Here is a 144,179-nt window from a genome sequence, read left to right as displayed (position 1 = left end):
GCGCATGCTATATACACATACACACATGCACATATACATGTATGTGTGTAGATAGGTAGATACACAATATATACATATACATACACCCATATATGTATACCACGCACATATTCACATATGTAACACATCCCTACACATATGTACACTACCTGTATACACATTCAATGCACATACATACACATAAACATATGTATATGTATACATGTATGTGTGTACATAGGTAGATACACACAATATATACATACATACACTCATATATGTACACAATGCACATATACATACACACATATACATCCCTATATATACATGTACATACACAAACCTATATACACATACAATGCATATTGCATATACATGCCTGCATACACATAAACATATGTATACATATATGGGTGTAGATAGGGAGATACACACAATATATACACTTATACATACACTCATATATGTACCCAATGCACATATACATATACACACATACACATCCCTATATACACATGTTCACACACAAACCTATATACACATACAATGCACACATATACACATAAACATATATGTGTGTAGATACATGCATGCATATACATCCACGTATAAGTAATCAAAATTGCCCAGCTTAAAACTTGGAAGAAAGACCTAAATCTAGGTTCCCTGGCTCTAAGAGGAGAGATCTTCCACTTTATACTGAATCAGCTAAATGAAGGAAAGGGCTGAACAGGCTAATCTCCAAATTCCCTCTAGCTCTAACATTCTAGGACAGGTCTCCTGTATATAACACGGTCGTTCCTACTTCCATCCTTTTGCCCATGCTGTTCCTCCTGCCTATAACACCCTTTCCTCTCTCCTCTCTATTTATCAAAGCCTTCCTGCTGTAAGGAGCCAACACCAATGCTATTTGCTCTGTGAAGACTTCCAGGCTCTTCTTACTAGTCTTTACTACACATCAGTGTGAAATGAGCCAGTTGGGCAAAGATTTAAAGCTGCAAAAGACCTCAGGGAACATTTTGTCCGTCTTCTCTATTTCACAGAGGAAGAAGGTCCAAGGAGTCACACAAGATAAGAGGTCAAGCCAGAATATGATCTCAAGTCCCCTCACGCCAGAGCTAAGGACACTCCATTACTCTTCTTCTAAACTCCTTGCCACTGATGTGATGGATGAGGTGCTGGGTTTGGAATCCTCTCTCTCCAGATACCTTATGCATTCCCCCTGCCATTAGCCATTCTTCTCATCAGTCCAGCTTCACTTGTCTCCAGGATCTTAATTCTAAATACTAGTGACTCTGTGATGGAATTGTCTCCTCAACTAGACTGGAAGTGTCCTGTAGACAAGCAGCCTTCTTTTCCCTACCACATGGGCTAGCATACAAAAGGCACTTAGCAAGCACTCATTGGCTGCTTTACCAGAAATATAATTTTTCGAGCGCCCTCACTGATAAGCTCAAAGTCCTTTCTTTGGTTATTCACTGGGAGAACTCCCAGTGGCCTCCTCTCAAGAGAAGGCAGCCGTGGTTGTCATTCATTCATCTCAGAATCAACTAGAGAATCAATCTTGGTCCAGTTGCTAGGAAACCCCATCTTTGAAGTGGGAATTCAGGATCAATCTCCTCCCGCTTTAGAGAACAAGTATTTAAGTAAATTACTTCCTCAGAAATATTGATTCATTCCAAAGACATTTAAACAATATAGAAAATGACCGGATTTCGGTGTGTGAACCCTGTCTATCCAGTAGTGTTTGAAAAGAATAACACCCTTACAAATATGTATTTACACAGAAAAGCCAGATTTTGTTTGGCCGGGTAAATAGCAGGCTTAAATACAGTCTAAAGTTCTATTTATATAATGAACTCTCATGGTCTGTTGCATAAATAATGTCTTCAGAACTGTGTAAATATGCATTTATGTGTAGTTGCCTTTGTGAACTTTCATAAGAATTTTGGTTTTATAATTACACCAAGGCTGAGTTTATATTGGTAAATAAAGCGTTGGGAAGAGAGGAACTTATTTCCTAGCAGAGCGGCATCATAACCACAACATGTCCTTTATTTTTACTTTTTTTAATTTTGCTGAGAACACATTTTGAAAATGCCCAAGCTGTCTTAACAGCCTCAGAGTTTTGCAAATGGCTCCTTCCGCTAGCTGGCCACTGGCTTCCCAAGTGGTCCTGGACAATGGGAAAGCTCACGGCAGAGGAGGGATGCTCGCCAGCTTGTGAAAATTTTTCTGCAAGAACTTTTGGCTGCCTTAACTGCCTAAAGCAAATGTTTGTTTTCTGCGGCACTCCAATCAAATGCTTTTGTGTGAAAACACTTGCTAGGGAAACAAATGTTTGTTTTGGTAATCTCCATTTGGACAGTTGGAACATTCCCACTTAAGATATTGGTTCTCCGAGATAGATGTTTTCTTTGGAAAATGAGACTTCGGCTCAAGAATGTGACTTAAATCTAGCCAGCAAGGAAATGAGGTGAAGGCGGTCTCATCCATTCTCCGCACCCCCTCCTCTGAATTGCTACGACTAGTGAAAGGGGGAATTATTTTCCATTCTATCTTGTAATGTTGAGACTTAAAAACAAAATCTGAGAAGTTTAAAAATTGCATTTCTTCCTAGAAGTGTATGGGGCTCCAAAATGTCCAAAACCAGCCCTGAGAGGTTATTTAATCTGATATGAATAATTAAGTGCTCTTTTCTGATCGAACAGCCCATGTGTTGTGAATTACACTCTCAGTCAGGCTTAGTACAAACTGATCTCTGTTCGATAAAGATTCCTTCTTAGGAGCCACTCTTGTCTGTCTATGCTAATAGAAAAGAGGAATGATGTGGATAATGCAAAAGCTATGCTGGCCTGGGAAAGTTCTCACTGGGGGCAGCCAATTTTAGCATCCTTGTTACAGGAAAAATAAAGAACTGGAAGAAAACAAAAGTTAGGTACTTCATCTGCCATGTATAGAGAAGGAAAACATAGACAAAGGGGAAATGATGAGCTCAGCACTCTGTAATGAGTTAGGGGCAAAAATGGGGCAAAAACTTGGGTTTTTTGGATTCGGGGCCTGGATTCATGGAGACAACTATACCACACTTTCTAACCAACTTTGTCTCCGTTTCACACCAACTGAAGAGGTGGGATGCAAGTGGAATGGAGACAGTAAAGGAGATAAATTTGAGCTTTGCTATTTTATCATCAATGATCCTGCATCTAGAAAAACTAAGTGTAATTGTATCTAAATCGGGCCTAACGTCAGAAGGAAAAATAATAAAATTGAAATATTTTAAATAAATAAATATGATAAATTTGGCAAATAAATGTGCTCGTAGCACATTCATTGTCCAGTCTGTTATTTAAAAAGAAAAAAAAAAGTACTTTGTCTTATTTAAAGGCTTTAGTACCCAGGAGTATGTTTGAATTTCCCACTGGTATGTTTGATTTTGACTTACTGCATTTTTTTACCAGGCTCAGCCAATATTTTCATGTGTTAACACTCGTTATTAAACATAAGATTTTTGTGATGGATTTAATTTAATTTTCTTATTGTCCTTAGAAGCTACAGACACTATGACAACTTCAGCGATTGTAGCACTCCTTCCAGGATCTAGTGTTTTACTTGTTCTCATATTGACACTTTGTGTTCTTCAAAGGGTAACTTCTACTTCAGGCTCAAAGGTATTCTTTGGATACATATTTATTCCCAAAATAGTAGTTCTTAAGCCCCTATAGGTGTATTTACCCTTAATAGCTAGTTAATAGATATAATTAGCTCAAAGCAAAATCATTTCTTAAGATAGAATAATACAAAAAGAAGCCACAAATTATTTTCCCCAAAAATCTCTCTCATAAATACTTGTAGTATCGATGGGAAGAAGGGGTGCTCTGGGCATTAAGCACATACAGGGTGCAAATATGGCAAGGAGACTTATTCCTCTGGTATAAAAGATTGCTAATGGCCTTTCTCTTTTCATGGAAGGAACTTCTTCCCCTTGAGAATGGACTCTCCACTTGGTGAGCTCTTCAGGGAGCTCCTTGTGCCTGCTTCTTTCCACAGTTATTCCCTCTGTTGCCAAAGATCAAAAGCCATAATGCTTAAAACTGCTTCCTCTTATTTTCTCTCTCTCTGTCTCTCTCTGTCTCTTTGTCTTTCTGTCTCCTTCCCTCTATCTCCTTTCTCTTTCTCTCCTCCTCCTCCTCCTCCTCCTCCTCCTCCTCCTCCTCCTCCTCCTCCTCCTCCTCCTCCTCCTCCTCCTCCTCCTCTCCTCCTTCTCCTCTCTCTCTCTCTCTCTCTCTCTCTCTCTCTCTCTCTCTCTCTCTCTCTCTCTCTCTCTCTCTCTCTCTCTCTTCTGTCTGTGGTTCTTATAGGATACAGTAACTACATGAACAGCTTCACTATAAGATCCATGACTAATGGGGAAAAGGGAAGAGAAAGGGGTAATTACACAAAGTTGTCTTTTAGGGCTGCTAAATTTGCTTTTCAGAGACATCAGATATGATGTCAATCTTCAGGCCACCAATGACAAACAATTTGTCTAATTCTCATAGGGGAAACATTATCATACTTTGTAAGGGGCGATAGGGCCCAGACACATCTTTGCACTTTCCATTTTGTATATTAACACTTCTCTTTGTTACCTCTTCCCTTAGGTTATTTCATCAATGGGGCTGCTGGGGGAGGGGATCTTCCAAATATTGGACTTTACTTTGAAATTCAAAACCAAACCAATGTCAGATAAGGGTGGCTTTGTGTTTGACTGAACATCAAGAGATTTTAGGTGGAAGTTCAGTGTTTGGGGAAGCCACTAGATTTAGAGTAAAAAGCTTTGGGTCTGAGTTCTAGCTCTAGTACATATAGCTTGTGTGACCCTAAGTACTAATCAACCTCTCTGGACCTTAGGCTCCTCTGTAAAAGAAGGTGTCAGACTGAATGATTTCTAAGGTCCCTTTCCAGCTAAATCTAGGATCCTGAACATCTAATAATTTCATCTCTTTGGGTCTTGGTTTTCTTGTGTATAAAATGAAGTGAACTGGATGTCCTGTACGATTTCTCTTAGCTTGAAATTAATTTTATCCTAGTATAAATATTATTTATATAAGAAAACATGAACAATTTTCATATTAGTAGAATCAGACAAAATTTTATGGTTTTTAAAAATTTATCCTGCTGAGTAAGATCTGGATTTTCAATGCCAAAGTGCATGTATCCAAACCTCTCTTTACTCCCCAACACACATTTATTCTGTCCACAAACTAATTGAACTGGAAATGTCCAAACCATCCAGATAAAAATTACCAAAAGAAACATTTTCATGAATATGAGCAATGTTTTTTTTCTAATGGTGGCTTGACCCTGGCAAGAGTCTCAAACTCTACCTGATCCCTTTATCATTTGGGAATGAAAAATCATTTCCCTTTCATGCAGGCAGAAATAAACTTTTAAGTAAATAAACAGATAAGTAAAAGCAAAAATATATATAAAGCAATGGGGGAGGGGTGGGAATCTCTAAGGCCTGGAAAAATCAGGAAAATCATCATTTTAAGAATAGTTCCTGTAATAAGAATAGCACTCATAAGTTGCACCATGGATATACTGAGTTTAAATCTAGCCTTAGATATTATGTGACCATCAGCAAATCACTTAACCTGTATTTGCCACAGTTCCTCATCTGTAAAATGGGGACATATTGGAGAAGGAAATGGCCAATCACTCCAATACTTTTGTAGAGAAAACCTCATGGACAACAACATGGGATCACATAAAGTCAAACATGAAAAGATAAAGTTGCATGACTGAACAACCACTTGCTTATAAATAAGTATGCTGAGCCAGAAACACAACTTGCATGAAGACTCCAAAAATATAGGGGGAAACTGTTTTGAAAGACAGAGAATTCTGTTGCCATGATCAATCACTACTTCAAAAGATTGATGATGATATATGACTCCTACCTCTTGACAGAGAAGTGACAGACTTGAGATAAAAAATGAGACGTGCATTTTTCAGACATGGCCAACAGTCTGAATGGTTCTGTTTGAATATGGACATATGTTATAATGAGGATCTCTATGTGGGGGACAAGTGAGTTAATGGCTAAGATTAAAGATTGAAAAAAAAATTAAAGAAAATGTTCTAAAAATACACTAAAGAAAATAAAAGGCCATTCAAAAGATGACATAAACCCGCAATTTTGTTACCGCCATGCTAAATTTTGTGTGAATTGTAAAAGAATATTTCTATATCAAAAGGTCACTTTCCTTCTTTTTTACTCTTCTTTAATATTGAAATGTTCATGTTTATAAATAATTGCCAACAATTTTATAAATTAAAAAATAATCTGGGAATATTTATTGTAGAAAAGATTAAGTAATTGGAATCACTGTCTTTACAGTGGATTTTACAGGATTTTCATGTTGAAATTTGCTTTGCTTTGCCCCAGAGGGGAGAACCAAAACTTAAGAACAATGGTGGGAAGGTCCATTTAAGTTTGGTTCAGTACAAGGAAGACTTCCTAATCCTTAGAAATAGGAATGGGAATGGAATGGAATTGGATGGGAACAGTGATGATAAGGCACTGAACTCCATCCCTTGAAGAGTTCAGGAAGAACTGTCAAGGATATTATAGAAAGCACTGGAGAGCATATTGAGCTCCAAGGAGCCTTCTCCCTGCCTCCACAAACCTTCTTTGATTGCTCTTCCCACCCTTGTTATGAACTCTCCCTTTTTTAATCACCTTATGTTTAATTATCTTTTTTATTGCTGCATCAACAGAATGGGAGATCCTTGAGTGCCATGAAAAAGTAGTTCCATGCTTTGCACATAGTAGGTGCTTAATACATGCTTTTTTTTTTTTTAACGCTGAAATATATTGAAGAAGTCTCAAATTTTCTAGGCTAGATTAAGTTCCTTGAGATTATTTTTTCCCTGCATTTCTACTCCTTCTTACCTATTCTGAACCAACCAACAGAATAACTGCTGAGTGTTTTTTATGTATGGAGTACAGGGGAAGAACTGTGACTGGTATATTTTCAACTTTCACCCCTACAAAACCTTGTGTTCTAATTTTTTCCCTCCTTCCCCTACCCTCTTCCCTAAATGGCAAGTGATCCAATATATGTTAAACATGTGCAATTCCTCTACCCACATTTCCACAAATATCTTGGTGCACAAGAAAAATTAGATCAAAAAGGGGAAAAAATGAGAATGAAAACAAAAAACAAGCAAACAATAACAAAAAGAGTGAAAATGCCATGTTATGATCCACAGTCAGTTCCCACAGTCCTCTCTCTGGGTGCAGATGGCTCTCTCCATCACAAGATCATTGAAACTGGTCTGAACCATCTCATTGTTGAAGAAGGCCACATCCATCAGAATTGAGCATCATATAATCTTGTTGCTGTGTACAACGATCTCCTGGTTCTGCTCACTTCCCTCAGCATCAGTTCATGTAAGTCTCTCCAGGCCTTTCTGAAATCATCCTGCTGATGATTTCTTACATAACAATAATACTCTATAACATTCATATACCATAACTTATTCAGCCATTCTCCAAACTCATGGGCATCCACTCAGTGTCCAATTTCTTGCTACCACAAAAAAGGGCTGCCACAAACATTTTTGCACATGTGGGTCCCTTTCCCTCCTTTGTGATCTTTTTTTTCAATCATATATTTCTTAGTGGCATCCTTTATCCCAATGCTCAACGCTTGCTTGTACTGTGTTACTACCACTCACACTTATGATGGGCCTTTCCATTTCCCTTTGAGTGATCATAAACTTCTATTCTTTAGAGACTGTCATGTTGGGTGACTCACAGCTATACATCACCTGAAATATACTGCTATAGGTAGAAAAATGAGTCTGCTTCAGGAAGAGGTTTGGGGTTTTTTTGAAAGAACTCTGCAATTCTTCAAAGGCAATTCAACCTGTCGTTGTTCAATTCTGGGTCCCTGCCTGTGTTTTTCTAATTTCTCTGTTCCAATGTCTTCAGAGTGTATTTAAACTATTATTATGAAAATGTTGTGTAGATGGGAAATAAGGCCTATGTTTTGGCAGTCACTGATGCTCTCTTGGTCATCTATTTGGTAATAATAAAGTCTGAGATTTTTCACACATTTTGCTAACTTTCCTTCCTTCAGGTACCTTGAAAATCAATCCCTTCATGCTCTCAAAATTGTTTTGCCTCCAGCAGATATACTCAGTCTGGTCCATCTGCTTTTCCCATCTTCCTTTTCTCCAGTGTCATTTTCCTTTACTCAAGAAGCATAACAGGGTCTGTGATGTTAAGAATGCAAATGGAATTCCACTGTGATAATTAATGAAAAGAATATTATGAAAATCTTTACAGATTTTTTTCTATCTTTTGTCAAATTGTTTTCTTCCAATTTCATTCTTAAATACCCTTTTGATTACATAGCATAGTTGGGTCTCTTGCCAAACTTTCTTTATTCTGGTTTTTCCTTCCAAAGCTTCCGTTTTATGAGGTAATACTGCATACAATTTACTGCACTTTTCCATAAGAGTTTACAAATGAGTTTATATTCTAAATTGGCATCACATTGGCTACCATATCTTTGTTTGACAAGCAGATCGAGTGTTTGTTGACTAAGGAAACTTTTAGGGTCTTTGGGTTCCCTCATTAAGGGAATGGTTTATATCAGTTAAACTTCTGTTCACAAATGTTATAATAGGTGTCAATGTGCTTTCTTCTGTCTATTTTCCATTTTCCAGAATCAATAATATGTTAAGTAGGACAGGAAGGGATTGTTTTAATGGCATATCATATTCTTTTCTCATTTTTTATTCTTTCTTTGTTTTGTGTTATTCTTTCTTTCAGTTTCGTGCTAATCTGATCCCCGCCCTAACAGGTTGGTGGTCTGTCATAGTTTCCCCTCTCAATAACAAGCCATTTCCTTTTTATTCAACCATAATCTGCTTCATTTTAAATGCTGTTTGTGCTCATGATGTCTGGAAGCTCCAGATTCTTTTCTCAAAGTTTTAATGATATAAAGGCATAAGGCTTTTATGGGGTATACAGATCTTTGGCGTCTCACATTCCCTTCTCATCATAAACCATATTTTCCAGCATATTTTCACTATGCCAACCTTTGCATTAAAGTCACCATAGTATATATTGATTTAATTTGTATGGTTTTATTGAATTTTTCATTGGATTTCATTACCTCTTCATCTTCCGCAACAGATGTTGGAGGAGAAGATGAAATTATTTTCATGTCAGTCCTTTTGTAAAAGTTCATCACGAGCACTGCAGTACAAGATGGTCCAAATGCCCTATGAAATGATGTTGCTGCTTGTTGCCTTTGGATGCAGGCTAAAACCAATTCTCTCCATCTGTTCACCTTTCCAAGGAGAACCTGTAAGCTCTCCTTCCACTGAACTGCCATTTTTTTCCCCTTCTCGTTGCATTTATAGCAAGAATTTTGCTCACATTTAGAGCCCCCAAAGCTAAACTGATGTTTCTAACTGTACGTAACCTTGGGAATCCTTAGCACCCTCTGCCCTCTTTTCCAAAACTTTGCTACTGTCAGTGCAGAAGGAGATGGGGACCATAGAGGAGCAAGGATCATTTTGTAGTTTTCTTTCTGTTAGGAGTTGCCATGGCCATGGAATTATTAAACAACAGGCAGTATGCTGGTGATGAGCTAGCTTCTCCAAACTTCACTAGGATGGGCCCCAGAAAACAGACACAGTCTTTCTGCACCATATTTGAAGTCTTTCCAGCCTGGTAAAATCTGTCAGAGCTTGCTTTCCTCTGGTGTAGCCTTTGAGAGCTCTATAATATGAGAAAGCATCAGAGGAAGACTTTGTGAGGAGAGTGACCCAATGTTCCATGGGGGCTGGACAGGTTTATTAGCCAATGCCTGGGAAGTGAAGGCTTGGACATGACAGATATATTAGGACATGCCCTACAGCATCCTTGCAATTCGTAATTCACCTAGGGCTCAGACTAAATGATGATTCAATGCCTCTGATCTCTGCTCTTTTGTAGAGTACTTTCTTCCTCTCTTTGTATAGCTAACTCTATTGGTTTCTGAACCCCTGGGCATCAAGTCTCAAAACTTACACAAACACACACACATACACACGACACACACACACACACACGAAAAACATTACAGCGAGTTCCCCTAAATAGGCACAGTTTGAAGGATGGAGAAGAGGAAGAGCTGATTTGAGAAGATAATTAGAATAAAAGGAAAGACACAGAGAAGTAAAAAAGGAACAAATGGAAGAGATGAGCTGGAAAAGAATACATAAAATTGTCCCATTCTTTTCCTATCTCCTCATAGCCTTCTAACCCTATTTGAAGAGAAGATTTAGAAAAGAAAGTATTCTTCTAACTTAAAATCAGAGAACATTGGAACTAAAGGGAACCTTAGCGATTATTTAGACCAGGGCTTCTTAAACTTTTTCCACTCAAAACCCCTTTTTGCTTGAAAAAATTTTATGCAATCCCTGATATATAGGTATATTAATTAAGTATGCAATTCAAACATTTACTGATAAAAACCATAAAGAAAATTTAAAACAATTCATTTGTATATACAGAATTTTACTATTTATTAAAGACTAAAGCAAATTTGCAAACTGAGATGGATGCGCTTGTTTATTTTTACATAAAAAAATTAAATCCTGATCAAATATTTGATACCTTTTACTGCTGTCAAATTTCTCACAATCTCCACACTTATACGTGGCCCTTTTAGGGTCATTAATGACAGTTTAAGAAGCTTTCATCTAGATCAATTCTGATGGATGAGGCTCTCTTCAACAATGAGATGATTCAAACTAGTTCCAATTATTCAGTAATGAAGAGAATGAGCTACACCCAGAGAGAGAACTATGGGAAATGGGTGTGGACCACAACATAGTATTTCCACTCTTTCTATGTTGTTTGTTTGCATTTTTTATTTCCTTCTCAGGTTATTTTTCCCTTCTTTCTAGATCCAATTTTTTCTTGTGCAGTAAGACAACTGTATAAATATGTATACATAGATTGTATTTAACATATACTTTAACATATTTAACATGTATGGGACTCCCTGCCATCTAGAGGAGAGGAAAGGAGGAGAAAAGTTGGAACAGAAGTTTTGCAAGGGTCAATGTTGAAAAATTACCCATGCATATGTTTTGTCAATAAAAAGTTATAATAAAAAAAGAAGCTTTCATCTAGAGCAACTCTTCTAGAGCATTTTAAAAGATAAAGCAGCTGGAGCTCAGAGAGGGAGAGATATATGCACATAGTTCCAGAGACAATGAGTGGCAGGGCCAGGTTGAGAACACAGATCTCTTGGCTCTAGATTCAGCCTCTTTGCCATTCACAATGGGGAGAAGGGAAGCAGAGAAGGCATCCAGATTTCTTTATTATGCTGTCAAAATAGCAATAAAAGTTAAATGCAATGAAACTTCCCAACCACACTTTAGAGTTCAATTTTTTTCAATTAACATCAATTATCAATCATCATAATTGAATACTATGGGTAGAGACCTAGGAAAGAGCTGGATTGACCATTTGGTCAATAGGGTTGTGCTGCTCAGTTTCCTGTTGGTCTTTCTCTTTAGGAAACAGTCTTTATTTGGAAGTTTTAATGTGTCAAATATCATATTTTAAAAACAATTAATTAATATTTATTGACCAACTTAAGTTCAGTTCCAAACCTTCTCTAGCCAGCTCCTCATTTGACTCATTTCTTACTTTTGTGCAGGCTTTTTTTTTTTTTTTACATTGTTGATCACAACAACTCCCTGGACATTTATTTCTCCTTTGAATTTTTACGACACTCCTGTCTCCTGATTTGTTTGACCAGTTCTCTGTCCCCTATGCTGGATGTCTCCTACCTTAGATGTTCCCAAAGCCCTGACCTCTTTCCTCTTTCCTCTCTCCTTCTCTCTTCTTTTAGTGAACGCCTAAGCTGGATGGATTCAATCATCATCTTTATGAGATGACTCCAGGCTCTCGTGGCCAAATGCCTGCCTGATATCGTCTGATTCTCCCAGCATCTCTAAAACAAAACGGATTATTCCTCCACAAAATAAGGATCTTTTCCTATTCCAAACTGCCCCATTTCTGTTGAGAGATGCCATCCTTCGACTTATTCAGAATCATCCTCAAACTGACTTCTACTAACTCCGAGGCTTTCTCCCCTCACCTAGCTTCTGGTCTGAAGGTGCTGATCTAGGAAGGAAAGAGTGAAATAGTGAGGACAGATGGCAAGATGGTTAGGGTGTTTGGCTGGCTGGATCCATCTGGTATTTAAAGCCTTTCACAAAATGTCTCTAACCTGTGGGATTGGTCCCACATCGTGGCCCCTTTCCATACTTTCTGTCTTCCAGCCTAAATGATGGATGTGCGGCCCTCCATACATAAGACTCCATCTCTCCATTCTATCTTTGCCTCATCTCTGACTTGTAGAATTCATCATTTCCTCATGGTGTCATCTCCTGGATTTCTCTAATTTCCACATCATTGCTCTTGTAATTTTATATTTCTTTGCTCTCTATGTATTGTAAATAAGCTTATCTTCATAAAAATTTCCCCCTCCAAATACAATTATTTTGTATATATAATATAATATACATTATATTATACATTATATGTATATAATGGGACTATTTTGTTTTCATCTCTGTGCCCCCAGGACCAATAGTGAGGGAGTCAGTGTTAAAGTGATGAAGACCATGAAGCACAAGACACATTTCCTACCCTTCATGGGCCATATGATCTACCTGAATAAACTCCTTTTTTTTTTTTTTTTTTTTTTTTTTTGCTGAGGTAATTAGGGTTAAGTGACTTGTCCAGGGTCACACAGCGAGGAAGTGTTAAGTATCTGAGGCCAGATTTGAACTCGAGTCCTCCTGACTTCAGGGCTGGTGCTCTATCCACTGCGCCAAGTAGCTACCCTTGAATGAACTTCTTTTTGAGTAACCCACTTGTTTCTCTGTTTTATCCTTTCTTGGCAGAGATTGAAATCAAGGACCTATCAGATCCTACTCCCTAACACTTGGGTCTCTTTCAAGAGACAAAAATTACAAAACCAAGTATTAGGAAATCTGGATTATTTTGCAACATCTCCTACTAATTAGTGTAATCTGGGCAAGTTAAAATTCCAATTCCTCTCTGTTGGCCTCAGTTTACATAAAATAAAGTAATTAAATTAAATGACCTCTTAAGGTCCCTTCCAACTCCAGTACACCATGACTCTCTAACTTCCAAATATTGGCTTTCACTACGGTCAACAGAAAAATTACCTGAAAGAGTACAAGTACTTAATTAAGACAGATTTGCTAATGGAATAATATTCTATTATTATCTATAGTCTAATAATATTCTATTCACTAAAAGCTTTCAGATTTGCTTTTATTTTAAAGATTGATTTTATGAATTTTATACAAACTTATGGACATGCAGAATGAATAATTAGAGAAGTATGATTTGTAACTATATATATAAGGTTAGGATTAGGGTTAGAGTCAGATGCATTTAGGGTTCGAGTTAGCACCAATTTAGGATTTGGGTTATAAGTGAAGAGTAATTTCAAGTCTTTATGACAATTCACTATCTATTTTGATGAAAATTTTTCTAATTTTTTTTTTCTCTAGAACTATTGAGGGCAGAATAAAACATTTCCAAGTACTGGAAGAATGGAAAATTGTGAGGCAGTATCGTGCCCAAATAATGTAGACCTTTTTCCTAATCCTCATGGCTGAGGTACCTTAGAACAATTTCCAGCTCAGGCTCCTTTTAGTTTGAGGCTGGTGAGGATTCATGGGAAGAATGCTGTGATCAGACTGGGGCATTTTGCATTGAAATCTTGTCTCCCATGCTTTCCGGCTGTGACCCCAGCCACACATTTTAGTTCAGCTTCCTTGTCATCTGTCGAATAACAATTTCATTACCATTCTCACAGTGTACAAAGAAATGCTTTGTAAACCTTCAGGGATTGAAAAACATATGAGTATTATTATTTTTTTTAAGTCTCAGGTGTGGACATGAAATAGAACAAGATTTAAAGAAACACAAGTAGGTGGAAGCATATTACAAATTGTGACTTGCATATATGAAATGGCATATAAACCATCATCGGCGAACTATGAGCCCTTTGAGAACAGAGGTTATTTTTGTTTTTTTCTTTGTAGTTCCAGGATCTTGCAAAGTGCCTGGCAGTTTTCTTGTTGTTATTTTGATGAAGAATGTAGTGGTCCAGACTTGTGATTTAATTGATTTAGAGAATGCCCAGGGAGGAAATTCCCTCTACCAAGGTGGATCAGCAAATGTTCTGTCATTAATAGTTTTAAGAGTTGCCTGCAGGGGACTGTGGATTTAAATGGCTTGCCAGGATCATTCAGCTAGTATATAAATAATCAAATTATCCAATAATTCAAGGAAGCCTTGTCTTTCAAACATTATCCTATTAACAACAAGATCGGTTTTGAAAGTAAGGCAGCTGGGTAGTCCAGTGGATAGAGCTCAGAGTCTGGAGCAGAAAGACCAGCGATACTAATTGTGAGATCTTGGGCAAGTAACTTAATCCGTTTGCCTCAGTTTTCTCCTCTGTAAATGGGATGGAGAAGGATGCAGTAAATCACTCCAGCACACAGACCCCACATGGGGTCATTGAGCATTGAAGATGATTGAAAGGATTGGACAACAAAAAGCATTGTTACCATTTACTAACAGAAAGGTGTTATGGGAAAGGCTTGGACATTAACAAGCTTATTTGTAAGGTAAGCTCCATTGAAAAGGATGTATTCTGCTTAGAGCTGACTTTAAGAACTTTGGCCTTTCCCAGGAAATCTCATTGAAATCTCAATATCACTGAGATGGGTCCAATTTTTTATCCCATACTTCCTCAGCACTTTCAATTGCTTCTTTACAGCTTTCTTTTGTATTGTCTTCCCCTGTTAGATTATAAACCCCTAGAGGACAGGGATTGTTTTTCTTATTTGCCTTTTCAGCACCTACCATAGTATCTGACACACCATAGACATAATAAATGTTTATGGACTGACTCTTGTAGTCCTGGGTATGATTACATCATTCCAAGATTAAATTCGAATTCATGGGGAGAAAGCAGAAATCAAATTCAATTTGGAAGTCTTTATTAAATGTCTATCTTGAAAAAGAGGGCTATGACACTAATAAGGTATGAGAGCTTGCACCAAAGGAGAATCTGTGTCATCAGGGAGAAAGGAAGCTGTACTGAGGGAAGTATGGGAAGTAGAAATGATAAAACTTGACAATGAGCTGAATTGGGGTGTGAATAAGCTATGGAGAATGATACTGGGAAAGTGGGCACTGGTGAACAGGAAAATGGCAGCAATGGCAGTAACAGGAAAGTGGGGAAAATAAGAAATCTTGGGAGGAAAGATGACTTGTTTTAAATGGTTGACTTTGAGATCCCTACATACAATTCAAGGGTGTCTAAGAAGTAGTTGGTGATGTTGAGACAGGAACTGAGGAGAGAGTTTAGGGCTAGATTTTTAAAAATTTGGGTATCATCTCTACGAGTTAGAGTTGAAAAGATCAAAACTGATGAGATCACTGAGAGAGAAGAGGTTCTGGACAAACCCTTGGGAATACCCATTGTTAGTGGGTATAATAATAATGATAATAACATCTAGTATTCTTATAGTACATTAAGATATACAAAGCACTTTCAGACTTTCTTATCTGGTTAATTCTAGTAGGAAATTGCTATTATCACTTCCATTTTACATATGAGGAAACTGAGGCATAATGCAGTTATAGGATTTGCCCCAAGTCACATAAATATGCCAGAGGAGACAGAAGAAGTGGAGTGGTGTCACAAAAGCCTAATGAGAAAGTAGCCAGCAGAAGAGAGTGATCAAGTATTGAAAGCTTCAAAGAAAAAAGAGGATGGAGAAAAAAGCCCATTAGATTGGACAATTAAGAGATTGTTGGGGCTTTTAGAGAGAATGGTTTCAGTTGAATGATAAGGTCAGAATCCAAACTTTAGAGGGTTTAAAAAAGAATGAGAACAGAAGAACCTAGTGTAGATGGCTTTCATAATGAATTTAACCAAGAAAGGAAGAAGAGATATAGGATGATGGCTCTCAAGGCTACATAGTGGTGCCTTGTGATGGAAATAGAATTCTATAAATTTTACAGTTCCATCTTTTGCCTCTTCCCCCAGCCTCTCAGTCTCACTCTAGAAAGAAATCTTCTTTATTAATCTTTATTCCTTAAGGATTGGCTTTATTTGGCTACTTTATTTAAAGTCCAATTTGCTCCTTGTAAGACTGTGTTTTATTATTATTATTGTATTAATTCGTGTATGTGTTCTCTGAAGCAGTCAGTAATATTCCTAGAATATACGATGATATATTATTATATATAATATGTATATATTATATACATATTATACATTATACATACATTATATATATAATTATATAATAAGTTAGACTGAACAGAGATTTTATTGATTTCTATTTTTATTTCTATTATATATTATATAATATTATAAATAAATTTCTCAAGAGCAGAGAGAACATGTGAATCCAGACCAATACCTAGATACAATAAACAAAACAGTCCTGGAGGGGTCATAATGTTTGCAAATTGGCTAATGTTAGATTTTCTAGGGCCATAACATCAGGTAAGTGCTCTTTCCATTGTTGCTTCTAGGCAGGTTTGAAAGAAAATACATATACCTAAAGGACTGAGGTGTCAGGCCAGAAGATTTGAGCTTAAAAAAAAATCGGTGTCACTCACAATAAGGTAGTATGATATATAATATAAGTGCAGTCTAAGTCAAGAGATTGTAACTAGCTTTCCTTTTCAAGCAAACACCTTCATCTCCAACCCCTTCTAGGGTTATAAAAATGTTAGTGACAGTACACCTAATAAATCACCTGAAGTAATCCCATTATTTAAATTAAATTTATTAAATTAAATTTAAAACTTCTATTTCCATTAGTTTGGAGCTAGTTACTATATTTTACCTAATTATAAGTTCAAACACTTCAGGAGATTTCTTATTTGCACTAATTAGGACTTGGTTCTATTATTATATTGTCATTTCTCCTGGAAAAATATAAGCTTCTTGAGGGCAGGGATTTTCAACTTTATCTTTATACCTATTATTCCTAGTAAAAAAGCTGGCATACAATAGGTGTTTAATGCATGCTTATTAAATTGAATCAAGTGAATTTGGTGGAAAGAGCACTAGATTTAGTATCAGTGAACCTAGATTCAATTATTGGCTCAGTTTTCTCACCATAAAATGAAGGTGTTGAGTTACATAACCTCTGAAATCCCTTCCATGGGAAGATTCAGAAAAGATGGCAGAGTAGATTAGAGAATTCCAAGCTCTCTAAATTTCCCCTGCAAACAGAACAAATTGCACCTCAGGGTGAATATAGACTAATGGAAAATAAAGATCTGGGGCAGAACAGGGATCTTCCTGGGACAACTGAAGAAGGCTCAAAGGAAGACCCCAGGACTGGGGTTAAACCCAAGGGAAGTATAAACAGCTCCAGACTAGCTCTTCAGAAACACCAAGTAGGGAGCCCTGGGGCTATCTGGGTTTGACAGGAGCCTCAGCCAGAAACACAGAAACTTTCAATTTCTAGGAGTTGCAGGGGTGGGGGTGAGATTCTCAGTTCAGGAAGACTGAGGGAACCTTTGCTGATAGGAACACCAGGCCCAACTGTGCTACAAAAACTTGACCCTGGATGAGAAGGAACCAGCATGTGGGGAGTGCAGAAGCAGTGGGGCAGGGAGGCTGTGGGCATTTGCAGGAGGCAGGGATGTCTTGGTTTGGGCTTCCAGGTAAGGAGGGAGAGATGAAGTGAAGCCAGAGGCACTTTGCTCCCCTAGGATTAAGATACTTACACTAATAGTTCTCACTTTAAAAAAATGAACAGGAAAAGAAGAAAAAAACTCAACCATAGAAACTTATTATGGGAATAAGGAGGACCAGGATTCCTCTTCAGAAGAGGACGATGAAGTTAAAAAACAAAACCTTTTCCACTGCAAAGAGTAATGTTAAATGGCTACTTGCCCAGAAAGAATTTATAAAATAACTCAAAAAATACTTTAAAAATCAAATAAAAGATTGAGGAAAAACTAAACTAAAATAAGAATCATCCAAGAAGAATAAGATGATGAAAAAAAGTTAACCAACTAGAAAAGGAGATACAGTCTTAAAAAAGAAAAATAATTCTTCTTTGAAAATTAGAATTGGTGGCTAAGAAGTCAGGAAAAAATAATGATGAATGTTGGAGGGGATGTGGGAAAACTGGGACACTGATGCATTGTTGGTGGAGTTGTGAAAGAATCCAGCCATTCTGGAGAGCAATTTGGAATTATGCCCCAAAAGTTATCAAACTCTGCATGCCCTTTGACCCAGCAGTGCTACTACTGGGCTTATATCCCAAGGAAATACTAAAGAAGGGAAAGAGACCTGTATGTGCCAAAATGTTTGTGGCAGCTCTCTTTGTTGTAGCTAGAAACTGGAAGTTGAATGGATGTCCATCAATTGGAGAATGGTTGGGTAAATTATGGTATATGAAGGTTATGGAATATTATTGCTCTCTAAGAAATGACCAGCAGGAGGAATACAGAGAGGCTTGGAGAGACTTACATCAACTGATGCTGAGTGAAATGAGCAGAACTAGGAGATCATTATACCCTTCAACAACAATACTGTATGAAAATATATTCTGATTGAAGTGGATATCTTCAACAATTGATCAATGATGGACAGAAAGAACTACACCCAGAGAAGGAACACTGGTCATTAAGTGTAAACTGTTTGCACTGTTGTCTTTCTACCTAGATTACTTATACGTTCAGAATCCAATTCTTACCATGCAACAAGAAATTTAGTTTTATACACATGTACTGTATCTAGGTTATACTGTAACACATTAAATATGTATGGGATTGACTGTCATCTAGGGGAGGGAATAGAGGGAGGGAGGGAAAAATTTGGAAAAATAAATACAAGGGCTAATGCTGTTAAAAAAATTACCCATGCATATGTCCTGTCAAAAAATTATAATTATAAAATTAATTAAAAAACTATATTTACATATAATTAGAAAAAAAAGAAAATTAGAATTGGTGGGACTATAAATATATATGTATATAACAAAATATGATAAACCCAAAGACCCCAGCTTCTGGGATAAGAACTCACTATTTGACAAAAATTGCTGGGAAAATTAGAAAATAGTATGGTAGTATCTAGGCACTGACCCACACATAACACCCTATACCAAGATAAAGTTGAAATGGGTTCATGATTTAGACATAAAGAGTGATATTATAAGCAAATTAAAACAACAAAGGATAGTTTCTGTGGAGATCTGTGGAGAAAGAAGGAATTTATGGCCAAAGAAGAAATGGAATACATGATGGAATGCGAAATAGATAATTTTGATCATATTAATTTTTTCCCCCTGAGGCAATTGAAGTTAAGTGACTTGCCCAGGGTCACACAGCCAGGAAGTGTTAAGTGTCTGAGGCCAAATTGGGTCTTCCTGACTTCAAGGCTGGTGCTCTATCCACTGCACCAACTACCTGCCCCTAACAAGTTTTTGTACAAACAAAACCAATGCAGACAAGATTAGAAGGGAAGCACTAAACTGGGAATTTTTTTTTTTTTACATTCAAGAGTTCTGATAAAGGCCTCATTTCTAAAACATATACAGCATTGACTCATATTTATAAGAATGCAAGCTCTTTTCCAGTTGTTAAATGGTCAAAGGATATGAACAATTTTCTGATAAAGAAATTGAAACCACTTCTACTCATATGAAAAAATTCTCTAAATCATTATTGTTCAGAGAAATGCAAATTAACGCAACTCTGAGGTACTACTACACACCTGTCAGATTGGCTAAGATGATAGGAAAAGATAATGACAAATGTTGGACGGGATGTGGGAAAACTGGGACACTGATGCATTGTTGGTGGAGTTGTGAACAGATCCAAACCTTCAGGAGAGCAATCTGGAACTCTGTCCAAAGGGCTATCAAATTGTGCTGTGAGCACTTGCAGGAGGTAGGGAGGTGTTTCTATTGGGCCTGTATCCCAAAGAGATCTTATAGGAGGGAAAGGGACCTATGTGTGCAAAAATGTTTGTGGTCCTCTTTTTGTGGTGGCTTGCACCGGAAACTGAGTGAATGCCCATAAGTTGGGGAATGGCTGAATAAATTTTGATATATGAATGCTATGGAATATTATTCTATAAAAAATGATCAGCAGGATAATTTCAGAGAAGCCTGGAGAGACTTATCTGAACTGATGCTAAATGAAGTGAGTAGAATCAAAAGAACATTGTACACGGCAACAGCAAGATGATATGATGATTAATTCTGATGAACATGGCTTTTTTCAACATGAGGTGATTCAGACCAGTTCCAATGACTTTGTGATGAAGAGAGGCATCTGCATCCAGAGAGAGGAGTGTGGGGATTGAGCATGGATCACAACATAGCATTTTCACTCTTTTTATTGTCTGTTTGCTTTTTTTTTTTTCATTCCTGTTTTTTTTTCTTTTTTGATTGAATTTTTTTGTGCAATATAATTGTGGAAATATGTATAGAAGAAGAATATTTACTATATATTGGATTACTTGCTGTCCAAGGGAGAGGGTGGGGGGAAGAGAGGGAAAAAATTAGGAACACAAGGTTTTGCAAGGATGAATGTTGAAAATTATTCATGCACACATTTTTAAAATAAAAAACTTTAACAATAAATAAAATAAAATAACAAAACAAAATATGAAGAATGGGAAAAATAGAACAAAATGTGAAACATAAGAAAAATAGCAGATTTGGATATCAGAAAAGAAACAGAAGAGAAAATAGAAGCATAGAAGAAAATAGAAGAATAATTGGACTACCTGAAAGCTGTGACAAAAAAAAAAAAAAAAAAAACCTTGATACAATAGTGCAAGAAATAATCTGTGGCCAAAATTATCATATCCAGAGAAACTAACCATAATATTTAATAGGGAAAAAAAGACATTCAATGAATTTGCAGACTTTCAGGACTATCTCAACCAAACCTGAACTCAATAGAAAATTTAACATATAAGAGTCACTATGGAAGATTAATTTCAAGGGACTCAACAAGGAAAAACGGTTTGTTTTTTACATGAAAAATGTTTAAGGTTGATATCAGTAATTGGGCAGCTCAAAAGAAAGATTGGGATAGAGCTGAGTATTATCTGGCTCTAAAAAACAAAACTGTCCAAGAAAAGGTAAAAATAGTAATTATTCTATATGAATAAGGTGCAGAGAAAGAACAGACACAGAGGCATTGGATGGGGAAGGAGGGCTGGCAGTTTTGAAAGCCTACTCCTATTGGGAATGGGTCAAATAGGGAACACCATACATATGTATGTGCGTATGTATGTGTTACAAGGTGCTAAGTCACTGGAATGAATAGAGACAATAATTATCTAATTTAGCATGGTTCAGTATGATTGATCTGACCCTACAAGGAGATGTCATGGGCCAGAACTTGAAACAAGGGACTGAGTGGAATTGAGGAGACAATGGTTAAATCTAATTTAGCATTGATTCTTCCTACAACAAATAATGGTTTCCTCGTGATATAATGATTGGTGCATACTCAGTGAGGGACATATAAGTGAGAAGCTCTCAGGACTTGGGGAGAACTTCAGGGGACTTCCAGGAGATTCACAACTAGGATTGACTTCTGGGAGATTCACAATCCCACTGTCTAGGAGGAGATTCAGAGTCAAGAGTCATTCCCACTTCCACGGTTGTGCTGGCTGGAGACATTCGGACAAGAGCTCTCGGGAACCAAGGAGAGAGGAAGGCCTCCAGAAAACTAGCCGAGCCCCAAGTGAAGGAGACAAGATTTTGGAAGAGACAATAAAGGAGTTGGACTTTAACTCCCGGCTGCATTTAAGGTGACTATTGAAACTGAACTGAAGCCAAGGCTGCCTGCAGAAGCTCCCCAAGAAATCTGCTCCCAGAGAACGATTACAAGTTAGAGAAGAGATATATGTATATGTATATGCCATGGAGGGTATAGTACCTTCCAAAATCTGTAGAGATATAAGCGGAAGGAAAAGGATAAGATGGAGTGTACAAGGGTGTGTAACTTTATGGCCGTGGAACAAAGCCTATAGATTAATGGGAAAAAAGAGTGGTATAGGATACGGTGGGCACACAAAGGTGCTCAGATTAAGGGAAGTGGGATAAAGAGGAAGGGGAAGGTTGGGGGAGAAGATAACAGAGGGGCCCATGGGGAGGTTAAGGAATCAAGGCAAGTTAAGGACTAGAATGAAAGTGGATGAATTAGCAGGGACAGGAACGAAGAGACATACACAAATACTGTAAAAAAGATCAGGAGTATTAGAAAAATAAAGGAAGGCTAGAAATCATTAATGTCAGAAAGAGCCAAACTTAAAGATACAAGCGAGAGAAATCTACATTATATGTCAGTCATGTTAATATTGTTTTAGATGTATGTCTACATCTGTGCAAATGTATATGCACATGTAAAGGGCTACAACTGAGCAGATGCAAGGTAACCTGGCACGTGAGGCTAATCACCAATTGGACAATTCTCTATTAGCATGTTTGGAGGATGACCCTAGTTAACTATTCTGTGCTGGCTGGATCGGTGGGTGTGGACGAAGCAGGGGAAGTGAGATCAGTGGGTGGAGTAGGAGGAGGAGGGTCATTCTTGGAGAGAAAGGAAGGAGGTGTGGAGATTGTTAGATCTTATCCCCTGAGAGTGACCCCAAAAGACCAAGAATAAAGACTTTTGCTTATCCGGACTCTGGCTGATTCTAAGATATCCAGGGTCACAACATGTATATATGTATGTCTATGCATGCATGTATGTATACATACACATATATGTGTATGTATACATATATACATGCATATGTGTGTGTGTGTAAGTATATATATGTGTGTGTGTACATATATATATATATATATATATATATATATATACTTGTACTTAACTGTAGCTTTATCGGGGAAGGTGGGGAGAAAGGAATAATCTATAAGGAAGCAAAGAAAAAAATCAACAGTCGTGAATATACACTCTCTTATGCTATATATGCTTTCTTGAAATGGAAATTTATGGTTAATTATTTTGAAACTTCCCAGATATTCTGCTGGGCATATGACAATGCTTTGTTTTATCTTTTAAATTTTCCTTTTCTTTCTTTTTCTGTTTTGTTTTTTCTTAGTTTGTGTTGTTTTAAATAAAAAATCAAGTCCCTTCTAGACATAAATACATGAAGTATTATACGTGATCTTAGGGGCCTTAAGACCATGCCATATGGCAACCAGTTGAAATGGAGATTTGGGGCCTGCAGAAGAGAAGCCTTGGGCATCAGACGTGGGGAAGGCATATTAGCTTTCTCAGTCTGGAGGAACTAGATTTCATTAGCTTGGCAACCCCCAGAGGGAAGATCTGGGAGCAGCTTGATATGAGGATTTGATATCAGGAAAAACCTCTTAATGAACATTTTAAAATGAGCTCGGCCTAGGCAGCGCTGGATTCTCACTAGAGGTCTTTAAAAGAGGCCGGGAAAATTTAGAAGACAAGGTTTTGTCAGGGTGAGTGCTGAAAACTATCTTTGCATGTATTTTGAAAAATAAAAGCTATGATTATAAAAATAATAATAATACACAAGGCCGGGACTATGACATCAGTGGCAGAAGTATAGTTGCTCAGGTAGTGTCTGTCTAAATGACTCCTGAGGTTTTAAGTAATGTTGAGATTCTGTGATTCTGTGAAAATGAAATAATCTGTTAAGTAATTGCAGATATACAGGAGAAATAAAAATGCCTCATGAGAGCCAAGAGGGAGAGACACTGCACAAAATGTAGCCAAATATACTTTCATATGTGAAAACCTTTTCACTAAAATAATGAGCTCGATTATTTATTTACTCTATACTTTTGCCTTTTGGACAACTAACTCAAGGTATGATTTAAAGTAAAATTTAAAGAAATATAAATACCTCGGTATTTTTGTAACTAACATAAATCATTTAAATTGCACAAAAATATGTTAAGAGAGAGAGAGCTCAGGGCAAGTAATATAGTTTCCAAAAGTCTTAGGCCCTTGGGTGGAATCTTCCCAAGAGCCATCTGAAATGAGGCAGCTAGCTGGCTCAGCGGCTAGAGTGTTGGCTCTGTAATGGAGAAGACCCGCGTTCAAATTTAGCCTCCAACACTGACCAGCTAGCCGCATATCCTGGGCAAATTACTGAAATGATCTGCCTCAGTTTCCCTATCTGTAAAAAGGAGATAATAATAGCACTTACCTGCCGGGGGTAATATTTGTAAAGCGCTTTGCGAACCTTAAAGGGCTATGTAAATGCTAGCTATTGTAATTTTGCCCTGTAAAACCATTACTTCATTTATGAGGAGACTCCAACCTTAGGAATGTAGCTTATAAAAGTATCTGCTTCTCCCAGAGGCAAAAGCCGCCTTTCTCCCTCCCTAGACACTTTGGAGGTCCGGTTAGCAGCTTCCCTCTCCCCCTTCCAATTTGGAGTTCCAGTCCAGGGCTAGGCAGCCCGACAGACCAGGTCAGTGTCCTCCTGTCCTGCCTCTGAAGACCCCACTAAAAATGGCCTCCAGCTTAAAGGTAGGAGAGAGCTCCATGTTGTTCATTCGCTCCTTTGGTTGCTCTTACAGATCTCATGTTTTGACCATTTCTCTTAAATCTAAAAAGAAAACCTTTCCTTCCAACTACCCTGTCTGTACTCCCAGCTCCTTCTAACTCAGAAAGAGAAACTATATTCCAACTTTCCTCTGGATATTTACTGCTTGTCTTTTCCAACGAGTATCGTGGGTTCAGATCCAGAAAAGATCTATCTATCTATCTATCTATCTATCTATCTATCTATCTATCTATCTATCTATATGTGTGTGTGTGTGTGTGTGTGTGTGTGTGTGTGTATGGGTACATCTGCATTTGCACAAGTATAGGATACATTTAAAACTATATTAATGTCTGACATATAATATAGCTTTATATTATATTATATATAAGTATATATATAATTATACATAATACTTGAGAACTCTAATGCTCTCACTTTTGTCCTCATGAGGAAACTGGCTGAGAAAGCTTAAATGGCTTCTTCCCGGTTCGATATAACTAATATCTGTTTGGGAACAACATCTGCTTGATTCCACCTGCTTGAAGCTTGTTCGGTGATTTCAGTCCTGTTCGATGCTTTGTGATCCCATTTAGGGTTTCCTTGGCAAAGATACTGGAATGGTTTTCCATTTCCTCCTCCAGCTCATTTTACAGATGAGGAAACTGAGGCAGCATTAAGTGATAAGCTAGTCTGAGGCTATATTTGAACTCAGGAAGCTCTAAGCTTGGCACTCTTCTCCACTGTACATTTAGCTGCCTCCCTCTCCCTCCCGTCCCTTCCTCATCTTGCAGCAGCCATGTTCTATTTAATAAAGCCCATTCTGGATGATCTATCACTAACACATCATTGATTCTTTTGCAACATGGCTAATATGAAAATGTTTTGCATGACTGCACATGTATAATCTTATAGCAAATTACTTGTCTTCTCAAGAAAGAGAGAGATGAGAGAGAAGGGAGAGAAATTTTGGAACTCAGAATTTTCAAAAACAAATGTTAATATTTTTTACGTGTAATTGAGGAAAAAAATGAAATGAATTTTTTTTTTTTTAAATTTGCAGCGGGTGTTCCTCCAATTCTTTCCCTTAAAAATGTCAGCTAGGTGGGTACAATGTTCAAGGCCCCTTATTTTGGTAAGAGTGATCTCGTGAAGAGAAAATATTATCACAAACTCTCACGGCATTCATCGTTGGTATTTCAGTTACTCAACGAATCCACCCACAGAGACAGTGAACTTTGAATTAACTGCTTTGAAGAGCACGGTGAAGTAAATCTTGATAAAAATCAAAGGCTGAAGAAATCTTGTTTGACAGAAGGCACGAACAGAAATGCTCGAAGTGCATACGGCTCGGGGAGAAACACTCCTTCCCTGACAGACTAAATGAATAATAACAGTTCAAGCATCTTGAAATGCCGTACGATCAAAAGGCACAGACTTTTTTTTTTTTTTTTAAACACAGCCTTTTAGTACCCCGGGAGATCTCGAGCAGGGCCCCGATGTTGGGCCTCTCAGAATGTCTGAACACGTTCTTGTGTCCAGCCTCCAGCTTCCGGTGGTGGGTGGAGAAAGGTTCCAGTATCATCTACAGGAGGAGGCAGGGAAAGCTGAGAAGGAGACCATTGGAGTGATGGAAAAGGAGAATCCTGAATCCACCTGGAGGAGTCTCTGTGACTCTCCAGAGAAGATTATGGGTCTCAAGTCCTCCATTCCTTGGCAGCCTTTGGGAGTGAAAGAGGGAGCAAGTATCATCATTTTGCAATTGAAAATGGCTGACATTTCCTAGCCATTGAGGGGTTTGCTGGGCATTTCCCATAGACAGTCCCATTAGGCCTCACAACTAGATGGAGAGAGGTGCTGTAAATGCCAAACTGGAGACGCCAAATGGCCTTTTTAAGCCAAGGTCTTCCTCAGGGCTTAAGTGTGAGGAACACCCATTCAGTGATTAAAGTTAGGCCAGGGGAAAATTGTGGGATCTGAATTCAGTCCTCTTCTGGTTCCTGACCCCTGGCGCTAACATTTTTCCTACCATGTGGCACTTAACTGGGGAGGTGCTTGGATATTAGAAATATGGTCCGGTCCATTCCTGGGCTCATTCCTGTTTGATTAAGAACTGCTATCGATGGAGTAGGGCCTGAAATCAGGAAGTTTCCTCTTCCTGTGTTTAAATCTGGCCTTAAACTTCTTAGCTATGTGTGACTCTGGGCAAGTCACTTACCCCTTTGGCTCAGTTTCTTCATCTGTAAAATAAGCCAGAGAAGGAAATGGAAAATCATTCCAGTATCTTTTTCAAGAAAATAAAAATATAAGCCAGAGCTTACATTCTGCTGGCATAGATTCAAGAACTCCTGTTCAATTAAATATCATAAAGAAGCATTGGCAAGACTTTAATGGAGGCTGCTTTGCTTATTAAATAAATGGTACTTGATTTGTGGAGGGCCACGAGGCAAAGGAAATAATACAAGCAAATGTTGTATTCCCCTTCGAGGACCAACACAAATAAGTTCACACATGTGACAGGTTTGGAATATCGGGGGAAAAACATTAGTGAGAAGCAAAAGTTTCTCCTCAGTGGGCCAGAAAAGTTTTCTGGGCAAGGCACATTTCACTTTTTTTTTTTTTTAAATCTTCAGAGCTTAGAACAGTGCCTGGCACATGAGAAATAATAAATATTTATTGACAGACTTGATTGGGAGTCATGAATTTATAGCTATGAATTGAATTTCAGAAAAAGACACAGCTCCTAGGAAGCAACAAGAGTGTTTTGTTTTTTAAATTTAATTAGTTTCCTCATTGGAAAAATGGAAGCATTATGCTAGAAATCCAAATTTATGGTCTTTATGGAAGAATAAGCTCACTCAAGAAACAGCCCAATCAATATTATCTCAGTATAGGGACTGATTCAAGAAACAGCTAGGGGCTCCATAGTGTACAAAGCACTGGGCCCGGAAGATTCATCTTCCTGAGTTCAAATGTGGCCTCTGACACTTAGTAGCTGTGTAACGCTGGGCAAGTCATTTAACCTTTATTTACCTCAGTTTCCTCACCTATCAAAATGATCTGGAGGAGGAAATGGCAAATCATTCTAGTGTCTTGGCCAAGGAAACCCCAAGTGGGGCATGAAGCATCAGACATGACCGAACAGTCAGATCACAAACCATTGTTGTCCATCTACCTCATGTAACTCTCCTCTATAACTTCACCCCTCAATGTTCTAGGGACCCTCCTTGGGGTGCTATGCAAGCTGTCCACTCTTAGTCCTTCCTCTTTCTACATGACCGATCTTTGATTTTTTTCCTGATTGTATGTTTGTGGGCAATATCCCTTCTGATGTTTTTATATCAATTCCTTACTTAACAGGTATTATTTATAGCCAGCTCACACCCACAAGGTGCTTTTTTTCCACTGCCCTTTGGACAATCAATTTCCATTCTTGGGAGACTCTAGGCTTCCAAAGAATCCTAAATCACTGACAAAAATTAGCAGTGTTCAATGGCTCCGATTAGCAGTGGCCAATGGCTCCCAAGATGCACTGTGGCAAAATATGGCACCTGGTCTTTCTAAGATCATCTCTACTTTAATAATCCTTTATTCAATACAATCAAAATGTTAATTGCCTAGTTATGTTCCAAGATGTAGGAGTTGCTGCTGACTGCATCCAGGGCCATTTCCAGTTGTCCTGATTATATTTGGCCACTGGACCCAGATGGTTCTGGAGGAGAGAGTAAAGGTCTCTTAAACTTTGCACAGCCCTACCTCACTTAAATCCAGTTTACTTGCAAGTCCTTCCTAAGGTCATAATCTCTTTGAGAACAAAGGACAAACAATATGGTGGAAATATGTAATGGAAGTATATAATTGATTTCCTTGGTAGGGGAAATACTGGTGTGAAAAATCCCTCCATCAATGCAAGTCTGCATCTCCTCAATACTTTAGTCTTGAGAGTGGCTGAAGGCCAAGGCTAAATGAATTGGTTAAAATGAAAGAGCTATTTATTAAGTGGCAGAAGCAGCATCTGAACATGTCAAGCCTCTGCCCATTAGACCTTGAGGACTTTCACTAGGGGAGCTATAAATGTGGAAAATAAGATTGTCCCCGCCTTCAAGAGGTAGCCATATATGTCAATATGATATTGGGTAGAATTGGGTATGAAGGAAGACATTCAGAATAGAAGAATGGAGGAGATGGGAGGAAGCAAAGATCAGTGTCAGCTTGGGGAATCAGATATATACTGCCTTCTGGAAAGGAAGCATTTTACAAAGAAACAAGATTTTCAGTTGTTGGAGATGCCGTGTTTATGATTGGGATGGCTGGAGTTAACAGAACAAGACTGGAGGGGGGGGGGCAGATAGAATTAATAGTTAATAGTCCAGTCTGCCTGAAATGGAGACTTTGTCATCTGTGACTGCACAGGCTGAAGGCCAGCATATGACAATCTTCTTGACTATAAGGTTCACCTTCCACTTTGTCAGACGGCCCCATGGGAGAGAACTGAGCTCCGTCCGTCTGCTCTGGTCTGATCCACATCTTCAACTCTTCTTCCACCCTTGGTCGTTCCAGACTTTTTCTCTCATTTAACTGGCACTCAGAGGCCCTGTTTCACTCATTTTCCACCCCATCTAGCTCACAAGGTATTGTTGGTAACATACCAAATAGTGTATCTCTGTTGCCCGCTGGATCATTTGTAATTCAGTAGGTTCTATTTTTTCCCTTTGTTAAAATTACATGAAGAAACATATGGAACATATTTTGATTAAAAACCCTCAATGATATATGGAGCCAGTAATGAATTTTCATTATAGAGAGAACATGTACACATGACCACATACCCTTTATGACTACTACAATATTAAGTTGGCAATATTTGGTTTGTGCTTCTGAAAAAACCCTATTTTTAAGATGATGAAAATTCACACAATTGACTTGCCTTCACTTCCTTTCAGATGCAGCTTCAGGAGTACCCTCTTACGCAAAGCCTTTAGTAAATGTCTAGTAATTTTATATTTCTGCAACATTTTATGTGCGTTTGTCTTCATTAGGATGTAAATTCAGTGAGAAGAGGGGTCTTTTCATTCTTTGCCCGTGGCAGGTGATGAATCTCAATCTACTTTAGTGGTCCTAGGGCATCCATGTTTCTCCATGGAGAAAGCAAACTCAATCCCACAAGAAGCCACAGGTTTTTAGCACGGTGATTATGCCATAGGTTTGGAAAATCGAGTATAGACTTAACACTAGTAATTGAGTTAGTGGCGACTTCATTGCTCTTTTCTCTTCCCATCCCCATCTTTTAAGTTGTTCCCTGGGAATAAATGAGGTGCCAAGGGAGGTAGCATCCAAATAAGTGGTCTCTTAGTGGCAAGGAGAGAGAGTTTCTCTCAAGTGTCTAATTTACTATCAGACTTACTTAGACATTGGGGAAATTCTCCATCACTAAGTTATGAGAAAGCTTCGAGTTGCTATTTCATAATCTTTGGACAGTACAAACTATGAAAAGAGGAAGTCTAGAATTCAAGGAAAGGTTAAATGTAAAGAGTGTGGGATGTTAAAAGACATCCAAATCTGCATCTGACAAACATTAGCTCCATCCAGACAAGATCATGAGGATATTAGTTTTACAATTAGCACGAGCGTCTGGCATGTCTGTCCATTTGACTGAACTCAGGTCACTATACTGTTTATTATTGTCAGTATTAACCCAGAGGAAAGTTCTTTGAGAAAGAGGCCCAAAAAAAAAAAAAAAAAAAAAAAAAAAGTACTCATGAATTGGTTCTTTGAATTTATACTTACCATGAATACATGGCTTCTACTTGCGTAAGGAAATATAAGTCCTCGGTATAATAGATCTCTTTAATCCAGAAATTTACTTTACCATAGATTTTAAGACGGGAGGGACATACAGAATACAAATTCTACATATTTCTCAGCAAAAATAACATTCCCTCAACAATTTCATGTCAGATGAAAACATTTTTATTTTTTTAAAATAAAAAACAACAACAAGTAGGTACTTCCTAGTTGTTAAGGCTAAAAAGTATTAACTGCAAAGTTAGACCATCCAGAACAAACCTTTGCTTATGATTAGTACCCATAAAGCAATTAAAAGTAAATATGTAAACATTTAACTACGGCAATGCCTTTGAAATGTAAGCGTAAAAAGACATCGCCATCTACATTACGGTTTAAGACTAATGGAACGTTTAAGATGTACCAGGAAATTAAACTGTCATCAGTTAAAGTTTAATTAGTGTTTTAATATTTCACTCTTAAAAACACAATTTGTGTTTTGCTAAATTCCTACCATATCTAAAAAAAAATATTCTGGGCGCAATGGCATTTCTCTGCCACTTCTATCTCTACTACCTCTGCTCTCCAACCCCCGCATTACAGGTGATTGCTTTCTAAAATGCCATTTCACATAAATTGTGCCACACTGCCCTATAATTCCATTTGGGGCTGAACTAATTAACTTCTCAGCAGGTGGCTGAGGTGCTTGAATCCATGCCTGAAGAAATACTTGACTGCTTATACAATACAAACATGTCTAAGTGACCTTACATGGGTTGTCTCTAAATCATCACAATTTCCATTTTTAATAGTACCAGGTAAAATACATTTAATAGAACCCTAAAGGGCAAAGATAAGGCATTTATAAATGGATTTCACTTTCCACATACATTTGAATCCACTTTAAAAAGGCGCTCTCCCAGGTCAGGGGGGTACTTGAGAAAGTTAAAATGGATTTTGCAAAACTCACCCGAGAATTGGCCTGTCTGATATTTTCTGAAAAGCTGTTTACCTTAGGAGGTGTAAATTATATGCTAACCAAATGCCTTCTAGATTTACATCTCTGTCCCCACTCTGTGATTCTATTATTTTTGTATTTAACCACACTGTGACTGTCAATGCTTAAAAATACACTAATGCTTATTACAGGGAATTCAGATAGCAGGATATAAAAAGCAAATTTGCAACCAGTCATTTTGGAGCATCAGAATATCATCACAGAATTGCCATATATCTATTAGCCCTCTGGAGTTCCACCAATTAGGTTATCATTAACAAGGCCGGGTTTAAGTTTCTAGTCAAAAACGGCTTTGTTTCAAGTTTACGTCTGTCTGCACAAAGAGACAATTTAAAAGAGCAAACAAGGAATTTGAAAGGACAGCCCATTAAAGCTGAGCCAGCTTTAAAAAAAAATTTTATTTTTTTTTAACAACTCAGCATACATTATTCTGTATCATAAACTGCTATGATTTATGGGAAATGGGATAAAATGAACTTGTCTTTGATAAACTTCATGGATTTAACTCAGTCCCTTCTCCCCCCAAAAAAATCTTTATGGGGAGACTATGGAAGCTTTTTGTTTAACAATGTCTTCCAAGGGGTACGTATGTGAGAGACAAATACTATTCCAGAAAACATTCAATTCATAGCGTTTGTCTAGGGGAAAAGTAGCATGTTTCTAGTCTATACTATTGATAAATTTAAAATCATGGAGATACAAAAATTATTTAGGATTAAAATAGAAAAATTGCTTCGGGTTAAAAATGGTTTAGTTGGCTGACCAAGTTGATAAATAAACTATTCTTAAAATAGGAAGATTTTTGGGAGCCATTAATGTAGTCCTATTCCAGCATTTTTTCTGTTTTTGTACTATTTATATGTTATGTATATTACACGTAATCCGTTTAGAGGCAGATTTCCTTAGAAGTTGTTTCTAGGAAACATATTACTTTATGGAGATATCTTTTCACTTTACCATCTAGAGTGATGACATTTATTAGGCCACGGTATAGCTATGAGACAGTAAAGTCCCTGTTCTATTACAACAGCTTTGAAAAGAAGTTTCATTAATTTATCCTAGATTTAAAAAAAAAACTAACATAGATATCCTAATGGTAATTATGTAGTTGTCTACACCAGAGCATAATGGAAAAATGTACAACTTAAAATACTTTTTACTATACTCCAGGCTCTCATGTTACTTAATCTAATAAACTGTAAGCAAATAGGGCCCAGATCTCACCAAGAGCAAGAGAGGAAACTGCCTGGTTTTGTCTTTTTGGGGGCAATTTAACTCTTTCCAGACATTATGGTAACAATAATAAGTTATTTCCTTCAGTGCACAAATGTGTACTGGAGATACCTCAGAGTCAGTGAAACTTAAAGGGCAAACAATTTACATGGGGTTCAGAAGTAGTTTCAGATTACTTTAGGCTAAGTCTTTATTGCATCACATGTTGGGTAATCTGCTTAATGATTATTCAGTTCATATACATTTCTATTAAATTATCAATATAAATTTTCCTTTATATGCTATTTATATTCAACCTACATTTGCCCATTTAAAATCTATTCACATAATCTGTCTATGATCACTCTGCAGAACTTAAAGTACTATACAAATGAGAATTTTACTATTCCTTTTATTTACAATAGAAGTTATGATTCAAGATGTACAGTGAGTCATTGTTGGATCTGAATATGCTTTGCTTGACTGCATATTTATTAAAAAGCCTTTTCTTTTTTCTCTCTCATGGAAGGGGAAAGGGAGAGTAAAGATACTTATTAGCTAAAAAAATAAAATAAAAAATTTTAAAATAAAGAGAACCTGTTATTCTTGGTCTCAGTCCATCAGTAAACAAGAGGTCATTAGGAGGACTGTTAAAGGGCTCTAGTTTATGCATGGCCAATGGCAGAGAAACAGATAACCAATTCTGAGAGCTTCAAAGTTGCCCACTGAGGAAAGGTACGACTGGTGTGTAAATTATTTTTGTAGACAGGAACTTTTAACTCACATCAAACTAAAATCTCTCCCTGCTGTAATTTACATAAGAAATGAGAAGGATGGAATTCAAAAGTTTCAAGAGAGGTTAGACATAAAGTGATTCCAACTATGAAAGAGAGAATGGCCCATTCCAGTGACACAACCCATTTTGCCTCTGGCATAGTCTAGATATATAATTAAGTAGAAACAGATGACACAAAATACTATCTAAAACAGTTCTATTTAAAAAAAAAATTTACATGAATTATTTTACATTTTAATATCAGTATTTTCCTTTTTGACTTTCAATGTCATCTGTTAAAAGGGCAATCAAAACTGCAACTAATATAAACTTCTTTCATTGGAGAAAGGAAGTTTGTTTTATTTCTAGAATTTCACAAGCAGAATCTTCCATAAATTACACTAGCCTAAGGATCTTGTCTTTCCTTGTTCTTCCAGTGGTTGGGAAATTCTCATCTTGAAAACACACACACACACAAACATACACATACACACACACACACACACACACACACACACACACACACACACAGTGTATGTCCTGCTACCAGACAAAATGGCAAAATTCTACATGTTCACCTATACACAAATTAGACATCTACATACATATATGTACATATATAAGCACACACATTCCAGACATAAATATTACATATGTGGCAATAGATATTATCAGGGAAAAAAAATAAAGGCTCCAATTAAATTAACAGAGACCCTTTTGGCCAAGTACTTATTCTACATTGTAATAATGCAGCCCTGATCCAAGATTTGGAGCTTTTAATAGCTTTAAAAAGATCCCCAGAGATTAGAGAACAGGGCAGTAATTTAATCCTTGTATTTTTATTTCCTTCTTCCAACAACATTTAGAATTCAGCAGGATTTGAGATGGTTAGTGTTGCTACTGACACCTTATGGAAAATGCTTTGTCTGGAAATTTGGATTAGATATTTTTAAGAAACAACCCTCTGTTCTAGCTTACAAGGAACATTATAACAAGAAAAGGATTTTTTGTTCCTTTTAAGGTGTTCATCTGTTCCTGCTGTTTATTCTTCTCCTTGAATTCATAATCCCATTTCTGTCACCATGATTAGTTGCTATGGAAATTACCACCTATGGAAATTATGTCACTGTTGTAAGAATCTGACTTTAGGTAGATAACAGAGACAACAGATTATAAACCTTTAACTAAGAAAGAAAGATCAGATTTACTATGAATGCTATTTATTTGTGTTTAATATGGAAAATTAATACCATACTTAACTTTTTCTGAGAATTCCTAATCTGCCATCTCCTTTGAACACAGCTACTAATTAAATGTTAAAATGTTGGCCAAGCACTCAATTACAAACCAAAGTTTGAAAATCCAATGTTACACAATAGGAAATTAGCACTGGATATAAAGTGCATTTCTTGTTCGATAATGCATAGAACATGTTGTCTTGTATCGTTTCTGTAGGCCAAAATTGGATGTATTTGACTTTCAGGGATTAATGGTAAAACATAGCTACGGGACTCATCAAGGAAACAATTTTAAATAGTGCATTAAAAATTCCTTTTAAAGATGAAGAATTCAATCTGATTCCAGAATTTATCCCAAGAATTTAAAAGGTCAAGTCTATAAACTGGTGACTAATACTGAATTGGAGCCAGTGAAATGTCAGATGAAAATTCCAGAATATTAAAGAAACTTTCTTGGGTGGATTCGGCAATTTGTGGTTTGAATAAAACTTTTGAAATATGAATTAAAACAAACTTTGATTCCCATTAAAATTCACAGGATGAATATATGACACATATTTAATAACATAACTAGGAATTCTCTCCCCAGCAACCCTCAATTTTTTCGCTCTGTTTTCCCGGGGGGCAAAGTTTACACCCTGGTGTTGAGGTAGGAGCAAGTTAACTCTTCCAGACTCTAAGACTACATTTAGAATCTGACTCATTCATTCTATTATGGAAACTGAATAGAGACAGTTAAGTATGGAAAATGGCTCCCCCCTCAAAACAAAAACCAAAAAACCCCCGTTTTCTTCCCTAACTATAAAATTTAGTTACACTATTATAAACCATTGATGCAAATCACATCCATTGCAATATGAATAGTTACCACAGTCATTAAGTAGCAACACATCTCAACGCCTCTGAAGGAACAAGTCTCAATGGCAAATAGCAACCAACACCGACTTTGGCTAAGCCATGTATTCATTAAGAGTTACATTTGGGATTGCAACAATTCAAAGATAATCTTGAAGAAGTCCTTCGGTGGATTTCTGTCCTGGCCCTGGCCCTAGTGGTCTCTACATCGTACCTCAAGAGGCAGAGATCTCATCACCCTAAATTATCATCCCCACTGGGAAGACGAGGCGCACTCGTAGCTTATGTGAGGGATGGATCCAAAGAGGAGGCCCGAGAGCCAAAATCCGTCTTTTCCCAGAAGTTTTCCTTGTCCACCTGGTCCGATGTCTCCAGTCCTTTCCTGTTATATGGTGGCTTATCGGAAGGAGGCAGAGGTGCTGGCCTTTTTTTCCCTTTCCCATCATTAGTGTTTAAACGGTCGATTGTTGGAGACAACACAACCTTTTTCTGTAAGACTATTTGATGAGTCCCATCAAAGAACGCCCCCCATCGGGAAGATGATTCTTTTTCAATGAGGAACTGCCCATGAGTATCTTCAATTTTCTTCTTTATGATGTCAGTTAAACTCTCAGGTTTCACTGGGGAATCAATGCCTATAATGATTTTAAGGGAGAAAAAAACTGGTGATAAAATTCCAAAGTTTCAATCATTTTTCACTAAAGATTGACTATTCATTTCCTAACTTTAAGAGCTAGTAAAGATTTTAGATCAACACCTTAGACAAAGCTAAATCATTTTAGAATGTTTGTGATTAAATAATATCATTTTTTTAAAAAAAAAAAGTAAAAATAAAACAATTCCATTTATATCGCCAAACATCTGAGTCGTTACTTCCTCATCTGCAAAATGAGAGGGTTGGATCGGAGATATCCTATGATTCCTTTCAGCTCAAGATCTAAAAGGTGATGATTTTATATTTCTTAGTCAATGCAATTCTCCTGCAAGAATTTGCTCACAGGAGCAGCGAGGTGGCACAGTGGAGAAAGCACCAGTCCTGAAGTCAGGAGGACCTGAGTTCAAATCTGGCCTCAGACACTTAACACTTCCTGTGTTACCTGTGTGACCCTGGGCAATGACCCTTTGCCTCAGCAAAAAAATTTTTAAAAAAAGAAAAAAAAAGGAATTTGCTCAGAAGTGGTGCTACTCAAAGGCAGAGAATGCTGCCAAGGGATATAATGCCCCAAATTAATATTGTTGCTCCTAAACTTTGTCCTCCAATCTGGAAGTGTTTATCATATAGAATATACATTTACATATAAATATATAATAAAATTTATATATTTAATGTATATATAGAATATACATTTACATATAAATATATAATAAAATTTATATATTTAAGAGAGTATATTTTAAAAATTTAGCTATGTAACATAAACACACATAGATTTATGCAGCTATATTTACATACACATATATGTATATGTGTGTGTGTGTATATATCTCACTAACTGTAGATGGAAAACTACACTTCACATCCAAGTAAAGGTAAAGCTTTCCCTTTCAGTGGTCTGCAGTACAAAATTTCAGACTCTTGTGACTGAATAAACATTTGGCCCCTAGAACTGCCATAGACTTTGCCAGAGGGGGAAAAGATCAGAGACACTGAGTCAGGCCTCCCTGTTCATATCTATCCTCAGGAAAGTGTCCTGAGCATAAATAGCTAGTTGAATATTTACTCTTATACAAAATGTAGTACTTTCAAGCATTCTGCCCAGCTTGAGGAGTATGAGTTTGGATATATGGGGATGATGACAGATGAAAACAGAATGTAGTTGTGATTTCCTATCTATTCACAATATGGCTGCAAAGTCACACAGCTCAGATCTTAAATACTCTTTAAAATATGGGAGATTGGAATATCAATGAGACTAGAAGTTTCAAACTTTTCCAAGTAACAAACATTGCAATTTTCTTTGGCCAAAGATGAAAGCTTTCCATGCATTAATATTCATTTTCCAAAACCACTTAAAAATGAATTTAATAAAAGAGAAAAAAAATTACAGTACATGACTATAATTTGGAATATTGTAAGCTTTCATTTTCAAAATTTTCATCAGCTACTCAGTTAATGTTTATTTCCCCTGTACCTTTATTCATACTGAAGCCTTAAAATTGTGTTTGATCTTAAGCATTCAAGCTATGAAAAATGTGTATTCATTAATTTTGTATTAATTCATATATTAAACATGAACTCCTTAGGATGTAATCATAGTCTTTTTTCATTCATTCTGACGGGCCCTAAAAAATTCAGCATTTTAATGTCAATAGAACAAGCTGTTTGAATACAGACAATGTTGTTTTTGTTACCCTGCAGCTTGGAAAAGACAAATCCCACTTACTCATATCATGGTAGACTGAGGTCGCCTCTTTTGTCAAGAACAAAGGTGGTTTCCGTGGTGACATAATCTCAATTTTCATAAGTTCTTCACAACAATGCTTCCATTGGCCTGAGAAAGAAAAGACAGACTAGGCTAAAATAAATGCAAATCCATATATTTTATTTTTAACAGATGCCAGTAAATTTAATTTGATTTGTGAGTAAACCTGAAAAACATCACCTTTAAATAAACTTGCTCAAAGCCCATAACTCTCCTTACTGGTGGTTAAAAAAACCCACATCTTGATATAATTTAAAAAAAAATTTTTTTAAATTGCAAAAATAACAAAAAATGTTTTTTTTAAAAGAGAAAAAATAAAGAGGAAAAGTTTCTTGTGCAGATATTAAGCTACAACTTAATAGGATGATAATTTTTATTTCTTCACTAAAAGGACAGTAATCACCCCTTTGTGATTCCCACTCAAAGTTAAACTACAGAGATGCTAATTTACATAATAAATATAAGCATTCAGTGTTTCAGACAAAATCCAAAGTAAAAACTATCTGAAAGCTTAAAATGTGTAAAAAAAAAAAAAAAAGGCCATTTTAAGGCATGATTTTAATTTGGGAAAAACATAACTAAGAATTGCCAATTTAATAAACAATGTTCTATTATCTAACATGATTATTATTCTTTTGACAACCATCTAATGTTGGAAAAATCATTTTTTTTTCTTTAAGTGAAAGTTATTACTAAAATATTGGACAGATATCATACAATCTATTTCTAACTCGAGCAAATTTGTTTTAGGAGCGACATTTTTAAATGAGTAGGCATTGGAATTGGAAAAATATCTAATCTTGGAGAAAATTAAAGAGCTTGGGAAAGATTAACTGTTCTCTCAAAACTTTTATTTTAAAATCCAAGCCTCAGACTGACTTCCCTTGGAGGGGCTTCTCTAACCTACGTTCATTCATCTGTTCATTCCTTCACTCCAGTACTTAGTGAGCACCTACTATGCACAGACAACATCCCTGCCCATCATTGTACGTGCTACTAACTACCCAAGGCAAAGACACAGTCTTCTTCGGGCACAAGGTTTATGCCCTCCACACGACCAGGAAAACGACTCTAGTACAAATGCCTGGAACTTTTTAAGACTGATTTATGGCCTGCAGTTCTCTGCATTTTATTATGTTCTCAATATCCACGCTCATGATCCAGTCTGACTGGTTTTCCTGGCTTTAAGAAATTAAAGACATCTCATTTTCGGTCAAGTTATCTGCACAATTTTCCGAGTTTTCCTCTAAAATACTAGCCGGTTAATTAATACAGTTATAACTTCTCAATCTATTCACCTCAAGTAAATAAGGAAAATAAAAAACCTTTCAGTATGTTTTATTACGGCCTGGTAAGTATGGTGTATGGTAAAGATATGGAAACAAGCAAGACAGCAATTTATGAAAGGAATAAAATTCCAAGGATAAACCTTCAAGAGTGCTCTAAGCCAAGTTTAAATCTCTGGGGATCTGGGCCCCGTACTTTCCCCCTCTTTTAAATAAAGACATAAAAGCTAGCTGCTGCCCTCCCTCTCCGTCCCCCCCTGCAAATCAACCTCTAGTCTAATGAGAAAATAATGAAACAGATTGTGGACAAGCCAAGCAGGATGTCTCTGCTGCCATTCTCGACAAATTCTCAAGTGCGGCGTTTTTACTGCGCCCGATTAGCTGAAGGAGTCTCATTGTTGAACTGCTGGCTGAATTTTGTAAAAGATACTAATCTTGTTCGAAATTGGAACATAATACCACCTTCCCCACTGTACCCTTCCCAACAGCAAGTTCTACTCAAGTCAGAGAAGAGTAGATTTCGGGGAAACGTTGAGCGGCTCCATCTTCGCCAGGGACCGCGGTCTCCTGGCAAGGAGTCCCAACAGGTCGCTCCGGCTGTGGGTGGCTGCATCTTATCGGCCTGAGAAATAGGACAAAGTGGGCCTGGCCCAGAAGCAGCCTGGCAGACGCGCCCCTCATCCCTTAGCTGGCTGATGGGAGAGCGAGGGCCGCCAGGAAGGAAGGCCTATCTCCATGCTGGTCACACTGGGGTCCTGCTCAGCCCCTGCCCCAACTTCCCCCTCCCCCAATCTCTGCTGCCCTGCCACCATTCACTCATGTCCTACCCTCCAGAATCCCCCTGGAGGTTTTCTTGGCAAAGATCCTGGAGGGGCTTGCATTTATTTCCTTCTCCAGCTGAGGAACCTGAGGCACCCAGGGCAAGTTGACTTCTCCAGGGTCCCACAGCTGGTAAGGGAATGAAGTCCCACTTGAATTTAAACTATGGCGCCCCCTAGCGGTGCTCCTGGGATCACAAAGTCCTGGGCCTCTGGGAATGGCCGATGGCCTGGGTCCAAGATGGTGCAGGAGGAGGAGAGCCAGCCGCTCTGGGTCTGGGAAGTTGCAGAGCTTCTAGTGGCTCCGCTTCCTGTATTCCAGCCAAACAGCCTGGCTATACCCCCAACTTCCCCCAGGAGTCTCCTCCTCTGTACTCTAATAGGCTGGATTTTCCCAAAAGACTCCATTCCTTAACTGCCTGTTGAAGCACTTTTTGCCTCCTATTACAATGTATTTTGAATCAGCTTGTTTTCAGGGGAAGACATCAACTACTTGTCAACAGGCATTTTTCATCCACCTGATTTTTCCCACGTGGATAGGAAGAGTAAACTTTCCTGAGTGACGACAGACCTCACTGGGGGCTCTCAGTGATATCCAGTGACTGCAGACCTCTGATTCAGAAACAATTCAGACAATGCTAACTATGTGTTAAGATATAATCAACATTTTTTGGATTTCTTTGGTGTTTTTCCTCCTTACAAATGTATCTTCTTGCTCCATTTGTTGCTTATTCCCGAGTTACCTTTCCCTGCATATTTTTCACAGATTTTCTTTATGTCCTCCTTTGCCCTGGAATCTCTGGATATTAAGATGTTGATTTAATTTTGAAAGTCTTATCAAATTCTTGGAAGGATTTCTCTGTCCTCATCTTTTACAACAGATGTTGGCACCAAAGTTTCTATTACTTCATGATTTTTGGAAAGTGCTCATCCTGCCCCCTGCAAGACAAGATAGCTCTATCTCCCATGAAATCTTTTTTTTTTTAATTGCCTTGGGACGTAGGCGATTACAACATCTTTATTTGCCCTTCTCCGAAGGACCTGTAAGATGGGTTTCCATTAAGCTGCAATCTCCTTGTTAATATCGATAGGATTCAGTTGCTCCAGCCATCCGTCCATTCAGTCACTGGAGAATCCCCGGTTTGGAGCACCAAGCAGCATTAATGCTGCTCCCGGACCGTGGGATTAGAACTTCTCTTTCCCTTACATAGAAGGCCTGGTTTCTTCTTTAACTTTATCTCCTATGAGATGCTACGGGCCAAAGAGTTTCTATAAGAACTGATTTCCTTTAAAAGGTGAGTTCATAGCTTAACAAATATAATACTTATAAACATCACACACACACACACACACACACACACACACACACACACACACACACACACACAGGCAACCTTATCCTATCAGCATTTCTTTGGTAACTGGGGGGTGGGGGAAATGTAGGAAGGTAAAAGAATCAAAGATAAATTATAAACATAACTCTCTGATCTTGGCTCCTGGATATATTAATGTGTTACATCTCGTTTGCTTGAATCTCATTATAAAGCTGTTCTTGGATCCTTAGCCACAGGATGGCGGACCTTTCTGTCCAAGGCCAACCCCACCACAGCTGCACTCACTACTTCCTCAAGGTCCCCAACGTCTCCTCCTCTTGTCTCTCATCAAACCCTCTTTCTGTTGGCTCCTTCCTTGCTCTCCACAAACATGCCAAAGTCTCTTCTAGTTGAGACTCAAGCCACCATACCAGCTCTTTCTTTCCCATGTCTACACTAATGTTTTCACTTTTTATGCTTCTAAATCTTTTGCAGTCTAGCTTTCCACTTCACTCAACTTCAGATGTTGAAAGTTACCAATGATCCCTCTCCATCCATGGCCTTCTCAGTCTCCTTCAAGCTTCGAGTCCTGCTGACCAACTTTGGCTCTAGATCCTGACTCGTTTCCTGGTTCTCTACACATGGGTTTGATCGCTCCTTTACTGGCCCATTTACCACACAATACCCTTGAACTCTGGGTGTTCCCTACATTGCTGGGTCTTCCTCTCTTTATACCCTCTTGGTGACTGCACCAGCTCCTCCAGATACAAGGTTTGCCATCTCTAGGCTGATGACTCCCAAGCCTGCACATGCCTCTCCTGAGCTCTGCCTGGATGCCCGCAGGCCCCCAAATTCTCCCAGGACTTCCCTCAGTCTCAGGTTCCTTCCACTATCCTTGTCATCCCACAGCTTGGATTACATTTGACCACTCCCTCTTCCTCACCCATAGCCAATCCATCAACAATCTCCCTCCACAATCTCTCTAAAATAATCCCTCCTCTCCACTCCCATGATCACCATCTCTTTCAGATTCTTATCCCCATCTGCACCCACTCCATTAGTCTTCCCATTTCAGCTTTCCCATCCATTCTCCAAACAGCTAATAAAATAACTACTCCAACATGGATCTTACCAAGTCATTCTCCTATGATATATTTCAACAGCTTCCTTTGTCTCTCAAATTAATTAGTTTTAATTGTTACCCTAATCTGTCCCACTTACATTTCCAGCTTTTTAAATATATTATTTTAACGACATTATCCAGTTTATTCAAACTGGTCTTTTTACTGTTCCTCACATGATGTTCCATCTCTCACCTCCACGCCTTTGTACAGGCTGTCCTCCATGTACCTCCATTCTACCACAGCTCTGCCCCTTAGCACTCTCTTGTTTTCTTTTAAACTGTTCAACAAACATCATCTCTATGAGGCCTTTCTTACTCTTCCCAGCAGGCCCTTTCTCCAACTTACTTCTCGTTTATTTTGTACAGCTTTTGCGCATATTTATTTGAATACAGACTTCTTAAATAGAATTCTCTTAAATAGAATCCACTCTCCATTACCTACCTGTATCCTCAGTCCCTAGCACAATGCATGGTAGGTAACAAATGCTTGTTCAATGGCTAATTAAAAGATCTTAGGATTTCTGAGAAAATATTGTCCATGAATCTTGAGAGGGAAGAAATAAGCATTTACTGAGTAACAACGATGTGCCAGGCACTGTAACAAATACTATTTGATCCTCACAACAATGCTGCAAGTAGTTATTACTGTTACTAGTAGTAATCCTCCTCCTCCTCCTCCTTCTCCCATATTGCAGACAAAGTAAAGCAGACTTGTCCAGTCATACAAGGAGTAGCTTGGGTTTTCCTGATCCCCCTTACCTCCCCACCCCAAAGGGCAGTATTATATATACCTATACCCCTATCATAAATATACAACTATACCCCTAGAAAACCCTAAATATTTACTTACTGAGGTCAAAAATATGCTGCCTGAAGGCGGCCATCCACTTCTGAAGCTCTTCCAGACTATCTGCTGCAAATGTCTCTTTGATCGCTTTATCACCTATAATGTTGATCACGAAGAAGCGATTGGCTTTTTTCTTGAAATCTTTATCCATCGCACGGATTCTGGTTTCCTAAAAGTTTGGATAAAATGTCAACTGGTGCTTAACTCAATAATTCACCTAAAGACTGGGGGCTTTTGGTACCGCCGCCTAGCACACAACGATAAATCTGACATCTAATCAGTCCTGGCCTAAAAAGAGTTGTTCCTAGGATGGATTTTCCATATTCAAACTTCAAACTCATATGAAGAATGCGGAATGAGTAACAGTGGCTTTCTATAGTGACTGAACTAAATTCCATGAGATTAAAAGCTAGTCACTACTTGAATCTCCCATGGCGTGAGGGGGATGTCAGGGGGAGACTTTTATTTGCAGCTCTTAACCTGAGCCAATGAAACAAGAACTGAATATGATAACTATAATACAGAGTATACATTATCTCTATTTCTAAGAGTAATAAGATGGAAAAGAATCCATCAAATGCTCCTCATTCTGACATTCAAGCCAGGAACCAGAAGTATCAGCTGAGGTAGGGAAAGGACAATAGAGCTTCTACTATAGTGAGACATTGTGAGGGCTTCCTCATTAACATTTATTTTATATCTACCATTCATTTATAAAGCTCATAGCTAAAGGTCTATAAAGTGATATTACTCCCATAAAATGTTCAAATTCAATTTTTTGGATGCAGGAAAGCATTAAAAAAAAAAGCCCAGACCCAGGTCCCTGAAAAAGCAATCATCCTGTCGGGCTGGATTTGCCCACAGAAAGAAGACAGAAAAAAAGTCATAGTTTCACAAAAGGTTAGACAAGGTGTTTCTGAAGAGCAAGTGGGAAGAGGCTGGAGGAACACACCCTGCCCCATTTCAGAGAATAATAATGTAATTAGGCAGATTCACAAATGGTTAAGGGAACAGACCTCAGACAGCGGTGACTTAAGCCATCTCCGCTTACGGAGTCACAAGTAGGATGAAAAGGGGACATGCCCCCTATGCTATTCAACTAAAAAAAATTAGTGATATCTTCAGTTTTACATCACCTGCCTAAATTTCCCATTTCTTTTCCCCTGACTCCTCCCAGATAATCATTGGATAATTGAAAAAAAAAAATTAAACATAACCCTTCCTAAAAAAAAAAAAAAAAAAAAAAATCAATAAATTAAAAAAAAATCTGATATGTGTCATGTTCTATACCCATGAATCCTTACCTCTGTCCTCCCCCACCTCTGTAAAGGAGGGACAGGGATGCCTTCTACTTTTTTTTTGGTACTGGCTTCTTGAGCATTTTGCAGCATTTTCTCCACCAATCTCTCTAAATTCAAATGCCTTCTCCTCTCAATTTCTATTTTTCCTATATACAGTTCACTTTTTATTTGTTTACATCTTGTCTTCTCTGTTAGACTAAATTCCTTAAGAGCAGAAATTGATTTTTACTATGTTTTATGTTCCTAGCACATAGTGCTATGACTGGCACATAGTAGGCACTGATCAACTGATTATTTTGTAGTTATGCTTCTCTCCATTCACTAACTTGTAGTCATTGTAGGTAGAAGGGTATTTTGCCTTGTCCTTCTACCACTTCTGTGTTCCATCAAAGATGTTTCTTCCTAAAATAGTAATATTCTTTTAATTTACATACTGCAATTCCTATATCCTTTTCCCTAATGAGCATCTACTTTGTTCCAAGTTTTTTGCTACTACACAAAGTGATGCTATAAATACATTGCAATATTATAGAACCTTGGATTCTCAGTTTCAAAGGACATGTATATTTCCGTCACTTTGTAGAACTCCAAATTGTTTTCCAAAGTGGTCAACTAATTCAGTGCTCCAAGAAAATATCAGCACATCCTTACTTCTCCATATCCCCTCCAGCATTGACTAGCCCACCTTAGCTGGGTGTGAAACTCCAGAGCTATTGCATTGCATTTCTCTTATGATTAGTGATCTGAAACTTTCTTTCAAGTGGTTGATTTCCTCTTTTGAGAATTGTTTATCCTTGAACCATTAACTACTAGGAAATAAAAGGCTTCTTGTTAGTTGTTGGAATTTTTGGATATCAAACTCTTATCTAAGAATTTAATGGAAATATTCTCTTCCCTATTTGACTGATTCTCTTCTTTACCTAGATCTGGTCATTTTCTTTGTGCAGAAACTTTTAAAACTTTTTTTATCAAAATTATCTGTGTTATCTTTTATAATTAACTCTATCCCTATACCGGATTAGGAATATTCTTAACCATAACTGTGAAAGATATAGTGTCTATTTTTTTTTAATGAACAGTCTTAATATCCAGATCAGGCATGATTGTAGAAAATAGTATAAGATGTTAGAATAACTTTGGTCAGATTGCTTTCTAGTTAATATTGGTCTTTCTCAAATAGGGAATTCTTTTCTAAATGTTTTTAGATTTACTGTACATTTGATGATTGTACTCCATTATTTTCAATTCTCCATTGCCTCCTCCCTATCATTGATTTGTTCATATGTAGTTTAAAAAATAGTAATATATAGTTTAAAAATAATAATATAATTATATGTAACACATAATTTATAATAATAAAATATTATATAATAAATAATATTATATAATTACAATATATATATAACATATTATATATTATATACATTATATTATATATTATTACATAATAATATAATATAATATAATAGTAATACATAGTTAAGTAAAATTAAATAAAATAGTAATATATAGTTTAAAAAAAATACCAAATGGTTATGATATTTACTACTTTGTCATATAGTTTAAAATATGGAAATGCTATTCACTTCATTCCTTTTTTTTTTTCATTATTTCCCTTAATAGTCTACATCTTTTGTTCCCTTAAACAAAATTTTTATGGGACTCTATAATGTATCCCTTTGATAGTTTGATTGCCATAGCATTAAATCTGTAAATTAACTTTGTAAGTATTTTTATTATATTGGCATGGCCTATCCATGAGCACTGAATATATTTTCAATTATTTATCTTCTTTATTTTCCTAAGGAGCTTTTGTAAGTGTCCAACTTTACTTCTACTTTTTATCAATGTTGCTGATAAAAGCCCATGTGGCAAGTCTTTTAAATATCTGCAAGTCTGATATGAGGACTGAAGGAATATTCTGGATGAGTGAATCAAGATCTATTTTTGTTCTACCATAGGGTAATAATGCCTTGACTAGTGTGTGAATTGGATTTAAGAGAGGTGGAGCTCACTCTCTTCTCCAGAACCAAGATAAAACCAAAAAAAAAAAAAAAAAAAAAAAGGCACGCAGATTTTATTAAAATACAGCCAGGAAAAAGATTGGCTGGAATCAGTTTAAAATGCCTATTAAAGTAGTTTGTACTTTATCCTAGGGACAATAGGAATGTTGATGGATGAAATGTGCTCTACTTGAACTCTATTTACTCTTTCATATAAAAAAAGAAAAAAAATCTACAATTCATATGGAAACTTTTTAAAAACAAGAAATTATATAACAGATTAAATTAGTTAGAAGTAGATATAAAACTAATGCAAATAGGCTAAAAAGAGAAGAGACAGGTTTGTATCAAATCCATAATCAACAAATATCTTAATATTTGTTTTGCCTACTACATCTCAGGCTTTGTATGGCAACCTGGGGACACAAAGAGACAAAAGCAGCCCCCTGCCTTCAAGAAGCTGATAGGATATCAAAATCTGATAAAGTCCTGGGTAAAGATAAATAAGAAATATGTGATCAAAAGTTATTTTCTTGTAGATATGGTGACAGGATATGGAGAAACAACTCTCAAAAAAAAAAAAAAACAAATTGTAAAGTATTCACAACCAGATGAAAAAATGTTCCAATTCAGTAAGAATAAGAGAACTACAAATGAATATAACTTCAAGTTTTATCTCATAGCCAGAAAACCGGTAAAGCTGAAAAATGTGAACAATTAACCAAAGGAGGGGTGATAAAAATAAAAGCACACTAATGCAGTGTCAACCACTCTGCAATGCAATTTGAGATAATGCAAATAAAGAGATTCCACTGCGAAGCATATACTTTACTCAGGGAAGTAAATGGAAGATCAAAAGAAAAGGGATTTAAATGAATACTCCCAAACAGGTAAAGATCAATTCCAACATAAATAATTTGAAATAATTATTATATTATAATCATATATATGTTATATATAAATTATTTAAGTTATAATTATAAGGCAAAGAAACAATTTTTATAAAACAATTATGATGCTAATATCTAAACCAGAAAGAGCAAAAATGGAAATAAAATTAAAGATCAACTTCATTAATAAATATGGATGCAAAATCCTAGATAAAATGCTAGCTAGGAGATTACAACAATATATCAAATACATTTTGATCATGTGGGATTTATATCAGAAATGCAGAAATAGTTTAACATAAAGGAAAATTATATCGAAAATAAAATAACAAAAGTTATGATTATATGAAAAAACTTTGACAAAATACTTGAAAGCATAGGTATATTCCCTTAAAATGATAAGAAGCTACTATTTAAAACTATCAGTAAGTACTATTTGTAATGGGGATATGGTAGAATATCAGGAGTGAGACAAGGATACCCATAATCACCAATATTAGCAATATAATATAATTTATTGGTTAATTGGTGATATAATATAATATTGTTCTTGAAATACTAGCTATAGCAATAAAACATGACAAAGAAACCAAAGGCATGAAAATAGGCAATGAGGAAACCAAAGTTTCCCTGTGAAGATGATTTGATGGTATACTTAGAGAATCCTAGATATACTTGGAAAATCTAGCTGAAACAATTTTAGCAAAAGTAGCAGAATATAACAAACTCACATAAATCATCACCATTTGTATATATCACCAATAAAACCCTTCAAGAAGAGATACTAAAAGTTACTCCATTTAAAATAACAATAGGCAGCATAAAATAAAAATAAAATGTATGTGCCAAGACAAACTCATGAACTAAATGTATATAAAATGTTTTACACAAAAAAGTCAGATTTAAATAATGTCAAAATTATAATGTTCATGAGTTCATATATAACAAAAATGGCATTTTTACCTAAACTAACCTACTTAGTGTCAACAATTATTTTTTGCTAGAAAAGAAATAAAATAATTTTAGAACAAAAAGTCAAAAACAAAGGAATTAGTGGGGAAAAAAGGGAAGAAGATCTAGCAGTACCAGTCCAATTACTTAATAAGATAGTCATTCTAAAAACTATCTGGGTACTGGCTAAGAAAAAGAAAGTTTTTCTTTTTGATCCTTTATTTTTGAGGATCAGTGGATGAACAATAAAATATTCTTTAGATTATACAAATTAACTAGTGCTTGTAAATATCCAGTTTAATGGATGTACATTACCCTGCTCATAGAATGATAATGAGGCCAGTAAGATTTCTCCTAAAAAGATAAGCTCTGACAAAGAAAGGAGAGAATGGAATCAGCTTTCACCATTTTATGACAACATTTTAGTAAATAAGTGAAGGCCTACAATACAACAGAATTTTACTTCTGGGGGCTGAAGTGAAACTGATTAACTCAGAAGTGATCAAACGAGTCCTTTTTAGAACTTTTTTTTTTTCTCCTTATTCACTGAAGGGAATCATATATATATATATTTTTTACCTTGTTAAAAGGCACTACCAAAGTGGGTTCTATTTTAGCTTCAATTTCTTCTGGGCTGTAATAGCAGAAGAGTTGGCCGCCTCTCAACACAGAATAGAGCCTTGTCCAGATAATTAGGCCGTCAACTGTTAGCTGAGGAAGAAATAATCAACAAATTAACAACTTTCTCAGTTTTGCTAATTTTAAGAAAATTTTGAAATTCTCCAGGTTTACCCTGTTTTTATAATTTAAAACTAATAAGCAACTTCCTTATTAATTCCCTGTGAAATAAATCAATTGCCTGAGATCAAAAAGCAAGTTAGCTTCAGGGAATTAAAGTCCCAAATTCACAAAGAATTTAGACTATAAAAGAAATAAAAAATACCACAGAGCTACTCCCCACACAAAATCATAATCAATACATTGTTCTAGGAGATCTTTCACCGGATGAAGCAAGTCTATTAAAAATTAGTGTTTCAAACACAGTGGCAATCCATCAAATGACCCAGCAAAATTAGAAAAATAACTTTGAAAATCTTGTTTTTGCCACACTTTGCTGGGAACACTGAAAATGTCAACTACTCAGTAAGAATGCAAATTTTCTTTTCTTCTAATAATGGAATCTCTCTCGGAAAAAAGCTATTGATTCACTATAGTCCATAATGAATTATTTACTGGATGGAAATAACTATTTATGGTTATAAATAAATCAGTAGTAGGTGGCACAGAAGCAGATTTGGAAGCCCAGAGGCCTCAAGAGTGCCAAATCCCATCTCTGCCAGAAATTGCCGTATGTGAAAGATGTCAAGCATTTCCCCCTCCCCAAATCAGGACTCCACAAAAAGGGGCCTTCTGTTACTGAACATCTAGCACAGCAAGAGCTAGGATGAGGAAAAATAGGGCAGATTTCTTTATGCAAGAACCAGACAGGCCTCCCTCTGGTCAAATCCTATCCCCTCTTCTCATAGACACACAAAGATACCAGTTTTTGATACTGTGTCTTGGACTTTTTGGTCTGCTCAGGATAATGTTTATAAATTGTACATGTATAACCTATATTAGATTGCTGCTTGGGGAGGGAGGAAAGATCTGAAACAAAATCTCGCAAAAGTGGATGTTGAAAATTATCTTTACATGTATTTGAAAAAATAAAATACTATTGAGAAAAATACATGAAATTACATAGGAAACCAATTACACTGAAATTGTTATCAAGAATACTTTTAAGTTCGTGGACCCAAGACACATACATGTTCATGCTTTGTGCATACACACATATATATCACACACACACACATGCGCCCTGCATCCCTGATAATCAGAGGGTCTGGCACTTAAGGGAAGCAGAAATGGATACTCTCTTAATACTGCTCATCCCTCATCCCTTCCAAATGTCTAGGGCAGCTGAGCACCTTCCAAACTCCCCTTCCCAAGCAGTAATCTTTTAGATTCCACTCTGTGTTGGACTTTCCCCTTAGAAGCCCATCTCCAACAAAGATCTTCTCAGTTTATAATGAGTACATAAGAACACTAACATTGGTCTAATGATTGATCAAATTTAGACATAACACTTTAATAACCCCATAAAGTCTTATGTTCCACAACAGACTTTTCCCTATTGGAAGAAGGCCAGAAAGCAACATCAGTATATACAGATTTAATTGGGTATAATATTCTCTATTACTTCAAACAGACATTCACTGCTGCTACAGGATATGTAAAAGCATTCTAACCTGCTGATTAAGAAATCCTTTGAATGCATCTTCAGCCATGCAAGCTGGCTGAGCAACTAATCGGCAGCACATGTTGCCATACAAGGGAAGCCAAAATGATGACTCTTCTGTTTAAAAGAAAAAAAAAATCAGGAGGAGAAAAATCACAACCATTGTGCAATGATAGAAACTCATTTAAGCCAGTTACAAAATCCATTTTAATTTTGTGATATTTTATACTTGTACAACAATAGATTTTAAAATTCATCTCTTAGCATTATAAGCTATTTGAATGTTTATTATACCAGTGCTGTCTGATGCTCACTCTACACAGAATACAAATGTCACGATCACAAAGAAACAAATGCTTAGAACAGATCCAAGGGATCAGAATGAAGTTTGTGAGCTTGGCCAATAGGGTCACAAGAAAGAAGTAAGATTAATAGCATTTATCCTGTTAATGCTAAAATAAGCAGAGGCCTTTTGATAGGTTACCTTTTTATTTATGTTACTAAAAAGTCAATAAAAAGAAGTATTGGTATGTCACATTTTAGTAGACGTATCCTAAGAAGTGGCTAAGGAGAAATCAAATATCAAATACTATTTTTCTAACTGGTTTACATTATGAAAATCAGTCACTTTTTTTAAAAAAGGGGAACTTATCTAAGAATAGAGTAAAATATTAATTTTAAAAGAAAAACTGCTTATTGTTAGAATATTAGTAATATTCTAAATATGAATGCTTAGTAACCAGAATTCTGCTTTTTTTGGGGGGAGGGGTGGCTTGTAGGGTTTAAAGGAAAAAAGAATGACTTAGCTTAACCAAATGACTTAGCTTAACTAAACAGAACAGTCGATGGAAAAACCATGGTGCCTTTTGATCAAAGCTCTTTTCCAACATGACACAGCAGGATAAGCACGCCACCACTTTTCATGGACTTCTGAGAGATTTAGTTTCTCAGCAGTTTGTGGAAGCTGCTGCCAGGTTTGCACAACAAATGGCAACCTCATACCCATTATTATGGAAGAAATGATGAAAAACAACAAAAGTCAATGCCAGTGGCATTGTGGAGAAACTTACTTTATTGCTGGTTTAAATAAGTTGCTAAGCACATGCTAATGTGAGACAATATGGTGGTTAAGAAGACCTAGGATGAAGCCCTTCCTCTTATCCTTACTGGTTGTGTGACCATGAGGCCAGTTATTAAACCTCTCAATGGCCCAGAAAGAATCTGATTAGAGGTGAGTTGACAGCATGGACTGGTAACTTTCCATATTGGGTGTCCTTTATGTGGATGAAATCACAGGTTTTAACCAAAGACCTATATCTAGCTTCTCAAAAAAAATTATTATGTAGGATAATAGAATTAGCCAACAGTGATTAAAAAAATGATCCTTACCCTTAAGATTATATTGTTCTGGAATAACCTGGCATTACACAGTCAAAGTTACAAAAAAAATCATACCCTTTGATCTAGTGATGGAATTTTTAGGAATATATTCCTGATTCAAATCTTTAAGAATACAAGTCATTCCCCAGTTGATAAATGGTCAAAAGATGTGAACAATTGAATTAAAGCCATTTCTGATAACATGAAAAAATGCTCTAAATCACTATTGGTTAGAGAAATGCAGATTAAAACAACTACCACTACATATCTCTCAGACTGAGAGGAGATGACAGGAAAAGATACTGATAAATATTGGAGGGGATGTGGGAAAACTGAGACACTAATGCATTGCTGGTAGAGTTGTGAAATGATCCAACCATTCTGGAGAACAATTTGGAACTATAGGGCTATCAAATTGTCCATACCCATATCCAGCCATATCTCTACTGGGTCTATATCCTAAAAAGGACTCACATGTGTAAAAATGTTGAATACGTTATGGTACATGAAGGTAATGGAATATTATTGTTTTATAAGAAATAACGAGCAGGCTGATTTCAAAAAAAAACCTGGAAAGAACCAATGCTAAGTGAAGTGAGAGGACATTGTACAAAGCAACAAGACAATATGATGATCAATTGATGGAAATGGCTCTTTTTCAATAAGGTGATTCAAGGCAATTCCAATAGACTACTTGTGATGGAGAGAGCCATCCACATCCAGAGAGAGAAGAACTATAGGGACTAAATTTGGATCAAAGGATAGAATTTCACTGTTTTCATTCTTGCTTTTGTTTGCTTCTTCTTTTTTTCCCTTTATCATATTTTTTTTCCATTTTGATCTGATTTTTTCTTGTACAGCATGAGGAATATGGAAATATGCTTGCTGTCTAGGTAAGGGGGAGGAGAGAAGAGGGAGACAAGTTTGGAACACAAGGTTTTGCAAAGGTGAATGTTGAAAACTATCTTTGCATGTATTTAGGAAAATAAAATAGTATTTAAAACACACACACAAAGAAAATACTCTAAAAGGATTATTAAAAACAGAATCATCAGTTTATTTTCATAGAAGCACTGCCATTATAAAAAATGGAAATTGATCCAAATTCAGCAGTAGGGGAATATTTTTAAAACTGTGGCATATTAACCAAATAATCAATAAGTATTGATTAAATCCTTAATATGTGCCAGGCACTAAACTTGGCGACAGAAACTTTTGCTTGGACTGGAAAGGGTGATAAAGACTGACAGCAGAGAGGGCAAACTTGCTCAATTGTGAGCTTGTTTGATTTCTCTGCCAAGAAGAATCACTACTGCACTGGAAAAAAAAACAGAACAAAAATGACTAAAATGGGGTTAAAGGCCAAGATAAGATAAGGAAAGAGCACCCAGCTGCCCTGGATGAAGTCAATTCACTTGTCACAGATGAACTCTATGTTCAGATCCTGGGAGGACTGGCCAATGCGATGGCCAAGACTATGACTGATGAAGGAGGGATCATGGAGAACAGCAAAGGTGCCACATGGCTGGCCCGATTTCCAGTCTGCAAACTGGAGCCTAGAAGCTTGACTTTTGGGAAAATTCCAAAAAAGTATCATTAAGGTGATAGCTGATCATTATCCAGAAAGAGAAGCCATAATTACAAAGAAAAGGCAAGATGGTTTCATCAAGAACAGATGAGATACTAATCTCATTTCCTTTTTTTTGGACATGACTATAAGACTGGGAAATGAAGCGAATGCTGTGGATTCAACTTACCTAGATTTTAGCAAAGCTTTTTGTAAAGCTGCTATTCTGATGAAGACACAGAGATGTAGAAAAGCTAATATTATCAGATGAACTCAGGAAATGTACAGAAATCAAGTAGTTGTTCCACATCAACCTCCACGGCAGGAGGTCGCCAGTGCAGGGCTCTAGGTACCTGTGTCTGACCTTTTGTGGTTGAAAGTTTGTGCCAGTGACTTGCATAAAGGGATAGATGGCAAGCTTATCCAATCTGCAGAGGACACAAAAATGGGAGGAACTGCCAAAATGATGGCTCTGGATCCAAAGGATTGTCAGTGGACAACATTAGGGAGGAAATGAGATGAAGTTTTCTACAAGTGTAAGATGGGAGATGCACAGTTGGGCAGTGAGAAAGTCTGGGGGCTTAATGAAGTCTTCAGAGTGATAGAGCAGCCAAAGAGTCTGAGGTTACTCTGGCCTGCAATGAGAGGAATAACTTCCAGGAAGAAGGAAGCGGTAGACCCCTTGTCAAACTACACATGGCCATATTCAATTCTTGGCACCGGAGTTGAATGAGAACACAGATAAGCTAAAGAGTGTCCAGAGCAATTCTAAAAGACTCATAATGGAAAATGCTCTTCGCATCCAGAGAAAGAACGATAGAATCTGAGTGCAGAGAAAAGCATACTATTTTCTTTTTCTTCTTGGTTTATCTTTCTCTCTCTTGGTCTTTTCCTTTTGTTCTGATTCTTCTTTCACAACATGACTAATGTGGAAATGTGTTTAATATGATTGTACATGTACAACTTCTATCAGACTGTTTGCCACCTCAGGGAGGGGAGGAGAAAAATTCTGAGCTCCAAATCTTATGAAAATGAATGTTGAAGACTAAAGGGAAAAAAAGTGTGCATAGGAGGGGGCAAAGGTTGACAAAGTGCCTTGAGTCTATTATATAGAAGGAACTGGGTCTGGCCTGGAGAAAGGACTCCTAGGGGACATGCCGAGGTTCTGGTTGGCCACAAAAGGCCATTCAAGAACAACTGATGGTAAATGCAAAGGAGACCACATCCCTAACAATCTGAGCTAAACAGAAAAGACTAGAGGGCTTTAAACAGAGGCTAGATGATCACTGGGGGATATATCAGATAGGGAATCTCATTCATGGGTGGGTTAGAGCTCCTAGATCCCCAGTTTTGTGATCCAATGATTCTAAGACAAAGCTAAGAAACAGTGTCTGCAGTCAAGGAGTTTACATTCTAATGAATAGGATGGAACACCATATAAATATAAATGAGGAATAAAGCTAGAAAGACCTTTGGAAAACAATGCAAATCAACAAAAGAAAACAGAACAGGGCATACAACGATTGTACTTGCAGAAGAAGGTATATGTGACATGGAGAATGCCTGCTTTTAGATTCTGAGTAGCTCTCGGAGCTGCCATGGCCGTGAAGCCAAAAAGGTCTGGAGTACAATCCAACCTAACCTCTCAGTGTCCTTGGCCAGTGCTGTGAAACCTCACAGACAGGAGGCCACTAATCTGAACACAAGCATCCCTTGTAGGATGCAAAATGACTTAATTTTAAGATGTAATGTTAACTATGTTTTACTGTCTTTTTAGTTAATTTGTTAAACATTCCCCAGTTACATTTTAATCTCATTCAGGCTGCACTTGAGAGTTGTTAGCAGTTCTGTTCTAGGCAACTCTCTAAGATTGAAAGTTGTAGACAATGTGTCACTTGCATTGATAAAGAGTCTGTTCACTGGGAATTGCTCCCATTACCAACCAATGAAATAACAGGTCTTGTCTGCATCCTTATCCAGTTTCCTACAAACACTGGACACCACAGTTAATGGCTAAAACCGGCCCCCTTATAAGTTTAGGAGTATTTTATTCTTTATATACCTTAAAATACTATTGCAAATTATTAAGAATTATTGCAAATTTATTAAGAATTTGCTAAAAGATGACAGTTCAAAAATCTTGAAATGTATCATGGCATATTTAAAATACAAAGCACAATACCCTTGATCTAGCAGTGTTTCGACTGGGTCTGTATCCCAAAGAAATCATGAAAAAACAGAAAGGGACCCCCACATGGAAAAATGTTTGTAGTAGCCCTTTTTGTATTGGCAACTGAGTGGATGCCCATCAGTTGGAGAAGGGCTGAATAAGTTTTGGCATATGAATGTAATGGAATATTATTGTTCTGTAAGAAATGATCAGCTGGATGACTTCAGAAAGGCCTGGAGAGACTAGTGTGAATTGATAAGGGAAGTGACTAGAAGCAGGAGAACATTGTACACAACAACAAGAGTATGTGGGATGGATTTGGATCCACTGCATCCAGAGAGAGGACTATATGTACTGAAGGTGGATTATCCCTTACTATTTTCACCTTTTCTGTTGTTGTTTGCTTGCTTTTTTTTTTAAATTCATTTTTTGTTCCTTTTTGATCTGATGTTTAACTTATATTGGATTACTTGCTGTTTGTTTAAGGAAAAGAGCGAGACAAATTTGGAACACAGTTTTGCAAGGGTGAATGTTGAAAATTATCTTGCATGTGTTTTGAAAATAAAAAGCTATTATTAAAAATAAAATACAAAACACAAAATAGATCATTATTCTTTCTCATGATTAGTTATTTTAGACTTTTACTGAATTAACTGAGCTTTGATAAGATACCTGGAAGGTATCATTTTCATCTTTTTACTTTATGTTTCCAGTAATTAGCATAGAGAGTCCTAAATAAATGGTTAATGAATGGAAATGGTATTAAAAATGAACCTAGTCCTTTAGTGATCTAAAATTTCTCCCCCTTTATACCATTGCTCCAATATCAAGCTAGAAAACCACATGGTGACCATTCCTATTTATTTTTAAGTTTGGGGACAACTCCACTAATTTGTATTTTATATTATAATATATATTATTAATAATACAATATTATCACAACATTTATTCTATATTTTCCACACCAGACCCTAATAGGTGAGGAATTTAAATATTAAATTAGATGAGTTTATGATAGTTCTGAATTTGAATGGGAAAGCAGTGCTTAAAAAAAAAAATTCTGTTCCAGCGACAATTTCTTATCAGCACCTGAACATAAAGTATTGTTCTGATCAGTGTATGATCATTACATTTTAACCATTAAACTATTATTGTGTTGTTGATTTCTAATTCGTGAAATATGTTTAATTAAAAATTAAAAAAAAATCAATTTTTCAAAAATCTTTTTTTTTTAACCTATATAGAAACTACCTAAGGGAAAGATCAAGGTTATACAACATATGCTTTTGTAAGCCTCCTAAATCCCCATGCTCCTTTTACCGCTTCCATTTTTCTCCAAACCAGAGTAGATATGAAGAGATGGATACTTCTTTCTATTCAGCTGTCACCTGCCATCCTTCTTTTGCTATTGCTCACAAGATCCTCAAAAAGTACCAAGAATGGAAGATTTGGCCTACCCTTACCCCCTTATTACATAAACACAGGTATTATCTGCTTCCTACCACCAGAGGGCGTGGGTGCCTCCATTTCAAATCTATTAGCAAAGGGTCCAGTTGCCCCCCAAGTTGCCCAGGGGAAGAAGAAGGGGGAAGAAGGGGTTGTCTATTTCTTAAGACAGGAAATGGACCCATAATACTTTTCTCTTGGATCACATTGTGGTGGGAATATTTCAGATAAACACTCCCATTCCATCCTTCAATTACTCTAGAAAAGGGATTCTCAAACTACGGCCCACGGGCCAGATGCGGCCCACTGAGGACGTTTATGCGGCCTGCCAGGTTATGGCAAATGGGCTGAGGGGCGGAGACAGAGTGTGAGTTTGTTTTTACTATAGTCTGGCCCTGTAACAGTCTGAGGGACAGGGAACTGGCCCCCTGTGTAATTGAGGACCCCTGTGTTTGAGGACCACTGCTCTAGAAAAAGCAAAAAGAAAGAAACTCAAATTTGAAAGCCACTTTGAGAGGTCATATCAATAGTACTTGTGAACACAAATCCACTGACAGATTGAAGAAAACAGATGCATCTTTGAAAGAAACATGTTATGTGAGCATCATATTAGCTATCTGTATGTGACTCAATAGACTTACCATTTCCAGTAATAGTAAGAGTGTGGGTCCTGAAGCTTTCATCGGTATTTTCCAAGGTCAGAGTAGTATGGGCTAGCAAACTGTACTTTACACCCCTAAAAAGTAAGAGAAATTCTAAATAAATATTTCAGAACAGCTCTCAATTTCATAGAGGAAACATTTCAATGCATGGGGATATGTGAGAGGAAAGTGTCTGAACCCCTGTTAACAACCAACAATATGAGATGCTTATTTCCCTTCCATGTTTTTAAGTAATATTTTCAAATTATTTGAAAAATTCTCTATAAAAAGAGACAGATATGCAAATATAATGACACAGGTAGATATGTTTCTTTGGAACATTTATTCTAGACAACTTGATAGCTGTTTTTTTCCTCTAAGGTTTAATTAGTTCAAAGATTTGGAGCTTTTCTCCATGGCACGAGATAGTCTGGTGAACTACTGAAATCCAATAGTGGTCCCTGGTTAGAGATTTTTAGGAATTACAGCAATTTCATCACATTATACCGAGCATATTCTCACATAAAATTAATGAGAAGCAAGTTAATTTTCCTGCTTTTTATTTGTAACAATTTTCAAAAATGACCAAGTTGTAATGGAGAAGAAGCATCAAGAAGATTTGGATCTAAATCTAACTGTCACATTCTGAATGTGTGACCCTGATCAAGTCATTGAACTGAGGGCTATGTTCAAAGCAATTTCCTCACTATTTTCCAAAAACAAACATCTGATTTTTTTTTTAAAGGAAAGTAACTTTGGAATTGCCTTTGGCTTAAATATTAAAGGCATAAAACCAATCACAGCAGAATTAATTGTCTCAAATGATGTCCAAGAATGACCTCGTGCTGCTACAGAGTCTTATAATAATGCTAGTGTTGAGGGGCCTTTAGAATTTGTATGCTGACAATGAGATGATGAAGAGAGTCATCTGCACCCAAGAAGAGGAGTATGGGAACTGGGTGTGGCTAACATAACATTCTCACTTATTGTTGTTTGTATTTTCTTTCTCATTCTACCTAAAAAAATCTTTTGATTAATGATCTAATTTTTCTTATGCAGCAATGCACAAATATGTATACATATATTGGATTTAATATATTTTAACATGTTTAACATGTATTGGACTACTTGCCATCTAGGGGAGGGGGTGGGTGGAAAGAAGGAGAAATTTGGAACACAAGATTTTTGCAAGGATCAATGTTGAAAAATTATCCATGCATGTGTTTTGAAAATTAAAAAGCTTTAATAAAATAAAATAAGAAAATGTGTGCTGTTATGCATGTTTGTATGTTAGCTATATTCTGGAAGGTGATATAAATAAGAGTCAGTAAAAGTTGAATGCAAATAAAACTGTCACACAATAAGAACTGGAAAGGTTTTTTTTTTTAATTATAGCTTTTTATTGACAGAACATATGCTTGGGTAATTTTTTACAACATTGTCCCTTGCAATCATTTCTGATCCAACTTTTCTCTTCCCTCCCTCATCCCCTCCCCTAGATGGCAGGCAATTAACATGTTAAACATGTTAAAGTATATCCTAGATACAATCTATGTGTGCAGATCCGTACAGTTCTCTCGTTGCACAAAAAAAATTAGATTCAGAAAATAAAAATAACCTGGGAAGAAAAACAAAGATGCAAGTAGTCCACATTCATTTCCCAGTGTTCCTTCTCTGGGTGGAGCTGATTCTGTGCATCATTGATCAATTGGAACTGAATTAGATCTTCTCATTGTCGAAGATATCCACTTCCATCAGAATATATCCTCATATTGATCTCCTGGTTCTACTCATTTCGCTCAGCATCAAAAATTGGTAAGTTCATGGATTACCTCTTCTTACACTAATGAAGTTCGTAAGATGCATCAAAGCATAACATCCAGGTTCTGGCTGGCCACATAGGTAAGTAAGATTTGGTAGGAGCCCTAGTCCAATCTTTAAGAATTGAGAGTTATCACTTCCAGTTGATCAATGATGGACAGAAATAACTGCACCCAGAGAAGGAACACTGGGAAGCGAATATAAATTGTTAGCACTACTGTTTATCTACCCAGGTTACTTATACCTTCGGAAGCTAATAGTTAATGTGCAACAAGAAAATTGGATTTACACACATAAATTGTATCTGGGTTATATTGTAACATATGTAAAATGTATGGGATTGCCTGTCATCGGGGGGAGGGAGTAGAGGGAGGGAGGGAATAATTGGGAAAAATGAATACAAGGGATAATATTATATAAAAAAATACTCATGCATATATACTGTGGAAAAAAGGGGAGGAGGTCATTAAAGGAATGGAATTAAGGTAAATCTTTGGCAAAAGATTTACTAAACTAAAAAATTTACTAAACTAGATTTACTAAACTAAAGATTACTAAAAGATTTACTAAACTAAAAACTTTACTAAACTGAAATTAAAAACAAAATTAAAAAATAATAAAAAAATTAAAAACAAATTAAATGCCCACCAATTAAGGAATGGCTAAGCAAAATTTGTGAGTGTCCTATAAGATATGATGCTATGAAGAATTCAAAGAAGGCTTAGATTAACCGATGCAGAGAAAAGCAAATCAGGAATCAGTCAAACAATGACAATAGGAAAAAACCATGACAAAAAAACCTGAAAGCTGCAATCACAATGACCAAGCTTATCCCCAAGGAAGATTCTTGAAATGACAGAAAATGTACCTGTTTTCCCTTTGCAGATGTAGGGAACCAGGGTTATGAAATGTTACACAGTCACTCTTAAATGGATAGATAAGTTTTCTTGAATTATTTTTTTGTTCTTTCTTTTATTTTGTTCATTGTTAGAACGATGGCTCAATGAGTGAGACCAGGGTCTGCACCCCATAATTAATTTCATAAAAAACCAGGACAAGAAAATCTTCTGAAATCTTTTAGAAATCTTGAAGAACTCTTGCTATATAATTTCTAATGTAAACCTTCAGCCTTTATTTCTATTTCTTAATCTGAAAATCCCCAAAGGAGAAGGCACAGAGATTAACATAACACTGTTTCCTAGAAAGTCATACCCCACCAATTTGGAATTATGTAAGAAAAGTCTCTAAACTGTTCATATTCTTTGATCTACTGAGCTGCTAAATATATTGGGGGGAGGGACTAAGGGAGAGCATATATTAAGTGCCTCCTATGTACCAGGCATTAGGCTAAGCATTTTACAAATATTTAACTCCTCAAAGAGATCAAAAATAAGAGAAAAGATCCAATATAAAGCAAAATTGTTTAAGCAATACTTTTTTGTTTTTGTGGTAGATAAAAACTGAAAACAAAGTGAGTACCCATTATCTGGGAAATGGATAAATAAAATGTAGCTTATGAATTATTATAATCAAGATAAGGAATTTAGATAAATACTGCAAGATTTATCTGCTTGGATGTAGTCTAATATAAAAAGAACCACAAGAACATTCTATCCAATGACTAAAATAATGTAAACAAAACCAGTAAGAGGAAACAGAACTATGATTGATTACAATGACCAATCTAGAGAACTGAGGAGGCAACACACAGAGTCATAGGACGATAGAATTCGAGATCAGAAGGACCTAGCTCAAGTCATTCTGGGAAAAAACCAACAAGCAGCAATCTAGCCTTTCTTTAGTCAATCCAATCCACTTCCTGAAAGCTCTTCCTCACATTAAGTCTAAATATGCCTGGTCACTTTTTTCAGTTATTTCCATTGATGTTGCCCACTGGGGCTAAACTTGAAGACAACCATCAATTCTCTCCTGAGTCTTCTATTTATAAACTAAACATACTCAGCCCCTTTAACTAATCCTCATGGCAAATGCAAAGCCTTTCATCCTCCTGGACAGTCTTTTCTGGACACTCACCATCTTATCAATATCCTTCATATGATTTGTTTAGAAGTGAACATTCCAAATGTGACAGCCTGAATGAGGTTGAGAACAGAGGGCTTATGATCTTGTAACTTCTCTTGATACAGAGAGCCCAAGATCACAAGTCACCCTGGTGATTTACAGACCAACTGCTATTGAACCATGTATATAAGTATATATATCTTATATTTATAAAGTCAATTTCTTAATCCAAGCATTTGGCTTTTACATTTTAACTTTCATCTCACTCGGTCTATTTGGATCCAAACTCTTATCAATCGTTACATTAACCATCATCCTTAGCTTTATGCTCTTCAAATTTAATGAGAATGTTGTCTGTGTCTTTAATAGCACAATGCCAAGCACAGGTTCTTGAGTAAATTCCACTGTAGACATCTTTCTAAGCTGCCATTGAAGTAGTAAGAACTACGCTCTAGGTCTGTCCATTCAATAATCCCAAATCTATCTACCAACATTATCAATTAGACCACATCTCCATTTTTCTCATGAGAATATATATTTCAAACACTTGCTAGAATCTAAGTACATCTACTTCTCATCTACTTGTTTGATAACTCTAGAAAGAAAAAAGGAAAAGAATGAAAGGAGACAGGGAGGGAGGGAAGGAAAAAAGGAAGGAGTGAAGAAGAAAAGGAGGGAAAAGAAAAGAGAAGGAAACAGAAGGGGAGAGGGAAGAAAGAGAAGAGAAGCTTGTTTTTGATGAATTTGTGCCAGCTGTTTTTTAGGATTGCCACTTATTTTTATTGAGACTTACTAAGAAGATCTTTCATAATATATTTTCCCAAGAATTGAAGCTAAGTTCACTGATCTCTAGTTTATAAGTCCTATCTACTCCATTTTTTGAAAATTGAGACAAATGTTTGTCCTTTCCCAGGCCTTCAATATATTTTCTTTACTCCATGATCCCTCAAATCAGACCATCACACAACCATATCTCCCAATATCCAATCATGGACCAAACTGGCCTCTTGTTGTGTATCAATTACTGATTTAGACATTTCTCATGATCATTTAGGCTGCTCTGCTTTGAACTAAGCCCTCTAGCAAACTGAGGTTTGCCCATCATTACTACATCATGCCAGTGAACCAACTTTGTCATTTGTTTCCTGAGCCCGTCATCTGATTTTTCTTTATGTCCAGGTGATCTGTAATAGACTCTGATGACATAATTGCTTCCACATGTTGCCTCCCCAGCAGTTATCCAGTCAAGTGCCCTCCAACACAACTTTTTGGTTCCTAGAATTCCTGATATAATCAGACCTGCATAATCCACAATGCTTCTATTCCTCCTTTTACCTGTCTTATTTCTGTTAGGCATACCTCATAGAGCCACATTCTAGTCAAGGACCTTGTCCTCCCAGGCTCTCTGATCCCCATTTCCTTTTGATGCTTGCCAAGATATCCGAGGCCCCAAGTTTTATCTTGAAATCCTTTTCTGGATTATCTCCTTTGAGCTACTTTTCTTACACTTTTTTCAATTGTCTCTAGACATGGTTTTCTCCCTTCTTTCTCTGGTCTTTTCTACCAAAAAAAATCTTTTGATTACATTTGCAATACATTCAGCATATGCATCCTTTTAAAACTTTATTGAGTGCACTCTAGAGAGGAGGCAGGACTATGAAAATAGAATTAAATTTTACTTAAAGGCTTTTCTTTGCTCAAGGGAATATTCAGAGAAAAGTGATTGGTGTAAAAATTATTTTTTAAGAGAACGAGGCAAAAAAAAAAACACAAGACACTAAAATAGCAGGAAAGAAAATATTTTCAATCTGTGTTATTGATTTTACTTAGAGATAAGAATCAGGATACTTTCATGCTTTTAAAGTATCTCATTTTTTTTCTTTTGATCTTCACATAAGCCTTCTGGAATGCATACCAAATATTATCCCCATTTTACAGACAAGGAAACAATGACTTAGCCTATACATGTTAGAGCCAATATCTAAACTCACAACTCTTTTCCATTCTAACAACCATGCTGCTTCTTTATATTAGTGCTTCATAATTCAGTCACCTTCAGAAAGGTGTTTTCCTTAACAGTGAAATATTTTAATAAAAATCCATCTCACTTCCTCTGTGGCCTGGAAGTGATCCAAGAGGTTTCCAAAGCTACGTCAAGTAAAGCTCTAAACGGTATTCCCATCTTGCCAAGGGTGGAAAATGACCACAGGCTCAGCTGGGGTAGGAGAGGATACTCCACAAGGAAGAATGATATCAAAGAAAGCAGTGTTTACCCTGATGGTATCACAGATGCTCCAAGGATTCAAGAAAGTGACTCACTTTACAAAATAACTTCATGTTTAATTTTACATAAAGCTACTTTTCCAGATTTAATCTTTTTATTAAAGTATCAGGGACATTTGCTATTTAAGGAAATTCTAAAGTGACTCATTTTGTAAAGGGATCATCTCTAAGACCAGGTTTTTACTCTATGATTACTTAAAGAGATAACTAATGCACTTACAGAGTGAATTGTTGAAATCAAACCCAAGTGAAAAAAGATACCCTAAAAAAGTACCCAATCAGTAAGCAGCAAATTGATGGGCTGAGAATCTAGCTACATGTTACATAAGACCAAAGTCCTACGCTTTGTCAATAAAATGGAGAAATGATTCTAATCAGGAAGCATATTAAAAATTTATCCCTAAAAGTACTGTGTCTTCTTTCAAATAAAACAATGCATGTTGATATTTCAAGTTACCTCATTGTTCAAACATGACTAATTATAACAATTCTGCCAGAAATAATAATGACCTCACTTTAAAAATATTCTTGTCAGTATTCCCCTTTCTTTCTAAAACATTACATTCATTCCTTTTAGGCAACCTCAACACTTTTGAGTTCCCAAAAATTTAATCAGTGACTATTTTTCAAACCAAATAGGCTAATCAGCATGGCAATTTATTGTTCAGAAAATGTTGAGGAAAACAGAAGGGTACTTTAAAAGGCATTCTAAGATTCACAGAATCCTCCAACAGAAAGCAAGGTGGGACCTCCAAGATTCTTTTGTCTTACAGTGGCATTCTTCAGATGGGGAAACTGAGGGAGCCCAGAAAGATGAAAATATGGCTAAATTGCTAAAGGGGGCTTGGCTCCAGCTGGGTCCACTGACAAGAGATTTACTGGTATTGTTTATGCCAATTCTGATTAATAAAAGATGACTCACGAGTTCCATTCTAAGGAAAGCCATCACAGCCGTCTATTTTCTACCTTTGATTCTGGTAATAGGATGGGTCAAGTGGAATAAATCCTAGACCTTCTAGGACACCATTTTTACACTTTAGATTTCCACATAAACCACTTCTAATGTCTGCAATCTACCTGCCATACTACAGGATATTATTGCAATGCTGATGTTCTCATTTTTAAAGGGGGAGCAAGACAGAATTGTAGAATTATAAAATCCTATGATTTTAGGGATAAAAAGGATATTAGATCACCTACTTCAATCCTTCTATTTTACACAGAGGAAAATTAGGTTTAGAGACATTTTGACTTATACATTAATAGAAAGAACTAATTGGAACCTGGAGGTTTTACAGATGGGGCGAGGATACTTAGCCAGTTTAAGCCTATGCCAGCAGCAGCACAGGCTCCAGGCTCCCATTCTTTCCACAAATACTGCCATTCTTTCCAATTGATCATGAATGGATCTGGACACGTTCCTTCATTCAGGATGATCAATTAATGCATATTGATTCTCAATACCAACTTCAAATTTCCAATATGTGAATTTTGCTGTAATGTTACTTTCAGAGATCATAGCTCAGACAACACAAATTTTACTCTTCTAGAACCCTCCCAAGATATTTTGGAGTTTACTGGCCAGATTTCTTTTTCAAAGAGCAGGCCTTAAACCAAAACCAATCTGATTCTCATTGGCTACCAAGAGGTCATAGGCCAAGTCTCATTTGGTCGTTGTTTGGATCCTGAAGGGCAATCATTTCTGGTTGGCCAGAAACTCTGAGGGTCTCTCCTTCCAGATTTATATATTTGTGAGAGTTTTGTTTGTTTGTTTGGACTAAGTAAAAAAGGAGATTGCAATCAATTGCAAACCTCAGTCAAATTGAGACCCCGTTGAAGACTTTAGCTTAAAAAAGGCCAAGCCCCCAATTCATCCAGGCCCGTCTCCTGTCATCCTGATCTCCATCTGGCCATTGGACCCAGATGGCTCTGGAGGGCAAAGTGAGGCAGGTGACCTTGCCCAGCCCTCCCTCTCTCCCTTCAATCCAATTCATTTGCATGTCATGACATCACCTCCTTAATGTCCTGGTCCTTTTCAAGAAGGAAGGACAAATAATAACAATTCTTCCTGAACTAAATACATATTTGCATGTTTGACTTCATCTGGGAAGGAGTGGAGTTGTTCCTTTGACAGCTTTCTTATTTTACAGAAATAAAACCATCCTCACTGCAAATAGGCTGAGAGAGCTTTCAATATAGTCAAGCAGAAGCTTTGCTGTCTATGCAACAACCTGAGTGGGATCTCCCAGAACGGTGGTCTTCTAGTAAGCTAAGAAAATAGAAGAAAGGGGAAGCAGCATGAAGGTACTATTTTTGTGATATTAAGTTGGAGTCAGAGCCCAGATTGGCAATTCCCTGGAATGGATGGCAGCTCCCTCTAGCCAAGCCTTCGCTAACCCTAGTCCCAGACAAGTGAAGCATCTCCCTCAGTCACAGAGTCTGTATGTCTCTGCAGCACAAGGCTCACTCTCAAAGATTTTCAGTCTGATTGACAAGAAAATGACACCTGCCAAGAATAATATATGCTTAGCTTTACCAATAAATTATTTAATTCAAGACATATTAGTCAATGATGCAACACTCAAAAATCCCTCTCAAAATTCTCAAAAGGATATCACCAGACTGAAAAAATATTGATTCTATTATTTGGTCATCTTTTGGCACAAAATGGATATGAATTAAGATTTAGATTCTTCATTTCTAAACCTGTGCTTAGTATTTTAAATATTTCTGCTTTGGGATTTGTTCAGAAAGTTTTGAAAGAACATTGGGGAATAAGATGGTGGAATACAGGAAGCAGCTCAGCTGAAATCCCAAACACTGCCCTCCAAACAATTTCAAAATGTCTCCTCAAAAGAAATAAAATATCTCCTCAAATAAAATTTGAGTGGCAGAGCCCACAAGAAGTCAGTCATAAGGGAGCAGGGACTCTAGTTGCAGATTCAAAGGTAAGACAAGTACTAGTACTTGTGGCATTGACTTGAAGAGTAGAGAGATACCTCTCCCAGGATAACATCATCTTGGAAGAACCAAAAACTTGCAGACTCCCAGAACTAGCTCTGAAAAGAAGCAGCTAAAAAACCCAGAAGTTTAGAACAGTGTCTCTCAACCCATAGGTGAGCATAGCCTAACTTTATTTTAAAAGTTCAGTCAAGAAGTAGGTAGTTAAGATGAGCAAATGACAAAAAAGAACAAAAGAACTGGACCATAAAAAGCTGCTATGGGAGAAGGGAAGATCAAGACTCAAAAGATAACAATGTGAAAGCACCTACAAGCATAGTCTAAAAGAAAAATGTTAATTGGATCCATGTTCAACAAGAATTACTGGAAATGTTAAAGAGATAAAATTGGTAGAAGCAAAATTGGGAAAAGAAATGAAAATTATGCAAAAAAAATGATAAAACTAGAATAACTTAACAAAAGAGGCATTAAAAAATACTATAAAAATACTTAAAAAACAGTTGACCTATGGTAAAAGAGGTACAAAAACTCAATGAAAAAAAAATTCCTTAAAAATTAGAATTGGGCAAATGGAAGCTAATGACTTCATAACACATCAAGAAACAATAAAATAAAACAAAGTTATAAAAGCAAAAAGGTGGAGGGAAAAAGTAAAGTATCTCATCAGAAAAACAACTGACCTGGAAAATATCTAAAGGACAGATAATTTAAATATTACTACCTGAAAACTGAGCAAAAAACAAAACAAAACAAAACAAAAACAAAACCTAGAAATCATATTTCAAAGTTGTAAAGGAAAACTGCCCTTATATCCTTGATCCAGAAGGTGTAATTCACCCATCACCTCCTGCAAGATATCCCAAAAAATTCCCAGAAATTCCAGATCAAAGGGAAAATATTGCAAGCCTCCAGAAAGAAACAATTCAAGTATCATGAAGCAGTCAAAATCACAGTCAGAATCATATAAGTTTAAAGGGGTAAAGGGGATTGGAATATGATATTCCAGAGGGCAAAGGATCTAGAATTACAACCAAGAACAGTAACTATATATTCTACATTTAATGAAATTAAATTCCTGATGAAAAGACCAGAACTGAATTGAAAACTTGATTTTCAAGTACAATTCTCAAAAGAAATATATAAAGTAAACAGAAAGGAGAAAACAAGGAATTCAATAAACTTAATATTTAACACATATTAATTTAACTGTTAACATTTCACAATATTTAATGATATTAAGAATTTTCAAGCATTCCTGATGAAAAGCCCAGAGCTAAATAAAAAATCTGACATTCAAACAGAAGACCTGAGGTAAACATAAAAGATTATCACAAGGGATTCAATAACTATTCCTATATGAGAAGATGGTACCTACAACTCCTAACAATTGCATTATTAGGGCAGTTAGGAGTCTACTTAAAGTGAAGGCATGAATGTGCATCAATTATGTTGGAATGACTTAAAAAATAGAAATGAGAGAGAAGCACTGGAAGAGATAGTATAGGAAAAAATTTTCAACCTAAAAGAAGCCTATAAGGAAGAGCTACTGTAGTGGACCTGAGAATGGATGTGTATGTGTGTATATGTGAGGGGGAAGGGTTGGGGAGTGACAGATATCAGAATCAATACTGCTTCAGCTGAATAAAAAAAAAGGCAGGGACAGTAATCCTGATCTCAAAGCAAAAGCAAAAACAGACCTTACTAAAAGAGATAAGGAAGGAAACTATCTTGCTAAAAGGTTAGACAATGAAGTAATTATTTAAAAAAAAATTTACAGCAATTTTCTGATAAAAGTTTCATTTCTCAAATAGGGAACTGAGTCAAACCTATTAAAAAAAAGCTATTCCCAAATTGATAGATCAAAGGATAGGAACAGGCAATTTTCACACAATGAAATCAAGCTATCAATAATCATATGAAAAACACATTAAATCACTACTGATTAGAAAAAGGTAAATTTAAAAAGGTACTCCTTACACTTCTCAGAAACAAATTCTAGAGGGATTGAGGGGAAACAAGTATATTAAACAATTGTTGGAATAGTGAACTGGTCCAGCCATTCTCTGGAGAACAATCTGGAACTATGCCCAAAGGGCATACCCTTTGATCCATTAATACTACTACAGTTGTATCCCAAAAAGATCAAAGAAAAAGGAACATAAGACAACTCTATTGGTGAAGCTGTGAATTGACTCAGCCATTTTGGAAAATAACTAAGGGGATACTTATTAATTTGGAAGTGGTTGAACAAGTTGTGGCTTATGACTGTGCTGTAAGATATGTTAGCAGGAGGAGGAGCACGATTCAGAAAACACATTGTAAAGGGCTAGAACTGAGCAAATGCACTTGGATAATGGAGCACGTGAGACTAATTGCCAATTGGACAGTCTCTATTAACGTGTTTGAAGGATGACCCTCCCCAGCTATTCTGTGCTGGCTGGATCGGTGGGTGTGGACAAAGAAGGGGAACTGACATGAGGAGGAGATTGAGGCATTCTCCTGGTGGTGGAGAGAGAGGAAGGAGGTATGGAGATTGCTAGATCTAATCCCCTGACCGAAAAAGACCAAGAATAAAGACTTTTGATTATCCTGACTGATTCTGGGAAGACAGGGCTCCAACAACATATGAAGATCTATGTGAACTGATGCAAAGAGAAGTGAGAATGTACACAGTAACAGCAATGCTGTTCTAATGGTCATTTAAGAAAGACTTGGTTGCTCTGATCGATGCAACGATCCAAGACAATTCCAAAGAACTAATGATGAAAAAATGTCATCCACCTCCAGAGAGAACTAATGAACTACAAGTACAGATTCAAGTATTTTCTTGCTTTTCTTTGTGATATGACTAATATGGTAATGTTTTGCATGATTTGACGTGTATAATTGATATCACATTGTTTGCCTTTTCAGGGGGTGAAGGGGAAATAGAAAAGAGAGAGATGATTTGGAACTCAAAATTCAAAAAGCATGCCAAAACAAACAGGTTGGTCTGTTTTAAAAGTCAACAGAGAAGCAGTAAGTACTTTAATCCCAGCTCCACCATGTGTGGCTGAATATGTCTCCCCACTTCTTTGGATTACAATTTCCTCATCTGTAAAATGCCTGCTGGAGTCCTGAGGCTCTCTCATTATATGAGTATCATCCTACCTGAAAATACGAGCGCATTTTAAAACCTTTAATATTTTTCTAATGATCTCCTTATTTTTTCCTATATTTTTCAATGGTTTGTACCAATAAAGGTTATTAATACATCTAAGCCTAAAATCATTTAATGAATGACTGTGGTTTTTATACAATAGTAGAATCTGAAACGTTAGGAATTCACACCATGGGTGGTTAAAATGGATTTATCAATGACCTTTGTAACAGTATCACATGACTGGACATCTAACTCTCAGTGGTATAAAAATCTATCAATACCCATCTCCTCCAGGTGGCGTAAAATAATGTGCTGGTGCTTGTTTTATTTTTAACAAACCTACAATATACTCTCCGTCCCTTTCAGAATGCTCATCTGAGAGCTTAGACACATCTAGACAGGGACATTATTCCCAACCCTTTGGGTAGAACTCTTTCAGCTTTGCTTTGAGAAGTGAAGCGAGTAGAAGCAGAAAAACACTGTATACAATAACAGCAATATTGTACCAGCATCAGCCATGAATGACTTAGGTACTCTCAGTAATACAATTATCTAAGACAATTCCGAAGGACTTATTTTTAATGAAAAGTGCTACCCTCCTCCAGAGAAAGAATTGAAGGTATCTTGAATGCAGATTGAAGTATATGCTATTTAATTTTTTATTTTTGGATTTTTTTGTCTGCATTTTCTTTTGTAACTTGGCTAAGTTTTTGATTTGCAATACTGCACATGTATTATCTATATCAAACCATTTCCTTCTCAATGTGGGGGGGAGCTCAAATTACTTTCAAAAATTTTGTTTGTACATGTAATTGAAAAAAAAGTAAAAACCTTACAAGGATTAAAAAAAAAAAAAACTCAACTCATTAAAGCCCTCCTAGTTAAAAAAAAATTTCATTGCTTAAAGCAAAAAAAAAGAAAAAAGAAAAGAAAAAAGAAAAAATTGCTTTGAGAGTTATGAAGGCATTTCCCAATGACAATATGATGGAGCAGAAACAACTATTTGGATTCTGAGAATCTGGACTGAAACTGTGGTCCAAAAGGCAGTCCCAGCCTTCCTAGGCCCTAGGTTTTTTATCTGGTTGATTGAGAGCTAGAAGGGAGCTAGAAGGCCATCCAATCCAACTCTTCACCTTACAGATAAGCAAGTAGAGGCTGAGAGAATTGAAGCGGTTTTTCTGGGCTTCTGCAGCTACCCAGGGTGTGAGCTGGGAGCCGAACTCAGGTTTTCCTGAAGTGCAGAAGCCCATCCATGGTGCACACGGCCCGGGACGGGGGCTCGCCACATTCCTGTGTGCTACCACAAGACAGAGTTAATGGGAAGAGATGGTTTTCTTAGTCCATGTGCACAGGGATGCTTAATGAGGGTTAGGAGTCCTAGTTTCCATGAGTCCGATACTACTGCTTTCCATCATGCTGATTGACTTCCCTCTAAGACAGTCAAGCGCCCTCTGCATTACATTTGGCACTAAGAGATAGGCTATTTCATTGTAGCTATTCAGAGAAAATTCATTAAACATTTTTGGAACTCATAATTCCAGGAACTCTAATGTCTTTAATTTATAGCAAAAATATTGACTAATACCAAAACGTCATTGACATTAAACTCATCAAAAGCTTGGTCAGTGGTTTGCCAATGAATTATATACCTGATAGCAACCATTTTCTGACTAACAAGGGAACATTTTCTTGAGTGACAGCCTGTTAAATTGGCTAACAGCATACCTTATAATAAGGAGGAAGCATAATGTACTTACTGCCTACTAGAAGCAGCAGGGTCCCCAACTATTAAGACAGATAGCATGTAAACACTTCAACACAGAGATAACCCTTATAAGAAATGCAGACAAAGATTCCCCAGCCAAGGCCTCTTCAATGAAAATAGGCAGCCTCTAGACTTCCTGACTTCAAAGGAGTACGCTAGCCAATTAATTATTGGGACAACTCTAGTTTCCTTTCTATATTTGGATTTTTCCCTCCCATTTGAAACACAAATGTGTACTAGTCAGAGGCGAAAAAAAATGACATTATGTGACACAAATGTATACTTACATTCATATATACTAAAATAACCATATTTAATTAAACTACTTACAATTTTAAGGGGTTGCAGTGAAAGTCAGTTTCAAGGTCATCACTTTGTAGCATACAACTGACTTTTTTTGCCGTAGTTTTACTGAGAGATCTTCTCAGTCTCTTGGCAAGTGTTCTTGGTACATTCGCTAGAGATGCTTCCTCAACACAGCAACTATAGATCTCTACCTTTATCTGGAAGTCTGGCCCCGCTTCATTACTAAAAACAAACACATACATAACTTTAGCTGTTTCAGTCAGTTTTTTACAAAATGGAAATGTGGACATGGCATAAAAGGCTATTGATAAGAGCCAAGAAATTTCTCATTGATGTTTTTTTTTTAACAGATATTCTAAATCAACATTTGAAATCGGCTTATGTTAATATATGCTAATGAGTTAGATTCTCAAAGTCTTTATTATTTAGTACCTTAATAACATGCGTTATTGAAATTTCTGGAGTTACCAAGGAATAGCTTACACAGTGAGTACCTTAAGCTCAGAATAGATGCTTTAAAAAATGTAAATGTAATTCATTTTCCCCACGTTATTATTTCTCTTTGTCATTTCTATCATGGACATACTTTTAATGTATTTACATTAAATGGCTCATTTCCTGAAGTGACTTTATTGCTCCAAAACACTATTTTTATGGAAAGATCTTATGTCAATAGCACCCTCACAACAGCTCATTTGTAGGTTTCCCCCTAAAGCCTGCAATGTTGGCAAGATTCTGCATCCTCAGCCCAGCTTGCCCTTGGCCCCCAGCTATAATTCATATTTCATTATTTGGTTTAATTTGGGGTGCTCACAGGGTAGATATAGATGTACTAGAGGATGACATCATAAACCACAGAAGTATGTTGAAGCCAGCTTTTTGGCCCATTCCAGATAGCCTTTTCCATGACACCAGGCCTTTACAACAGAAAAATATAGTGTTTATAACCAACAAGAAAATGTACTTAGGACCTAAATAAGTGGATCATCAGCAGCAGATGCTGCCTGCAGATGGAAAAATGAAAAGCCTTAGAGACTTTAAAAATGCAGCTTTAGCCTTTTAAGATTTAAATGAACAATCTATAGTTTGGATAAACCCAAGAAATAACTTCCAGATATTTCTGTAGTTTATTATTTGGCAACTTTTAAACATACAGTATTCCTAGTAATGACTAACAAATGTCAATATTTAGAGGAAAAACAGATTCATAAATACTGAATTCTTATTAAAAGAAACAATTATCATAACAAAAAGCACATTCTAAAAAAGCATTTTAAACATTTGTCAGGGTTTATTTTTTAAACATTTAAAATATTTACCAGGATGATTTTTAGTTGTAAATTGTGCTTTTTTTTTTTTTTTTAAATAACTTAATTTGCTTCTTTTCCTACAAAAGATTTTGACTTGAGTTTTCAGAGAAAAAAAAAAAATTGATTTAGAGGCTATTTCAGCACACCAGCAAAATAGAATGACCCTCAGGCTAATTCGGGCTTTAAAAAGGAATAAGAAATATCTATTAATGGAGATGAAAATAATCTCAGGTAACTTGAAAGAAGATACTTGCTCCTCAACTTCCAGGCTATTTTTAGGAGAGTGTTTTTCAAGGATTGATCTATTCAGGTAATGCTTTCGGTATTCACAAATACAGCTTGGGTTACACCCATTTTTGCTACTGACTGGCAATAACGTGAGTCCTGTGTGTTTTGAATTCTGTGTGTAAAATAAAATACAGGAAGAAGATTAAAGAGGTATAAATAAGCCCTACAATTTACCACCATAACACTTGATCTGTGGACCACATACATTGGGGTTTAAATACAGCAAAATTATGTGCAAGGCACAAAACTCAGGCAAAATTTGGGTGTCCATTTTGCCCCTTTCAGTGATGATCTCTGGGATCATAGGGGAACTCCCTTAACCTCTCTCAGCCTTAGTATACTAATCTATAAAATGGGGATAATAAAAATTCCTACTCAGATTAATGTGCCCATTGGATCTAGAGAAATATGAGCTATTGTCATTCTCTGGCTCCACAAAGAACAGGAGATATCTAGGAGGACAAGAGCCCAAGATCCAAATGCTGCCAGTCCTTTCAGACTCTAAGAATAAACAGGAATCATATAGTGGTGGGGGCCAAGAAGATCTAAAAGGGGTTGAAAAAGCCTAGTAGTCAACAATGATTTTGAAGTCTACCTAAAGCACTCTATCTTGTTCTAAATTCAGACAATAAACATTCGAACATCACTACAATTCCTTTTTTTACTCTTTTGTAATGTTGGGCAAAAAAAGCATCAATAGACAAGAAGTCACTAGATCAAGTCACTAGATCAAGAAGTCACTAAATCAATGTTGTCCCCATATTTCAGGATTACTGTGAAGGCAAGCTTACTAATAATAATGGCCTCCTTGTTTGGGATTCAAGATGCATCTTTCTTAGACCACATATGATCTTATTTGGGGGTTCTTAATGAATTCTTAATATAAACTATCTTTAAAATCTCATTAAAAATAAAAATATTTGATATTTTATTGATGATATATTTAATATAATATGATATGATTTCCTCTGAAATCTTGTACATTTTATTTTAGGCATTTCAAACCATTATTCTGAGAAGGACTTCATAAGCTTCATCAGACTAAGTTCATGTAGAAGTATACTGGCAGATTTTTAATAACCAACTGGTGGGGAGGGGGACAGGAAATGTATTTGATAGGAGTTTAATCTGCATTATTTCCATTTTCTTCATCATTTTTCCATGTTTAAGCAATCAACAAAACAATAAATCAAGTTTTGAGTTGCAGTATTTGTCCAAGTATAAATGCTCACACAGAAAATATATCAACTGGTTTTCACAAGCTGGTCTGAGCTGGCTCCAGCACATTTTAAAGTGAGTCCATGACACAAATTAGTTAAGCGATTCTGCTGTAATAGCAAATATGTTCTGAAGTTTTAATTTAATTATGGGAAGAGATTTAGCAAGCAAAGGCTTATTAACTTTATAAAAGCTGATCCAATTCAATAAATCTTTAAACATTCATTGTTATGAATATGCTATTTCTACATAAAAGATTTTAACATTCAAATCTTTAAAAATTCTTTTAAATGAAATGTAGATGTAGTAATGTTATTTTCAAATTCACTTCTCAGTATGTGTTCATCTCTACTATAAGCAGTAGAAATAAAAATGTCTTCTTGCCTCCCGAATAATTCAAAATGTGAATTTTTGTGTCATGTGTTACTCTGTCTTTTTGAATGAGAGATTAGCCTGTCTTTAGTCTTGGAAGATGAAAAATACTTACAATATCGTTACATTATCAAAACATAAGTCAGTGATTGTTTTATCGACAATCATCATGTTGGTATCAAAAATTTCAGTTCCCATCTTGAATAAACAAAAAATAGCATAACGCTGTGATCCTAAAAAATAAATAAATAAACATTATTTTAGCAAACAAAGTTAAATCACAATAAGGTTGTATGACATTCAAAGGCATATCCCCCAAAATTCTTATTTTCATAAACACAATATTGACAAGTCTCCAATGTATGTTTGAACCTTAAAGCACATTTTCCATGTAGACTGTTTACAAGTGTCAGGAGATTTGAAGGAATACTAATGTTGAGCCTTGACAAGGAGGACTTATTGGGAATTCAGGGTAGGATCCAGTTTGTCCTTGGCAATTATTTCATAGCAAGTTCTCTATGGAAAAAAGGAGGTGGAGTAGAAGTTTGATGATATTTCTAGAGAATAGCAGGGGTGTGAAAGATAAGGATGAGCAATACAGATATCCTTCTTTCTCCCCAGGGCCAGGACAGGTTCTAGAGCTAAGGGAAAAGTGGGAATAAGGCTGTAGTGAGGGACAGGTAACAAAGATGGAGAGTGGATAAAGGACAATGACAGAAATCTCAAATAGGAAAGAAGCTCCTATGGCCAATGGAACATCTGTGTAAGGGATGAACACTTTAAGCAAGGGGAGGAGGATATGTAACCTAATTGGAGGCTGTCAGTATCTTACTTCACATTTTGTTGTTGAATTAGCCCAACAGTTCCACCAATACACAGCAAAGCCTCATCTCTCTGGAGCTTAACTATTCTATAATTTCATCTAACGGGAACACAGCTGAAACCCAGACAAGTAACTAAGAGATCGCTAAACTGACAAGACTGATGTTACAAAGTCCATGAACGAATAAAATGCTCATGTATTTTAATCCCAGGAGAATCACTCTCCTGGCGCTCTTCTCACTTCAGACTTGTTTATGCTGATTTGGACATAATTTCAACAAGTTGAGTTATCTGGTTTCTAATCACACAGAGGAGATTTGATGTAGCAAACGAGAAGAGAGATTTTACTGTAATCATTGGAAAGATGATCTTCCACTCTGACACATGCTCCTTTCTTGAGGTGCCTATAACTCCTTAAAGGAAATAATAGAAAACTAACCAAATTTCAGACATTCCATGCAAAATTAATCATGCTGAATATGATCCAGTTATTAAAGAAATATCAATCAGCAGAAAAATATGCTAATATAATACTGAAGAAAAATTGTACTAGATAAAAGATCTTTGTTGGGTTTCTTTTTTCCCTTCACAGGCTTTCTGAACCCACTGACAACAAAGGTGAATGTTATGTTGGATAACAGCTGGAAATGATTTGGGGTTAATCTCCGTGACCTTGGAAAGTACATGAATTTGTAAAAACCATCCAAGACGCCATGAAATGCTGAAAATCAGAGACTAAGCTGCAGATTCTTTCCCCCAGCCTGTGCTACATATTCTTAAATATTGGAATGAGTTATAAATAAGAGGCAGTAAAGTATTTCTAGCTGCCAGTCCAATTATAAATATCAACTTTCTTCCCCTCACGACTTTTCTCCTATTTACTTTAACCATAACTATAGCTTTGCACATTTTCCCAGCAACAACCAAAAATATACCCCATATGCATAATCCTAATTGGAGAGAAGTTACAACGGAGAGAAGGCATCAGTCTGTTAAATAATTCAGCAAAATTCTTTCAATTAATCAAATGATATCTGCATCTCATTGTAGAAAGACTGGCTTTCAATAATCCCACATTTTGATTTAAATTAAGAAAATTTTTACACATACCTTCTTTATTACTGAAATGATCAGAGTCTTTCCACATTAATGGTATTCGAATATCTAGAGGGAGAAAAAGAAATGACTACGTGTAATAATTTACTTCCAGACTTCATACCTTGAAGTAATCTTAGCCTGTGAATTTCATAATGGATACTGACTACTAATACCAGAAGAAAGTTTATTATTTAAATGTTCCAGTATGAGCTAACATTTTGCTTTTTTTTTTTTTAAAAGCGTTAAGTTAGAAATTTTAAATCTTACAGGCCTTTAATATTAATGAAAGATTGCTAAAAATAATATAACATCTCTTGCCCAGGAAAGAACTATAATAAATTTACAATGTAACATTTTCATTTTGTGATATTCTGCACTTAAAAAGTCGATCGGCTATGGGAAAATCTATTCATTGAATTTTGTTTTGTGTAGGCATTAATAACAAATCTAATATAATGTAAAGGGCAGCAATATGTGACTTCATAGAATCAAAGAATGTTAGAATTAGAACAAACCTTTAAAATCACCTTGATCACTTTTTTTTTTTTTTTTTACAAACAAGGAAACTGAGACCCAGAGAGAAATTAAGTGATTTGTCCCAGAAATAATCCAAAATTAACACCCAAGAATATTCTTGTACTCCTGAAAATCTCTGCATTTCCTTATATGATTTCATAGCTCTGCAGTGGAAGGGAGCGTAGAGGCTATGGATTCCAAGTCCTTCATTTTGTAGCTGGGATGCAGAGGTTGCAAGCCTTGTGCTAGGTCGCATTTACAGTACAGTACTTCTGACTCCCAATCCAGGAATGACTTTGGCCCATCACTCTTCAGATTGTATCTACCACTACCCTCTGGCTCTCACTAGTACTCTAAATATTGATGAGAAGAACAACGAGCAAATAGATGTGGCTGGAACAATGGAAAATGTCCAAAGCCATTCCTGAGAGACATTCAAAAAAGGAGGGAAAGAATGCTGGCCTGTGTATCAATCAATACCTGAGCAGAACCTTTAAATTCCAGATACAGAGTCCAAAGACCCTTTGAATTATTTGGACAACCCTCACAATTTTCCACTTTGCTTGGGAAGACATGGACTTGCTTTATAGGATCTACTAATAATTCTTCCTTGGTGTCTCCCTTCCTGCTCTCTGCAAGAATAATTACACAACATACAGAACCACATGTGGACACTGAGTGGAGGAAGCTCATGGGCCTCCACCTGAAGGAGGATATAGTATCATCCAACTGTGTCTACAACAAAGCCAGACGCAGGGTGAGTTTCAGCTTGAAATACCTGGAGATTTTTCCCTAAATTATCTAGATAATTGCTTCAACCCTCTACTTCAATTTATTTCCTGAGAAACTGCCTAAAGCAGGTCTTTAATCCCTACTTAAAACTTTTTTCCCCCTCTATCATCACTCACCAAGTTTACACATGAAATTTTCACACCTATTAATTATGTCAGTTTTAATTAGTTACAAATCTGTATGGATTTAAGCTAGATACATTTGTGAAGAGCTTCCCTTTTAGACCCCATGGGACCTTGACTGTTCAATTAGAACTTTATCAGTCTGTCATCATCATCCCCTCCCTATGCTGGCTTCATTTCTACTCTCTGATCTCAACTTAGTATTGGAATTGATATCTAAAAATCCACCAGAAAACAGGTGAAATGAACTAATTATTCGCATTAGGAATGGGTTTTTCATTTCTATGAAAAGATTCCAGGGAAGATTTTTCTAAATAAATAGTAAGCTCCTTTGGCTCACGTAAGTCATGATTCAAATTGTACACGTGTGATTTATAGACCTATAGGAAACATATTTATTGCCATAAAGCAAGACACATCTGTTGAATGTCATCAATCTCTGAGGATATCTAGTGGCTTTGGAGGAAAAAACCCAGCAATACAATTCCTATCCAATTGGATGAGGGCAGCCTTGCCAATCTTTATTGTCTGAAGAGAAAACAGAAGCCAAAAATAGGGAAGTGAATGGACCATAGAAGAATAGATAGAAGAATTTGGCATTTGATTTAAATTAGAAGGATGAGTGCTTCAATTATCCATTTTACTTTGTTAAGGCACAGCTGACCCCTAAGTAGAAGAACAGGGATAGGAATTCGAGGTTTCCTGAACAATAATGAGATCTGAAAAAATTATGAAACCTTATAACAAAATAGTCACTTGATAAATTAAAATTCACAACATGCCCTATCCAATGTCAAAAAGTGATTAGGTGAAGGTGAAAAAGATAATCAGTACTTCAGTACTCAGATCTGGAATTAAACCAATGATAATGTGTACCTGGGGAAAAACATGCTTCTACATTTTATCTATTTGAATTCTCAGGGAAAAATGTTTTTACGAACATGAAAATTAAAAAAAAAAAAAACAAAAAAAACAAAAGGAAAATCCAGGTCCAAAGCAAAATCTTTCATCAGGGATTTAGTGCAATGATAGACAATTTCTTTTTGATTGTGATTAGCCTAAATTAGTTATTTCAAAATGGCATTAATTCCACTGAGTCACTCAAGGTCCAATTAGTAACTTATTACCCTTGTACATTGAAAGGCACCATTTGGACAAAAGAATTGGCTTACATGTCAAAGATACAAGATCTTTTTTTGAAAATTCCCTTTTAAAGAAATATACAATATTTTGTTGATTAAATATTTATTGAATCCTTATTTGTGAGGCAGCATGATAGGTGCTACATAGAATACAAAATAATAGTTTCTTCCCTGAAGAAGCTTCTTCTATCAGGGAGCTAAAGCATGTATTCAAACAATGACAATGAGAAAAAAATCTGCTAAAAGTGACAAGAACAATATGAAAAGAAACTCATCATTTTGTCCTGCAATAATCAGGGAACTGAACTTGACTAATAAGTTACAATTCAACCAAAGTAAATTTAATAAAGATATAAATAAAAACTGGAAGTAAGCACAAATAACAGTACATAAAATGACAATGTCTCTTAAGAGTAATGACACAAAGGCAAAATCCCAGTATTTGTTAAAACAATATAATGAAAGTTAAGATGCTAAAAAAAGTGCTTTAGCTACTAGGGAAGCAAACCAATGAAGGGATAACACTCCTATTTGGTGTGCTTGAGAAGACAAGGAGATCAGTAGGAAAGTGAAACCTTAAAATATTGATCATGTAGTAGGGGATTAAAAACCTCAAAGGCAGAAATATTTAATCCATCTTTTAACAACCAAGTATAAAAATTATATTCAATAAAGATCCTTTGAAGCAAAGATTGAAAATTAGACACTAAATAAATCAATAAATCAAACACTGTATGAAGCTGTGACCTGGTCCAGCCATTCTGTGAAGCATTCTGGAAATGTGTTGAATGATTAAACTGGATAACCTTTGACCCAGTAACATTACTACTAGGTCTAATTCTCCTACCACCTACCCAAAAGATAAAAAATTGAAGAAAAGGATGTATATGTACAAAAATATTTATACTAATTCTTTTTGTGATGGTAAAGAAATGGAAACAGAGAGGGTAGCTTATCAATTGGGCAATGAATAACAAAATTATGATATAGGAATGTGATGGAATACTATCATGCTCTAAGAAATTAAGGGGATGGTTTCAGAGAAATCTTGTAAGATTTGTATGAACTTATACAAAGTGAAGTGAACAGAACCAAGAGAACAATTCAAATAATAAAAATATTGAGACAAACAGCTTTCGAGACAGCTAGGTGGCTCAGTGGATAGAGCATCAGCCCTGAAGTCAAAAGGACTTGAGTGAAAATCTGACCTCAGACACTTAACAGAGCTGGCTGTGTGACCCTGAGCAAGTCACTTAACCTCAATTGCCTCAGGGAGAAAAAAGACAACTTTCAAAGACTAAGAATTATGATCAGCACAATGACTAGTAATAATCCTAGAGAACTAGTGATTAAATATTCACATCCATAAAGATCCATCTCCAAATGAAGAGATGCATATTTCTTAATGGATGGGGTAGTGGAATTGGGATGGGAATTCAAAAATAAAAATAAAAAAAATAGAATTTATTTTTTAAAAAAAGAACTGAGATGTAACTGTACAGTTCATGTTAATTCTACTTTTCCACCAATGAAAATGACTTTTGTAGTGGGAAGAATAAAAACAAAAATGCTTAGGAGACTAAAAAGGCAAAAAAGATGACAATGGCAAGGAAGATACCTCCCTTGATGGCCTGAAAAAGTTCCAGTCACTTAGTCCACTTCCAGTATATCCATGGGCATTAAAACAACTGATATGATTACTGAATAGCTAGTGGTGATCTCTAAGAAGTATCACTGGCTGGGAGATGGGCAGATGTTGCAATTTTTTAAAAAGAAGATACCTCAAACCATGGTCAGAGAAACTGACATTTATTTATGGTTAAAACAGAGATGATTCATGAACACTTCAAGGAGTAGATAATTGCTAAATTATCTATTGCTAAATTGCTAAAAACCAACCAGAATTCATTTAAAACAAGTTTCTCTAGACTAGAGAGAGGCCATGAACACATCTAAATTTTAGGAAAGCATTTTGACAGTCTCTCAGAAGATGGATGAAACTACAGTTAGGTAGGATTGGAACCAGCTGACTGCTAGGACACAAATAACATTGATAAGTGGACTAATAATTAATGGACCAATAACAATGGCCACCTGAAGAGAGGTTTCTGAGCAATGTCATAGAATGGTTCCATCCTTGGTCTTTTATAATGACTTAGATGAAGATATAAATAATATGATAATAAAATCTAAGACAAGCACAATGCTGGAAAAGCCAGCTAATACACTGGCTGGTAGCACATAGATAAAAATGTCATCAAGCTAGAGCAGTGGGCTACAGCTAACAGGATGAAATTTAATTAGAAAAATGATGATCAAATAATTCTGCCAAAACAGTTTCTAGTCTCTTTTAGTCTTTGCATTGTAGTAAGTGACTCAATGATTAAACTTCCTTTGGAAATGGTTACTGTCTGTCTCAAAGTCTGTTCTTTTGTCCATTTCTCATTTTGTAAAGTTAACAGCTTGCTTAAATAGGTCAGGTAAGAGAGATACTTCAATTGTATTATCTTACTTTGTATTCTTTTTTCACAATTGATTTTGACCTTTGTTCTTTGTGAGCTGATCATACATTAAAAAACCCAGAAATATGAATTAAAAATTAGTTATTTGGTGCTTGCCTAGTTCTAGGCCACCTCTTTTCTGAACCTTCTCTCTCCAAAGTTTTCAGTCATCTCTCAACAGTTTAATGAGATGGCCTTTTCTCATTGTTCTTATCCCTCTGCCATGTGGCAGCATAGACCATTTTCTCCTCTTGGATGTTGTACACCGAATTTTCATGACCCTGCTTTCTCTAGATTCTCTTACCAATCTTTGGATATGTTAAGTATGTTCCTTTTCATTTTTCTTTACTAGTTCATTATCCATATCACATCTTCTAACCTGTAGATTATCTTATCCTAGTCTCTCATGTCAGCTCACCTAGGTTTCAATAACCAGGTTTAAATTGATAACCTTCAGATCTTAGTATTCTAGCCAGTAGCCTAGTGGAAGCATAAAAATTATCTCCCATAAACATTTTGAACTTAACATACTTAACATATCCAAAGGTGAATTCATGATCTTTTGCCCCAAACCCGTCCTTCCAAACTTCCTTGTTCCAGTCTAGGGCCCCACCATCCGTTCACTCAAATTCATGACTTCCATTATGCCTGATTTCTTATTCTTGCACATCCCACACATCCATACAGTTATCAAATCCTGTTGCCTCTACCTCCACAACGCAGCTCAAATCATCCCCTATTCTCCAATCAACTGGTTTCTATGCTACTCCAGGTTCTTGTCATCTCTCAACTTGACTATTTATTGCAAATACTTGTAGTCAGGTCCTCAAGTACTCTGTCCCTACTCTAGTCTAACATGCACAGCTGCCAAACTGGTCATGTCACTGTCCCACTCAATCTGGAGCTCCAGGGGCTTCCTATTATTTCCATGTTTAAAAAGCTTCTGTGTGGCATTTGAAACTCTTCCAAACTTGCCCTTTTTAGCATTCTGCCTTTATTAAACACACTTTGATACAGCTAAGTTGGTATTCTTACTGTTCCTTGTACATTGGCCTCTGTCCAGGTGGTACTCTTTGTTGGGATGTTTTCTTTCTCATCTCTGCCTTGCTTCCTTCAAGGCTCAGCTCAGGAACCATTGAAGTCTTTTCTGATCTTTTCCCCTCCCCCAATACTAGCACTTTCTTCCCAGAATTATCCTGTTCCTATTTTATATACTCTTCTCTGCATATCTCCCCCAGATGGGACAAGCATCAACAGGGCAGTCTCTAGCACAGTACATAGGTACGCAGTTAGTGCCAAACAAATGAAATGCCTTGCTGGTTCATTCTCAAGCCAATATTCAAGATATGGAGCGGGGAGGCTTTGGTACAGTGTACAGGCCTTCCAATGTATTTGGGGCCATCATTTCCCTTTGCTCATGTTTGCACTAAAACCCCCAATAATCAAGTAGATGTTGATCTAATTGTTTTTTAAATTGTATTTTTAATTTATGGAATAAAATGAGCATCCCCATAATGTAGTTTTTAAAAAATGATTACATACGAAACTAAAAATCTATGCCATTCCTTTTAAATATTTAAGTTTAAATGTATTTTTTCCTTTTTTTTTTCTTTTCTCCCTAAGATGGCTACTATTAGACACATATTATATATATCTATATCTATCTATCTATCTATCTATCTATCTATATGTATATATATATATATACATATATATATTATATATAGTTATTCTATACATATTTATCAGTTCTTACTCTAGATACCGATAGCATCTTTTTAAAAAATGTCTTTTAGAGTTAATTTGGGTAGCTATAATAGTCAAAATGACTTAGTTTGCTCAAAGTCATTCTTAAAACAATATCACTTTGTTCTGTTCATTTTGCTCTTCATAATTTTGCGCAAGTCTTTCCATGTTTTTCTAAGATCTAAGCTCATGTGTTCTTATAGTACAGTAGTATTCCATCACATCATACACCACAACTTGTTCAGCCATTCTCCAATTGATGGGCATTCCTACTGTTTCCTGTTCTTTGCCACCACAAAGAGCTGCTATAAATATTTTAGAATGTAGATTCTTTTCCTTTTTCTCTGATCATCTTTGGAAAGATTCCTACAAATGGTATTGCTGGGTCAAAGGATATAGGCAGTTTATAACTCTGGGCATAATTCCAGATTGCTTTCTAAAATGATGGGATCAGTTCATAATTCCACCAACAGTGAATAAAATGTCCCAATTTTTCCACACCTTCTAATATTTGTCACTCTTCTCTTCAATCATTTTAGCCAGTCTGGTAGGTGTAAAATGATAAAGATATTTTTGATTTGTATTTCTCTAATTAATGGTGATTTAGAGCATTTTTTCATGTGACTATAGATAGCTTCCATTTCTTCATCTGAAAACTGCGTGTTCATATATTCTTTGACCATTTAGCAATTGGGAAATGACTCATATTTTTTATAAAGTTCTTTTAGATATTTGGGATGAGACTTCTGAAATCTATCCCTCCCCCCCAAATTTCTGCTTTCCTTCTCATCCTTATTTGCACAAAAACTCCTTAATTTAATGCAATTAAAATTATCTCCTTTATACCTAACTTTGCTCTCTATCTCTTGTTTATTCATAAACTATTTGCCTATCTTTAAGTGATAAATATATTTCATGTTCTTCTAATTTTCCCATAACATCTTTATGTCTAGGTTATTCACCTTATCTTGGTAAATTGTGTAAGATACCGGTCCATGCACAGCTTTGGCCATACTGTTTTCCAGTTTTCCCAATGATGTTGATCTCATTAATAGAGTCTTAAGTTCATTCTTTGAACCAAATGTCAGTGCATAATAGACAATTATTTTCACAATGGTCTGCAAATGTATGTATTTGTTCCTACAATAAAACCAACTCCTTTATTTGCCTCTTTTAAGAGAAACCTGTGAGTCACTCATGCACTGAATGGCATTTGTAGACTGGTTTCAAGTGAAGTGAAAAGTTCAAGATTTTTATGACTCACTTCCTCTGGAAGTTTGTCTAATGATTGGTCACTGATAAAGATCTCCTAGGGATAGTCTAAAAATTGTGATTCTTATTTTTCTGTGCTCCAAAAGTGAAGGAGGGGAGAAGTATAGCTACATAGAATCATTTAAATTTTTTCTTACAGTTGTCAGGCCCAGCAATTCATCCCCAAGTGACCAATCTAACTGGGAAGAGTCTCTCTGAACTTAACCAGACTGGTCCTCAAAAACAACCACCTTTCCAGGCTTTCTGAGAGTAGTATTAACACCTGCTAGAGTTGGCACTTGCCCAACTAGGCCTAGGGTCACACCTTCATGCCACAAAAGGCATCTAAGTAGGAAAAACAGACTTGTCCTGAAATATAACTGGCTACAATTCAGGGGGTTGATTTTTCTACCTTAAATTCTGCTTCGGACACTTCCAAGGTGGGAGACTCCAGAGCAGTCACTTAATCTTTGAGTCAGCTTTCTCTTTTGCAAAAAGGGGATGTTAATAGTATTTGCCTTGCAGGGCTTTTGTGAGGATTCAGTGAAATACTATTTGTAAAACATGTTGCAAACCTTAATGCACTTTCTATGTGCTAGTTACTGTTAGGATCCTTGGGGGTCTTCTTCTCCCAGACCCTGAAAAAGGATCCAGGACAATCTACTAAACTGTCCTTTCTTCCAAGTCTGCCTGTAATTCTGTGACTTGGCAAAGAGAGTAGTTGAGCCATGCAAACAAGAGCCTTGGCAACAAGCCACGTGGTACAGTAATAGAAGGTAAGGCCATCAGAGGCCGGACTGGGAGACTGGCCCAGGACTATGACTCAGGTAAAGCTCTCAGTTTTTGAATGGGGAGCAATGGGACAAAAAGAGGGTTTTAAAAGGTGGATCTGACAGCATTACAAAGAATTTGAAAGACACTGTACACTTTTAATAACTTATACTACTATGACCAAGGCCATTAGACCTATGAATAATGAGTGTCCATGAATCACATACCTGATAGTGCAACTTTTCCTTTACAAGCAGTCTGTTCTTTTTCAGAATCCACACCTCTGTCAAGAGAAAAGAGGGACTGAATTATTACGCCACCTACTTGCCAAATGACACAACAGTTAACTGGGAAAAAAAAAAAAAAAAGTTCCATTAACTTTCCAAATATGTAACTTGCCACCAGGAAGTAACTAACTCATTCTGACAGCTAGGGTACCCCCATCATTGCCTCCTTATGTACCTCATACAGACAGTTGTTTTACATTGTTCCTCATAAACTTCTTGGGGGTAGCACCATGCTTTTGCCTTTCTTTATATCTTCAAGGTTTAGCATAGTGCCTGTACATAGGAAGGACTTAACAAATGCTTGTTGATTATAGTTTCAAAATTTATGCATATCTGTGAATATATATATATATATATATATATATACATACATATATATGCATATATATACCTATTTGTATGTGTATGTTTAAATATGTGTATAAGTACACATATTTATACATATATACATAGATTATGTGTATACACACATATACATCTATATATATATATACATCAGATAGATTATATACAATGATATCTTCCCTATCTCTCAATCTTCTTGTGACGGAAGGACTAAACTACAATGCTATGTATATACATATTTATATGTGTATATATGTATAAATATGTGTACTTATAGATTATATACAATGATACCTTCCCTATCTAGGTTATTGTATAATTGCATTGTTATATGTAATTATATAATTATATTTTACTATTTTTTTTTACCATATTATATTCACAGATGAGGAAATTGAAACTCACAGGTGATGTGACTTGCCCCTGGCTACAAAGAAAGTGGCAAAGGCAAAATTCAAACTCTGAGGTCTTGCTGCTGCATTGCATTATCCCAAGCTGATCTGGTCAGCCATTTAGAAATGAATTAAAGAGATGGTTTGTGAACATTCAGAAAGGGAGGTGATCATTAGGAGCCAACATTGCTTCACTTAGAACAAGCTGTACCCGATTAGTAAGTAGATTGGGAGAATTTAGACAAATTATGATAGAAATATATAATCATGCACATCATATTATGTAAGTATCTGTGTACACATGTGTGTGTATGTGTGTGTATATATATATATATATATATATATGTATATGCTACATACTTCTCAGTACAAAGCACATACAAAAATAAAACGAAGACTACATAAAGACATGAAGAGATAGAAAAGCAAATGACTAATTTTGGCACATCAGGATAAATATTTAATCTCAGCCCTGCATATCCCTGACATTCCATGTCCTAAAACCCTCCAATATTTTGTCTTATCTAGCTCCTCTAAATTTTCAAATCTGTGGTGAAATGATAAATACACATTTTCAAAAAAATATCTAAGTCTTATCTGATTCTAAATAAAGATTTTTTGAGGAAAAAAAATCAGGTCAGTGTTTGAAGTAGGGAAATCTCATTTATTTTCAACAGTTTAAAAATCATCCTTGACTTTTCCACAGGAATGCCATGAGAACTGTTGGCAATCAACAGCCCAGTTTACTTTATGTCTCTGATTGAAACAATATATATTAATCTCCTGCTTTAATCGCTCATTTCAAATGCTCAGCCACATACATGCATATAAAATATTTTAGTTCATTTCAAAACCTTTCTGGAATACTTGAGTTGATGAGAGATTTTAAAAAGACATGGATCAAAGCCCTAGATGACTAAAATCTACAGTGGTAGAAGGTACACCCGAGTACTGAGACCCTAGGTTCACACATATGCAAACTCTCACTGAAATGAGGATATAAAATAATGAGACTAATTCTACAAGCCAGTCATCAGCCTCATCATTTTATTATCAAATCTCAGATAAAATACATTTTATAGTACATAAAAGGAAATTCATTTTCCTTTGAAATAGAATTACCATTCATAAATTCAAACTCCTATCTTTTCTGACATATAAATGAGATTTCTTTCAAATTTCTGTAATAATAAGCAATGAGCAATATAATCCATCAAAATATGAATTTCACTGGAGATAACGGGAAGGCCTAATAAGCCAGGTAATTTAAACAGCTAAGTAGATGCTATGGAAGGGGTTGTGAATTATTCTAAAGTTGAAATCCATTAAACCTAATTATGAATGGCACCTAGATGAATATGGTTTGCTCAAGTAGGTAAAGTTCAGAAGTATTCCCTGAAGTAAACACTGGACATTATCTAGTCCAAGTTTCTTTTTCACTGCTCTTTCAATCTCTTCAGCATCATGGCAGCATTTTTCAATTCTACTTTCTACTCATGTATACCCAAAATTTCAAATAATTTGTTCAGAAATACATATACCCTGATGAGCATTAAATGCACTATGAAATCTTACAATAGAAACTTCAAAGGCTATCACAAATGAATCACAAAATTATAGTTAGACCTTAAAATGTTGACTAACTCCCAGTTGAAGCACTGATTATCCAATGAATGCTCTCTAGACTGAAGGTCAACAGTGCTGATATCAGAGCAGAGAAAACACGCTGTATTATTCAGACAAAAAATTGTAGCCCACCCAGACCTGAAAGCTCTAACCACTGGAGCTAAGAATAAATTGTCTCCACCTTTCAATGTGATTAAAAACTCTCCAAAGATTGGACAAATATAACCAAGTGCCCCATAAGTCTCCTCCCTAATTCCGTTACCTCCTCTATTAGTGGTTTTAAGTCCTTCCACCATCCTGACTGATCTTTTGGACATACTCTAGTCTATCCTTGTCTTTCTAAAAATGTAATGCACAGAACTGAGTAAGAGAAACCAGATGGGGTCAGTGTGAGGCAGCCCACTGGGAAACGGGCTCCTTCCTCATTCAGGGGGGGTAACCCTCCACAACCACAAGCTAAGGAGGCACTTACTGGTTTGGCTGCCATGTTGTACTGCTGACTCACCTTAAAGGTACAGTTTCATTCAGTTCAATCCAATTGATAGGTAGAAAACGCCCAATACTAGGTGCCTTAATTATGAAGGTGAAAAATAGCAGCCTCTATCCTTAAGGAACTTTCAAAATCAGACAGGGATGAGCCACAAATACAAATTATAGCATGAATAAGAATGTTAATAATTATACTACAAGTTAGTGAAGAGCATTGAGCAAAGAGGCAAAGGGATTCCCCGAAGCTTTGCAGATCAAAAGACCTCACTCAAGGGGCGTAGTTAACTGGGTTGGCCCTTGAGGGCAAAGGAGAATTTCAACAGGTAAGAGTTTTAAAGAATAAATTTCAGGTCTGGAAGGATGCAAAGGCAAGAGAGGACAAGAGGAGCTCAGAAAAAATCTTTCTCAGTCATTTGCCTGAAGCAACACATAATGAAGTATTATGAAATCAATTGGATAGAGCATTGAATGCCAGCTGAAGTAGGTTATTGATTATTTGGGCAGGCATTGGTGGAGTTCCTTACAGTTTGAGCCAGGTAATTTCATGAAGACAGGAGAGCTTGGAGGGATAGAATAGAGGAAGTCAAATAACTGAGCAGTTAGTTAGAAGGCTGTTAAAGAAATTTGATCAGCGATCAAGATCCAGAGAGACAACGATCCAGAGGGACCAATGATGAAGATAATAACAGTGAGACATAAACCTTGAGTTTATTTGGTTTAATTATGGATGTTGGTTAGAAAGTTTTAAATTTTTCATTTTTTCATAAGGGGGTTGGAAGAGAGAAAATGCTTGTTAATTTAGAAAAATACATAAATATCAGTACTATAAAGCAATTTTTTAAAAAGGCTTTCTTTATGTTATGCTAAATCTGCCTTTGCAGTCTCAACTCATTTATCCTGGTTCTACTCTCTAAGGGGCAAGTCTAATCCTCTTTCCAAATCACACCTTCAAATAGCTGAAAACTGTCTGTTCCTCTTCACTCACCATCCTTCCCTTACCCCTAAGAAAATCTGTTCTCCCTCACATGGTACAGTCTCCCATGTCTTCCACAACTTGGACACTAGCATCTCAATACATTTGTTTGTCAATGTTCTTTATGAATCATGGCCCCTAGAACATTGCACAAGCCTCAAAGGGAACTGAACAGAGCTGAAACAACAGAACCATCATCCCTCCCTCATTCTGGACTAGATCCTTGTCTCCATGAAGCCTAATTCACATATATTCTTTTTTTGTTGTTATTTTGTTATTTGTTTGTTTATTTGGTTTTTTGCTTAGGCAATTGGGGTTTCCCAGTGTCACCCAGCTAGGAAGTGTTAATTGTCTGAGACCAGATTTGGACATTCATTCTTTTAGGTGCCACACTTTGAGATGACTTGTAAAACTTTACATTTGTCTCTATCATATTTCACCTTATTAGATTGTAATCAATATTTTCACCTCTTGAGATCTTTGAATTTTTATATAATAGCTTTCCTTGCTCTCTTTTGTGTTATCTGCAAACTGAAAAGCAGGGATGTGGATCTCTGAGACAATCCATTAGAGATTTCTCTCCAAACTGATATCAACCGCTAAATGGGTGTTTTGAATCCATTCATCCAAGATATAACTCTCCTATCTAGCCTGCATCTCTCCATCTCAAGAAGAGTATAAGACTATCAAATGCTTTTTAAAAATCTGAGTGTTGTGTCTATGACATTACCTTGTTTTACCAATCTAGCAGAATGAAATGACCTGCCCTTAAGCAAGCTACAATGAATATTAGTCACTTACTTTCCTTTCTAAATGTTCACAAACCAAAAATATATGCCACAAATCAAACTTACTGGTCTCTAATTTGAAGTGTCCTCCCCCCCAATTTTTTTTTCTCAAAAAGACTATCAATTGAAATAGTCATGTAAAAAAAAGAAATAGATATGTGGTTTTGGGTGATTAAAAAAATTAATTAATTATGTTGACTCTTTCTCTAATGTTAAACCATCCCTGGTATAAATCCAATTTGGCCATAATGATTTTTGGAGATCAATTGTTGTGACTTTACAAGATTTTATCTAAAAATTAATGATATTAATCTATGATCTAAAAAGTTCTCCTTTGCTTTATTAGTACTCCTTTATAATAATAAAAAAATAATTTATAATAATATATTTATATATTTAATATATACATTATATTATATATAATATATATTATAATATATTTAAAATAATAATAATAATAATAAAAAAAGTCAGCTTTCTTTCTTGATTTTTGAGAATATGTATGACACTAGCACTAAATTTTTCCATCAGAACCTAGAGTTCTCTCCATCTGCTTTTGGTTGGTCCTTAATAACTAGTTATATTTCCTTTTCTAAGATTGGGTTATTTAAAATGTCTCTGATCTGTTAATTTGGCTATTTTATATTGTTTAAGGTATCCCCCCTCTTCCTGAGGGGAATTATTCTCAGTTTTGGTAATATATAATTGTGATGAACAAATTCTGATAATGCTGATTTCTCTAAGTTTTGATGGTATTTTTACCTTGTTCGTTTGCTATTTTTTTAAACTTTCTGCCACATCTTTTTTGATTGGATTGACAAAACATTTTCCCTCTAATTATTTTCTTCAAATCCACCTTTTGACTTCCCTGATTTTCTTCAAATCCCAGTTAAATCTCACTTTCTATAAGAAGCCTTTACTGATCTTAACTTAATGCTATAGTCTTTCCTCTCTTATTTAACTCCTATATTTTCTTTGTGAATATATAGTTGTTTACCTGTTGTCTTTCCCATTAAATTGGGAGATTTCTGAAGACAAAGTCTTTTTGTTTGTATCCTCAGAAGTTAGCACAGTACCTGGCAAATAGCAGGCACTTAATAAATGCTCGCTGACTGACATTTTTAATATCTTCTCTTTTGTGTTTATTTTTAAACATAATTTTAAAAGATAAAATTGTATTGATTTCTTTTATAATGCCTGAATTTCCTCCACTGTCCATCCCATTCTTCTTGAGAGCTTCCCCATAACAATTTTTAAAGATTAAAAAAAGTAAGATCAATACATTGAAAAAAAAAATCACCTAATTTTTGTTCTTTGCCTAATTCACCTAATTTTTGTTCTTTGACTCATTAAAATTCCATTGTCACGTTTCTATTTGTGTCTTTTATTTACAATCCCTATTTTTGTTGCATTTGGTATTTCTGATTTTTGATATTTATTTGCAATGCCCATGTTTTTTGTCAAATTTTTGTCAAAGTTCTGTGTGGTACTTAGGAATATGTATATTCTTTAATATTGCCATTGAAAATATACCACAACCTCTAGTTTTTGCACTAATTTGTTCATTTCTATACTTTCTCTCGCCACTTTGCTTCTAAGAAAAATAAAAACTCCTCTTTTAAATTCTTTCACAATCTAATGCAATTTACTTAGCTTTACAAGGTCAATCAGCCAATCAACATTAAAACATCCTGCCACTACTATCTTACTGTTTATTTACTTATAATTCAATTTACTTTCCCTTATGAATTTAGATGCTTTTGGAGAATAGAAAGTTGATATTGATATTTTCTTGTTTAGGGTTTCTTTTAAAATAATCACATTAAAGACAAAAACATTGAAAAACCACATGATTATCTAAATAGATATTGAAAGCTTTTGACACAGTACAACAAAACCTTATAAAATATAGTGACAAAGGGGAGGGCCTTTTTAAAATATCATAATTCTCTCTAAAATCAAAAGCACCCATCATGTAACAAACATACTGGCAACTTTTCCAATATTATATGAATAAAGCAAGGAAATCTATTATCCCCATTCTTACTTGATATAATTCTGGAGATGCTGAAAATAATATGACAAGAGAAAGATATTAAAGATATTAAAAGCATAACTTAAGGTGGCTATGGCTGATGACATGCTGATATACTTAGAAAATTGCAGATAATGAGCAAGGCTATTCAGACAATAGTTTCAGCCAAATTTCAGGGAACTAAATTTAAACCCTCATTAGTAAGAAGTATTTCTATATAACAAAATCCAAGAAACAATAACAAAGGAAAATTCCATTCTAAATAACTACAAAAAACAGCCTCAGTTATAAAATGTTACTTAAAGAACTTGAAGTATGTATTAAGTATGCACTCTGCATGTGTCAGGCACTATGCTAAGTACATTACAATTATTATTTCATTGGATCTTCACTACAATCTTGCTATTATTATCATTTCCATTTTACAGATGAGGAAACCGAGGCAGAAAGTTCAAGTAACTTGACCTGGGTCACACAGCTAAAAAATGTCAGAGGTTTTCCTGATTCAGCCCAGTGTGACACACTTGTCTCCTGGCAGGGCAGATGTATTTTTAAGCAAAAAAGAGAAGAGGCTAGAGATAAAAATGATCACTGAAAAGATTCTACACCAACAAAACCAATGCACCAAGGAGCAGAAAAGCAAGAAGTGTCTGGTAAGCTAGATAATACAATGGATATATCTTAGACCTCTAATCAAGAAGAAGTGAGCTATTAACTAGCTACATGACTTCAAACAAATCATATAATGTCTTTGAGCCTCAGTTTCCTCATCTGTAAAATAGGAGTGATTGCAGCTACCTCCAAGGGCTGATGTGAAGATCAAATCAGATATTAAATTCTTTGTAAATTTTTACAGACTATCATTATTTCTGATATAAACAATCAACAGCTATAACTAAGACCAGAAGCTCAAAAGAGTAGTCAAATTATAAACAAACGGTTCAAAAGAACTGCCAGTCATTAAGAACCATAGGTTCCAAATCACTAACAAAAGAAATGCAAATCAAAACAATCCTGAAGTGTGTGTTCACAGTATTGGAAACTGACAAGAAGAAGCAATTTTGGAATTATGCAAATAAAATGAATAATATATCCATCTCCTTTGGTCTAGAGATTACCCTACTGATTACCCAAAGAAATCCACATATATACTAAAATAGAGCAATTTAGAGAATGGCACATGAATATATGGAAATAGAAATAGATGACAACAGAAAAGTATGGAAAGACTTGCACAGGGAAGTTAGCAGAGCCAAGAAAATCACTTACACAAATAACTTTGGTAATATATATGGAAAGAACTACAAAGTGATAAAAAGTGGGGATTCGCAAAATGCCAAAGAACAAGCATAGCCCCAAAGATAAGACAACATCCACCCCTCTTTAGAGGTAGGAGGTCAACAGGTATAACATATTGCACACACTGTCAGGCTTTTCCAATATACTGATCAGTTTATTTTTATTGTTATGAAAGATGGCTTTGGTGAGAAAGAAAAGGGAAGAGAAATCTTGTTGAAAATAAAAAGAGAAGGTAAGGAAAAGGGCAAGGGAAAAAAGTCAACATTTGCCTCTCTCCAGTCCTATGGGACCTCTCTCCTATTCTCCAAGATTGTTCAAATTTTCCAGTCCAAAATTTTTTTTTCTTAAAAGCGTTGGTCTAATACAATCTATGCTAGCTCTAAGTGATGACTGGGTCTCTTTTGAAGCATTCACAAACCACCTATTTAATAATCCATTCAAATTTTTTTTTTCCAGGAATTGGCATCCATTGGATGAATCAACTTTCTTCTTCTGAAAACTGAGCCATCCATTTCCATGACTCCAATCCCAAGGAACATCTGCACTTTTCTATTACTCCACAAAAAATTAGATCACTCACGGCTGTTAAGCAATCCCTCTCAACACAGTGTTACCATTCTGAGATGTGATGAGTCTATGCAGAATCATTTAGGGTTTACAGAGGGAGCATTTGATTATTGCTTGGACTATTTGGTGTTTAAATTCCCCCTTAAACTCTTGTTGATTAAGGTGATTTGGAGAAGATTAAAAAATTACAGGAGGAAAAAAACCCAGCTTATTACATGGAAAAATTAGTTCTCCCTATAATTCTGCCTTACTTATAAAGCTATTTACAGAAAAAAATGTGAATTAGCTTAAATTGGATATTAATGTTTTACATATTGAGCAATTAAGCAGCACAGTGGGTTGAGAATTGGATGTGGAGTCGGGATATGAACTCAAATTGTGCTTCAGACACATCCTAGCTTTGTGACTCTGAGCAAGTCACTTAACCTGTCTGGAGACCTGAATGGAAATAGCAGCATCTGCCTCCTGGGTTTCTTATGAGGATCAAAGAAGATAATATTTTGGAAAGCTCTTTGACATTAATGCCTGCTATTATTGTGTGCATAATCCAAAACTCCAGTGGATTCTGAGACTAAGAATTAAAATACTACTTCTGAGAGAGGAGCTGACGATTAAGCAAACATCTGCTTTATAAGTCTCTTGTTACTATCAATAAAGAGAGCTATACTTAACAGAGTCAATTGGTGAATAGACAAGAAGACTGGCCCCAAGGAAAAAAATCACCCTTTAGTAGGGTTCTTCACTCTTGGAACTGCAGTTTTCAACCGATGTTGTGCTGAATCTTAAGTGGACTTTTTTTTTTTTTTTTTTTTTTTTTTTTAAATATAGAAAAATGTTTATTTAAGATTGAAGAGTATCTCTGAATGTAGGTCCTGTGTTACTTGCAGTGATGGGAAAGGACCACCAGAGGGTGCCAATTAGCCATTTTCTTTCAAAATGGATTTTTAAATTGAATAGATTTTTTACATTTTATAATCTTCCAGGTGCAGATTTAACACAGTATTACATTGCAAAAATTAATAATCTACAGTAGAAACCAACCCAACAAAGAAAGAGCCCTAGATATTTTCATAAAGAAGCCTTGAAAGGATGGTAAATAGCAGCCTTTTAGGCAGGTTATATAATCTTTTCAGCCTTTGGGGGTTTTAATGAGAATTTTAAATTATGGGATAGAGTAGATGTGAAGAATCCAAATGGATCACACACAATTCTTTGGACAAGTTTGTATTTCATCTCTTGACCCTAAACAGAGGAGCTCGTTTGTTTTTAAAATGTATTTTATTGACAGTTTTCATCTTTACACATCAATCATTCCCTAGTGTCAACCTCCTTTGTGACAAAGAAAAAGAGTTAAGCAAATGCATCCAATTTGGAGGAGACTGGGCCCTTTTTTCACCAGAAACCAAACCATCAAAGCTTGAAGGACACAATTAGATCCACATGCTCCCCTTGGGCCATCTCGATTTGGACCGAGCAGCTCCGGCCTCCTAAGCAAGGCGCCCTAGATGCTGGACGAGCATATTGTATGAACAGGCCACCGGGAAGGCCAGAGACAAGTCAAGCTTGTAATGGAGGCTAATCCAAAGTATTTATGAACAAAAGGCAGCTTGCTCCTTACTAAATGCTAGAGAGGGATGATGAGGGCTCAGGCTGGGATTCAGTTTATAAAGGGAACTCCTAGAGCAGGAAGCCCTCTCTCCATCAATGCAGGTTGGCAGGCTGTTTATAATTGCTTGTCTCAGAATAAGGGGTCTCTATCTTTTTCTGTGGGTCATGGACTCATTACTCCTTTAGCAGTCTGGGGGAAAGCTACATACCTTTTCTCAGAATAATAAAATTAGTTATGTAGGATTACAAAGGAAACTATTAAAATGAATTAGTATTAAGTATATATATTTTTAAATCCCAAGTTTATGGATCCCTTAAAAATTTTCCAGTTTAGGGAAACCCAATTCTTGTCTTTGGGAGCAGCTAGGTGCTGCAGGTTCTCTCTGGAGGACCTGAATTCACATACCACTTAGACATTTACTAGCTGTGTAACTCTAGGCAAGTCACTTAACACAAACCGCTTCCAAAAAATAAAAGAGTTGCCTAAAGCATTGACTTTGGGTGACTGACCCAGAGCCATATAGACAAATGGTTAATTCTACCCACTGTGCTATATGATGACATAAAGAGTAAGCACGTCATGCAAATAACTAATCAAAGTAACTTTTGTGTGAAAAAAATCTGATTTTTTTCCCTTTCTTTTTTTGTGTGAAACAAATTGAGGTTAAATGACTTGCCCAGGGTCACACATCTAAGACATGTTAAATGTCCTCTTGACTCTAGAGGCATGATTTATCTACTAAGCCATCTAATTGCTCCTAATTTGGAAAAATCTGCAGCCCCCCTGAACAGGCCCCTTTCCCCTATTATTATTTCATATAATCTCTACAACGCTAAGACAGTGAGGATAAGAGATAGGGAAACTGAGGGAAAAGAAACAGGGAAGATCACATGGGCTATGGGAGTTCACATGACTAAATGCTCTTTTAGTCTGACTTCCTTTTAGTCAAACCACACACATCATCTGACCAAGCCAATTAGATATCCTGTTATTACCCCAAAACAAAGGCCATTCAATCAGGGAGCCCTTGGAACAGGCCTCAAGCCCATTTCCAACTCTGAATCCTCTGGGGATCTAGTCCAAGATCCTCCTATGACCAATGAAGAAACCGAGGATCTAGGGCCTTAGAGTTTTGCTGATGGCCAAGGGGCAGCCTTGAAACTGAGCCTCAATGAGTCTCCCAACTACAAGCTTGTGCTCATGTTGTTACCCAGGCCTAAAAAGCAAGACCTCCTCCCCTCATTGCTTTCAGCCTTTAAGGCCTCAGATACCTCCAGCTCCCAGAGAGGAGTCCATTCATCTTGCCCGTCAGCTGCAAACAACATGAATTCTGGTACAATCACCAAATCAGAGGGCTGAGATCATGTCATGATGCAATTTATTTTGGATTCTCTCTACAGTTAAATTAGTTGACAGCTGACTACACACAATCTTATTTATATATGGTAGAGCAACTTAGCCAGCTTGGAATAAAGGGATATCTTCACTTAGCACATAACACAGTATCCTATACACAGATTTCAGGAAACATCTGATTGCCTACCTAAGAGGAATAATGCAGTTTTCACATTAACATTCTTCCCTAGTTTTGGGACACTGTCTCTTTAACCCTCACTATTATTTGATAGCAATGACTGCTTTTCTCCACATTACATACGGGGGGTTCCTAAATTTTTTTTTGGCCTTGACCCCTTCCTCTTCCTAGCAAATTGGTGAAGTTTTTGGATCTTTCTAAAATTAAATTTAAAAATAAAATAAAATCCATGGGGATACAAAGGTTAGTAAAAATAAATGCCCCACTTAAATCCACAGGCCCTTTGAAATCTTTAAACAGATCCATGGAAATTTGTGGACACCAGATTAGGAAGCCCCATCCTAGGCACTCAAAATAACTCAGTGATCTATGCATGAAGCAGGAATGGGAAAATCAAGAAAAACCAAGGAAATCACATAGATTCAGAATGGAAATTTAAATCAGAAATGGACAGATAGCTGAAATGTGTGTGTGTATGTGTGCATGTGCATGTGTGGGGCTATATTTTAATGTTTTATTAATTTTTGGTTGGTCATTTTGTTTCAGTTTTCTGCCACTCCTCTTTCTATATCTAAAGGCAGTTAGAGGGAAAAAAAGTAACCTTCCCAATAGCATTCAGTAAGAAGCTGGGAAATCACATGTGTTCTCAGCTCAGCAATCATTTTTCCCTCTTCCCCTGCCTTTGTTACATAACAGACATCAGTGCTAGGACCAGCCTTATGTAACTTTTTTATAAATGAATAATTTTAGAGCAGAGGTAGCAGTGGATTATGAAACAGCTCCTCCCTACCTCCTTGTGCCTGCAGATTGAAAGAACATCAGACAGAGAGGGCTCAGGACAACATCGTCAAGCAGCAATGGGATGATGTCCCATTTTGGATACTGAAATCTTCCTCTCAGAGAAAAGCATTGGGCGATGCAGCACAACAGGCTGCTGATAAGAATCAGTGGGAAAGTAGACAAATTTTTTTTTAAATTTAGACTGATGAGCCTGAGCAAGCCATTGTAGAGCTCAGTTTCCTTTTCTATTTTGAACTGCATCCTCTTTACAACCCCTTCCTTCTCCAAGGTGCTATGAAATTATTTTGCCTATCCATTGCAACGGCCATAGCTGTCTGCTTCTCAGGAAAACTTCCTCACCATTAAAGCTATCCAAAGTGGCTCCAGTCTCCCCAGAAAGAAGTGACCTCATCCTCTACCTCCCAGGATAAAAGTCAGGAACATGCTTTGTAACCCTCAAAGAGCTCTACATCCCTTTCTTTAGCATTTATCTTTAAAACAGTGTTGGATGCTTTGACATTTCTACTGGAATCTAAATTATGCAGCTTTCATTCAAATGTTTAAGTTCATTCACAGCTATAAATTATATTAGGAAGAGCAAACCTGAATCTAACTCACCGTCTTTCAGGTCCACTCCGCTCTCTCAGTTTCTCTAGTTCTTCTGTATAAGCCATTATCCGAGCATTGCAGACCATCAGATTTTTAACTGCCTGTAAGAGTTGATCTTTTTGAGTACTCAGGGAAAGGAGTTTGCATATTCCCTTTTGCATCCGGATTTCAAAGTCAAGCTTTCCTTGAATGCTGCCATCCTAAAGCAAAGCAAAGCAAAGTAATGGTTAAAAGAATGAGAAATAAAAAGAGCACTTGTTATTGTTATGTTATGAAGAGAGGGGAAGGAAAAGGGAAAGGATTTATCTTTGTACTTCCCAGCATAAGGAACTGTATCTGGTATAGTTCATAGGTTTATGGAATTGAAGTATGCCGATTCCACATATTTAATTAGAGAATGTTAAAAAGCTGATCTGCATTTCCACTTAGGTGACTCTTAAGTTATTGTCCTTGAGGAGGTAAGGGAAGGGGAATTGTCAATATTCAAAGTTGATCCCAACCTTTCTCTTACTAAAAGTTAAATCTTCCTTCTGGACACAATTAACATAGATAAATGAAATGATCTGAATAAAAAGGATGCACCAAAAAAAAACAAAACAAAACAAAACTGCTTTTTATTTTAAAACTGATCAGGAAATGTGAATTATATTACTCATTTAGAAATTCACATTTTAAGGAGATAAGCAGTCCTCGATAAGAAAAGGAAACTGACTGTTAAGACCAGGAAAGAAAAATTTCACTGGATTTTTTAACTTCACTATCCAAATGAAGTGTATTAATCACATGCCAAAGAAAATTATGGTGTCCTTTGAGTGTAATTATATACATTGCAAAACACTTTGGTGCAATGGTAAGGTAAGCCTGAACTAAATAAATAGGTCATATAAATGCAGATGCCTTTCTATCTATTTAAATTACCCCAGATCTTTTTTTCTTTCTAAATATGTACCAGCTTTCCAAGTCAACCTTCTTTAAAAGAACTAGTAAACTAAAATTTAGTTTTATCCTATTTAACTTAAGTGTCTGTATTGCTGTGCCTCAGTTTCCCCCATACATAATGGGCACAGAGTGCCTCTTAATGGGAAACAAATGCCCGTAAACTGTAAACAAATGCTTTGTAATGGTCACACCCACAAATGTATCCTGTTCTGAAGCAAGGAACCAAAAGCAGGCTGTTTTGGAAACCAGAATGCTCATGCCGCCACAGGGAGTTGGGATGAGCGAACCTTCCCCAGGACAGGTCAGTAGCCCCCGGGGCCTACATTGGGGCCCAAAGCTCCCCCAGGCCCTGCCAGAAACAGGAAGGGAGCTGAATGTGACAGCTGAGCAAATGAGCTTAATGCCCACTGCCATTTACTACCTGGACGACCGTTGACAAGTCAATTAATGCTCCGACATTTGTTCTATGGGCAAGCAGCCCAGGCCTGGGACTCGGAAGCTTTTGTGTGATGCGGCCTGTTGCCAGGTGGGTAAAACCTATCGTTGCTGCCGTTTCCAGGAAACACTCAATTTCAAGGAGAGGCTAGGAAAGAGCCATGTACTCTCCTCCATCCAGCAGAGCGCCCTGAAGTCTGTCCCTGCCCCCAGGCTGGGAGGCCTGGATTTACACTCTCAGATCTAGCCTTGGTCCCTCCCTGAGGAGGCTGTCTCATCAATTTCCATGTCACTTTCAAAAGCTGTCATATCTTGCAGGCGCCACCAGATGGCGACAGCTACATTGAGGAAAGCAGCTTTTAACTCCCCAATGGTTTCCAGACCCATGAAGAAGGGCCAGGTTCTCGGCCAGGTGCCCCCTCAGATCCCTCCCAACCCCCGCTGCGGAGCTTTACCTGAAGATGTCTGGGGAAAAGGCTAAAACAACTTCAGAGGCACAGATGTGACGGCCTCAGCAGTTCCCGTTTCCATGGGCAGTGCTTGTGAGGTTGCCTAAGGGTTTTGCTTTACCTTTAGCTCATCTGATCCTCTGGCCAGCCTGGAGAGTATTAGCTCCATTTTACAGATGAAGAAATGGAGGCAAAAAGGAATTAAGTGACTTGCCCAAGTGCACACAGCTAAGTGTCCAAGGCAGGATTTGAATTCAGCTCTTCCCGACTCAACATCCAGCATTCTATGAACAATATAGAGGGGGAATGCAGGAGTGCACCCAACAATAAGAAACAGGCCCTCTCTTTTGGAAGTCTAAGCTTAGGCTACTTAAAGTCAAATGGAGCTAGAAATCAAGGACCAGAAAGTGTGTGAGCAGCTGAATTCAAAGTCAATACAAACGGCTTCTTTACTTAAATGAAATCAATCAACAAGTAGTTCTCCACACATAGATATCATGGGCAAACACATAATAATAATAATAATAATAATAATAATAATACCCATATAGACATATTTCTAATATTACTATATGCTAGGTACTGGCTCTTCACAATTATTGCATTTTATCTTCACAATAATTTTGGAAGGCAAGTATTCTTGTAATTCCCATTCTGCAGATGAGGAAACTGAGGCAAATGGAAGCTAAGTGGCTTGCCCAGAGTCACACAGCAGTAAGTGTCTTGAGGTCAGATTTGATAAGTAGGAGGAAAGGGAGACTGAAGGGGAGGAGAGGAAGAGAGAGACTGCACAATACCTATGTAACATAACAGTCAGTAAGTCTCCTGGACTTGGAATTTAATTCTGGCTAATGCAGACAAATGAAGATGGGCTCCATGGTCTGAGAAGACAAAGGGACAATGAACAAAAAGAACCAGGCCCAAAGTTGTGCTAATTCTCCAGAGTCCAAATCCCAGAGGGAATGCTCAGTAAATGGGGTTTGCCAGTCTCATGGAGGGGAAGAAGGGTTAGAGAAAGGAGCCACTGCTAGCCTCTCATTGATGTCCCTGCCCCCTGCCCAGCCTCCTCTCCTCAGTTGCCAAAGGGATCTTCCTAAAGCATAAGCCTGACATACAGTGTTACTCCTGTCCCTACTCGGTAAACTGCACTGGCTCCCTATTACCTCAGGGATCATAATAAAAGTCTTTCTTTGGCCCTGGGCCTTCCTGCCTGTTCAGACTTCCAACCATATCTAACCAGACTCTGACCATGTTACCCTGTCCCTACTCAGTAAACTGCACTGGTTCCCTCTTGCCTCAAGGATCAAAATAAAATCGTTTGGCCCTGGGCCTTCCTGCCTGTCCAGCCTTTTGTGATCCAGAGACCATGACCTTACTGCCCTTCGGACACATTCCTTGTCACTGGCTCCCCCTGCTCCATGTCCACTCCTGCATCTCCATTGGGGGCTGGCTTCCTTTAAGACCCAGCTGATCACAAGGAATGTGGAAATGTTTAGAAACAGACCCTCTCTTTAGCAAAGCTAAGCTCAGGCTACTTAAAGCCAAATGGAGCTGGAATCAAGGACTAGAAAGTGGGAAAGCCTCTGAATGAATTTAAAGGAGATCAATCAACAAGGTAGTTGGTAAGAACTGTTGTTTAACTTAGCAATATAGGTTAAATCTTGCTTGTGGACTAGAGGGAGGGAGGGAAAAAATTTGGAACACAAGATTTTGTAAAAGTGAATGTTGAAAACATATTTGCATATATTTGAAAAAATAAAAAGCTATTATAAAAAACAAAATAAACAAATTAAAAAAAAAAAAGACTTGGCTGAAATCCCACCCTGCTTCGACAGACCCCCCGCTTCCATCTGGTTTCCTTCTGAGATGACCTTCTATTTCCACTGCATAGGATTTGTATGTGCAGCACTTTATGGGACATAGAATGTAAGCTCCTTGAGGGCAGGGACTCTGGTTTTTGTCTTTGTACATTTTCAGTCTTAGTGTAGTGCCTGGCATACACGTGTTTAATAAATGCCATAAGCATTGGGGCTTGACTTGCCCTGCTAGTCACAAGCTTTTGCCCTTTGAGAGGCCTTCACACAAAGAGGAAGGATGAGGGGCCCAGAGGACAGAGGCAGCCTTGGTTACCATGGGTGCAGAAGCTGAGGATATTGGGAGGAGCAGGCTGTGGCTGGGGAGCTGCCTTCAAACTGCCATAAGGAGGAGCCTGACCAAGGCAGTGAGGGTGGCAGGGGAAGCTGGGGTGTCGCTCTCCTAAGTGGGACAGAGAGCCCAAGCCAGGACGGATCTGGAGCATGACTTCCTCTTGCTTGGCCCCTGGCAAGCAACCGTGATCCCTAGTTGTCCTTGAAATGCCCCATGCCAGTGCTAGGCCCTGCACACGCTGGGGGAGAAGGGGCACCCCCATGGAGGGTAGGACTAGAACCTTAACACGCCTGAGATGTTATATAGCTACAACATCACATCATTCTCATATTACAGGAGATGACTGAGGCACAAGTCCCAAGTCACATGACCAGCAAATAGCAGTTTGTATAACAAAGGCCCCACAGACCGTCACCTAAGCCTCCGGAAGCCTCCTAAGTTAAATGACTTCACACAGGGGCAAACCTTGAACCCAGGTCCCTGTGACTCCAGAGTGGGAGCCCAAGTTTTCTGACATGGTTCTCCAACATACAAAGCCCACTTATTTTTGCATTTTACATTTACAACAATAAAGTCAACATCTTTACCCAAAGGGGTGGGTGAAGGAAGGACCCTCCACACACTGGGGGAGGGGAGGGTTTAGCCCAGAACTAACCCCATCCAAGGGCACAAGAGCAGTGTAGCAAGTATCATTCCAAATGTCCAAGTAAATAAATTCCCCTGACACTGGGAAATGGGCATTAGAGCGACTGGGGATCAGAGGGGGTACAGTGTGCAAGACTGGACTTAGAGCTGAGGCAAATCAATTAACTTCTGTGTCTCAATTTCCTGACTTATAAAATGGGGTTAAATGGAGCATCAAGGAACTGTTGTAAAGAAAAAATTAAAATACATCAAGAGTCTTGTAATCCTTAAAATGCCATGCAAATGCTGGCCATCATTATTACTTCTATTGTCTGATGATGGCATTTTGTTTGTACCTCCCTCAATTAACGTCTCAAGAAACAGGGCATAGTGAGGGCAGCTAAATGTTATAAGGGATGGAGAGTGACAGTGTGGGGTCAGGAGGCAGCAGGATTCATCTTCCAGAATTCTAATCGAGCCTCAGACACTTCCTAGCTTTGTGACCTTGGATGAGTCACTTCAGCCTGCTTGCCTCGGTTTTCTCATCTGTAAAATAAGCCGGAAAAGGAAATGGCAAAACCAATCAAGGATTTCTGCCAAGAGAACCACAAAAGAGGTAAGGAAGAATGAAAAAAGACTCTACAACCTACAATCACAAGGTTCTACAAATGCTGGTAGACAGACACCAAGCGAGGTTACAAAATCTTGAGTTTTAGTTACTAGGATGAATGTATGCATGGAAATGTGGAAAGTAAACTGAGTCACAGAAAACCAAGTCAGAAGACTTGATTCAAATTCTAGCTCTCTGGGGCAGCTAGGTGGTGCAGTGGTTAGCACACCAGCCCTGAAGTCAAAAGGACCTGAGTTCTAATTTGGCCTCAGACATTTAATACTTCCTAGCTAAGTGACCCTGGGCAAGTCACTTAATCCCAATTGCCTGAGGGGGGGGGGAGTTTAAAGGGGGAATAGACTCCAACTATTCCTTGCTCTAAATCTGGGCAAACAGTGGGATCCCAGTGACCACAACTATTGAGCTAGCTCACTTGACAGAGGATGAAGAATACAGTGCATGGAATAGGAACCTCTGATTAAATTTCAGCTCTGATCTTTACTATTCACACGAATGACATCAATTATCAATTTAATCACTGTCTCAGTTTTGCTGTCTGTAAAATGGGAATAACATGCCCTTATGGACCTAACAATAGCAAGGAAAGTGCTTTGTAAACCTTAAAGCATTAGAGAAATGGGACTTGTGAGGTATAGCTTACTCCCCAGTCTCTAAAGCAACGCGCCAAAATAATCTTTAGAAATCACTGCCTGAATAATGAGCAGGACCCACTGGACAATCTGGTCCGGCATCACTCCCTGGCACACGCCGCGCTAGGAGGATGCTAGGAAATCCTTCTTAAATAAAAATAACAACCCCACCTTGAATTTGAATGGCATCTTTATAGTTTAGAAAACCTGAACAATCTCTCCAGTCATCTTCAAAACAAGCCAGTGAGGAAACATGGAAATCCTTGGTGAGATTCTGTTTGTGGTGGGTCAAGATAGCTATATACCACTCTCAAAATTATTCAGGCTGAATAATTCAAGGCACTCCAGCATCTCTGAAACCACTGGGAAAAAGACTGAAGTCTTATCAACTTATTAAGCATCTACCATTTGCCAGACATTGAAGATACAATACAATGAATGAAACAATCTCTACTTGCAAAGACTTGACAATCCACTGAGAAAAACCAAACCATGGATGAAAGACGAATACTAGTGTTAGAAATGAAAATACAGGTGAAAATCCACCTTAAAAAGCAACAGCTTTTGCAAGGTTCTAAAAGTGCTAGTCGACAGATACCCAGTGAGGCTACATAAAAAAAGTTTTAGTTACGAGGATCGATTTATGGATGGAAACGAGAAAAGTAAACTGAGTCACAGACAGCGATGAAGTCACAAGACTTGGTTGAAATTCTAACTGCCCCTTGCTCTAAATCATCTCAGCAAGCAATGGGATCCAAGTGACCACAATGGGTAGTCACTTGACAGGAGTCCCCCCAAGCAATGTCTCTTGCCCAAGGTCCCATGCGGAATGAGGGGCAGACTTGGATGAAATGTGAACCCCAACCTGAGGGACCAAGTGCCTTTCCCCTCTCTAAACGAAGAAGCAGGATTCATGACCTCCATCAGGAACCCAGTGAAGTGAGTCCACAGGCTTACCAAAAAGACCTGTAGGAAGGGCCTGCTGTTAAGAACCTTGGAAGTAAGAGACTAATGCTCTTGGAAAAAAGAAGTGTTGACTTGCCTAGGTTCACCCAAAGCAAAAGTAGGAAAAAGCCAAAAGTTGAACTCAGGCTCTGTTATATTGTTCTTTCTCTGAACCCTGTTTAGAAAATGGAGGCACTGATATTTTTACCATCAGCACAAAGGCAAGATATACGGCAAGTGTTCTGTAGACCTTAAAACATCAGAGAAGTCAAAATGAGGAAAACTAGGTGTACAAAATACTGGGCGTCCCCAAAATCTTAGTGCACTTTTAAGCTATTAAAGCTTTTAATAGATTAAACAGTTCTGATAGGATCTACTTTCATTCATCCATCCTATTCAGGAAAACAAAAAGTTTCCCTAGTTCAGTGACATCGTTTGAACTGTTTACATGCTATTGTTGTTCGTCTTTTGTTCTCAAAGAGGAACGTGACATTAGGAAGGTGATACCATGACAGGTAAGCGAATTAGATTTAAGTGAGGGTTGGGCAAGCTTACCTGCCTCACCTTTTCCTCCAGAGCCATCTGGGTCTGGCGGCCAGGTCTAGATCAGGGTGACTGGAGATGGCTCTGGATGGAAGGTCTGTAATAGGTCTTAGTTCGAGGTAACACCCAGCCAATGACTAAGGCTAGCTACAAATAGAGGCAGAGAATGGCCTCTTTTAACCTAGTCACACACACAAAAAGGGAAGGGGGAGGGAAGATGGTCAGGGTTTCGGACCAAAACTGAAACAATTGCTATTTACGTTCACTCAGAGCCAATCAGGGCCTGAACAGCGGCCAAGTGGGGCTCGCCCTGCACTGTTGACCAATCAATGAGAAGCTGAGTGACTTGGGTTTAAGGCGGGGTCCTTAAGAAAGAAACCTAACTGGTAAACTCCAAATTACCTTAGGGTTCCAACAAAAACATTCTTTGGGCAGAGCACCTGCAGGTAAGGGATGGATAAGAGTGAGATACTCTATGTGGATAGAGGAAAGGGAAGGGAATGATGGAAAAAAAAAAAAAGAGGAAGGGAGGGAGGAAAGGAACTGTGTTCGCATGCTACATAAAAGGAGTGTAATTCTAGTAGTAAGAGTCCCGATTTCCAACTTGGGGCTTTCTCTAAAACTGCATAAGTTTCCTTATATCCTGTTCCAATGGACACACTGGCTGGACGAAGAACCCTTGCCCTGACCAACTTCCTTTCGCTCTGGTACCTTGGGTTCATTGCAGCGAGTTTCATCATCATCCACAGGCGGCCAGGCCACGGGGAGGGGATGGAGAAGCTCTAACATTTCCCTTAGTTGTAAGTGAAATATTCGGGGTGTGGTGGGGGAGGGGTAGAAAGGACAACCTGCAGTCCGTCAGGGGAATTCCCAGAACTGTGTGTCCATGACCTAAGTCCCTCAGTGGGTCTGAGGGCGATACCGGCTCACCTCGGGGCTGGAGAAGGAAGATGCTTGGTGAATCTTAGGGTGCTCTAGAAAGGCGTTTCTAGTACCAGCTGATTTTGTTATCTATGATATTTACACTGTCCTATTTATTATGAGCCCAACTGAAATTGAGTCCACTGGAGGTTCCCCGGACAAGGTCTTTTCAGCGCTGCTGAAAGAGGGGAGGGATCAGGGAGGCACTTTGCCCACGAGACCCGAGAACCCCCAATCCAGTGACCCCCGACCCTCACTCTAACCATCTGCCCCTAAGTCCCCCAGAGGCGAGCTCTGGGTCTCCCACGACCCCTTCCAGGCTCCCCTGAGAGGAGGGGCGGCAGCGCCCGAGCCTGGCCCAGGCCTGGGCCGCGGGGCTGGAGCTGAGTGGCATTAGGAGCCCCCAGATCGGGGAGTCCCCAGAATCTCAATGCAGCTCGAGGCTACTGACCCCACAAGGCTGAGAAGCACCATGGCGCTGGCAGGGCTCGCCCCCCTCACGCCAGAGCGCTACCTGACAGACCACCCCCCACTCCGGCCACTTACTCTCTGGGGGGCTCCCTGGGCCGGCGACCACCGCTGCCTGGGTCTCAGTCTCCCGATCTGTAAAATGGGAGGGGTGTCAGACCCCGCTCCTGGGCTCCTGGCCCCCTGCCTCAGTTTCCCCCTCTCCCTCCCGGGCGCTGGTCCGGCCCCGCATATAGCACGGAGGAAACTGAGGCCGGGGCCGGGCGCCCGCGCGGGGACAAAGGGGACAAAGAGGCCGCTCTCACCTGCTGCTGCGCGGCGCTCCCCGCCGGGCCCTCCGGCGCCTCCATGGCCGCCCCGGCTCCGGCTCCGCGCCCGTGCTCCGCACTGGCCCTCCCTGCCTCGGTCCGCTCGGTTCGCCTGCCCCGGCTCCGGTCCATCCGCGTTCCCCGCCACCAGCTGACCCTCCGAATGCGATTTGAAAATCCCGCCCCCTGGCTCCGGGCCGGCCACTGCGAGGGGGCGGGGCGAGGCGTCCAACCGCTGGGCCGTACTAAGTCAGGAGGGGGGGCGTGGGCGGTTCTGCGCGTGCGCAGCCCCGGGGAGGCGGGGCTGAATGGAGCGAGCCGTTCTCTGGGATCCCGTGGAGCCAAGGATGGGGCGGGGCTGAGGCTGCGGGGAGGCGGGGCCCTATGGACCGCTCCTCCCCACTGGAGAATGTATCAGCCCTTTGCACCTGCCCCAGCCTGGAATTTAAACAGGTTTCGGTGCTCCACCCCTTCCCGGGAGCCCAGGCTTCCCACCCGCGCTCTCCTTACACTTGCACGCCTCACAGTCAGAGGCAGGACGAGAGTTACTATGTCATTGTTAAAGATAAGGAAGCTGAGAAGAAGGGACTCACCCCGTGAGTGCCACAGCCGGGACCTAAGTGCGGTTTCCGACCCCAAAGTTCTTTTCCACTCTGCCTGGCGGACTCACCACGGCGGCATGGAACCTTCGGGATAACTAATCTTCGAGGGGACCTGCGGGATCGTCTGCCCATGATTACAGCCCTGCCGCACGCGGACCATTCCCCTCCCCCAACGCCTCAGACAAATAACCAGGCCCAGGCTCCCCTGGCGTACTGCGGAGACACATTCCCTTGTCACAAAAAGTTCTAGCACTGATGTTCCTCCGCCACACCTTAGGACTTCCAGATCTTTCCTCCCAACAACTGAGTAGTGGGCAGCGCCCTTGTTGCAAGCGCCTGGTGCTGTCCCAGGTGCTGGGGATACAAATGAAACAAAACAAACATAAAAACAAACCTGCCCGCTCTCACAAAGCCCGCGTTCTCCCCAGGAAAGAGCACGCACATATTACAGTACATAGGGACGGTAATTCAGGTGCGAGCAGGGCCATTAGGAGCTTGGGAGATGAAGAAATGTTTCCCGTAGGAGGCGGCTCCTGCCCTGAGCCTCAAAGGCAGCTAGAGGCAAAGGGGAGCCCGGAGCACGACCTCTGCAGAGACGCTCAGAGGATGATGATGATGTCAATGTCAGGAAGGCTAATGACTGCACTGACAAGTGAGTGAAATTGAACACTGGGAAACAGATCTGGATGTGGATTGCGGCCGGGCTGCGGAAGGTTTTCGTTGCCAAATGGAAGAGTTTATGTTGGATCCTAGAGGGAACCAAAAGTCACCGGAGCTTGGAGAGTGAGGATGTGGGTCCCTGCTTACCTTACAGGGACTGTGCAAGGATCACATGAGATGAAGGGTAGACCACTTTGCAAACCATGCTCCGGGCGCTGCAGCCTGAATCTGGATCCGAATCCTGTCTCAGTCAGTTAGTAGCTCTGTGACCTCTCTGGGTCTCTCTCCTTAGCTACCAAGTCTCTGTGGCAACATTTAGGGGGAAGAGTAGGTGAAAAATAGCAAAAAGTCCATTTCTTTTTCTGTGTGTCACTCTTACACATTCACTAATGGAGGTCCATCGAAGGTTCTTTGGACCTTATGGCTATCCCTCGGTTAGCTCTCTCACTTGCCACAGCCATACACACACATCCATATATTTATGCGTTTTTCATTCACAATTCTTTGGTGGTATCCATTGTCTAGGTTCCAGTCTCAGCTCTGCCACTTACTGGCTGAGTGACCTTGGGAGGGAAATCACTTTTGTTCTCTGAGCCTTGGTTTCTACATCTGCAAAATGAGTCAGTTGAGCTATTTGCCCTTGTAATTCTAAAGCTAGACATTCTTCTTCTTCTCCTATGGTCCAGCCAATAAGCCTACTTGTGCCTCTGCGTAAGTTATCTCCTACATATATGATTTTTAAAACACAAAGTAGGTTTCAAATAAATGAGTAGCTTCTAGATAGAACAGAAACAGCTGGGGAATCCAGGAGAAGTCTTGTAGGAAGCAGCTTTTAAGCTAAACTTTTATGAGAACTACAATTTTTAATGGGCAAAATACTATGGACATGGATGACAATCAATCAATAAGTATTAATTAACTTCTAGTAAGTGCTGGAGAAACAAAAAGAGATAAAAGACAGCCCTCATGGAGTTTGCAATCTAATTAAGGAAGACTATACACAATAAAAAGGAAGGGGAGTACCCAGCAGGGTGGGAAATGAGGAAATACAATCCTGTTCCTGGTTCAAATGAAAGCAGCTCCACCTTCCAATCAGAGCCCAAAGTTCTGATGAGGTAAAAGTAAAAGATGATGGATTTTACAGGATGATGAAATTTCAAGGATGATGTTATTAGGGACATGATGGCGAAAGAAAAGTCCAGAAAGGGTGCAGTTAGGTGGAAAATAGGAAGCCTTCACCGGGAGGAGCTGTAAATGTGCAACAGAGAAGTTTGTATTTTATTTCAGACATAATAAGGAAGCGTAGAATCCTCTCCATTAAAGGAATGACAAAATGCTAGTAGCCTCACGTTAATTGTTTACTTTCACGGTTGCAAAACTTTCCACATGTAATATCTCACTCTCCCCACAACAGCAGTATGAGATAGGTGCTACTATTATCTCCATTTTTCAGATGGGGAAACTCAGGCAGACAGGGAGATAAATCAATTTGCTAAAAATCATACAACTAGTATCAGAGGCAGATTCAAACCCAGGTGTTTTTAGCTTTAAATCTGGAAATTAATTCATTACATCACTTGGCTGTCAAACCATGACATAAAAATGTGAATTCGGCACCTGTGTGACATCCGTGAGCTTGTTTTTTCATTTAATACTTTTGAAGGGAAAATGTTATGAGCATCGACATTTCACCTCAGAAGTCCTGTTCTCACTGGATTCTGCAGAAGACAGCTTGAAAGCTGATGCACAGCTGATTTGGGGATGCTCAGGTCCCCTGCCTAAAGCCACATCAAAGGTTTGGAACTGGGAGCAATAAGAAGTGGGTTCAATTCCCCTCTTTGCCCCTTGCAACATGTATGACTTTGGCAAGTTACCTGAGGTCTTTGTGACTTAGTTTCCTGCTTTGTAAAATGTGGTCTTAGATCGGACAAGTTTCATCTGAGGTTTCTTCAAGCTTTAAATTTATTTTTCTCCCCTGGAGTTCCAGTATGTTGACTTCTTTCCCAGGTCCCTCCCATTTGCTCTTAGCTGTTTCAATCACTCCTCATCTTATAGTCTTCTTTCTTCTTATCATAACACATGGAAACAAGCCAGAGGTTAAAGATTTCACCTAGAATCCTTTGATGATTTGAGCAATTCACCTCTTTAGCAAGATCTTTTTCTATATGCACATACAACACCCAGAAAGTGGGTGGGACTTGTGGCCTTTTTTTTTTTTTTTTTTTTTTTTTTTAAACCTTGCAACCCCTTGAGAAATAAAGCTTGGGCATCTCTTCCTCTCTCTTTTTCTCAATTTATATCTCTATCTCTGATGCTTTTGCTGAGACTTCCTCCTCTTTCTTCCCTACTCCCATTTTCTCTGTCTTCTGGCTGCTCTCTCTGTCTTTCTCTCTCCCTCTTCCGTTTCCTGCGCCTTCTTTTTAATTTTCTTTTTTCTAAACAAGGAAGGCTTATCATAAAACAGAATTTTATCACTAGAAGGGACATCATTGACCACCTAGTCTCATCCATGGGTACACCATAATCCCCTCCACAATATTGTCAAGTGGTTATTTAACTTTTTTCTTGAAAACATCCAGTGAAGGGGAAATTGTTACTATCCATAGCAGTCCACTCCATTCTTTTCTTTCTTTCCTTCTTTCTCTTTCCTTCTTTCCTTCTCTCTCTCTCTCTCTTTCTTTCTTTCCTTTTTATCTTTCTTTCTCTCTGTCTCTTTCTTTCTCTCTCCCTTCCTTCCTTTCTTCCTTCCTTCCTTTTTTCCTTTCTCTCCTCTCTCTCTTTCTCTTTATTTCTCTCTCTTTGTTTCTTTCTCTCTCTTCCTTCCTTCCTTTCTTTCTCTCTTTCTTTGTTTTTTTCTTTCTCTCTTTTCTTCCCTTCCTTCCTTTCTCTCTCTCTCTTTCTTTTCTTTTCTTTTTATCTTTCTTTCTCTCTTTGTCTCTTTCTTTCTCTCTCCCTTCCTTTCTTCCTTTCTCTCCTCTCTCTCTCTTTATTTCTCTCTTTCTTTCTTTGTTTCTTTCTCTCCCTTCCTTCCTTTCTTTCTCTCTTCTCTCTCTCTCTTTGTTTCTTTGTTTTTTCTTTCTCTCTTCTCTTCCTTCCTTCCTTCCTTCCTTCCTTCCTTCCTTCCTTCCTTCCTTTCTTTCTCTTTCTTTCTTTCTTTCTTTCTTTCTTTCTTTCTTCTTTCTTTCTTTCTTTCTTTCTTTCTTTCTTTCTTTCTTTCTTTCTTTCTTTCTTTCTTTCTTTCTTTCTTTCTTTCTTCTTTCTTTCTTTCTTTCTTTCTTTCTTTCTTTCTTTCTTTCTTTCTTTCTTCTTTCTTTCTTTCTTTCTTTCTTTCTTTCTTTCTTTCTTCTTTCTTTCTTTCTTTCTTTCTTTTCTTTCTTTCTTTCTTTCTTTCTTTCTCTTTCTTTCTTTCTTTCTTTCTTTCTTTCTTCCTTCCTTTCTTTCCTTCTTCCTTTCTTTCTTTCTTTTCTTTCTTTCTTTCTTTCTTTCTTCTTTCTTTCTTTCTTTCTTTCTTTCTTTCTTTCTTTCTTTCTTTCTTTCTTTCTTTCTTTCTTTCTTTCTTTCTTTCTTTCTTTCTTTCTTTCTTTCTTTCTTTCTTTTCTTTCTTTCTTTCTTTCTTTCTTTCTTTCTTTCTTGTAAACATTAAATGTCTGAGGCAATGTTCACAACGCAATGTTGTGAGCCACACTCAGTTCCCACAGTTCTCTCTCTGGGTGTAGATAGCTCTCTTCATCACAAGATCATTGGAACTGGCCTGAATCATCTCATTGTTGAAGAGGACCACATCCATCAGAATTGATCATCATGTAGTATTGTTGTTGTTATGTATAATGATCTCCTGGTTCTGCTCATTTCACTCAGCATCAGTTCATGTAGATCTCTCCAGGGCTCTCTAAACTCATCTTCTTGGTCATTTCTTACAAAGCAATAATATTATATAACATAACCTTTCTGCAATTGATGGACATCCACTCAGTTTCCAGTTTCTAGCCATTACAAAAAGGGCTGCCACAGACATTTTTGCACATGTGGGTCCCTTTCCCTCCTTTAATATCTCTTTGGTATATAAACCCAGTCTAACATTGCTGTTTCTAAGGGTATGCACAATTTGATGGCCCTTTGGGAATAGTTCCAAATTGCTCTCCAGAATGGTTAAATCTGTTCACAATTCCACCAACAATGTATCAGTGTCCCACTTTTCCCATATCCCTTCCAACATTCATCATTATATTTTCCTGTCATCTTAGCAATCTGACAGGTGTGTAGTAGTACCTAATTTTTAAAAGAGGATAGACCTCTGGGTCTGAAGTCAGGAAGACTTATTTCCCTCAGTTCAAAGCTTTTCTTGGATACTTAATTAGCTAAGTGACACTGGGCAAATCACTTAACTCTATTTGTCTTAGCTTCCAAATGCCCCAAATGGGTTCAGGAACAGTCAGAGAGCACTGAATAACAACATCAATTTTTTTTTATTTATTGTTTAAATGTTTATTTAATTTATTTATAATAAATACAATTTACTTATTTAAAATTAAATCAATAAATTAAATATTAATAAATATTTAAAATAAAAATATTAAAAAATAAAAAATAGCTTTTTATTTTCAAAAAATGTGCAAAGACAGATTTCAACATTCACCCCTGCAAAAAATTGTGCTCCAAACTCTACTCTCCTCTCCCTTCTCCCCTAGACAGCAAACAATCCGATATATGTTAAACATGTACAATTTTTCTATATGTATTTCCATTTACCATGCTGCACAAGAAAAATCAGATCAAAAAAGGGGAAAAACTAAGAATGAAAATAAAAAGTAAACAACAACATCAAAAAAGGTGAAAATATTGTGTTGTGATCCACAATACCAATTTTAAAGAGGTTTTTCCTTTATATCAAAACTACATAAGTTACTTGACAACTTTCCATTGTTTCTTCCCTCTGGGACAAGCAGGACAAATTTGATCTTTCTCCAAATTACCTTTTAAAACTTGGTAATAGCTATTATGTGTTCAGGTGTTGCTCAATGACTCTTCAAAGGTTCATTTAGGTTTTCTTGGTAAAGATGCTGCCCTTAGATATAATGTGCCTGTTTTTATTTTAGACTAAATGCCTCCAATTTGTTCAATCAGTTCTCATATAGAATATATGATTGTTTTACTCTTTGTATTTGTACAAATCTTTTCGACCTCCTCTTCCCAAGAGTCTAGCACAGTGGCTGCTAAAGAGCATGTGCTAATAAATATTTACGGATTGAATAACTGAATTATAAATTCAGATCCATCAATAACTCCATAAAAGCAAAGAGATCTATTGCCTAAAAAATTCATCAGAATAGTTGGGCTAAAGCACCATGTGAAGAAATAAAGATAATAATGATGATGATACTAAGTTTTGCAAAGTAGTTTACATATATTATTTCACAAGATCCTGGTAGCTAAGTGCTATTATTATCACAATTTTACAGGTGAGGAAATTGAGGCAGACAGGGATTACAAGGCCACATAGCTTGTAAGCATCTGAGGCAGAATTTGAATTCAGGTTTTCCTGACTCTAAGACCAGGGTTTTATCTATTGTTTCACCTAGGTGCAATTGTCATTCTTATTAAATGGACCTATTAACTCCACAAGTTTGTGAGAAAAGGGCCTCAGAAGCCTTCAAGTAGTACAATAATGTAAGTTATTAATGATTGGGAGGAGGAATCCATTTCTGTCTCAGTTACCTGGGATAGCACTACAGTGTTGTAGTATTTATTCTTCTCCTACATTTAAAACATATAATCATCCTCTGAAGTTGATGCAGAATCCAGCGGGGGCCAGCCTGCTAAATAAATCTTTCCCTAAAGAAAAGAATCATTCTGGCTTCTTTTCTCCCTTTATTCTATATCCTTTCCTTTTCCCAGAAGGAAGACAAGAGGAAAAAGAAAAAAAAAATTATCCATTCCCAAGACTTTTGATTGTTAGTATTTGTGAGAGTATGTGCCTCATCAGCAATGAATAATTATGAAAATTTAAATCATTCAACTTAGATCTATATAGAATGTCTCCAGAAACCAGTAAAGCAAGGGATATATCCCTGATCACTTTGATTACACACACACACACACACACACACACACACACACACACACACACACAGAGTTTAAAAAGTGCATTAATTGCAAAGAGTGTAACCAATGTGGAAGATTCATAATAGTCAATTTGCATCTTAAAAAGTTGCTGAATGATAAATGTGGAAATATTTTTAGAAGAATTTCAGATATTTAACTTATATTGGATTATTTGCTGAATAAGAGGGAGTGAAGGTCAAGGTAGGGAGGAAAATTTGGAACACAAGATTTTGCAAGTATTGCAAACTATGCATGTATTTTGACAAATAAAAAAACTTATTATTTAATAAGAAAGAAAAGAAAAAAGAAAAAGTTGCTGAAATCTCTGGGGCTCAGGTTTAGAACCTTAAAAAGGGTTTTAGAGATTAGGTTTGAAATATAATTACTTTGAATAGGAAGCTGTACCTGGAAGCCGGGAGGCAGATATATATCAAGGCCAGGATTTTTAATCTAGTGATTAGAGATTCTAAAGGAGTCTCTGAATAGATTTCAATGGGTCCATGATGTTTAAAAAATGCATTTTTGTTTTCACTAACCTTGAAGAGAAATGTTGCATTTCCTTCAATTATTTAAAAACATTGTTCTGAGAGAGGGTCAATGGATTTCCTTAGATAGCAAAGATATCCAGGATAACAAAAAAAAAAAAAAAAAAAAGTTAAGGATCTCTGATCTAGGAGAGTGATATGCTTAAGATTTTCTCTTAAACTGACATGTCAAGGTCATACTAGCTACATGGGAGAACTCTTGATAGCATCCTTTTGGCCAGATTAGCCATAGGCTGGATTGGTAGAATGGTTTAAGGGTTACAACTTACTTTACAGGTGTCCTCTCTTTTGAAAGTTATAATTCACTGTGGCCAAAGAATAACTGCAAATCATTATTGAACACAAAATAGGTAATTTTTATTATATTAAGTTAAACATTTTTTTACAAACAAAACTAATGCAGACAAGATTAGAAGGGAAACAATAAATTGGGAAAACATTTTTACATTCAAAGGTTCTAATAAAGGCCTCATTTCTAAAATATATAGAGAATTGACTTAAATTTATAAGAATATAAGCCATTCTCCAATTAATAAATGGTTAAAGGGATATAAACAGACAATTTTCAGATGAAATTAAAACCATTTATAGTCCTATGAATCACTATTGATCAGAGAAATGAAAATTAAGACAACTCTGAGATACTACCAAACACTTCTCAGCTTGGCTAAGATGACAGGAAAAGATAAGGATGAATGTCAAATGTGGGAAAACTGGGACACTGATACATTGTTGGTGGAATTGTGAATACATCCAGCCATTCTGGAGAGCAATTTGGAAATATGCTCAAAAAGTTATCCAACTGTGCATACCCTTTGACCCAGCAGTGCTACTCCTGGGCTTATATCCCAAAGAAATACTAAAGAGGGGAAAGGGACCTGTATGTGCCAAAATGTTTGTGGCAGCCCTTTTTTGCATTGGCAAGGAACTGGAAACTGATTGGATGCCCATCACTTGGAGAATGGCTGAATAAATTGTGGTATATGAATGTAATGGAATGTTATTGTTCTGTAAGAATTGACCAATAGGACGATGTAAGAAAGGCCTGGAGAGATTGACAGGAACTGATGCTGAGTGAAATGAGCAGAACCAGGAGAACATTGTAAGTGGCAACAACAAAATTATATGATGATCAATTCTGATGAATGTGGCTCTCTTCAACAATGAGATATTCAAACCAGTTCCAATAGAGGGCCAGAACTATGGAGAAGTATACTTGAAACAAGGTATTGATGAGATGATGGTTCTCTAGTTTACATATTCTTAGTACTTAGCATGGTGATGGAATGGTTCTCTAGTTCACATATAATCAGTGCGCTGTAATGATGTAATTGTATTAGGGTATTTAAGGACTGGGAGGACTGGAAATGAGACATTCCATCTTTGACCATCGTCCTGGTGGCTCTCCTGCCTCCTGCACTAAGATCAAGGCTGGCCCCCAGATCTCCAGAAAGTTAGCCTGAACATTACAAGTTCCAATGATCTTGTGATGAAGAGAGCCATCTACGCCCTGAGAGAGAACTGGGGGAACTGAGTGTGGATCACACCATGGTATTTTCACTCTTTTTGTTATTTGCTTGCATTTTATTTTCTTTCTCATTTTTTCCTTTTCAATTTGATTTTTCTTGCCCACAAGATAGTTGTATAACTATGTATACATATATTGGATTTAACATATATTTTTACCATGTTTAACAAATATTGGATTACTTACTATCTAGGGAAGGAGGTGGGGGAAGGGAGGAGAAATTGGAACCCAAGGTTTTGCAAGGGTTAATGTTGAAAAATTATCTATGCTTGTCTTTTGAAAATTAAAATGCTTTAATAAAAATTTAGAAAAGAGAGTCATAATTCAGTGCATATAGATACTACTAGTATGTTATCTCCTCTTTATGGAAGAGAAAACTGAGGCTTACATAGATACTTTGTAAACCTTCCTTGGGGCAATCAAGTGGTGCAATGGTTAGAGTGCCAGTGGATAAAATATAATATTTCCAAGCCTTTGGAAGCTTCCAGTGAGGGAGAAACTGTTGCTATTCAGAGCAATCCATTTTATTTTTCATTATTTCTAATTTTAAAGGGAGCAGCTCCGTGGCGCCATATTGGGTAGAGTGCTGATCTTTAAGTCAGGAAGACTTATCTTCATGAGTTCAAAGCTGGCCTCAGACACTAGCTGAGTGACTCTGGGAAAGTCACTTTAACCCTATCTGCCTCAATTTCTTCACCCATAAAATGAGCTGGAGAAGAAAATGACAGCCATTTCTGTCAAGAAAATCCCAAATGGGATCATGAAGAGTTGGACGCCATTGAATAAGATTGAAGAAGAACAACAACAACAGCTCAGAGGTTACATTGAAGAGTGCTGGATTTGAAGCCAGAGGGCAGAAGTTCCAGTGTGACCAACTCTTACTATGGAAGTTTTATCTATGCTCCTCTGGGCTTGGAAACTCAATTCTCCCCTGACCTACAGATCAGCATTCATTGTACTGAGCCTTTGGGTAAGCTATTCAGTTTTTCAGCTTAGCATTGAGAGTCCTTCCTGGGGAGGCTCCTGCCTGCCTGTCCAGACTTATTTCCCATGATTCTTCTAAAACCACTCTTCATTCAAGACAAACTGACCCACTTGAGTTGTGCTGTACTGGGTGCCTGAATTTCCATCTCCTCCTCTCTTTAGAGGTTGTTACCCATCCCTGGAGAAAACCCTCTCCTCATACCTCCCTTTAAAGGCTTCGCTTTCCTTCCAGCTCTGCTCCCAGGGCTCCTTCTGCCAAAGCTTCCCCTGATGCCCTTCTCTCCTCCCAGCCTTGAATTAGCTTGCATATACTTGTGTCTGCCAGTGCTCTGTTTGTCCCATAGGGCACGATTTCCTGAGGGGCAGAGATGTCATTGACACTGTGTGTGCTTTCCCAGAACTTAGCTCAGTGCTGTGCACATGGGAGTGTACATCAGAAGAAATGTGGGCTGGGGGCATCTGGCCCCAGACCCCATTGCAATGGTCAGGAAATAAGACCTTAGGAGGTTAGATAGTTTCCCCAAAGTGGTAAGGGGCAAGGCTGGAATTAAAAACATGTCATGTGACTCTAAAACTAGCACTCTTACCTGTGGGTCTTACCATAGTGCTGGCTTGACTGAATTAAACTGTCTGGGCTTCAACTTGCCCATTTCTAAAATGACTGGGTTAGAATAACTTGCCTCTAAGTTCCCTCAAGTTCTTAATCTCATCCTAAGATCCTATGAATATTTTCTTCTTGGAAATATGGTTTTATCTACATGATCTCTCTCTCTCTTCTCTCTCTTCTCTCTCTCTTTTTCTCTCTCTTCTCTCTCTGTCTCTGTCTGTGTGTCTTTCTCTGTCTCTATCTCTGTGTCTCTCTCTTTCTGTCTGTCTCTCTGTATCTGTCTCTGTCTCTCTATCTCTCTCTGTTTCTGTCTTTCTCTCTGTCTGTCTCTCTCCCCAAACTAGATCCTAGTTGACAATTACCTGGTCAAAAAAGCTATATTACCTTGTGGCCAGCCTGGAGATGGTCTTTAGTATAGTCTAAGGTTAAACTGTACTCAAAATAGTTCCAGTTTAGTAAGACTTGCCAAATCTTGCCATCCATGGGCATAACCTTTGAGTTGCCAAAGGTCATTGCCATGTTACAAGAGGACTTTGGGAAAAGTCCTATCTGTAAATCTGTTTTTAAGTCATTGTAAAAACTCTTTCGAAGAAAACAAATTCTAGTTTAACTCAAAGCTCGTGCTAAATCACTTAATAGTAATCTCTTAATCAATACTTATAGATGTGACTTTTGATGATATAAGGGGAGGTGGGGGTTAAATTGAATTAGGGAGAAGCTGGTTATACAGGCAGAAAGCTTCAATGTTCCAGAAAGACTTGTGTAGACTTCAGCAAGTTTACAGGATGGCAGAGAAAAAAAAAATCTGGGGTCTGAGTCAGGATGGGGGTGGGGAGGCAAGTCCTAGAGTCTGGCCAATAACCATTCCCTACCTGGGGTCCCAGTTGTTGGAAATGCCTCATAAAATCTGAAATAATAAATGTTTTTTGGTGATATCAGCAGTAGCCTCTCTAGTGAACTCCAGTTGATTTGGTTTCCTGTATCTAATCTTGTCCACCAGACCCTGGGGAAATTATGGTGAGTCTACAAATAGAATCATATAACAATTAAATGAAAAGCTGAATATATTTAGCTTGTCAAAGCAATGATATATTATTCTATCTCACATGTTCACTTAGAGAATTGAGAGGGAGTATGGTACAGTGAATGGAGGGCTGGATTTGGAAATCCTGGGTTTGAATTCTTCCTTGTAACAGAATAAATCTTTTGATCTCTCTTGGTCTCAGTTTCCTTATCTGGCAAATGGCCCTAACCAAACCTACGTTATTGACTTCACAAAGTAGCTCAAGTGTCTGCCAACCTTAAACTTAAGTCACTTTACATAAGTGTGATTTCTACTTCCTGGACCAGATATCTACCTTGTAAAGAATGAATAATGACATCTTTCTATTGGAACATCCCTCAGAATTATCTTTCAGCCTGTCTAAAGATGAAAATAGGGAAACAGTTACAGTCCTTGTCAAAGTGGGCTGGCGTCTTGAATAATATCTGCCTGGCTGTTTGACAACTCTCTATTTCTCAGAGAAGAGGAGACAAATGACAGTTGAAACTCTGTGTCAGCCGGTGCAGAGTAGCATCAGAGCACAACACAGAGAAGAAGGTTGTTTCTGGTGTCATCATCTGCTGCAATCTAGATGGCAAGATTAGGGGACAGGGAGGCTGTCTTAATTTGTCCTCTGAAGTTCTCTGTTCAGCAGAACCATCTCAGTAATGACGGTAATGACTGATGGATGATGGCGATTGAAATTCTGAGCTTCCATCCTCTCTGCAAACTGTTTGAATTGATTCCACGTTTCTTACCTTTTCTAGTTTACAATAGTCTCCCTGCCTCAAGTCACTTGAACCCATCCTTCACATAGCTGTTAAAATGAAGGTCCTTTGGCTCTTTTCAACAATGATACGATTCAAGGTAATTCCAATAAATCTGTAATGAAAAGAGCCATCCACATCTAGAGACAGAACTATGGAGACTGAAGGTGGATCAAAGCTTAGTACTTTCACCTTTTTATTGTTGTTGTTGACTTGCTTTTTTCCCTTTTTCATGTCTTTTTTCCCTTTCGATATAATTTTTCTTGCATAATATGATAAATATGGAAATATGTGTAGATAATATCCCAGTCACTAATACAGGTAGACAATTGTGACTTATCAACCAGGAGAAGTAGTAGCATCAGGTTTATTGATATAGAATCCTAATAAGCAATCTGGTGATAGTTGCCCAAAAGTGACTCTGGCTAGTCTTACTCCACTCCCCCAATGGTCTTCAAACTTTTTAAATAGGGGGCTAGTTCACTGTCCCTCAGACTGTGGGAGAGCCGGACTATAGTAAAAACAAAACCTCACACTCTGTCTCCGCTGCCATAACCCAGTGGGCCTCATAAATGTCCTCAGTGGGCCACATCTGGCCCCCGGGCTGTAGTTTGAGAATCCCTGCCCTAGTCCCCCCTACAATTCTCTGTATACACCAAATGATTGGGCCAGCACAGAATAGTGGGAAAGTGTAATGTTCTTGAATTGTGAGGGTCCCGTCGTCTGCTCAATTATAATCCTTCTCTGGGAGTAGTTCTGTAAAATCTTTTCCTCTGTGTGCAGGTTTCTTGGGAGCTCTGAATCTCCTCCAGCCTTTCTCAAATCAGACTGGTCTCCTTTCAGCCTGCCTGGCGTCAAAACTATCCCAGAGTTGATTCTCTCAGACCCAATGCTGCCCTTCTTTTATCCTCCCAGAGAATGGGCTTGGGATAACGCAAGGGCTTCTGGGAAACATTACTTCAACCAATGAACTTGCTCCTCTTAGAATTCCTAAGGTGTAAACTCCCTTTAAAGGCCAGAACCAAAGGTCAGAGCCAGAGAACTGTCAAGTCAACCTGAGTTCTCACCTTGTCATTGTCCAGACAACCTGAGTTCTCACCTTGTTAGTGTCCAGACAACCTGAGTTCTCACTTTGTAATCCTAACAGGAAAGGACCATTTTCCAAACATATTCTAATAGAGTATCATCCAATCGGTAATTAGGCTTGAGTGCTCAGTTGTCCGACTTCAGTGCATTAACTCAAGAGTTTCAGCCCTTTACAGAAATATGTTTAGAAGAATTGTACATGTTTAACCTATATTGGATTGCTTGTTGTCTAGGAAAGGAGGGAAAAGAAAGGAGTGAGAAAAAATTTGGAACACAAGGTTTTGCAAGAGTGAATGTTGAAAACTATCTTTTCATGTGGGAAAATAAAAATCTGTTATTTAAAAAAAAAGACAAAGAATAACAACACCAACAAAATCATCAAAAACCAAAACGAAGGTCCATATGACTGCGTTGTTACTCATCATGTTCTGATGACTCCCTATTACTTTTGGGACCAAATACAAATTGTTCTGTTTGTCATGACCCTTCATAACCCTACTTTGCCTTTCCATCCTTCCCACATGCTATAGTTCAGCTAAATTGACTTCCCTTTAGCTCTTACCATCATTACTTTCCCTCAAGACAGTTTGAGCACTACCTTCTTCACAAAATCTTTTTTTAATGCCCTACTCGGTGCATCTCCCTGCTATCACATTTGGGTTAAAATTTTTTGATGTGGATTCATTCTGTTAGACTAAGATTAATATCCATCTGCAAGGGACCTAGAGGTCATTTAGTCCATCTCCCTTCAGATGAGGAAAATGAGACCCAGAGAGGTCAAAATGACCTATTTGTTGGTGAGCCACTTCAAGATTCTCTGATTCTGTATCTAGCTCACTAAACACTACACAGAACTGCCTCTTGAAGTAAGATAAGATTTTTATTGTCTTTTTATTATTTATTTTAATTTATTAATTTTATCTGATTATTATCAGATTTAATTACTATCCAATAAAAATAACTTTCTAACCTGGCTTTATAATATTTTAACATGATTATATTTTACTTATTTTATTTTATTTAATGTTATTATATTTTATTTAATATTTTAATTAATGGATGTGAATTGGCTGGTAATATCTTAATTATCCTCATTTTTCTATAATTTTTAAATGGCTATTCACAGTATTGGGAAAGACTTTCCTAAGGCCCATTATTATCCAGATGTTTGCCCATTATTTTCATAGATTTAATGACAGAATGACATAGACTATGCAATAGTGTTCAAAAAACTCTTGCAGAGGTTGGCTTTTTTCCCCTCCCATCTGTAAAGCCAGGAATGCTGTTTGGGAAGCATAGATAGCAAAAAAGGAAAAAAAGATGGGGTTATTCCAGGCAGGCAGGCCTGCTGTGATTTTTGTCTTTTTGTCTACCCTGCACAATCATCAGGATTTATATGAGATCCATAAATCAAGGAGGAACCCTGTGGTTGTGATAATGGCAATGTCCTTTAAATAAGATGCTACCCTTACTAACCCCATGACAGCACTGTTGCACAGATATACTGACTTTGCAACAAACATACTCACTCATTGATTGAAAAGGAAAATTTCCCCTCGCAACAGCAGCATTTTGTCTCTTCAAGGAAGACAATGAAATCCAGCAATGATGCTCAATTGTCAGCTTTAGAGTGGTAAATTAATTTCCAGTCTTTGGAAAGGTGGGGGGAAAGTATAAGCCCATCAGGAGAATTTCAGCAGCTGAACAAACATTTGGAACCCCATTTCTGAAGTCACTCTCTTAAATGGACCCTTAATTCACAGGTTGAAGTCTCTGTGAGGTCCAGCTGACTACTTTTACTCTTGGGATTCTATGGGTAAACAGAGGGACTGTGGATTCCAGCATTTGAGTCCCAATTTGTATGCTCCCATTGTCAATGAACCAATTAGTTTTTACAAAAGGACTTTAAGGAAGCTGTAGAGCAACAACAGTAGTTAGAGAAGTACATCCCTGCTCCCTATACCATGATACACTTTCCCCTTGCCCATCCTGTGCCCCTGGGGAGAATGGACACAAACTTTAATCTAAAAATGGTAAGGCATGTGTTAAAGGACCATCTCCTAATTCTTGGCCTTTAAAATCTTTTTCTCCCCTTTTAGTACCTTTATGAAACTTCCCTTAGGTATAGCTCTATGTTCTCCACAATGATTAGTTCTCTTTTGAGTTCACAGATAGCATTTCTCTCTATCATGAGAAATCTCACTCCCTGAGAGTGTTATTTTCCTCAGTTAACTGTTTTTTCAGTATTCACCTGTAGATACTTCCTCTCTGGTTGGACATCTTTGTTATGGCAGCCACTTCTATTTTTTTTAATTTTTTAAATTAATTTTTATAATTATAACATTTTCTTTAACAGTACATATGCATAGGTAATTTTTTTTTTTTTTACAACATATCCCTTGTACTCCCTTCTGTTCTGAGTTTTTCCCCTCCTTCCCTCCACCCCCTCCCCTAGATGGCAGGCATTCCCATACATATCAAATATCTTATAGTATATCCTAGGGACAATATATATGTGCAGAACCGAATTTGTTGTTGCAAAGGAAGGATTGTATTCGCAAGGTAAGAATAATCTGGGGAGAGAAACAAAACAAAACAAAACAAAACAAAAACAATGCTCACAGTTTACATTCATTTCCCAGTGTTCCTTTTCTGGATGTAGCTGACTGTCCATCATTGATCAATTGGAATTGGATTAGCTCTTCTCTATGTTGAAGATTTCCACTTCCATCAGAATACATCCTCATACAGTATTGTTGTTGAAGTGTATAATGATCCCCTAGTTCTGGCAGCCACTTCTATTACTTCCAGTTATTAGTGGAACCTCTGCTAGGATCTGTGGGTCTCCTAAATTTGTCAGGTTTCTGGCATACTCTGACTTTACTTCTACCTAGAAAACTTTCATCATGACCCAATATCTTAATCCTAAGTCTGCTAGCTGGAACCATACTTATGAGAACTTCCACATGCTTGGATTGGACTAAAACCAGATGTAGACTATCTATTCATGCTTTGAATATTATTTCCCCACCTCTAATAGTCCAATGCAATTCAAATACACTTTTATTAGGAGTCTACTAGGTGTAAAGTATTCTGCAAAGTGCTGAGGATACAACAGTACAAAGATGAAAAAGTTTAATCTTCACAGATCTTATATCCTATTGGGTGCAAGCCATCTTGGTCCAGTGACAATATATAGATCAAGATGATGCGAGATAGTCCTGATATTACGATCCACTTCGAGAATGAAGGCCAAACAACATCCCATTGGATGATGTGATATGTAACCCAATAAGTAAATTACAAAGAAATGTAAAGTTTGGTTGTCCCTTCTACATTGTGATTTGGAAAATCTGCATCAAATTTGTTGACCCTCCCTTCATACAAAGAAGAAATATGGATTTTTAAAATTTTTCTTTATTATTTTATTTTTCTTCTTATGTTATTTACAATACTTTATTATAAAATTTGTATCAAACATTTGGTGACATGCTCTGGGCCATTTGTTACCTGTGTGTCATCTGTGGCTTCCATAGAACTTCCCCCAAGTTTCCATTTAACTTTTTTTTTTCCCTGAGGCTGGGGTTAAGTGACCTGCCCAGGGTAACACAGCTAGGAAGTGTTAAGTGTCTGAGACCAGATTTGAACTCAGGTCCTCCTGAATTCAAGGCTGGTTTTCTATCCACTGCACCACCTAACTGTCCCCTCCATTTAACTTTGTATGGCAATCTGCAATCTTTTGAAACTGCAATAGGAAAAGTCATGATGTGGAAGGGGTAACCATAAAAAAAATATCAGAAACAGAAATGTGATCAACTGAGGTAGGAAAAATAAGGGGAATTCTCATCTAGAAGATGGCACTGAACTGGCCTTTAAAGGAGGCTAGGTAGTTTAAGGGGCAGCTAAGGGTGCTAGGCTTGGAGTCAGGAAGAAAGTTCAAATACAGTCTCAGATACTTATTAGCTGCATGACCCTGGGAAAGTCACTAAACCTTGTTCTCTTCAGCTTTCTCATCTATCAATTGAACTTGAGAAGAAAATGGCAAACAAATCACTCCAGTATCTTTGCCAAGAAAACCTCAAAAGGAGTCATGAAGAGTTTGCACAATGGAAAGGACTGAACACAAACGAAAAAGAGAACCCAAGGGGTAGAGGTGAGGAAAAAGGGAATTCTAGACATGTGAGACCACCTGAACAAAGGCAGGAGAAGGAATGCTTTGTATAAGGAATACCTCGAAGGTCGGTATGACTCGAAAGTGAGCTAGGGAGATAACTAAAAACTAACTGGCAAATTGAATGGAAGCTAGATGATGGAGTAGTTTAAAGATCAGTCTGAAAAGTTTAGATTGTATCTTATAGACAACAAGAGCCACTGAAGAGTTTTGATAGAAGTACAATCTATATTTTATGGAGATGACTTTGGTGACTTGGAAGAATTCAAGGATTGAAAGTGGGGAGACAAAGTCTGGAGACCAATTAAGAGGCAGCAGGGATAGTCCAGGGGTGAAATCCTGAGGGCCTGGGCTGATGTAGCTACTGTGTAGATGGAGATAAGGGAGCAGATATAAAACAGATGTTGAAATCCGAATCAAATATGGCAGTGAAAGAGAGGGAAGCATCAAGGATGAAGCAAACGTTAGAAATAAGAGAATAATTGCATCAGTAGAAATAGGAATTTGAAATGAATAATTGATCACTGCAGGCAGGCAGCCTAACTGATTTTTGTATTTTTATCTACCTTGCATATCTTCAGAGTATCACGCAAACCCCAAGAAATATTTCCCTTTTCCATCAAGATTAATGGGGTGTTCTAGATTTATTCCCAAAGTGCTTTCATGTTCTAAATATAGGATTTTCTGATCCTTCCAAATAGATGATGATGATGATTATATTAGCTGGCATTTCTATGTAGCTTGTTTGTATAGCACTTACAATGGGGGAATAGATCCTATTTTTATCCCCCTTTTACAAATGAGGAAACTGAGGTATAAATAAATTAAGTGACTTAGGGTCACATAGCTAGTAGGTTTCTGAGGCAAGATTTGAATCCAGGTCTTCTTGATTCCAGATTTTTTTGCCTTCTCTATTACTTAGCTACTTTGCTAATCTAATAGCAATTCTAAGATATTATATGTTCAATTAAACTAAAATAAATTATATTAAACTAAAATTCCATATGCTAAATCGTTACTAAGGGTCAACTGGAACAAATTTCTATGGATGCATAAAGACTGAATTAAGAGACAAATCAAAATTATCAAAATCCTTGAAAAAAATACCAGACACTAGGAAATAATTAGAATCACAGTCCATCAGCGGAGAGGGACTTCAAAGATCCAGTTGGCCAACTCCTTCATCATGCAGATGAGCCAAAGGGGACTTAGAAAGGGATAGGGGTGTCTCTGTGGTTTCACATGGAGCCCTTGGGGAGAGGATTTGAATTCAGGTCTTGAGATTTCAAAAGCAGCCCTTTGTACACTGACTCCCCCAAAATCAAATCAGATGCAAGTGCTCCATAACTGAATGTCTTATTTAGGATTCACATTTATCATTAGATCAGTAAATTTATTCATTTTGGGATATTAATAAGATGTCTTTCATGATCATTAGAATAAATTATGTCAACTATTCCATAAAATTATTGAGCTATTTTCATTATTAATGACTATATTCAACTGTCTAGCAAGACTAACCAGTCAAAATTAATTAATGATCAATTAAGACAGATTATTTTACTTGACTCTCATTTGCTTTCTTACTCATCAACTTTTTCTAAACCAGATCAATGTAAAATGAGGCCTAATATTTTTAAACTTCTATTTTTTAGATTTTTATTTTCAAAATATATGCATAGATAGTTTTCAATATTCACCCTTTCAAAACCTTGTGTTCCAAATTTTTCTCCTCCTTTCCCTCTACTCCCTATCTTAGACAGCAAATAATCCAATATATATGTTAAACATGTGTAATTCTTCTATGCATATTTCTACAATTATTGTGCTGCACAAGAAAAATCAGATCAAAAAGGAAAAAAATGAGACAGAAAACAAAAAAGCAAACAACAACAAAAAGGTGAAAATGCCATGTTATGATCCACATTCACTTCCCATAAGTCCTCTTTCTGAGGCTTTCTCCCTCACAAGACTATTGGAATTGCCCTGATTCATCTCATTGCTGAAAAGAGCTAGGTCCATCAGAATTGATCATTGTATAATCTTCTTGCTGCTGTGTACAATGTTCTCTTGATTCTACTCACGTCATTTAGCATCAGTTCATATAAGTTTTTCCAGGCCTTTCTGAAAGCATCTTCCAATTATTTTTTAAAACAATAATATTCTATAACATTCAAATTCCACAACATATTCAGTCATTCTCCAACTGCTGGGATCCACTCAGTTTCCAGTTCCTTGCCACTACAAAAAGAGCTGCTACAAGCATTTTTGCATATGTGAGTCCCTTTCCCTTTTTTATGATTTCTTTGCAATACAGATCCAATAGAAACGCTGCTGGATCAAAGGGTATGCACAGTTTGACACATCCTTTGGACATAATTCCATATTGTTCTCTAAAATTATTGAATCAGTTCACAACTTTACTCACAATGTATTAGTGTCCATTTTTCCCATACCCCTTCTCAAATTTATCTTTTCCTGTCATGTTAGCCCATCTGAGAGGTGTGTAGTGATATTTCAGAATTGTCTTAATTTGCATTTCTCTGATCAGTAGATTTAGAGCATTTTTTCATAGGACTAGAAATGGTTTTAATTTTTGCATCTGAAAATTATTCATCTCCTTTGACCATTTCTCAATTGGAGAATGGTTTGTATTCTTATAAATTTGAGGCAATTCTCCATATATTTTAGAAATGAAGCCTTTGTCCTTGGATATAAATCATTTCCCCCCAGTTTTCTGTTTTCTGTCTAACAAACTTCTATTTTCAAACAACACATACAGAGATAAACTCTCTCACACAACATACATTCTAAGAAACTGTGCTTTTAGTAGGTCACTGATTGATCAGCATGGAATGGAAATATATATAGCATTTAGTACCTTCCCCATTAGAGACCCTTATTAACAAATGCTTCATGAATCCATGGATGAATGAATAAATGACTTTCCCTTTGATTCTGGTACTAAATTTAGAATGGGAAGGCTTTTTAGTGATGTTGCTTGGGTACACTACCAAAGAGAAACTGCCAAGATACTAGAAAGAACACTGAACTGGCTTACAGTTGACCAAAAAAGCCATCACAAATCCCTGTTGTGACAAGAAATGTATCTTTACTGGGAACATGTCCAGCATAGCTAGCACAATGCAAAGATGCAAAGGATGACTGTAACTTATTGTGACTACTGGCATAAAACCCAAAAGTACAAAAAAATTTAAGAAGTTCTATGAGAACATGTTGATGCGTCCTCCCAGAGTCCAGACTGGGCATAAGATAACTAGGGATGAGTGCTGGCTGCTTAGCTCCATGGTGAGGCCCAATGTCCTGAAAGTCATGAAGGCATCTGGAACCAGGAAGCAATTTTGGACCCTTCCTCAAAGCAGATGAGCTGGTGTTGGCCCAATGGCCTGCCTGTAATGTCTAGGTGCCCTGCCAATAAAGGCATCCTTCTTCCTCACTCCAAAGACTCTGAATCCACATCTTTTTTGAAGTTGTCAGATATGACTTTCCATCCCACTTCTGAAGTCTGCTATTTCCATGCATGACTTTGGGCAAATTACTCTACTTAAAATCCCTCAATTTCATGTTCCTCATCTGTAACATAAGGACTTGGAAGAATTGGCCTCTGAGACCAAATCTAACATCCTATCCCTGAAGACAAATGGATCCCAGAAAGAGATGAGATACAGAAAAATGTTAATGGAGGGAGGGAAAGAAAAGAGAATAATACATTTGGAACTTGAATATTCACAAATGGTAAATATATTTGTAGTTCAGTTGTTTCAGTCCTAATTGACTTCATTACCTCATTGAGGGGTTTCCTGCAGAGATACTGTGAAGGTTTGCCATTTCTATGTCCAGATCATTTTTTAGATGAGGAAACTGAGGGAAAAAAAGGGGAAATTACTTGCCCAGCATCACCAGCAAGTAAGTGTCTAAAGCTGGATTTGAACTTGTGAAGATGAATCTTCCTGACTCTAGGCCCAGTGCTCCAACCATTATACCACCACTTAGGTATAACATACTTTATGATATATTCTCATCCTCAGGAAGAGAGAACTGGGGCATCACAAGCCACTGAGTTCTCCATTGTTATACCTTAACCCCCAAAGTCATCTCTGGATTCCATTTGTGCCCTTGTCTCCTAGACTATGATGAGGGCACATGTTTCCTGCCTCCCTTCAAGTCTGATTATATCTCTTCTACTATCTCCCTCCCAACTCCATTCCCCAGACCCTTGATTATTTCCACTTAAATCACCCCAACTTTCCATTCTGAGTTAAACTTGCTAGGGAACAAGCTCTTTGAATCATTGGACTGGGTAATGTTTCAGTCAAATCCCAGAAACAGATCACATCAAGCAAGTTCATTTTAAGAAAGCAAGGCAGTATATAAAATATCTTAGGAAAAATAACTTTTTAAAATGTGATCAAATAAAGTATGAGTGAGTTTTGGCATTTAAAAGGGAAAGCATCTGTTATCTGGAAATTCACTCATGTGGAAACTAGTATTCCTAATTCCTCATTCCAGGCATTGCCTAATAAATGAGGCCTTAGTGTCTTATATGTTTGTGTAATGTTTTTGGCTTATGGCATGTTTCATTTTACTGTGTCATCACAATCCACTTATCATCCTCATTGCCCAGATGGAGACAGGTAAGTAAAACCTAATTAAGTATATGAAGGAGGAGGAAGATGAAGAGGAAGAAGAGAAGGAGAATGAGCCAGAGAAGGAGGAGTTACATATGGAAAAGGGGAAGAGGAGGAGGAGAATAAAGAGGAGAAGGAGGAGGAGGAGGAGGAAGAAGTGGAGGAGGAGGAAGAGGAGGAAGAGGAAGAGGAGGAGGAGGAGGAGGAGGAGGAGGAGGAGGAGGAGGAGGAGGAGGAGGAGGAGGAGGAGGAGGAGGAGGAGGAGGAGGAGAAGAAGAAGAAGAAGAAGAAGAAGAAGAAGAAGAAGAAGAAGAAGAAGAAGAAGAAGAAGAAGAAGAAGAAGAAGAAGAAGAAGAAGAAGAAGAAGAAGAAGAAGAAGAAGAAGAAAAGAAAGAGAGAAAGAGAGAAAGAAAGAGAGAAAGGAAGGAAGAAAGGAAGGAAGGAAGGAAGAAAGAAAGAAAGAAAGAAAGAAAGAAAGAAAGAAAGAAAGAAAGAAAGAAAGAAAGAAAGAAAGAAAGAAAGAAAGAAGGAAAGAAGGAAAGAAGGAAAGAAAAAAAGAAGAAGGAGGTCATTTTGCAAAAGTTAGCATTGTATCCTTTCAATACTGAAAGAACTACAAGAAGATCTCCAATCCGTTGAGTAGATCATCTATGGCAGATTTATAGTAGGACATGGACAAGAGCTTCACAAGTTAGACAAAAATGAATGGGTTCTGTTCTGTATTGCCAAAGAGACTACAGGTTTAGAAATAGAAATGGGTTATTAACTTGACATTCATGGATCATTATTGGGTCCATAACCTTGGATGGGAGAAAAAATTCTTTGTTCTCTTCAACATCTAGCTAAAATTTAGAATTTCCTTCATTTATGAATGTTGGCACCAAAGCAGATTCATGTTAGCAGTGACTGTGACTTTGTTAGTGGTCAAGAGGATGTATATGATCATTTGACATTAGAGTTCCTGTAGAAATTTCATTTATAGTCTTCACTACTTGGAAAGGCCTGTAGATACCAGACTAGCTTCTAAAGTGCACATGGTTGCAGTCCACAGCCTATATTTCAATATAAATTGGTTTTGGTTTTCTCTGTAATTTAAATTCCATCTTATGCATTTTGGAGCTGCCAAAGGAGCTCATGCAAGATGTCATAAACAGTTTACAACTCCCAGATCTAGAGCAAACACCTTCACTTTTAAAAATAAAGGAAATGAAGCCCATAAAAGTTGTCACACAGATAGCAGAGACCGGGTCACATCTAGGGCCTCTGATTCCCAATCTAGCATTCTTTGAACTTCACTACAACCCCAGAGGTTGTGTATCATTTGAAGTTTACAGTGCATTGAGTACTGGGCTTGAAGTCAGGAAAATATGAGAAACTAGTTGTGTTGACCCTAGGCAAGTCACAAAACCTCAGTTTCTTCATTTATCTGGAGAAGGAAATGAGAAACCAGTCTAGTATGTCTGCCAAAAAAATCACCCAGATGAGGTCATAGAGTTGGATACAACTGAAATGACTGAAAAATTACTTCATTATTATTTTGTCCATCTTACAGATGAAGAAACTGAAATCAACAGTGACTAGTTTAAGGTTACAAAATAAGTTTATAGAAGAGATGGTGTCTCTCAATTCTCCTAGGCATGCATTGGAGCCAATTCTTCCCCCTCTCAGGGAGAGCCCATTGTAAAATTTACAATGTAAGCATTTATCCAGCTTTAGAAACTGGCAATCACTACAAATCAGCACTTGATTTATTGTTTCATTGATTATTTAGATTTGAGAATTATGAAGAAAATGTTAATAAATATTAATAATAATGAAGATTAAACTTAAAATATGTTGAAAGTATATTTTTTCAGAGTCAGTTGCTAACATTTAGCAACATAACCTTGATTCCATTAAACCAAATTTCCAGAATCATCTGTCCATAATTTAATTCAGCAAGCATTAATTGTCTACATAATATGAAATGGAGGTCTGCCAATTAGCTGGCCAACTTCATCTATTTTGGGGTCAAAAATATTTGGCAAACAGGACAGAATGACTTGCCTAGGGTCACAAAGCTAGGAAGCTTCGAGAGCCAAATATGAACTCAGGAAGATAAATTTTCCGGATTTTAGGCCCAGAGTTCTGCATCCACTGGGCCACCTAGCTGCCCTTCAATAAGCATTTACTAATTCTAGTTTCCTCTCTCCTTCCCTTCTCTCTCTCTTCCCCCCTTTACCTCCCCCCTCTCTGTGTCCATATAGGATACCATATCCTTATCTGTCGGTTCTCTGCCCAAAGGAATACAAATTTTGATCACCAAAACCCAGCAAGATATCTTGGAGTTTACCAGCTAGATTTCTTTCTTAAGGATTGTACCTTACACCCAAATCACTCTGGCTCTCATTGAGTGGCCAGTTAAAACGTCCAGACCAAACCCCACTTGGTCATTGGACCCTGATTGGTTCAGAGTAAATGTAAATTGCAATTATTTCTGGTTTGGTCAGAAACCCTAATGATTGGACATTGCCTTAGTCAAACTGAGGCTTGGGAAAGACCTTAACTTCCCAAGGCCACGATCTCTCACTGCAACCATCTCCAGTTTGGCTACTGGACCCAGATGGCTCTAGAGGAGAAAGTGAGGCAGGTGACTTTGCTCAGTGCCCTCTCATTTAAATCCAATTCACTGGCAAGTCATGGCATCGACCTCCTGAAGTCATCGTCCTCTTTGATAACGAGACAAACAACAACAACCTTTTACCCCATCCCCACCCCTGGAAGAATGATTGCAATGATGTAAATAGAAAGAACAACAATAAGAGTGATGCAATTAAAACTGTGAAATTATAATAACTAGGTTTGGCCCCTGAGAAGAGATAACAAATAGCCATCTCCTCCTACCTTTCTCCTAAGTGGTGGAAGACAATGGGTGGGGAACTTTGTATTTAAAATCAGATATTTGATTGGTATTTTTTTATGTTTTTTTTTTTCTCTCATTAAAAGAGATGGCTCTTTAGGAAGGAGTGAAGAAGGAGTGCATTTTAAAGATAAATAAATGCTTGTTTGTTCATTCATTCATTCCACTGGTTTTTGAGAAAGCTGAACTTGACATTATTGACAATTGAGAACAAAAATTAAGGCTGCATGTGCTTCTTTAGGGAACCACTTGCGTAATTAACAACTGGTATCAATTAAACTACAAAGAATTAAATTCACTGACATATGGACAGTGCTTGATGCTAACATCTTTTTGAAGAGATGTATCTAAATATTTTGATCATCCTAAAATGTAAAACCTTAATTAACTGCATTAAATCAAATTTGATTAGGTTAAACACATAATTGAAAATATGGCAAGGGCTGAATAAAAGCCCGAGTGATTTTAGAAAGAGGATAAAATTGCAACTGGGACCAACACTCACTTTTGTTCTCCAGTTGAATTATGTTTTTTTACTGTTTCACTGAACTATTGATGCCCTCGTGGAAGTTTGCTATTCACCATAAAATCAGGAATTCTGGGACACAGCCCAGTCTTTATCCCCCTTCTGCTAATATAGCCCAGCTGCTGTAGGACAGTGGCCATCCATTCTGTTATGCATAAAGAAAATGATTTATTTTGCCCCTCATGTACTGCAAATCTTTTAGCAGGTCATTCCTTAAAAGGCAGTTCATAGACTAGTTCCTCCCTAACGAATAAAATTCTTTCAATAAACACAGGAATATTTCTTTCATTAGATTTCTAATAACAAATTTCTACTTCAAACCACACGTAAATTAAAGATTCCTCCTAATTCTCTGAATAGTTTTCTCCCAAAGCAACAGAACTCTAACTAGGGTGGGGCAACTGAGACTTTGTCCAAGAACACTGAAATTTAATGGAATTTGGTGATACAAGCCCTTCCACAGTTAGAAACAACAGAGGTAAGAGCACTTATTTAAAAGAATGAGTAGTTAAAAAATCTCAGGTGGTGAATTTCCTTCTCTGCCTTGCACTCCAAGTTACCTGGAGTTAGCAGGTACCTGGGTGACCCGGATCCCCTCCCCCAAAATAATTTCCTGAAGCATCCAGATTTTTTCATATAGAACTTTCTATGGGAACTTTAAGAACTTGAGGGTCAGGAAAAAATTTAATTTTAATCTAATGACATAACTGAGGTTTTCTTTTTGGGAACAGAGCATGCTACTATAGTAACAACAACAACAATACAAAAATAACAATTAATTTTCTATAATACTTTAAAGTTAACAAAGTATTTTATGTACATTATTTTGTTTGATCTGATCTCTTACCAACAATGCTATAAAGTAGGTGTTATAAGTATTAAGATCTTTTGGAACTGGGGGCAGCCAGGTGGCGCAGTGGATAGAGCACCAGCCTTGAATTCAGGAGGACCTGAGTTCAAATCTGGTCTCAGACACTTAACACTTCCTAGCTGTGTGACCCTGGGCAAGTCACTTAACCCCAATTACCTAAAAATAAATAAATAAAATAAAATTTAAAAAAAAAAAAAAGATCTTTTGGAACTTAGCCTGCTTCAACTGGAATTACAATTACAGCAAACTTGGAGATGGGTTCAAGTCTGCAGATTCTTTTGAGACACCTCAAGAAACCGATCTGTGACCCCCAAGTTTTGGGGGTCCCTTTTGAACCTCAGCAATTCCCTCTAATGGTTGAGAAAATTGAGTCTTTGCTCTCCAAGACTATAATAACCCAAAGTCACATAACTACAAGAGTCAGAGGTTGGATTTCAGAGTCACAGAATTGGAGAGTAAACAGGGATCTCAGCAGTCATTAGATCTAATTCATAAATGAAATAAATTCCTACTATAACATATCCAGGTTTTCTTGGCCCAAGTCTGTCATTCTAGACACATTACATGGTTGTAATCAATGTTACAGATTACATGGGTCTCCATGTTACATGAATCCAATTTACATGGGTGAAGAAAGTCTGTGGGTCAGACTTCAGTAATAGGATGGACAGCATAGAAAGTGTCCAGGAGATATGAATACAATTTATACATTATGAGATGATATGGAAAGGTTTTGATTTGCAACATTAGAGGGAATTGTTGAGGTTCAAAAGGTCTCAGACTTTGAGGGTCACAGATCGGTGTCGTGAGGTGTCTCAGAAGAATTTGCAGACTTGAACCCATCTCCAAGTTTGCTGTAAATGTAATAAGTTCCAAAAGATCTTAACAAAGCACTGGGAGCAAGGAGACAAATTTATCCTGTTTTTCATGTCACCAATATGCTAATTTTATGAGCCAGAGGTAGAACTGAGGAGTAGTCTCAGAAGTTTGATGATCCCTGACCAGCAGATTATATTTATATATGTGTGTGTGTGTCATAGACACACACACACACACACACATACACACACACACGGTACATATCTTACGGTACATATCTTACAGTCAGCAATATTTGTTGGAAGGCCAGAAGATTTTAGAATCATTGACAGATTATTAGAAGAAGGTAGGGGACCACAGGATTATTGCTATATTTCCCCTAGAAGCTGTATCCTATCAGAATGACCACAATAATCAAGAGATAAAGTGATATAGGAGATAGTGTGTCAGACCAGGAGCCAGGAAGACATAGTTTGGAATCTTGCCTTGGGAACTATTAGTTTAGTGACCATGGGCAAGTCAATTAACCTCTGAGATGCTCAGTTTCCTTAACTGCAAAATGAAGACAATCATACCTATAAGGATGTACTTCTCAGGGTGATTGTGATCTTCCTGTGAGATGATACAGGTAATACAATAAATGATCATAGATCCCATGAAGAAAGAATTTAGAACAACATAAACAAAATTCACTGATTTTCCCCAACTCTTCTTCCCTAACTAGTTTCCCTCCCACCCCCAGCCAAACATATATTTCACTAGTGGCAGATTTTACTCATCTTTGACCTTATTTCTCGTTTGTGATACGTTTCAATCTACTCATTCCTAACATGTACCACTCCACTGTGTTTTGAGGCATTTTCTACTTTGGATACTGCAGTATCCCATAATATGGAGTTATAAGATAACCAGAAGATTAGTATCAAAAAGCTGGCCCTTCCTTTTAGAAAGAAGCTTGGGGACACCCATAAAACCCACATAGGAAAATAAGCAGAAAAAAAATTTAAAGCCTCTTAGCTGCAGCATCTGAAGAAGATTCAATGAATAATTATGTGAAACTATCCTCTTTGAGGTTTAATAGACTTAGTGGTCTGTGTTCTTAATATATTCAAGACATTATTCCCCAATAAAGGGTGTGCTTCTGTTTTTCTTGAAGAAATTAGAGTGTAAATAACAGAGTGTAGGGATAGTCTGTCTCTTTGCATGTGTTAATTTCATGGACAGAAATTGATGGGGAAATTACTTTAAAAATGGGATGAATATTAGCTGTGTGACATATCAATTTGCAAATATTCATTATGACAAATAACAAGAGGAATAGAATGCCTTGTTTATTTAAATGTTCAGAAAACTCATTTAGAAGAGTAATGGTCTTTCTCCAGAATGTGACATGTCAAACTAGTAGAAAGCAAAGCTTGCCCAGTTATATAAGACTGTTTCAGAACACAAAAGATTTAACTTTCACACATGGATCCTGGTCAGTCAGCCGATCAGTCCATCAACAAACATTTATGGAGTATGCCAGATGTGTTTAATTTAAGTCCTTCAGAATTGCAGTTGGTCACTGAAGTGGTCATAGTCCTTAAAGTCTTTCAAGATTGTTTGTCTGTAGGATGTTGATTGGTATAACTTGTTCTCCTGGTTCTACTCATTCATTACATACAGGTCTATCTGAAGTTGTCTTTCATTTTTATTATTCATTCATTATTTTATTATATCTTTCATCATTATTATAATGGAATATATAGTATTCCATTACATTCACATGACATACTTTGTTCAGCCATTCCACAATTGATGCTCCCCCTTTTAATTTTTAAACTTTTACTATAAAAAGAATGGCTATGAATACTTTTGCATATATGGGTTCATTTTCCCTTTGATCTTTTTGGGGAAAAGGCCAAATTTAAGAGTATGCACAGTTTGGTACGTTTCTGATGATAGTTCCAAATTGCTTTCCAGAATGACTGGATCAGTTCATAGCCTTGCCAAACTACATTAATGTACTTGTTTTTCTCATAGCCCCTTCAATGTTAACCATTTTTAGGTCAATTTGGTCCATTAAATGTAGAATCTCAGAATTGTTTAGATTTGAATTTTTCTGACTTTTAGTGATTTGGAGGATTTTTTACAAGGCTATTGGTAATGTGTCCTACTTTTTTCTGAAAATTGCCTGTTTATATCTTTGGATTATTGATTACTTGGAAATGGTTGTATTTTTATTCTTATTCACATAAATTTGAGTCAGTTCCTTACATGTCTTGAAAATGAAAACTTATCAGAAAAATTTTCTATAGAGATTTTTTAGCTACTTACCTGTTTTCTTTCTAATTTTAGTTGCATTGGTTTTGTTTGTGCAAAACTTTAAATTTTGTATAAGCAAAATAATTTATTTTCAACATCTGCAATCCTTTCTATTGTTTTTTTCTGGTCATCCCTATTCATAGATCTGAAAAGTATTTCTTCCTTGGTTTTCTAATTTATTTATGATTTAACCCTTTATGTAGAAATTATAGGCCCATTTAAAGCTTACTTTGATATAAAATCTCAATGTTGTTCTATACTTAATTTCTGCCAGACTATTTTCCAATTTTCCCAGAAGATTTTGTTAAAAAATGAATTTTAACTTGAATAGCTGGGATCTTGGGATTTATCAAAAGCTAGGCTACTGTTGACTTTGTTTCTGGTTATTATGTACCTAATCCCTTCCAAGGAGTAACTTCTCTGTTAAGTATCACCAGATAGTTTTAATTATCATTTTACATATAGTTTATAGTATAGTTTGAGATCTGGCACTACTAGATTATTTTCCTGCTCCCTTTTTTCCTTGTTTCCTTGAAATTCTTGACAGTTTGTCCTCCAGATGAATTTTTTTTTTTCAGCTCCATAAAGAAATTCTCTGGTAGTTTGATTGGTACAGTTACAAAAAAGTAAATGTATTTAAGTGGTATTGTCATTTTTATAATGAAGCTATTTTATCTTGCATAAAGTATCAGAAAATCCAACTTGCCTAGAGACATTGGTTGTTGTTTTAGGGACACTGGGATTTGTTTTCAAAGTATGATAGAATTCAGGAAAAAATCACAGTCTTTTAATCTAAAGACTATTTATATAGAGGGGGCCTTTCTTATTCTTCACAAAAGAATAGATATTTCCTAGAAGCATTGGAAGGAAGAGTAACCCTTTGTTTTCCCCAAGGCATGATCTACAGAAAATTTCCCAAGTAGGCTTAAAATAGTCTACTTGGCAACTCATGCATCAAAACCGAGGGGAATATTACCACCTTCTTTCATATGCATAGAATTTTCCAAAAAATGACATTTTGAAAAATGCCATGACTAATACAAAGAATGCTGGATATAGAGCTCAATTAAATTAAAATCCAACAAATACTTATTAAAAGAATCCTAGTGGCACCGAGGAGCAGTATCTTTCATAGATGCAAGGGAGCAGAGGCCCTTGTTGGCTAAGGACTTGAGTGAAAACCAAGAGAGCAGTGGTTACACCTCTCCCCAGACTGCATCATCTTGGAAGCATTAAAAACTTCCAAATTTTCAGAATTACCTCTGAAAACAGCAGTGCAAAAAAGCAAGAAGTTTGAGGCAGATACCTCCTTTCTCCATGAACAGAGTCGAACTTTCATTCATCTTAGTTGTGTCCAACTCTTCATGATCCCATTTGGGTTTTCTTGGCAGGGATACTAGAATGGTTTGCCAATTCCTTCTCTAGCATATTTTACAGATGAAGAAACTGAGGTAAACAGGGTTAAGTGACTTAACCATGTCAGATAGCTAGTAAACATCTGAGCGCAGATTAGAACTCATGAAGATAATAAGTTTTCCTGATTCCAGACCTGGTGTTTGTTAATTCTATACACTACTATGCCATCTAACTACCTAAGCTCATCTTTGACATAAAATGAATTTCAAAGTCAAGAAGCAGATTGAAAGAATGAGCAAACAAACAAACAAACAAACAAAAAACTCTGACCATGAAAAAGTTATTATGGTGAAAGGGAAGATCAAGACATAAACTTGAAAGAAGACAGTAAGATCAAAAAAGGTACAAGCAAAGCCTCAAAAGAAAAAAAAAGTTAATTGGACACAAGCACAACAAGGATTTCTGGAAGAGCTAAAAAGTTATTTTAAAACTGAAGAGTAGTAGGGGAATCATCATTGATTAGAGAAATACAAATTAAAACAATTCTGAGGTACTATATCTATGAGATTGGCTAATATTACAGAAAAGGAAAATGATAAATGTTGGAGGAAATATGGGAAAATTGAGAAACTAATGCATTATTAGTGGAGTTGTGAACTGATTCATTCTGGGGAGCAATTTGAAACTATACTCAAATAACCAATAACTTTAAAAAAAATGCATAACATATTGACCCAGAAATCCTGATACTAAGTCTTCATCCCAAAGAGATTTTTTAAAATGTGGAATAAAGGAAAGCAATGCAAGAAAATCATAGTAAGATAATTAATAGCTTGGTAAAATGAGGCAGAAAAATGCTGTGGGTAAAATGTCTTAAAAAGCAAAATTGGTCAAATTGTAAAAGTGGGCACAAAAATTCATTGATGAAAATAACTCCTTAAAAAGCAGAATTTGCCAAATGGAAAAAAAAAACTAACTAAGGAAAATAATTTCTTAAAAATTAGACTTGGACAAGTGAAAGCTAATAACTCCATAAGGCACCAAGAAACAATAAAATAAAGTCAAAAGAATGGGGGGTAGGGTGGGAGGGGAGAGATGTGAACTATCTCATAATAAAAACAACTGATCTGGAAAATAGGTCAAGGAGAAATAATTTAAGAATTATTAGATTATCTGAAAGCTATAATCAAAGAAAAAGTTTAGAGATCATATTTCAAGAAATTATAAGTGGAATTATTCTGATATTCTAATCAGAAAATAAAATAACAATTGAAAAAAATCCACTAATCACCTCCTTGAAAGAGATTCTAAAATATCCTGAAATGAAAACTTCCAGAGCTTTCAGACAAAGGGAAAATATTATCAATACTCAGAAAAGGATTCATTCAAATGTCATGGAGCCATTGTCAGATAAATCACAAAAGATTTAGCAACTTTAATATCAAACACAGGAAGGACTTGAGCAAAGAAATTAGGTTTACAACCAAAAAATCACTTATCCATCAAAATTGAATAGAATCTTTCAGGGGAAAATATAATTATATTCAATATAATTAAATTGATGATTTTAAAGCATTCCTGATGCTTGAAACTAAAAATCTGACTTTCAGATACCAGACTTTAGAGAAGCATAAAAAGGTAAACAGGAAAGAGAAATCATGAGGGACTTAATAAAATTAAACTGTTTATATTCATATATGGGAAGATGATACATATACAAATTAAGAACTTTGCTATTGTTAGAGAAGTTAAAAGGACAATATGTAGCAAAGGGCACATCAGTTGTATAGGGATGATCTTTTAAAAAAAAAGATGAATGAGAAAGATGGATGTGAGAGGGGAAACGAGAAGAAGAATGGAAAAATTATGTCACATAAAAGAGGCACACAAAAAAGAGCTTTTATGATGGAGGGGAAAATTGAGTTAAGGGTCAATGCTTGAACCTCATTCTGCTGAACTAATTTTAAGAAAGAATACATACATACATACATACACACATATACATATACTCAATTTGATATCTTACTTAACAAGGAAATAGAATGGGAAAGGGAGAATGATAAAAGGTACGGTTGATTAAAATAGGTAGTGTCCGAAGCAAAATAGAGTTTTTAGGGGGGACAGTGAAAAAAAAGAGAGAGAAGAGGATAAACATAGCTATGAACATTGATGAGATAAAGTCAATCATAAATGTAAGTTGATAGCATTAGAAGTCAAAATATGTTTTTTTTATGAGCAATGTACTTGAAACAGAGAGACAGATGTAGAATTAAAATAAAGGACTGGAACAGAATTTATTATCCTTCAGCTGAAGTAAAAAAAAATGAATAAGAGGAAAAACCAAGTTCTCAGATAAAAGTAAAAAAAAAAAAACTGTTGTCCAGTTGTGTCTAATTCTTTGTGACTCTGAGCATCATACTGTCCATAAAGTTTTCCTGGCAAAATACTGGAGTGATTTGCCATTTCCCTCTGTGGTAGAGTAAGGGAACCAGAGCATAACTTGCCCAGGATCACACAGCTGTAAATGTCTGAGGTCAGGTCTTTCTGACTCCAAGCCTGACACTCTATTCACTGATTCACATAGTTGCCTAAAGTAAAAACAGAACTTATTAAAAGAGAGAAATTGAGAAACCAGATATTGCTAATAGACATGCTAGACAATAAAGTAATATCAATATTAAGCATATATCACCAAATGGCATAGTATATGAATTCTTAAAGGAAAAAGTTAAATGAGTTACTGGTAGAAATAGATATAAAACTACATTTATGGGAAATCTCAACTTGTCTTTCTCAAAGCTAAATAAATATAATAAAGTCACTTGATATAATAAAACAATAATAAATTTATTATTATTTATTATTTATCTCCTTAAGGAGATAAATAGATTTTTAGAAAAGTTTGATTGATAATGGAAAGGAGTATACCATTTTTTCTCAGCTAGATGTGGCGCTTTCAACATTACCTCTTAACTTATTCAAGTGAACTATTTCTCTTATGTCAATAAAATGCCCATTACAGAAATGCTTCCCTGATAAGTAAGCACTTAAAAAATAAATTCTTGAAATAATTAAAGAGAGAACTCTTAAGCAGATTACATTAACATAGCAAAGGAGTAGATGAATCTTCTTGAAATATTCTTCTGACAATAACACGACAAAATTTTGTTATTATACGTTTTGGTTTATACTTTTAAATTCTTCTGTTCTTGTATCCACCTTGTCCCATCCCCACATAAATAATACAAATTATTTCCTTGTGGTAATGAAATATTTAAATATATTTAATTTGAAAATTTTACAAGGGTTGAGCATATGAACTTGTTAATATTAGCAAAAAATGTAAAATGTCTTTAAACACTTTTTGAGTTTGAAATTTTATAGTGGATACCTCATATATATATATATACATATAAAGATACTTAAATATGTCTACATATGCATACATAGATAAATACATTTATTATGTATTCATATATATGTGTAAGTACACTTATACCTTTATACATACATACACATAGATAGATAGATAATGATGAATTAGAATATACATTTTCTTATTTACCGTTAATCTGAGATGTTTTCCAGTTTCAAAGAGTCTTTGTAGGAACAGCCAGGTGACTCAGTAGATAGAATACTGGTCCTAGAGTCAGGAGGACTGAGTTCAAATCTGGCCTCAGAAACTTACTAGCTGTGTGACCCTGGGCAAGTCACTCAACCTTCATTCTCAAAACAAAAACGTCTTTGTGAATAACTAGGATGTCTAAGATCCTTAAATCTCTGACTCCAAAGGTCTCATGGCATAGGAATCTAATAAGAATAGTACCTTCTCTGGACTATCTCTCCCATCTGACATCATAGATTTCAAATTAAGTTTTGAAGGAGTGACTACTACCATAGGCTCAAGGCAATGGTGTACTGGTAAATACTTAATAAGCAACTTTCTGAATGTGGAGACAAAGAAATGTTCATACAACACACTCAAGTGTAATTTGCATTATTATAAGCATTTTATCTTCACCTTTTTAAGCATAAGCAATTATCAAAATAATAAATCAAACCTCCATTTGTAGTGATTGCCA

General features: G+C 37.1%; 1 protein-coding gene and 1 long non-coding RNA gene across 6 annotated transcripts; one reads left to right on the top strand and one right to left on the bottom strand.

The window, feature by feature from the left end:
* The first annotated feature begins 24,451 nt into the window (after positions 1 to 24,451).
* LOC141558843 (uncharacterized) lies at positions 24,452 to 27,319 on the top strand. Its single transcript, XR_012487153.1, has 2 exons — positions 24,452 to 24,619; positions 25,699 to 27,319. It is a non-coding gene; the product is annotated as an uncharacterized LOC141558843 (long non-coding RNA).
* Positions 27,320 to 30,589: 3,270 nt separating this feature from the next.
* Positions 30,590 to 110,100, bottom strand: RTKN2 (rhotekin 2). 5 transcript variants are annotated; one of them, XM_074296640.1, is made up of 13 exons: positions 108,577 to 108,961; positions 108,350 to 108,406; positions 99,549 to 99,739; positions 86,434 to 86,489; positions 77,378 to 77,431; positions 75,561 to 75,678; positions 72,282 to 72,479; positions 57,958 to 58,052; positions 50,764 to 50,870; positions 49,052 to 49,183; positions 43,331 to 43,496; positions 37,902 to 38,009; positions 30,590 to 36,152 (listed from the first exon to the last, which is right to left on the bottom strand). In XM_074296640.1, exons 1-13 carry the CDS (start codon positions 108,709 to 108,711, stop codon positions 35,800 to 35,802), a joined length of 1,770 nt encoding a protein of 589 aa, XP_074152741.1. In that variant the 5' UTR covers positions 108,712 to 108,961; the 3' UTR covers positions 30,590 to 35,799. The 5 variants fall into 5 exon arrangements, with proteins under 5 accessions (XP_074152741.1, XP_074152740.1, XP_074152736.1 ...); XM_074296639.1 differs by lacking the exons at positions 108,350 to 108,406; positions 108,577 to 108,961 and adding an exon at positions 109,989 to 110,100; XM_074296635.1 differs by lacking the exon at positions 108,350 to 108,406 and having other exon boundaries at positions 108,577 to 108,802.
* Between the last annotated feature and the right edge of the window lie 34,079 nt (positions 110,101 to 144,179).

This window comes from Sminthopsis crassicaudata, chromosome 2 (genome assembly GCF_048593235.1).
Source record: "Sminthopsis crassicaudata isolate SCR6 chromosome 2, ASM4859323v1, whole genome shotgun sequence".
Lineage (NCBI taxonomy): Eukaryota > Metazoa > Chordata > Mammalia > Dasyuromorphia > Dasyuridae > Sminthopsis > Sminthopsis crassicaudata.
The sequence above is the reverse complement of the archived record's forward strand: the minus strand, read 5'-3'. Positions and strand labels throughout refer to the sequence as shown.

Bases quoted from the DNA above. Each gene is read 5' to 3' on its own strand.
- RTKN2 (XM_074296640.1), bottom strand. From the start codon at position 108,711: ATGGACCGGAGCCGGGGCAGGCGAACCGAGCGGACCGAGGCAGGGAGG. The intron at 50,871-57,957 runs GTAAGTCTATTG...TCTTTTAAACAG, and splicing joins TCTTACTATTACTGGAAATG to AAGAGTCATCATTTTGGCTT. The intron at 38,010-43,330 runs GTAAGTAAATAT...TTTCTTTCTCAG, and splicing joins GCAGCATATTTTTGACCTCA to GCCAATGGAAGCATTGTTGT.